Genomic DNA, 144,179 nt, shown 5'->3' on the forward strand with positions numbered 1-144,179 from the left:
TCTTTAACATGTTTAATATTACTCCTTAATTATGGGTGTTTAAATTGTTTCCTCAATTTCCAATTGTTGTTTTTTACTTAATACCTGCTTTAATGATGCTGTTTACTGAATCGCCATAGACCTCTTCTTCACAAATTACTTCAGTATCTCTACGTTTAATCCGGACAAACCTCCCTCTTGTATTATTGGGACACGTGATAGTGATATGCTGGCTTGCCGTAGCTTGGAAGTGACATTGTAATTCATCTTCTTCATCTAAACTGTTCCATTTATTACAGGAAAATGATGGAATAGAAACTTCTACATCAAAGTCTGACAGTTGTTCAGGAATATCTATAACATGTATAAAGCAAGATAAGTATTTTGTTTGTTGAGACAAGTATGTGGGAGTAATGCTTGTATTAGGTCGTTTGAGACAAAACAAACTAAGTAAGGTACGCATTTGGTTCGTTGAGACAAGTATTCACTTATGAAAATATCTGTGTGGTTCATTTAAACAAGCAAATTGTTAATTTTTGTGTCATTTTGTCTCCTGTGGAGAGTTGTCCCATTGGCAATCATACTACATTTTCTTTTTTAAATTCACAAAATACGATATGTATTTGGCTCTTTGAAGTTAGATGATTATCTAATTCGTTGAGTCGTTATTCAATTAGTTATGTATGTGTTGGTGTCAGCCAAAACGCAAGAGGCATTTAAGTATTTGTTCTTTATTACAAGGATGTTGCTTATTGTCTTTTATCCCTGTTAGCTAAAATATAATTTATTCCCAAAAGAATAATTGATAAACCAAATGTTTAGACTACAAGTATACAAACTGTTTGCATCCATTACAAACGTTAGGGGGAAATATACATGATAAACTCTAAATTTTATTTTCAATTGATAAATATATATCTCTAGTGTTTTATTTCAAGTATTCGATTTTTACAATTTATCGATACGAACGACGGTAACGAAATAGTCTTCACTGAATTTATATCTGCTTTATTATAACTTTAAAGGTTTGCACACTATATACTAGTATTCATATTCCAAAAACTAGAATATCAGAATTGAATTAAAACAAAATCATCAGGTTTAAAATTTGTTACGCAAGATACGTATTTCGTATATATTACACTCGGCATTGCCACCAACAGTCAAGTTACAAACATTTAAAGCTTCGCCTACCATGCATCATTGTTGCCATATGGGAAAAAATATAAGCTATGATTCGACCTTCATTAAGATTTCTCATTATTAGTGCTGTAAGAGCACACCAAATTAAAGCATGTACACTGTCACAACAATTTGCATACACAAATACTTTGCATGATGGTGAGGTAATTAAAAAATTCGACAAGTGAAGTTTGGAAAAAATTTAATAAAAACTATACACTGTGACACTTATTTTAATACGCTTAGAACAATTACACAGATGCTTTGAAAGATAATGATGAAATAATATTTAAGAGTTTGGAAAAATAAATAAAAACTACTAAATAATAAATTTCAAACTCTGCCATGTTCATCTGCAATCTAAATAGACTGTGTTTGTATTTATAAGGTCTATATTTTATTACGCCTTGTCGATCGATCATAGACCCACCAAACAACTGGGGTTGATCGCAAAAACCTGAATACATTGTATAACGTTGTTATGCTAAATAGCTGCTTTTCAGGCGCAATTTTTTTTTTCAATCGCATATTTAAGAACAAGAAAAAAATATTTTGTATCTTTCTGAGGTTTCATACATATGTGTCATTTGTAGTCACGCTAGACCTTTACAGATACAACATTTTGATTTATATCAGTCATTCTCACTTCTAGTTTATAATACCTTTTACAAAGAAATTATTTGTTGGATTCCATTTCAATTTTTTTTTTTATTACGTTTGTTTAAATTTATATAACATTTTTTATTTGAATTGTAGTCCTTCATTTTAGTTGACACTAATACAATTTCTCTAAGTAGAATGACGTTCATCTATGATGCTGATGATATTTCGATTGAATTGAGTCAATATGCAAGTACAATTTATACCTTTTTTTAAATTAATTTTGCAACATCTTTTTTTAATTTAAGAAATACTGATCTCAACCCATAACAAAAGATCGAGTTTTTTAACCAAATTTGTTATCTAAGACAACAATTATACAGAGCATGGATCTAAAAAAACAGCATGTAACAACAATGACTGCTAATTTGTAAATGCAAGTACTGACTAAAATATGGGTTAATAAATAACAGAACATCATTAATATATCTGAAAGTAAAATTAAAGAATTTCGCCAGGTACCTTTTTGCCTTTTGTCTTTGAGAAGGTTCTGTATCAATTCTGCTTCGAAGGGGACATTTAGTTCAATCACCTTTACTGTGTTTGTCCAGACTTTATACATGTATCCATCGACATGTTGCCTAGTTTGTAAACGCCCCTTTAAAACAGTTTTTTGTCAATAATGTGGTCACTTTTATAACTTTTTGGAATTTTGGGTCCTCAATGCTCTTCAACTTTGTACTTGTTTGGCTTTATAAATATTTGCATATGAGTGTCACTGATGAGTCTTATGTAGACGAAACGCGCGTCTACTAAATTATAACCCTGGTACCTTTGATAACTATTTACCAAATATTTTGTAAATAAGCTGTACAATTAAGTGTTTTGTTCAAGTTTTAAACAAATAAAATTTCATCTCGTTTAAATTCTTTTACTTGATTTTTATAATTAAAAAAAAGTAAAAAAGTAATACATACCATCTGTGTGGCCATAAATATTTATAACATTGACATCATAAACATTCTGTAGGTCAACTAACTACCATGGCTGCTGGTCGTCTTTCTTTGAATGTGCACAAACTGAATTGCTACCTGTCCATACTGACATATCTCCATCAACGGCATTGAAGAGTTACAACACAGAAATTTTGTATTCTGGTTAATTGTAGGATCATAAACGGACGACATCTTTGTAGATTTTTTTAAAGCTATATTTACATCAGCACATTCTAAAACGATAAATGATTAAGGTTATACACGTATATACACATTGGTAATACTAGTACACATATATGTCATAGTTCACATTGCAATTTAGTTGGATCCAGAATCCTCTTTGTACAAATTGGAATTATGAAATCTACTAGGAATAAAGTTGATTGTGTAGAGAACAGAAGCAGATAAGGTGAGGATAATCGTTATATGTTAGAACGTGGAGTAAGCAACAAATAAACACCAGTTTTAGGTATTGTAAATACGTTTACAGATAGTATTATCAATACGCTAATTAATTGTCCTATCATCATATGAAAATTAATCCCCCTCCCCCCTGTTAAGGGTTAGAATCACAATGAAAAATTATGAAGAACAAAACCTGTTTCATGCCAACAACTGGTTTTTGAATACATGTGTTTATTCTGAGTGCAGAGATCCCTTGTCAGCATCGATAGTAATTCTGCCGTATGCATTTCTAATTACTTGAAAACATCCCTTGTGAAAAAGTCTGCTAAAATGTAAGGTTAACTATCAGAACTTCAGAGTGTGAAAAGATGTCAATTACATTGCAGTATCAAAAGGTAAGCTAGGAGATCGTATTGTTAGGGTACTTCGCGTTACATGATGTAGTGTTTTTTATTTAACTTTTCTTGATAACAAGACAGGTTTTATGTATTTATTAGGCAACGTGTGCATCAATCCAAGCATGTCCAAATCACCTAAAATGTGTTCTTATGCAAAACTGTCTTTTTTTTTAGCTAACAAGATAAGGGAAGTAAGTACAGATTGTTTATCAGATCACCAGGAGTCAGCCCTTGTGATACCCTCATATATCATTTCGATCGTTTGGTATCACAACAAAGTAATTCACTATGACAAAACAATATTTTAAATGCATATGACTAATAAATTGCGATTTTTATTTTCACTATGCATTTTGCATGAGATACTTGCGACTGGTAAAGAATGAATGTTTGTGTCGCAAATTGCTAGCAACTTAAAATCATGCTAAATATTAACAACCGGCGTTGAAATTATGCTAAATAGTAACAATCAGCGTTGAACAATCTAATGTTAGTAAATTACCTACTAACTCAATAGTTTTTGTGAAGTGCCTTAATTGAAAAGTTGAAACATTATCGAATCCACCACAAGAAAAATATAGTGTGATATTCTTTTTTCTATTTGTCTTTATGCATATCTAATCCTTTTGTCCATGTGTCATAATGACTTTAAAACTTTTAGAATGTTAGAAAACTTGTTGTCTTACATCGTTTTGAATTGTTGAAAACGTTATTGGCGACACTGATGACATCTTAGAGCTTAAATTTATAAGACGTTTCGAAGTTTTCAAGTTGACGTGTTTCTAAGAGTAACTACTGTCGGACCTCTTTGTTATCCTACAATATAAAGTGTCAATAAGATAATACGTTACCACAGCAGATGAATGAAAACAACAATCCAACAAGATATTTGCACATTATAACAAATGTGTTTTTCACTATTTTGTTGGACAACATTTCCCACTTTATCATCAAAACCAAAATGAAACTTCTTGAATTTGATTGGCTGCGAATGAAGTAAAGGCATGAAGGGAAGAAGAACATTTGGAAATGCACTTGAAAATATTCCCTTTCATTTGACTATTATGATAAGTGGCTGATAAATAAATACTCTTTGGTAAAAATATATTGTAGAAAAGGAACCATCCGTAACCATTCGTATCAAATACTTGAATACTTTTAATCTTATTGTTTTCATAACGGTATTCTGACGCTGCTTTGAAAATACTTTGAATTTCAATAGATTTAGTTTCTAAATTATTTCAAAACGGGATATGCTATTTGATGAATAGTCGTTACGTTCGATTATGTAAAACTTGTATTTCTGCAAAATCTCTATTTCTATTTCTAATTTCTATTTGCCAATTTATATATTCTCATAACATAAAAACAGGAGTATCATTTTTGATGTAAAAACAAAGAGTGCTAAACATATCCCTATTTTACCGTCTGAAACCTACAAGAATACTCTCTGTATTATGAAAAAATATTCTATACATCATTTTATTTACAAAGATACGAAAAAATAAAATATCCTTTTTATTTACGCAAAGCATATTAAAAAATCTATCATATCACATTTTATTTTCAAAATTCTATATAATTATAGTTCTTTTTCATTCCGCAAAATCTGTTCTGTTCATGAACAATCTATGCAAATTTTGGCAACAAAGTTTCAGTTGCATTTAATTGTCGGGAATCACTGCTGGACATGACAGCATTTACATAGCATTTACATTGGTGGTAAAGATGGTACTGTCAAAACATTAGATATATGCACCAATTGGACGATTCTAAAAACAATTAAACATCTATCTGGCAATATTTACTATATGTTATATGATGATATCCATAAGCAGTTTATACGACAAATCCTACGTTGTAAAGAATCACTCTGATTTGAACAAAAAATTCTTTGAAACTGTCATAATAAAGATGTTTTATTTCTTGACTGACAAAATATAAGTTAAGTTTGGAGGACGTGTTTCATAACTAATTGTTGGCATTCAAGGGAAACAAATTGTGCCCCTCTTCTTGCCGACTTGTTTCTTTTTTATAGTGAGGCTGACTTCATACGGGAACTTCTTTGGAAGAAAGATACAAGTTAGCAATATCCTTAATTTTACTTTCCGCTATATAGATGATGTTCTTTCACTAAATATTTCAAAATTTGCTGACTATATTGAACGCATCTAGAGATAAAGGATACAATAGATACAGTTAAGTATGCCCCATATCTTTACTTACATCTAGAAATTGACAATGAGGTTCGGTTGTAAACAAGACTTTACGACAAAATAGATGATTTCAGCTTCCCAATTGTGAACTTTCCATTTCTATGTAGCAACATTACGGCAGCCCCTGCATACGGAGTATATTTCTCCCAATTGATACGATATTCCCGGGCTTTAATTTCCAATCAAGATTTCTTCGAAAAAGGGTTGCTGCTTACATTGAAGCTACTAAACCAAGAGTCTTAAATGGTGAAGTTGAAATCATCCCTTCGTAAATTTTACGGACGCCATCACGAGTTGGTTGGCCGTTATGAAATAACCGTTTTACAGATGATATAAGATATGTTCTTTATATATATGTCGTAACTACAATCCACTTCCCTTTTATCCACGAATGTGACCTACTCGATTTATATAGGAAGATGTGGTATGGATGTCTCTTTCCAAGTCACAATTTATAAAAAAAGAAGCAAATCATTATAGATAAAGGTACGGCCTTCAACACGGAGCCTTGGCTCACACCAAACACCAAGCTACATAATGTATAAAGGGCCCCAAGAAACCAACAGTTTATTCTATATAAAAACGAGAAACGATAAACAAGGATGGACTCACTAATTAGACAACAATTACTGTAAATCAGATTTCTGACTTAGGATAGGTGAAAACATTTGCAGCGGGATTAAACAATTTAATGGTACCAAACTTTCTTCCTATCAAACTATTTACCGGGTTTTGGATAACACGAGCAACATGACGAGTGCTACTTGTGGAGCAGGAACTGCTTTCCCTTCCGGATCACATGAGATCATCCCTAGTTGTTGATGTGGTTCTTGTTGATTAGTCTTTAGTTTTCCGTGTTGTGTCTTTGTACTATTATTTAGATATAGGAAGGTGTGGTATGAGTGCCAATGAGTTAATTCTCCACCCAAGTAACAATTTATAAAAGTAAACAATTAAAGGTATTTGTCTGTTTGTCTTTTTATTTTTTAGCAATGGCGTTGTCAGTTAACTTATGAGTTTGACTGTCCTTTGGTATCTTCTCCCCTTTTTATAGCTAGATATCGTCGCAAACAACTTTGTATCCTTTTAAATGGATCACCAGTATACAGTTAGGACGTTGATGGAACAGCAAGATAATACTTGATCAGCATAGTAACGTTTACAATGATAATGTTGATTACAACAACTTACAAAGACTGTGACTTGATGACTTGACAGTGAGGAAATGCTGAACCTTAACGATGACATTAATCCTCCGTCTTGAATGTGTGTTAACAATGACATCAGACAACTGTATTTTAATAAAAACAAACCTGGTACATTTTGTACACGTATACGTATACGAAAACCAAATAAATTTAAAAAAAAACATTAGAGCAGCAGTTTTACCAAATATAGAATAATTTTTATAGCACCGTGAATAACCATAATAATTATGCTAGTAATACAACTGAATCATTTACCAATAACTTGTTTGTCATCAGTATTCGATAACAGTTATTGCATGCTAACTCAGTCTGTCAGAGGCCTTTAGTATTCGAAATTTGAATCAACACAAAAAGTTTAGTTCTCTGATAGTTATTCGTACTATTTGTATTTGAAAAAAAGGCGTTTAGAACCTTTGGCGACACCACCACAATTAAAATGTCTATAAAACGTACAAATCACAAGTTACAGATTAACGTTCATAATATGATCCAGTCAATTGATAACCTGAGCGCGACAATAAATGGTCTTGTCCATACTGTTACGAAATTGATTCCCTATTGATTGTATTTATTTACAATATCAATATTCATTTTAATTTTTATCAGATTTAAGTTGTGTAACATGGAAAACTACTGAATTGCGTGTCATAAGGATACTTAAACATGTTTAGTCATTGACTTAAATTGACTGATTTACTTTGGTAGCATCAGTCTCAGACTTGTCAGATTCAGTTTCACTTTATTATCATTGTTTTCATTTGCTGCAGAATCCTTGCATTGTTTGAAATGTGACACTAGAGTTTTGTTTTAATTCCAGATTTCACATACTTCTTTTGTACATCCGATTAAAAAGCAAAAATTTTATAAAAAAAAACTTCATCACGATTGAATCATTGTCGTTCAGTGAACATAACCATCCGGGTGTCCTTCATCATCAGCTTCATTGATTTAGGGGTTCACAAATAAATAATTTCGAAAATACGGTGAAAAATTTCTTACTGCCCGTTTTAAAAAGAATATTGCAAGTTACAACAGAAGTTCTATCAGAGATATATTCGGCGTGTCTGTTAGTTTTATTTACACTTTTATAGTTTTTTTTTTAATGCAACAGCTCACTATATATACCTACTGGACCATGTGTAATTTCTTGTGTAACACCCGGCAATTTAAGTATCATGAAAAGCAAGTCTGTATAAACAAATATGTTTTTATTGCATATCAGTCAATACTGTTATCATTTTAAATTAATTAGACAAACCGGTTTTTACAGGTAATGATTGACGTAATTAAGGATATTGGGACTGCATCATTAGACCGGAAAACGGAATACACACGTTCCGGTTTACCTAGGGTATTTCAACCAAGACTTTGAAACGGAAATATGGGACTTTAATTTTCTGCAGGAATGGACAGGAAACCGTTTTACTCAGGGTCCAGTTTTCTCAGGTTTGACTGTGTATTGGTATACTGGTTTAATGTCAATACTTATATGGTTCGAAAAAATACCAAAAATATTGATTGCCGAAGTAATTTCAAAAAGGGGTTTTCCAAAAAAAAATGGACTTATTCGAACGTTAGACGTTATTAATCAATGGGACGATTTGAATACAATTGTCATATTCATGACTTTGCAACTACAGTTGGACATTTCGTCCCAGAAAGTATCACTAGCCCAGTAGTCAGCACTTCGGTTATGACATGAATATCAATTATATGGTCATTTTCATGGAATGTATGAATTATTCGAAATACTAAGCATTTTCTAAGCCCAGATGAAAATTACCTTTGCCGTATTTGACACAACTTTTAGGAATTCTTGATCCTCAATGCTCTTCATCTTAATACTTATTTAGCTTTCTAACTGCTTTGACCTGAGCGACATTGATGAGTCTTATATAGACGAAACGCGCGTCTGGCGTATGTGGTATGATTGGCAATGAGACAACTATCCCAAAAGACCAAATGACACAGAAATTAACAACTATAGGTCACCGTACGGTTTTCAACAGTGAGCAAGGCCCATACCGCATAATCAGCAATAACACGTCTGGAAAAAACAAATGTAATACAATTCAAATGAGAAAACTAACGGCCTAATATATGAGTCTTATTTAGACGAAACGCACGTCAGCCGTATGAAAATACAAGACCGGTACACTTGATAACTGTTAGAGATAGCTCAACAGAATCTAATATAACCAGGTAGGCTACAAAATAACAACTTAAAGAATTTAAACGACATTTAAAACGAAACAAAACAGGGGTAGTGCGAAATTCCAAAGGAATAGTTGATCAATTCAGATGGCTGCACTAGAGGTGAAAAGTAAATTCACGAAAATACTGAACTCCGAGGAAAATTCAAAACGAAAAGTCCCTAATCAAATGGCAAAATCAAAAGCTCAAACAAATCAAACGAGTGAAAGACAACTGTCCTATTCCTGAATTTGTACAGGCAGTTTCTTATGTAGAAAAAAGTGAATTAATCCTGATTTTAAAAACTACCTAAACCTCTTACTTGTATGAAAGTCTCATCAAATTCCCTAATATTGACAACGATGTGTGAACAAAACAACCACAAAAGGTAAACATGTCACAAATAGGGGGATTGCAGCAACACGAACCCCACCAAAAACTTGGAGTGTTTCGGAAGAATAAGCAGATCTTGCTCCATATGTGGCACCCGTCATGTTGCTCATATTATTACAAACCCGGTAAATAGTATAATTCTGTAGGTCACGGACTTGTAGTAACAATATAAGTTACATATTCAATATCATCGTTGAAACGACTATACCACAATGGTCAACAAACTCCGTATCCGTAAAATTTACGAAGTGATAATTTCAACTTCACCATTTGGAACTAAAAATGGAAAGGTACCAATTGTGAAGATCAGATCATCTCTTTTATCGTAAAGTTTTGTTTTCAAACGTTTCAAACGACCCTCATTGTTAATTTCAAGACAAAAGTCAAAATATGAGGCAGACTTGACTGTAAAACTGAAAGTCCTAAATCAAATGGCAAAATCAAAAGCTCGAACACATAAAAAGAATGGATAACAACTGTCATATTCCTTACTTGGTACAGGCATTTTCTTATGTAGAAAATGTTGGATTGAACCTGGTTTTATACTTCACTTACATCTACCAGTAACCCTATAAACAAAGGTTGCTATCAATATCGTCTAATTTTTTTCATTTCTTTTAAATTGGTTTTAAACAAGGCAAACCAATCCCTGTTTCTAGAAACTATCACAAATTCTTACTTCTACATGTTCTAACTTTCTAACAAAAAGAAGGCAAAACTCTCATCCTTAATTTAATACTTCACTTAACCCTACATAGTCTTTATGCTTACTCTTTAGTTTTCTATGTTATGTCATGTGAACTATTGATATGGCGTTGTCAGTTTATTTTCGATTTATAAGTTTGACAGTCCCTCAAGTATCTTTCGTCCCTCTTTTATTCTTTGGTCAATTGCTATATAGCAGGGTCGTCATGATGTTCGACAAAATATATGTCTACATTTCTTGTACCATTTGTTCTATAGTGAAATATGACGCTCAGAAAATTGAACTGATCTATGTACTATAGTTGTTAACATCTGTGTCATTTTGGTCTTTTGTGGATAGTTGTCTCATTGACAATCATACCACATCTTCTTTTTTATACAACCGGTTTATGATGTAATTCTTAAAAATATTCTAAAGATATTAATCACAAATTATACACTTTTGTAACAATGTCAAGATTGTTTTACGCATTAAGTTTGTAATACCAATATTCATCCGAATTATATGACGCAGAATTCAAAAAGAATTTCTTCTGCAGACAAAACGGAAAACAAAACACATAGCAATGTCTTTTTTTATTTTACTGTCGGATTTTTGATATTTTCCTGAAACTCAAAAACTGCCGTGTATCAGTCATATGAATTAAGCATTTATCAACTGATTTTCTTATTTGTTCTGTACACCAAGTTAGTGGGTGGATTGAGGGCTCACACACATGTTAACCCCGCCACATTCTTTATGTGGTTGTCCCCAGCCAGGGTGTGTAATTAAGTGGCTATCGTTGGTACATGTTTGTCATATTTGTTTTTCATCAATTGTTTTGTAATGATATTGCTTGTTAGTTCTTTCGCTTAAACTGTTTAATGCTGTTTTACATGTCGGGGCCTTGTATTGTCTCCTACACTATATTGGTTTTTCTCATTGTTTGACATTTTAAAGGCCGTTCGGTTGTCCTTAATTACTTACATCCGTTTCATAGAGGGTTTATAGCTGTTTCATTGGCAATCATCCCACATCTCCTTTTTTTTCTATATTGAGATTATGTAAATAACCGAAATAAAAAAGTCTGCTTTAAAAGTTGATATTTTCCTCGATATTGACTCAGTTGGACGACTACAGAATAGAATGTATTTCAAACGTGTCGATTTCAACTCCCCAATTCTCAATTTTTCATTTCTCAGCGGGATATACCCTCTTTGCCATTGCAATTCAATAAGAACGTCACGTTAGTGTATGTTCTCTCAAATAACTTCATTAACAGTGTTATTATCTTTACATACAAACTGCTGCAAACAGGGTAATTAGTTTAGTCCGTCAAAATCAACACAACATCAGTGTAACGGTCACAATCACAAATTGGTTGACCGATACGATGTGTCTATGTCACAACTTCAATGATTTGAAATGCATGCACAGCAGGAGATGCATACTCCATGTACTCATTTAACATGGACTACACACTCTGTATCGCTCCTTTGGATGCGATTTCGTCCTGTTTACTAGGATTTAATTGCTGTGTCTTTTTATGGGATACTTTACAATCTCTGTTAGAAACTCCTTTCGTATGTAAGAAATGATAAAATAAGTAAACAACTTTAACCAGCCCTTTATAAATATATTCATAAGTCAACTCGTATTGAAGTTTTAGTGAATTGATAAATACATTTCAATTAGTAAAATTCTTGTGTTCCTTTCGTAATATTTAAAAAAAAAACTAAAGTAAATATAGTTGCCTTTTTGTTACTTTCGAAGTGACTTTGATTTTTCGGAAAACTTCAAAATGAAATTATAGATGTCAAGCTGATAATCAGGATAAATATTACAGAAAAACTTTTGATCATGTTTTGATTTATATCATATAGTCATTATCTTTTCGTTACATTTCGTGCATTCATTTTCAATACGATACCTTTCTATACGAGCTAAAGATAAAATACAACAAATCATATTTGTAATCGTCCTTACTATAATCAATATATAATTTTATTTTCTAACAACACCAGTAATACACAATCAATATCTACAATTATATACAAACAAAGACGTGTTGACATTATTAATAACAAACAGTTTTGTGAAGTCATTGTTAAAACACATTCCATATGGGCGGTCAATGCCATCGTCTTCATTAAGCATTTCTTCACAGTTTTCGCCATCTGATGACATTCTCTGTATGTTACTGGAATGGTAACCGCCGTAATAAATGTTTCCTTGTCTATCGCGTGTTACTCCTGCTGTACCCGAAACCTTCTTACTGTATACTAGAGTTCCATCTAATTTAAAACTCCTCACAAAAAACTGCTCATGACAATCATCGTATACAAGAAAGTAAATATCCCCAGATCCTTGTTTAATTAGTTTTAGAATTGTCCCATTAGTGTCTAATACTTTGATAGTACCATCCTTACCACCAACGTAAATTCTGTCACGTCCAGCAGTGATACCATAACATGTAAAACTAACTTTAACTTTGTCGTCCTTTGTCATATTTGCCGTGTTTATAAATTGTATCGATTCCTCGTCAGGAAGGGTAACAACAGCTCTGTCTGTACCATGTATCACAACAACACCATGAGGTTTAGAAGAAAGTATTATCTCTGTCTCATAATCTTTACAGTCTCTGTAGACATAAAGTTTGGGATCTGATGATGACCAATTAGTCAGGAGCAGCTTATTGTCGACTGTGATAGACAGATCGTGGAGTTTTTTCATCCCAGCTTTGAGTTTTACTTCCGTATCCTTTTCAAACTTGACAATGTGTTTTATTTTTTCTGTCATGATCTGGGCCTGCTGAAATTTCTTTGATTTGTATTGAACTTGACAAGGCTTAACGATCTCCGAAAGTTGTCCAAACAAATCAATCCTGATATCTTTCTTTGCATCAAAGGCTATATCAATTTCATGTGAACTGGATACCATCTTCTGGACGTTTACTTCCGCGCTTTTGATGATTGATACATGTTGGTGTAAAGCGTAAAAAAGCTGATTATTTGAGCCATGATCTTTCAGAAAATCAATTTCGTTCTGATTTGTTTTTAATCTGTACAGAACCTTTGCTATTTCTTCTTTTTGTATGCTAATTTCGGTCTCGTTTTTTCGTTGGAGAGACGATAGTTCAGTTTGAAGATCGCGTTCTACATCATCTATTTGTTTCAATAATCGGGATTTGACTTCACTGATTTGATTGGTTATAACTGATTTGGTTTTAGAAAGTCGTAGTAAGTTTGATTCTCTGTTATCGTGTAACTTATTTAATGTTGTAATGAGCTGGTTTATGTCCTGCATAACGTCGGTGAATAGTGCCGATTTTTTTACATCTTTGGAGGCATGTTCCAAAGGCAGAACGTTTTCACATTTCCTGTGGTCTTTAGGGATGCAAGCTCTGCAGCAAACGATCTCATGATCTGTGCAGTAATAATCCAAGAGCATATCCGTATGGACATTGCAGATTTTTTTCGCAGATATTGGGATATCAGAAGCGACGGTAGACAAATCTATCACTTGATGAGATTTGAATGCTTTGAATCGTGTATGTGATTCAGTGCAGGTTGGACATAGTCGCTCTTCACAGTCAGGGCAATATTTTGTTGCTGGTACTGATAAATTTTCCCCAGTGCACGGATCACATAAACTCCCTGAAGCCATTTAAGTAGTCTGAAACAATAAAGTGTTATTAACGTTTGTTAACAACATAAAATATTTTACTTTTTTTTTTACATATCTTTAATATATAAAATCAATAAATGTCCCTTATGTAGCGTTTTGATGATTTGGATCTGTTTTATTATTAAGTATTATAGAAAAGGGATCATTTGAAAACATCATTTGAAAACTCTTAATTTTCTTTTAGTTATAAACAAGAAAACGAAATTTAAATTTACTTCAGCATATTGGTCAGTTGGATAACATTCCAGCAAAAGAACACAACATAGTTTAAGTATCAGAGTGATTAACCTTGACTTTCAAACAATGCAAATGAATGAATAAAATTGAGAATGGAAATGGAGAATGTGTCAAAGAGACAACAACCAGACCATAGAAAAAACAACAGCAGAAGGTCACCAACAGGTCTTCAAAAGTCATCTGGGGTCAAAACGAATTGATTTTTTGAATGATTTTTGTACCATATGATAAAGTAACAACTCATAAAGTAACAAATCGAATTTGTAATGAAAAATAAAATATTTATTTTTTTTTCTGAATTTTTCATACCCTCGAGCCTCCTTAAGTTTCTGGATTTACCTTCATCGAGAACGCTCTAAGCCAAATATTTGAAAGCCGAGGATGTATAAGTACCTGCTTTTGTAAGGTGTGGTTTTTTTTTTTAAACTATAGACAAAAACTAAATATAACAACACTGACTGAAAATTGTGGTAATAAATTAAAGGCACTAATTCATAATCCCGTGATTTTTTATGTTAAATTCTGATATCATTTTGAAACAATAAATCAATGGCTTCTTAGTTTAAAGTTCAAATAAAGTGGCAATCATTTCATGTCAAAGTCTGACTTGTGTTGAAAAATAAGATATACCTTTTGGACATTTTAGATCGCACCTGTTACCGGAAGTTTGTTACAACAAAAACTGGTACTTATCATCTGAACAACAAAGGAAATGTACCCTTCAGTTAAAGTTTCAGGATTCCGCTGCCTTACTTTTAGATTTATACCTTGAATTTGACATGAGCGGTCAGCTCATTACCAGAATCTATGACAAACAAGACGATTCTAATCTTATAAATATCAATTTCCCCACCTAAGTAGCAGTATACTAACTAGTCCGAGATTTCTCTGACGTCCAACGGCTGTTTTGCCAGACAAGCTGGGGCCGTGGGACGTCAGAGCTCGTCCCATATCAAAAAGTGGATATTTGCCCACCCAAAATAGATGCGCTGCTTCGTTGCTTCTGGTGCCGACTGACGGCCTTGGAATTATATAAATCGGGCATCAATCTGTTCATTTTTCATTTATCTCTTCATTAATGTAAGTTTCACCTACCTGCCAACCTTTATTTTCTCATAATTAGACAGTTTTCACAGTGACCCATCGATTTCGGGATTTTGTCATTCATTTTCAAAGATTATCACGTGACCACGAGAAAATAGTGATGATTTATGCAAATGACCATAATGTAACACCTCGTTCATTTACGATGCAAGTTATCTAAATGTCCGAGAGCTTCCGATTGTAACGTGGTCGGAACTAAATGCTTCATACCGATCTCCTGTAAAGGAGGTAAAAAATCGTGGTTGGCAACTAAATGTTAAACATCGATCTCCTATAAAGGAGGTGAAAAAATATAAATATTTGCATATTTTGAGTCTCGAGACCACGAAACTCTCTCGTAACATGACGTCCATTTGAAAGTGAAAGTCAAAATGCCGAAATCGATGGTACTCTATGAAAACTGTTAAAATATGGAAAAATAAAGGTTGGCAGGTAGGTGAAACTTACATTAATGAAGAGATAAATGAAAAATGAACATATTGATGCCCGATTTATATAATTCCAAGGCCGTCAGTCGGTATCAGAAGCGACGAAGCAGCGCATTTATTTTGGGTGGGCAAATATCCACTTTTTGATATGGGACGTGCTCTGACGTCCTACGGCCCCAGCTTGTCTGGCAAAACAGCCGTTGGACGTCAGAGTAATCTCGGACTATATATCAACTTAACCTGCATATGGGATGTTCCTTTCAAAACTCAAGAGTTTTCAGCTGCTACTCATTCTTGATTTAACATCACCAGTGTCAGAGCAGAAAGTTGACGAATCAGTAGTACATCAAAGAACGTCTCGTCTTTTTTTTCAAAATAGGTACACCGGAAGATAGGAATACCTTGTTGATAAATATTCCGTCACAACTTTACAGATAATGCACGATGATTCTTACTTATAGATTCTAGTAACCGACATTGTTTATTATCTCAATAATAGGCGAGTGATATGAGAGCCAAATTTACATTTTTAATGCACCTACCTAACACACGGCTAAATTATATATCACTGGAAAGCTAAGAATGTGTACTTTCTAAATATCCCGGTCGTCAAAAGAAATTATGGTGCATTTTTTTTTTAAATCGAGGTCAAAGGTCATGGGTGCAATTTCAATTCACGGATACTTCCAGTTGTAAAATCGAGTCAAAACAAATGTAAAAACAAAACAATTTTATAGGAATGCTGTATTACTGTTGGGAAAATATATTTCTATCATAATATTAATTAATTTTGGTTGATTTTAACGGTAACACATGTTACAGAACGTTTTCTCTCGGAGTCTTTGAAAATCAACCATTTAAGTCACACAAATGTATCTGTAGTCGCCATTGCATTATCTAAATCTTATAATACCTCCATATCATTTGATTTACAAACATATATCTGCAAATTTGATATAAATAATCCGAAACAAATTTGAAGCAAGAGGAAAATATAACATATGACGTATTTTTAATTGTTTAGAAAAGTCCCATGATGAGCTGTTCATTAAACCTGAGGAAGCGTATGGTCTCCTGTTAGTTTGAAAGCCTGCCAACCGCTTCAAGATCAGACAACCATAGAGCAGATTTTCTTTTATTATTGTAGTGCAATATGTTGATATATAAAAAAGAAAATGTGGTATGATTGCCAATGAGACAACTATCCACAAAAGACCAAAATGACACAGACATTAACAACTCATACATCACTAAATCAGATATGATAAGAGTACTAACAAACATAACTAAAATGAGTAAAGTGCTACTAGTATATTTATATCAACAAATTGATAGTTTTAATATAAAACATCACAAGGAAAATATGATCACTCATTGTACGTCAAACTGTGTTTGATTTTACTTCAGTCGGCCACCGTGTATCTTGAGATATATAATTTATCAAACAACACTTGACAAAGTAGTTTGTACTCTTTTTAAATTACGCTAGTGATGACGTTCGGCTACTTTGGCACTAAGTATTACTTTCTTTTTATCTTGTTTCACCGCTTCAAACGGAGGACAAGGCTATCCTAATATTGAACCTTTTATTTGGCTTTCTGATGTTAAAATCCCGTTAGCGTATAACCTAAATGATCGAAATGTCGGACCAATGGGATGTTGGACCATTTAGGTGTCGGAATATTGCGATATCGGAATATTATAGCTTCATTTAAACTTGTAATCTCATCATTCTTATCGGACAACATATCCATACAAAGACAACTTCCTTGGCATGGGCATATATCAGTACAGTAGAGGTTTTGCTCAAAGCGGACACAAGATCTACTATATACAGATTGAATTAAAAATTTGGAATGGACATGAGGGATTTGTCAAAGAGACACCAACGCGCTTTAAAGCAGGCAACGGCCAAAAACCACCAATGGGTCGTCAATGCAGCAAGAAACTCCCAAATCTGGAGGCGTTCTTCAGTTGGCCCCTACACAAAAATGTACTAGTTTGAAATGATAATGGACGGAGGCCAGAGGCTCCTGACTTGGGACAGGCGCAAAATTGCGGCGGGGTAAAATATGTTTTTGGAAATCTCAACCCTCCCCCTATACCTATGCCAATGCGTGAACATATCAAATATTGTAGAAAGTTGAATGACATCATACCGGACCGATGTTGCCTTTTAGCCAACCAAAGTCATACGGAGATCTGTTATTGTTTCTGTAGTTAGGTCGACATCAATTTTAACCCCCAGAAGAAAAATAATGCCATGTAGAATGGATGCCCCATTTTGATTGTTTCTAATCTCCTGATTAGTCAAACTTGTTGATAGTTATCAAAGGTGTGTCCATAAATACGGTGCATTTGTAGTGATAAACCTAAATGAAAAAGAGTAAAAAAACTATTTATAGATAATATACATTCTACTAAAGCCATACGTCTAAGAACTTTGTCAATAGGAATATCGTACGCTTTATTAACTGCCGCAGATGTGTCATCATCTAAAAGCTTAAGACAATACAGAAATGTTTTTAAAGCAGATGGCATAATTTCAATTGATTCCAGTGAAATGTTTTTAGATAATGGTGATTGGATTACAACTCTACCCTATATCTGCTTCCGTAAAATACTAGTAGATGCATAAAGTGCTTGCAACCAGTTTCGCAGTCACTGCTCAGACTGTGATTTTAAAACAAATGTTGATATCTTTTTATAATATATACAAAAAAACGGTGCGGGAAATGGACACGATTACATTTCCGGATGCAGGAAGCGGGAATATAAAAAAATTAAAAAAAATCTGTTTTGAAAAAAAAAGTGCGGGAGGGTTTTAAAAAAAAAAAAGGCAGGACCGAACAGAGTGAAAAATAAAAAGGCAGGACAGAGATTACAGCTAAAAAAATGCAGGACAAAATTTTTCATCCTAGCCCCCCCCCCCCCCCCATAAAAATCAAATGGTAGCTCCCTTAGCGATGCAAGCTCGATGCTAAAAAGATTTAATAGTAAAATTATCATGAGTTATTTTGTAAATCAGATCATTGTAGGAGATATATGTAGTTACACTCAAAACAGCTTGAGTTTGCTCCTCAGAGGATACCTTATGAAGTTGTGTAACTTGCTTATAGGCTTTATACATTTGCGAAATATACAGACAGACAAATCAGAATGAGTTGTAGATCTACTGCCCTCGTTGATATATGAGAAGAGACTGGTCGGTAGAATTGGTACATGTAGTACAAAGTCTTTGTACAGACAAAACAGAAGATGATAGGTTGTGCTTACTTTTGAAATATTTATAGCAACTCTTATGATATTTTGTATTTTCAAATGGGATGTTTTCATTTTTTTCATATTCATCGACCAGTCTTCTGTAAACTTTATCTTTTCGTTTTCCAACTGCGGCAATACAACTGTATCTTCATTTAAGTTTTTAACTACATAGTTGCTATGTAGTAAATACATGACAGACTATGCATCTGTTTCAATAAATCGATATTGTTTTTGGCTTTTTAGCAAAGGAAGGGTTTCATTGTGAACTGGACAGTGAAAATTTGACACGACTCAGAAGATTTTTCTAAAATTTTCCGATACGATTCCTTATTTAGAAAGAGGTGAATTCTACAGAACTCAAAAACTATGTTTTACTTTGATTTGATCTTTATTTCGGACGATTTTATATCTATTTAAGCTACACTGAAGTTAAAGATAGAAATAGCGCCGTTTAAATATGATTTATCGTACTCTAAAAGCACTATTAAGTACACGGAAATCGACTAATATATTCAGTAAAAAACGATAACGAAATAGATAAGGGATTCCGGAAATTAAAGTGATTTTACCCAACATCATAAAATTACAGAAATTCGTGATTTTAAGAAATGTTGAGATAAAGTCTTGATCTTGAATGAAAAAACGATAACTGACGAGTAATTTGGTGTGTTCTAAAACGGATAGAGAGCAAAAACATTTAATAAAAATTTAATTGTAGATCCGAAAAGGTCGGGATTATGAAAATTTTGGTACAAAATGTCAAATATTTAGAAGGAATGTAAAAGCATGCGGAGTTACAGTTATAAATTTTGTTTTTCATTATTTTAAGAATCTAATTCACTTAATAATTCTGTCTAAAAGAAGAGATACGACTTATTTCCTTTGCTTGAAAAACATGTCGTAATTTTATAATTTTCATATAATTTCTGAAATAAACGTCAATTTTACAAAAACTGCACAGTACAATTTTGTGACGACCGGGCAAACATCAAAGTTTAATCATTATTCTTTCATTTAAAAAAAAAATTAGCCGTGTGTTAGGTGGGTGCATTAAAGTCCTTAACTAGACATCTTTTTCAAATATTACACTCGCCTATAACGTATTAAAAGTTAAAAAATAAATAAAAATGGAGGCAATTCTAAAACTGAAGGTCCGTAATCAAATTGCAATAAACACACGAAAAGAATGGACAACAACTGTCATATTCCTTATATATTACTTTAGTAATAGTGGTTTTAAGTTGTCTTAAAAAATTACATTTACTTGTAAGTCTATGTTTGGTCATATCCATTTGACGAGGCTCGGTACTTATGTATCCCGTCATTGTGTTATTGTGCTATGAAAAATATTTGTCTTCCTGTCTTTCGTTTATGCTAAATTAGATGTGCTTTGTCTGTATACAATAAAGAAGATGTGGTATGATTGCCAATGAGACAACTATCCACAAAAGACCAAAATTACACAGACATCAACAACTCATACATCACTAAATCAGATATGATAAGAGTACTAACAAACATAACTAAAATCAGTAAAGTGCTACTAGTATATTTATATCAACAAATTGATAGTTTTAATATAAAACATCACAAGGAAAATATGATCACTCATTGTACGTCAAACTGTGTAAAAAAATGAACGAAAAACAAATATGTAACACATAAACAAACGACAACCACTGAATTACAGGCTCCTGACTTGGGACAGGCACATACATAAATAATGTGGCGGGATTAAACATGTTAGCGGGATTCCAACCCTCCCCCTAACCTGGGACAATGGTATAACAGTACAACATTAGAACAAACTATAAAAATCACTTGAAAAAGGCTTAACTCATCAGATGGACAAAAATACAAGTAGATGCCTTTATGTTTTCTTTAATGATATATGTGTTTGTTTTATAGCGATTAAGATTATTACACAATGTTGACTGCTGTACTATTATTTTTTACATTTTTACTTATTAATGTCTGTTTGTTTTGTTCACATATCGTTGTGAATGTAAATGAATTTTACGCGACTTTCATATACCAGTAAGTAGGAGGTTTAGCTTGCAATAAAACCAGGTTGAATCCACCATTTTCTACATAATAACATCCCTGTTATAAGTCAGAAATATTACAATTGCTATCATTTCATTTTATGTGTTGGAGCTTTTGATTTTGTCATATGATTAGCAAAAAAGTCAAATCACAAAAATACTGAACTCAGAGGAAAATCCAATCGGAAAGTCCATAATCACATGGCAAATTCAAATGAAAAAACACATATAAAACGAATGGACAAGAACTGTCATATTCCTGACTTGGTATAAGTCATATTGGCATATACAAATGTAGAAACTGGTGGATTAAACTTGGTTCTATAGCGCTAAACCTCTCACAATGTTGACAGTCTCATCAAATTCCGTTACATTTACAAACAGACATTATAAATAATAGAGTCAAAATATGGGTACAGCAGTCATCATCGTGTAACAATTTTAAAAGGAACAATTTAGCAGAACACAAGAACATATATCTACAAACACATTCATTGATTCGCGTATCTGACGTCGGAAAATTATATACGTCAAATTTTTGTCGCTCAATGATTATACAAACAATTCTCAAATTTCACATGGGCAATGTCAGCATAAAGGGTTTAATAATCAAAAGTGTGAAAGAATTAATTTCAGAAATAGACCGAGATTTAAAATGGTCCAAAAGTTATATAGAATTTATAAGAATCCACAAATAGTTCATTCCAATACGCGATTGAATAATTTTGACGTTTGTGGTTCAACGTATTTTCTAATTAATTATAGAAATATATCATAACGACTTATAATAGAACAATATCATACTGACGGGATCTTTTAAAGTACAGAGTCACGTTATAAGAACCAAGGAAACACAAAAATTCAAATATACAAAACACATCAGCAAAAAAATGAAAGATACTAACTTCACATTGACGGGATGTTTAAGTAACGAGCCACGTTTAATGGATATTACATAATACAATCCAACAGTAAAATTAATATTAGTAATAGAACAAAGACAAATGAAAGAACAGTATAACACGTTGTTAAGATGATCATCAACATCAATACGCAAAATATATACATCAAGATCATGTATTATTTGTGAAGTTGATACGGAATATTTATCAACCAGGTCTTGGTACCTTCCGGTGAACATTTTTAGAAAAAGGATGAGACGTTCTTTGACATACCCCTGGTTCATCAATTTTCTGCTCAGACACTGGTGAAGTTTTACAAAGTCTGAGTAAGAGCTGCAAGCTCTTGAATATTGGATAAGTTGGGAAATATATAGCCCCTATGCAGGTGAAGTTGGTATATTGCTATAGAAATTTGTTTGTCTGCAATTTCTATTTCGTGAATATCAAAGCCGAAAACGAGTTTTCGGTGCAATTGTACTTAATGTAATTGGAGCATTGTTTGCCACTTTAATCTGTCCGGCTTTTAGTAAATTTTTATTAATATTTATATAAAGAACGAACTATGTGTATGAGATTCAAGAAATACTTTGCAAAATAATACTTGTGGTGAAATGATTATATTAGTATAAGAACGTCAAGAAAAACAATTTTGACGTAACGCACAAATTGTTAAAATAGGATTTCACCATGGTCTTTTCTGACGTTCAGGAAAATTATACAGACAGAGTTACAAGTCTGATGGTTATCAATTTATAAACTACCCTAGTAAGGGATCATTCTGGAGTAATTTAGTCAATTTCTAAGACAGGGCCATTTTTGACCCTTCGTGGCCCTACTCCTTTATAGTTTCAAAATTAAAATCGTCTCGTTTGTCATAAATTCTGGTACTGAGATGACTGTATAAGTCAAATTCGAGATATAAGTCTAAAGGGACTTTTCGTTTTGAATTTTGCTCGGATTTTTTTATTTTTTTTATTTTACCTTTTTACTCAAAAATTTTATATTTTGAAATAAATACAGCTAAACATAATTTAAATTAAAATTGAGAATGGAAATGGGGAATGTGCCAAAGAGACAACAACCCGACCATAGAAAAAAAACAGCAGAAGGTCTACAAAAGGTCTTCAATGTAGCTAGAAATTCCCGCACCCGGAGGCGTCCTTCAGCTGGCCCCTTGACAAATATATTTTAGTTCAGTGATAATGAACGCCATACTAATTTCCAAATTGTACACAAGAAACTAAAATTAAAATAATACAAGACTAACAAAGGCCAGAGGCTTCTGATTTGGGATAGGCGCAAAAATGCAAAAATGCAAATAAAAACAATTCTTTTTAAAATGTTGTCTTAGACTACATGACTGTATGCTCCTAATAACCAGGCCCAAGTCCGCGGTTCTTTACCTAATTTGTTCGCAATGTATTATTCCTAGAGTTTTTAAAGTTTTGAATTTTTGTCATATTTGTATTGGGCTTCAAACTCTCATTGCAAAACTGCATTTCCTGGCCAATTACATAATTTCTTAGATCTTTTCATCAATACAAGGTTAGAATTAAACTATTTACAAATAAATAACTGCACTATTTTTTCCTGTTAATGCAAAAGAATAAAAAAAAACGTATGTCAGTAATGTACACAAAAATGCCAAAAATACACCAACAAAGATTATTATCTCAAATTTGCATTTGAAGTTTTCGTGTGATTCATAAATGACTGACTGATGAAATATATAGGGACTGGTAATTAAATCTGAAGCAAAGTACTTACAATATCCGATTATCCTAGAATATATAGGGACTGGTAATTAAATCTGAGGCAAAGTACTTACAATATCCGATTATCCTAGAATATATAGGGACTGGTAATTAAATCTGAAGCAAAGTACTTACAATATCCGATTATCCTAGAATATATAGGGACTGGTAATTAAATCTGAAGCAAAGTACTTACAATATCCGATTATCCTAGAATATATAGGGACTGGTAATTAAATCTAAGCAAAGTACTTACAATATCCGATTATCCTAGAATATATAGGGACTGGTAATTAAATCTGAAGCAAAGTACTTACAATATCCGATTATCCTAGAATATATAGGGACTGGTAATTAATTCTGAAGCAAAGTACCTAAAATATCTGATTATCCTAGAATATATAGGGACTGGTAATTAAATCTGAAGCAAAGTACTTACAATGTCCGATTATCCTAGAATATATAGGGACTGGTAATTAAATCTGAAGCAAAGTACTTACAATATCCGATTATCCTAGAATATATAGGGACTGGTAATTAAATCTGAAGCAAAGTACTTACAATATCCGATTATCCTAGAATATATAGGGACTGGTAATTAAATCTGAAGCAAAGTACTTACAATATCCGATTATCCTAGAATATATAGGAACTGGTAATTAAATCTGATGCAAAGTACTTACAATATCCGATTATCCTAGAATATATAGGAACTGGTAATTAAATCTGAAGCAAAGTACTTACAATATCCGATTATCCTAGAATATATAGGGACTGGTAATTAAATCTGAAGCAAAGTACTTACAATATCCGATTATCCTAGAATATATAGGGACTGGTAATTAAATCTGAAGCAAAGTACTTACAATATCCGATTATCCTAGAATAAATAGGGACTGGTAATTAAATCTGAAGCAAAGTACTTACAATATCCGATTATCCTAGAATATATAGGGACTGGTAATTAAAACTGAAGCAAAGTACTTACAATATCCGATTATCCTAGAATATATAGGGACTGGTAATTAAATCTGAAGCAAAGTACTTACAATATCCGATTATCCTAGAATATATAGGAACTGGTAATTAAATCTGATGCAAAGTACTTACAATATCCGATTATCCTAGAATATATAGGAACTGGTAATTAAATCTGAAGCAAAGTACTTACAATATCCGATTATCCTAGAATATATAGGGACTGGTAATTAAATCTGAAACAAAGTACTTACAATATCCGATTATCCTAGAATATATAGGGACTGGTAATTAAATCTGAAGCAAAGTACTTACAATATCCGATTATCCTAGAATATATAGGGACTGGTAATTAAATCTAAAGCAAAGTACTTACAATATCCGATTATCCTAGAATATATAGGGACTGGTAATTAAATCTGAAGCAAAGTACTTACAATATCCGATTATCCTAGAATATATAGGGACTGGTAATTAAATCTGAAGCAAAGTACTTACAATATCCGATTATCCTAGAATCACTGCTGCAACCCTTTGCTGTAAGTAAAACATAAAGTTGTAATGCAACATCCCCTTTTCTGAACATGCTTAATGGAACAAACCTTTTCAGATGCCGGATAATAGTTTTCAATTGGTAATTTTCATCGACTCGCAATTTTCACACAGTGCATTTTATTAATATATATTGATATGGCAAGGTAAACAACATTAACATTAAAAGTATGTATACCAACTTTAGGGAGCTACCATTTGATTTTTATGGGGGGCTAGGATGAAAACTTTTGTCCGGCATTTTTTTTTAGCTGTAATCTCTGTCCTGCCTTTTTATTTTTCACTCTGTTCGGTCCTGCCTTTTTTTTTTTAGTTTATCCTGACTTTTTTTACCTAAATTGTCGTCCTGACTTTTTTTTTGCAAGTGTCTCATGCTGCCTTTTTTTTACTCAAAACTCCTGTCCTGCCTATTTTTTACAAATTTCATCCTAGCCCCCCCCCCCATAAAAATCAAATGGTAGCTCCCTTAACAGACGGATTTAATGTATGAAAATTGTTTACTTCAAATATATTATTGTGATACAATTACAAGAATGTAAAGAAGAAAGGGAAATTGTTAAATTTAATAAATTTACTTTCGGTTCCAACTGTCAACCTATATATATATCCACATTGAGTCATTACAATGATGATAACATTAAAAATAACGCTAAAGACTTAAAACCATATACCGTTTTTAGAAAACAATATAATGACAGTGGCAGATGTACACTTTTTATAAGTTATAATAGCTTCTTGAAGACAACAGTCCGTACACACTTACCCGATTTAAGATGTCTGAACAGGTTTATTGTATGGAAAGTCGTATGTAACAAACTATATGTCTTCCCGAATAGAAATAAGTGAATGTACAATTAAGACAGCTGTAATTACTAAGTCCTTTTACCGTACGAATTTAAATGTTTGAAAATTGTTTACTTCAAAAATTATAATTATATTGTGATACAATTACAAGAATTTAAAGAGAGAAAGGATGTGGCTAAATTTGAAATCTACTTTCGGTTTCAACACTTTCAACCTATATATCTGCACATTGTGTCGTAACATTGATTATAATATAACAACAAAATAATAACAGTAGCAGCTGTATATTTATTACAAGTTATAATAGTTTCTCGAAGACTGCATTACAAACTTTCCTGATTTCAGATTTCTGAACAAAGTTCAAGTTCGTTGTATGGAAAGCTGTATGAAACAAAGTATATTTCTTGTGATAATTGATTAAAATAAAATATTTAAAAATATAATGTTTTGTCTAGGTATTACTGTTAATTCAATCTATAAAAGTTACTTTGACCCTATATCAAATTATACATAACTATGAAAAACAAGCTATGATAATTTCTTAACTATGATAAGCTATGAACCGCCTAGTCTGTCACTTTCCATAATTGTATCAATATAGTCGAGATATATTGATTATTTCAGTGAAGTCTAGAACAAAATGCTACTACTTTAAGATGATTTCTACTCTTAATCATGTTAATAGACATTTGCGGATTACAATTACAATAACAGGTAGCATATAAATCTTGGGCATTCTCAAAGTGTAAAAATAAACCGTCAATCCAAAACAATGTATTAAACGATAGCGATGTTTTTCTGTAGATTTTTTTTCTAATATATTTGCAGCAATATGTTAATTAACATTAATTATTGTATACGGTGTGATCCAGGTTAAAAATGATGTAATTGTACGTAGTATGATAGAATGAACTAACATTATTTTGAAAATAAATTTTACATTAGACACACTAAATCATTTTGTAAATATCGCAATTGTCGTATTGGGGAAATTCTAAAAAAAAACAGTCAGAAATACTTTGTGTTAGAAAAGGTGCAATCAACCATGGGGTATTCTAAAACATACTTTCTCTCTTTTATTTTGTTTAAATAGCGGACGGGTGTTTTTGAGCTATTTAATCTTCATGAAATTTCACTTGCCGTTCGAAATGATTTTGAAATATTTTATTTTCCTGAATAGGACAAACATGTTTTTGGTTTCAATAGAAAAAATAATCTATTCGAGGAAAAAAGAAAAAAAACACTTATCAACGATTTTTTTCTTATGTGGAAAATTGTGAAGTAAACCTGGTTTTATAGCTAGCTAAACTTGATTTGTACATGCATATTTTCACGTAGATAATGGTGGACTGTACCTGGTTGTATAGCCAGCTAAACATCTCATCAAACGAATAAATAACAAGTGTCATATACCTGAATTGTTTGTGTAATATATATTTGTTATAGAAAGAATATGGTTAAATACTCCTAAAATGAATTGTGTACCATCAAATGAACTATGGTTTGAATATCTGTACTTGTGATTTCATTGTAGATGCTTGTATAAATGAGCATATTGAGAGTTTGTTGTTTAAGTCTTTAATTGATGAGTTCAGTTTTAACTTAATCTCCGCCAAAATAGTATGACTGTAGATACATGCAGTAATGAGTCTTGTGACGTAGCCAGAGCAAATAAATTGATACTTCCGTCATTCGATGACTTGATCTACATTCCAAGGCAATAACTTGACCTGCTTATAGGAGTCAGCGAGCTCCTGTAATTAAACAGTACATTTTGAATATAGCAATATGTACATCTACTCATGCCTTTTATCTGTTATGGTCACTATTTTAAAAAAAACTCATCAACAATCTATGATTTACGTTACTACCTATAGTAAACATAGAAAAAGAGGAGGATGAGTCAGTACCTTATATACCATTTGTGGTACGTCTTAAGCTTATTCGTGGATTTTGTTAAGAGCTGTTCATGCATGGTAAGCGATTTTGTTTTTCTACTTTCTGGTTGAATTGATGATTCCTTTTATCTTTCGTGTATTTTGTTCACATTCGTCAAAAAAAGGGTAAAATGGTTCATGCAAAATGTTCTATACAAAGCATAATCTCTTCTATACAAATAAAGTAATTCATGTACTGCACCCGTCTTGTAGTTGAAGTACCTTCTTTGATAAAGGTGGGTGTTCACTTGTTACATTGATGCTTAAACACATAACCGTTGGAATGCAGATAACAAATGACTCTTGTAAAAAAATATGTAACACTCACTGTAAATCTAACAAAAAACTCTTGCAGCAACCGATGATCAATCAATCAGGAATGAATTCCACGTAGCGTTGATGAAATATGTTCGTTGTTGTTCTGCAGTTTGCATGTTGTCTGTTTGTACGTATTGATATTGTAGGTGTTCTTGTGTGTTTGTTTGTTTCTGTCGCGTAGTAGTGTTTTAACATTCTTTCTTGAAATGTTCTGTACCAAATCAATAATACGGCAGTTGTTATCAAATAGTCCGTTTCTGTGTGGTTTTATTTTGTTTTATTTTGGTGTTCCTTTTGTTCCTATGTATCCCTCTTATTGTTGGTGTGTTTCCATCGGTTTTGATTTAAAAGCCAGATTTGTTTTATTTTAGTCGATTTATGATTTTTGAACAGCGGTGTGGTATTGTTGCCTTTAAACAGAACTGTCAACAAAACGAAAAATATATTCTGGGTTGTTAAAACCAGTACATACCTCCCGTACTTTTTCTAATATGAAGAAATAACATAAAAAAAAATGTGGTGCACACTGAATAACCCGCGTAGTGTGTTATTTTAAAGTGTGAACCAAATTTTTTATGTTATTGCGAAATTAAATTATTGAAAAATGAACAAAATTACAGAATTTAAAACAACGTCTTTTGTTAGTTATTCGTTGTTATGGAAATTACATTTCATTCATGTTGATTTCAAATGTAAATGTTTACACTTGTATACACATATGTATACGGAAGTGTTTAAGTTATTGATAACATACATGTTGAGTGCTGTAAAGTCATTGTCAAAACAAATTCCATATAAGAACAGTTGAAAATACACTCATCATAGATACCAGGATTGAAAATTTGTATAAGAGCCAGACGTCCGTTTCGGCTACAAAAGTGACACTCGAAAACAAAATCATCTCTTCTCAGCATTTCTTCCGGTTTTATTTTCGATCTGATGACAGTCTGTATGTTGTTGTTTTGCCACCATCCTAGGTGTAAATCTGTCTGTCATTTGTTAAGCCTTGAACAATTGATGCGATACCCTTACTGTATACTAATGTTCCACTTGAACTGACACATATGAGCTTGTTCCAACATGAAGCTGGTAATAGTATTACTGTATCATATAAAGTATATGAGTAAAATCTGATTCAATTGTTTTTCGAATTTTCCTATTGATGTATTATGGATTGATAATGCGACTCTTCAAAGTAAATTATGTCATTTTCAGTGGCTATAATACCATAACATTTAAATTCGATTTCAATTTTGTTCAACTTTGTCATCTTTGTGGTGTTTATAAATTCTTAAGTGATCTAGGTAAGTAGTGTAACAACAGTTGTGTCTGCACTACGATCATGATGTATAAGGGATAAAAGGTGTAACCTATCACATGAGTCTATCGCAATCATAAACCTCATAAGCAGTTGTCATATGCCATACCTAAATGATTGTCAATATTTCAAGAATATGGCGTTTACGATAGATTTTTGATAGTTTTTGGTTTAATTCATTTTTAAATATTTGCTGATATTTTATGCAGATGTCTGATTATTGTTGAATAGTTTCTTCGTCTTTTTCAGTATTTTGTTAAATTGCTTGCCAATTTGTATAGAAGAAAAACAAGGAGAATTCAAAACGACAAGATTTTTTTATCATATAACAAAATCAAAAGCTCAAACACATCAAATGAATTGAAAACAACTGTCATATTCCTGACTAGGTATAGGCAGGTCCTTATGTAAAAAATGGTGGATTAAACCCGGTTTAATAGCTATCTGAATCTCAAACTTATATGACAGCCATATAGATGTATGAGCAAAACAAAAATATTTTATTCTCAATTTTATAATAAGTAAAAATGTCTTTCTTAATAATCTTCTATCTAGGAGCAAAATCTCTGTAAAAGAGAGGCGAAAAATACAAAGAAACATTCAAACTCATAAGTCACAATAAACTTACAACGCAATGGCTAAAAATAGAAAACAGACAAACAGTAGTACACAAACCAGACTTAGCAACATGAACCCCACATACAATGTAGATATTTACGGGAAACAATTCTGATAACATTAAAATATATATAATCAAGTGGCAAAAATCATCACGTGTCCTTTTATGTGAGTTTTAATCAATACTATGCATATTCTTGCATTTTAAATCACTACAAGCAATATTCAATATGGTTATACTTCTTCGTTTACATTTTATAAATTATTTGCATTTGTACACGTCTACAGACCGGCAATTGTTATTAACAACAAATAGTTTTGTAAAGTCATTGTTAAAACACATTCCATATGGACAGTGTATGCCATTGTCCTGGTTCAGCATTTGTTCACAGTTTTTCCCGTCTGGTGATATTCTCTGTATGTTGTTGGTGTGATAATTTCCGAAGTAAATGTCGCCCTGACGATCAAATGTTACTCCTGCTCTACCTGAAACATCGATACTGAATACTAGTGTTCCATCTAATTTTACACAAGATAGTTTGTTATCACATCTGACAATAAACTGCTCGTGAATATCATCGTATAACAGAAAATAAATATCTGTTTCTCCATGGTTGATTGACTGCAGAATTGTCCCATTTGTATCTAATGTTTTGATAGTACCATTATTACCACTGACGTAAATGTTGTCACGTCCAGCACTTACAGCAAGACATTCAAATTTAACGTTAACTTTGACCTCCTTTTTCATCTGTTTTGTGTTTATAAATTGTATCGATTTATTATTAGGAAGGGTTACCACCGCTCTGTCTGAACCAGCGATCACAGCAACACCTCTGGGATCATATGTGAATGTTATTTCTCCCTCGTATTCTTTGCACTCTCTGTAGACATATAGTTTCCGATTTGATCGGACATAATTAGTCACGAGCAGTTTATTATCCTCTGTGATTGCCACATCTAGAAAGTTACATATATCATTGCATCTTAAATCAGTGTCCTTTTCAAACCCAAGGATACGATGGGTTGGTTCTGCCATGATCTGGGCCTGCTGAAATTTCAACGTTTTGTATAGAATTTGACATGGTTTAATATTTTCTAACAATGATCCAAAAAATTCCATCTTAAAATTTTTGTATTCATCTAAAGATATATCGACTTCTTGTGAACTGGAAATCATCTGCTGAACTTGGTCTGCTGCGGTTTGTACATCAGATACCTGTTTACGCAATGCTATAAATAATTGTTTATTCGAACCACACTCTTTCAAGACTTCTATTTCATTTTCCTTTGATTTTAAGATCTCCATCATCTGTGATATTTCTTCCTTTTGTTTGTTGATTCCAGTTTCATGTTTTAGTTGGAAGGACGAAAGTGTGGAGTGAAGATCAAGTTCAAGTGTATCTATTTGTTTCAATAATTGGACTTTTAATTCACTTATCCGATTGGTTATTGCTAATTTAGACTTTGCAAGTAATTCTAAATTGGACTGCCTGTTATCGTTGAATTTATTCAATATTGCAAGAAGGTGTTTAATTTCCTGTATAACATCGGTATAAAGTGCAGACGTTTTCACATTTTTAGAAGCAAACTCTAATGGTAAAATATTTTGACATGTCCTGTGGTCATTGGGAATGCATGCTCTACAGCAAATGATATCATGATCTGTGCAAAAATAATCCAGGAGTAATTCCGTATGGATTTGGCAGCATTTTGTCACAGAGATTGGAATCTTATTATCGACAGACGACAAATCTATCACGTGATGTGATTTGAATGCTTTGAACCGGTCATGTGATTCAGTGCAGCTGGAACATAGTCTTTCTTCACAATCTGAACAAAACTTGGTTGCCTTTAACGTTTTATTTTCAGCAAAACATGGACCACATACACTAGCTGTAGCCATTTCAATATTCTGAAAAAAAGGATACCACCATGAAAATTGTAAAAAAAAAAGTATATGACAGGTAAACAACTCGTGTGCACTATGTTTTATTAAAGGAAAACGATGTCAGCTATAACTAAGTGGTCGACACAGGATGCAACCAGATGCTCCACAGGGCGCAGCTTTATACGACCGCAGAGGTTGAACCCTGAACAGTTGGGGCAAGTATGGACACAACATGCAAGATTGATACAGCTCTGCATTTTGATTGTGATTAAATAGTTGACACAGCAAAAGTTTCTGAAACAGAATGAATGTGGTCTAATGAACTTTGAAAAAATTGCATTTGAGCAATACACTATGCTGTTGAATATTAATCCCCTAAAAAAAATATTTGAAGAAAATTTTTTTTTAGTTTCTTATAGAGTTAGCAACAATAACGACTCATTTAAATACATCATAGAATACTAAAATATAAAATGAAATGCAGTCATGGTTAAAATAATATATATATTTATTAATAGTATTGGAAGCACATGTATGTGTTTGTTTATGTTCAACACGTGTTGATGAGCACATGGTTTCATACCTGGTTTGTTAATTGTATGATTTTATTGGATATTGTATGTCGAAATGCAGGTATCCTACCCGTTTGTACGAGGGTATGATCGTGATTCTCGTGCAGAATTTTGTTGTAAATAATATATATTTTTATAACCAGTTATTCGACGTTTTGCCTTTTCCGGGTAGTATACCTTCCGTTTCGTTATACATATCCCCCATCCCACCCAACCCCACCCATTTGATAGATTTGAGTTAGACAGTTTAATGATGAGACTAGATAAATTGTAATAATAATGTATTAATTGTGTTTTGTAGATTGTCGTAGATTTTGATTTTTAGTTGGATGGAGTCCCGATACGGACTTTGGTGTATTGAGGAAACTTGTGTGATTTTCTTGGATGAGTTATTAGATGCAGATTAACATTTGAATGAATATTGAAATATGAATATATGAAATGGTTTATTGATGCTTGGAGGAAATATAATAAAGTATTAAAGTGTGCTTCTCACAAGGAGAGCTCATTCCTATAGTATACATGTGTTGAGTTTTATTGACTAAATAATTTATGTTCGGTTAAGCTTGGCGAATTAGAACATAAAAATTAATAGTAACTTCTAAAAATAAATTTACAGCTACATATCTCAAGACAATCATCATTTCTTAATACATAATTTTCAAGCAGTGTAAGGGATGTAATCAAGTAAGCAAACATATATATAACAGTATTCGTTTAATGTTAATTCGATTACCTCTCTTACACTGCTTTTAAATTGTCTAAATTGTCCATTGACCAGAAAAAACAAACTTGTTTCCCCTTTTTTGCCCCTTAGTGCTAAATGATTTGAGCAATAACCCCCCATAACCATCCATTTGTAGTATGGAAACTTGTGGTATAATTCCAGAGAGATTTTTATACTTAAACACAAGTTATTGACTGAAAACTATAAAAATTCTTATTTGGGCCCTTTTTTTGGCCCCTCATTTCTAAACCTTTAGGATCATAACCACCAAAAAATCAATCCCAACCTTCCTTTTGTGGTTATAAACATTGTGTTAAAAGTTTATTGATTTCTATATACTTATACTAACGTTATTATACGGAAACCATCTGTCTCCATTTAGTTTAAATATTTAATGTTATATTTGTAATTCTCATCGGATTTTGTCAAATGTGTTGACGTCTTTTCTATTATATTTATGTGTTATGGTAAAGAAAATTAATCACCGTCTTCATTTATTAGATTCGATTTTTTTCAACGTAATCAGTAAGATATTTTACGTTTGAAGTTAGATTCAAAACAAACCGGACATAGCTTTATAATATAGTTAATTGCTATCTTAGTTTGCTATTAATAAGTATTGAAATGTGCATTGTTATTAAATGCAATATCAGTATTTAGTTCAAATATAATCTTAAATCGATCCTAATTTTATCTTATTCATTCTAATGTGACGTCATTTTTCATTTTTTGATGATCTGTTTTACAAAGTCAAATGACGTCATTTTTTTGTCATTTTTTGTAGTTTCTAATATGACGTCACTTGGCGTTGAGGTTTAAACTTATTAGGATGTGTCTACTTTTTGTGTTGCAAATGGTTATTTAATGTATTTCAGTTGTTTCCTGTAATTAGTTAACACTTCAGTTTTATCATGTACATCTTTTGTATAGTCATTTTATAAAATTTACTGTTTGCAAAAGTATAAATTATTCTAAATAATAGGGATGTTCTGGTAACTAACAGAAAACCCTTGCCGTTTTTGGCACAACTTTTTTGATCTTTTGGTCCTCGATGCTGTTCAACTTTGTACTTGTTTCGGCTTTCAAATTTTTGTATCTTGGCGTCACTAGTAGGTCTTGTGTGGACAAAATGCACTTCTGGCGTATTAAAATTTTGAACTTGTTGCCTTTTGTTGGCTGTTGTTCGTGTGATTCTTTGTCAATTGTGTTCTCCAATTTATTTATATTGTAGTCCTGTGGTGTTGTGTTGTCATTTTGATGTTATATTTCACATGGCCATAAAAGTGCGAGGTTTGGCATGCCACAAAACCAGGTTCAACCCACCATTTTTTCCTTTAAAAAAGGCCTGTACCAAGTCAGGAATATGGCAATTGTTATATTATAGTTCGTTTCTGTGTGTGTTACATTTTAACGTTGTGTCGTTTGTTTTCTCTTATTTTTTAGTGTAAATTCACATTGCGATAAGACGTGTCACGGTACTTGTCTATCCCAAATTCATGTATTTGGTTTTGATGTTATATTTGTTATTCTCGTTGGATTTTGTCTGATGCTCGGTCCGTTTCTGTGTGCGTTACATTTTAGTGTTATGTCGTTGTTCTCTTATATTTAATGCGTTTCCCTCGGTTTTAGTTTGTTACCCAGATTTTGTTTTTTGTCCATGGATTTGAGTTTTGAACAGCGGTATACTACTGTTGCCTTTAATCGGATGACGCTGGCGACGACGCCGACGACGCCGACGACAACGTGATATCAATATACGACCAACAAAAAAAAAAGTTTTGCGGTGGAATAAAAACGGAAATGAGATACGGTTGTCATTAACTTCATTAGGCCAAAAAAAATATGTCTGTTTCCTGCCGCCAAGTCAAATTTAACAGGGTCGGTAGGTCGAGATTTTTTTTTTTTTTTTTTTTTAAATATTTTTTGCTTTCCCTGTCAGATTTGCAGTCGGTTCAATGTCATGTTTAATTAGGGTTCTGTACCCCAAAATGAGTTAATCTCTTTAAGAAGCTATAATTGACTTCTCCTGCCAGTGCCGACATTTTTTAAACCTTAATTGTAGCACATTTGTGCTGGGAGCAGCCATTTTTTTATTGTTTGGACATAGTAAGATACGAATCTGGATCGGACCGGAAACGAATTTTCCGGACTGGAAATGATTTTTTTCCCCCCAAATTTAAAGAACAAATTCTAGGGTCGGGGTTTTTGAGTCACGGTCGGTCGGGAACAGAAAGCAGGCATATATTTTGCTTTGGCCTTAGCACAGTATGTCAAATTTGGGAATAATGCATAGCAACAATTTGAAAATTCCCCGACAAAATAACATGAAAAATGAATTAAGTCATCTCTCCTAAAAGATAAATAGTTGCAATTGTTTAAAGAGAAACTATTTGTTATTCCCTCTTATAGGAACATATTATAGTTCTAGGTCGATGTCACTGCCTGTCGATGTGTCGTTGACTTATGAATGGTATCATCACCCCATTATCCGGGACTATGACATGAAATATAATTGATTTATCTATTAATCTGTAAAAATTACTGGTCAATTCGAAACATTGTCTGATTTTTACTAATTCGATGTACGGATTGCCGAAGTCTCAATTGGTACAATTTTCTTTTTTATTTTTGTTTTATGACTATGACATGAAATATAATTGATTTATCTATTAATCTGTAAAAATTACTGGTCAATTCGAAACATTGTCTGATTTTTACTAATTCGATGTACGGATTGCCGAAGTCTCAATTGGTACAATTTTCTTTTATACTTTTGTTTTGTGCGTCTAGCACTTAGATGCTTGTCATTATTTAATGGCACTGGCTACGGTTACATGGAAATGTTTTTCCCTTTTTTTAAATCTATATACCAATATACAAATATTGTTTGGAGAGGTTTTGTAAAAAAAAATGTGTCGGACTTTAAAATGCTCCAAAAACCACTTACTGGATATGTAGAAACTGTCATTGTAAATAAAAATAAATAAAGAAATTGTATGTAATAACTGTATGTATTGTAAATATAAAATAAAATGTAACAATAATATTTTTGTTATTGTTACATTTCCATGTAACCGTAGCCAGTGCCTTATTTAATTCAATACAAAACAAATAAGTATGAAATATAAGTCAGCGTGATATAATTCATATATGTTATAAATATGACCAAATCAATGATATGCCATATCAACGTACTCGGTATCAAGGCTTCCTATGATGAGGTTCTTTCCTACTGGGCTCGTGATACCCACGAGGGGATAATCCACCATAAATGGTGTAGACCACTGGTTATAAAAACTTATCGGTGATTTGTACGCCAGATGCGTATTTCATATACAAAGACTTATTAGCCATGTTCGAATCAAATAAATAATAAAAACACTAAATAAACATGATAAAGTGGGAAGTTGAAGAGCATTGAGATCCAAAACTGTCAAAGGTTTTGACAAATACAGGATGGTAATTTATTTCTTGTGAATAAAAGCGGTGCTTAAAAGTGGCGTTCACACTTAAAATGACAAAAAACATAACAAAAATCAAAAAAAAGTTCAAGTAATAAAACTTAAATCGACTCGCAGTTTACATACAGTGAAATGATACGTAAGCTTATATAAAGCGTGGTATAAAGTGTGGGAGATCATGCTTTAACAGTTTAGATTAGTTTACATAATACCTATTTTCATCTAGACGTATTAATTTATATTAAATTCTCGATTTAAAAAGTTGCATGTAATATAATCATGACAATTACAAGAATGCTATTTGGTAAATGGGAATGGTTAAATTCAATTACTTTCGGTTTCAACTGTGTCAACCCCCATGACCCGGCCATGCCTCAAAAAGTTTTAAATGATAATAGCAAACAAACACCCCAAAAACAAATCGAAAACCTACACCATTTTTGAAGAAAAAAATACCGACAGTGTTATGCTGTACAGGTTTATATGATAGTTTATAGACAAAAATATATAGTGCACACTTACCCAATCAAAAATGTCTGAACTAGGTTATGTTCCACACATGTATGGAGAGCCGTTTGAAACAAAGTATATATATTTCTCAATTCAAATACAGATTAACATATCGACTCTGTACTATAAATAAACAATGAAGCTACCGTTAGAAATATTGTTTAAAAGTTTTACTAAAAAGTATTGTGTAAACGAAATTTAAGAATTACATACGTAGCTTAACAATGGTTAAGTTATAGGCACTGGCTACGGTTACATGGAAATGTAACAATAATAAAAATATTGTTGTTACATCGGAGACTAATTGCCGGAATGCAAAGTTGGGCAAGGAATCGATTAATTACGAATGTAACAATAATTATTGAGGCTACGGTTACATTGTTACATGAAAAACAGCAATGTACGCTAAATTTATTAAATTTAAATCTTCTTTGGCGGTGTTGCTTAATTCTTTCATGTGTACTAATTAATACTTGTAATAATGATAATTAATAAGTATTATTATTATACAAGTGGTGTTTAAGTAGTTTTACATATTAATCTTAAAGGTAATAAAAAGAGACGATTTACCTGTGGTCAAACAAAGGTGTTCTATAGAAAGTAGCTGAGAAAAAAGTGGTTATTTTGTGAGATATATACCAATTTTAGACATTTTATACAGCACAAGTGTTTATTTTGTTTACAAGCAGTGTAAATATTAAACAGTAAGACTTTTATTGCGTGAACATAGGATCATGAATCAGGAAATGGATCAGTTTGTGAACTTTCCTTTGTGTACAAATGGCGGACAATATGTAAACAATCATGTTACGATGAATCAAGGATTCGCACCTGTAAGTACTTTACATTACAACACAGCAACATCTTCATCCGAAAGAAAACGTCAATTATCAGATCAAGTTTCTGGTTACCAAGAAGACATACATTTCATGCACAAAAAAAATAAAAGCGAGTTAAGTACACCAAGTGCATCGAGTACACCCGAAATGATTGACAACACTAGTAGGCTAGAAACTTTAATTTTGCAACTTTCATCGAACTTTACAACTATGAGTAAAAATCTAGAAAAGAGAATGGATGATTTTGAAATAAGATTCGAAGAAAAAATATCCGAGAAAGTCTCCGAGAAAATTTCTTCGATTATAGATAAAAAATTAACGGACAAAATGAATGAGGTGAAAACTGAAGTTAAACAAGAACTTAATACTATGCAAAATAAAATAGAACATCTTGAAAAACAGGTACATGAAAAACACACAAACAGTCAAAAAATCGATAAAACCAAGTATAGGCTAGTGATCAAGAATCTTGAATATGATGAACGCGAAGAAACTGAAACAAAGTTAACAGAACACAAAGTACAGTCAATGTTGAAAGATTGCTTAGGCTTAGCTAACATAGGCCTAACATATGTGTCAAGAAAAGTAGCCAGAGGGAAATACCCAGGTGTAGTTATTGTAGAAACTGATTGTATTGAAAGTAAAAAAGAAATCATGAAGAACAAATCAAAGCTTAAACAAAACAGACAATTTGATCAAGTTTACATAGAAAATGATTTACCGGTCGAAACAAGAAATTTTCAAAATGCAGTCAGAACTGTTCTTAAGGAAATGGGTAAAGACAAGAAGTATATGTTTGCTGGTAGTCGTCTTTTAACCAAACGTAACTAGGACAAACTGCGGCTTGGGGTGTGGAATTGTAGGGGGTGGCCAGCAAAAACGAACGATAACTCTATTTTTCGAGAAAAGGTTTTAAACTTCTCAAAGTGTGACATTTTAGGAATATGCGAAACGTTTTTGAGAGGAGATGAAACACTAAGTGTAAATGGTTTTAGATTTTATGGAAACAATAGAAAATATTTACATAGTCGAGCTACGAGAGGCTCTGCAGGAGTTGGCGCTTTTGTTAAAAATGAACTACAGTCCATATATAATATTGATATTCTAGATGATAACGAAGAGGGCATTTTATGGTTAGAATTTTCAGCTAAATCAGAAAATATAAGTTTTTGTGTCGTAATATGTTATTTACCACCAGCTGAGTCGTGCAGGCCTGTTGATGCGGACACTTTTTTCCAAACACTAATGCAACAAGTCTATTTATATCAACATAAAGGGAAAATTTTTATTTGTGGAGATTTTAACGCCCGTGTGGGTTGTAATTCAGATTATATAGAGGGGGTTGATTTAGTGAGACCTAGGAATGTTCTAGATCAAAAAGAAAACCACCATGGAGATACATTTATAAATTTTCTGAGTGATACAAATTTTGGGATGTTAAATGGTCGTTTTCAAGACAGCGAATACACTTGTATTTCTACATCAGGTAGATCCGTAGTTGACTATATTTGCGTCCCATATGAAGATCTGGATACCATTAGCAACTTTAAAATAATATCTATGTCGGATGTAGTTAATAACATTGCTTATGTTCCAGAAAGTATCCCTGATCATTCGTTTTTGTATAGTGATATTAAAATTGAATTGAATTATAAAACAATCTCCGAAGAGCCACAATTAATACGAAAACCTAAATATAACGTGTCGACTGTTCCGAATGACTTTCTGATGAATGAGCAAATACATTCAAAGGTGATGGAAACTATTCAAAATATTGAAAATTATATAAATGTATCTAGTGATATACAAAACGCATATGACCAATTTCAAGGTTTGCTTAAGTGTGAAATGAACAACAAGCTACAAATAAACACAAGTGGTTTTGGTCGTAATAAAAGCACAAAATCTAGGTATAAACCTTACTGGAACAATGATTTGTCTTCACAATGGTCTAAAGTGTGCGCATGTGAAAAGAAATGGTTGCGCTGTAATGGTCCGAGCGGCACAAAACAAAGATTAAAAACAGATTATTGCGTGGAAAGGAAGACATTCGATCGTCTTAACAGAAAATATAAGCGGCAACACCAAATAACAGAGCGAAAGAAATTAGAAGAAAAACTATGTACATCAAATCAGCGCGAATTTTGGAAGTCTGTTGGTAAAATTGGAATCGCAAGTGAACGTAAACCATGTATTCCGATGGCGGTATTAGGTCCAAATGGAAATGTAAATACGAATAAAAACGACGTTCTTAATAAATGGAAAAGTGACTTTCAAAATTTATTTCAACGCAATGGTGGAGATAATAGCCAACTTAATGCATCTACTTTCAACACAGAAATAGACGTTACGCCGCTAAATCAACCAATTTCACGAGACGAGGTCGTTAATGCCGTAATAAACGCTAAATTACGAAAGGCCACGGGAATAGATGAAATTCCGACGGAAGTTTTAAAGAATGACGCGGCAATAGACTTACTTTATCAAATTATCAGTGGTTGCTTTAATCTTGGAAAAGTTCCGTATCAGTGGAATAGTGGTATCATCAATCCAATTTTAAAACCGGGATCTGACGACGATAGAAATCCCATGAACTACAGGGGAATCACTTTGGTTTCCGTGCCGTGTAAGATATATTGTTACATTTTAAACACGAGACTTAGCTCTTGGCTGGAAAATAACGAAATTCTGTGTGATGAGCAAAATGGGTTCCGCCGTAACCGTAGTTGCGAAGAACATATTCACACGCTTCATTCTATTCTGAACGACAGAAAAATATCAAAAAAGTCAACTTATGTATGCTTTGTAGACATGAAGAAAGCTTTTGACACCGTCGAACATCATCTTCTTTGGTTTAAATTACAACGTGTTGGTGTCCGTGGACAGTTCTTATCTGCGATTCAATCCTTGTATAATGACCTAAAATGTACCGTTCGTATCAATAGTGACCAGACCCCTTGGTTCAGTGTAGATGCCGGTGTGAAGCAGGGATGTATCCTATCGCCCACTTTGTTTTCAGTATATATCAATACTTTGGCAGATCGTATAAACTCTCTAGAATGTGGAGTGCATATTGATGATTTCCATCTCAGTTTATTGCTCTACGCGGACGATATAGAGCTAATAGCTCCAGATAAAGAAAGTCTACAACGTATGTTAAATGTAGTAACCGAATGGTGCGCTGAATGGAAGTTATCCGTAAACATTGGCAAAACTAAAATTGTCCATTTCCGTCCACAGTCATCCATACGTTCAGATTTTACGTTCCGATGTTCTGGAAAAATTATTGACTACATTGATTCATACAAATACCTTGGAGTGTGGATGGACGAACATTTAACTTTCGTAAAAAATGCAAAAGAACTGGCCAAAGCAGCGAGCCGTGCTTTGGGTGCTTTAATTACAAAAACTCAATCCATGGGAGGGATGACTTTTAAAGTGTACAATAAACTATATACGTCCGTTGTTGAACCAATTTTACTTTATGGTAGTGGTATCTGGGGCACAAAATCGTTCAGTGCCATATCAGCAGTACAAAACCGAGCATGTAAATTTTTCTTATCAGTGGGAAAGCGCACATCGAACGTAGCTTCACGCGGTGATATGGGATGGACTTCACCAATAACAAAACAACGAATAAATTATTGTAGACTTTTGTGCAAATTGATCCGTACTGACCAACAAAGAATTTCCTACAAAACTTTTAAATGGACGTCTAGAAGAAGAAAGGGTTGGTCATTTGAAGTGCATAAGATTGTTGATCGGATCAGACTAAAGGATCCGACGTATGACTTAACATTATCGACTAAATCAGTTATGCATATGATAAGTGAAAAACTATGTGAGCTGGACAACACAGAATGGTATGAAGAACTTTTTGATGACCGTCGTAATATAAAAAACGGAAACAAATTGCGCACTTACAGATGTTATAAACAATGTGTGAAAACAGAACCTTATGTGCTTTTAAACATTTCTAAACAGGAAAGGCGTGTTATGGCTCTGTTTCGCTCCGGGGCTCTACCGCTAGCGCACGAAACTGACAGATACTCCAGGCCGCCTACACCCGTAGAAGATAGACTTTGTTTGTTTTGTGAAAGTTGCAGTGTAGAGACTGAAAAACATTTTCTGATGGAATGCGCACTTTATGACGATATTCGGTATAACTTTTTTCATGAATGTTCAAAATTAATTCAAAATTTTCACAGCCTTGATATAGATAATAAATTTATTAAAATTATGAACTGTTATGATATACAATATTTCCTATGCAAATTTTTACATAAATTTTTCTGGCGAAGAAAATTGTTTAACAGCTCTTTATGAAATTTTTACTAGCTTCAGAGTTTTATCATTTTAATTGTACCAGGAAAGTCAGATTTCGACAATTTTTATATATATATATTTATTGAATTTAGTGATTTTTTTTTTATTTTTGTATTTTAATGGTGATTGTTTTGTGACTTGTATGTTTTTTACGGAATATATTTGAATTTTTATAGAATTTTAAGCTTTTTAGTGTCTCACAAGTCGTTTTTATGGCTGGATATTGATTGTTTTATGTGTATATATTTATATAATGTTGCTTATATTTATGTCAATCAATATGTGACACTTTAATAAACTATTTACTTACTTACTTTACTTACTTACATATTAATCTTAAAGGTAATAAAAATACCTCAGATTAGTAGTGTCAAAATTAATGCGAAAAATATAGTTTGTTGTTGAGAACTCGGGCTGATAAAGTGTTCACTTTTTTGAAGTATTTAACTGCACACCTTCTCTTATTACTGTCATTATATACGTTGAACAATGGATGAAGAGATTTATTTTACCAATTTAGTTTTGGATGAAAAACTTGGGATGCGTTTGAAACGAAAATGAAACAATATCAAGACACAAATTTCATACAGCTATAGATACAAAAGCAACTCTAAAAAATTGATACATCAACTGAAGCAAAGTTTGTTAACTGCTAAGTTGGATACTGAAATCTGAGGTAAACCTAACATCCGTAATGGACAGCAATGCAATCATATTGAAAGACAACATGAAACTACACCACATGCTTTCAACCAAAAGATCGGATGAGAATATCAACATTGCGAGAGTATTTCACACCGAAAGCATGGCAAACATTAAAGACCGACCGTGCAAGGGCTGTATAGCCAGTCAAGGTCGTTAAAAACTTCCATTTGTAACATTAAAGATTTCCTTATCTTCTAAAAGGAATATCGCAGAATTGAATTGCACGGTATGCGATACAGACGTTCACAGCGGAGGGTAGGAGGGGTCCTGATCCCGAAATCCCGGGCTTAAAAACATGAAGTCCCGAGGTCCCGAATTAAAAAAAAAAAAATCCCGACATCCCGAAAGATCAATCTCGAAATCCCGAGCTTAAAAAAACACCCGATCCCGCATCCCGAAAAATGTCCCGCCCCCTTATTACTGGTGTGTGATGGCTGCTTGGAGTAGATTCATCAAAATGATGTGGACTTAAACATGCTCCAAAAACCACTTACTGGATATTTATAAACTGTCATTGTAAATAAAAAAAAATAAAGACATTGTATGTATTGTAAATATAAAATAAATGTCTTAAACTTTTATTATTTAGTACATATTACAAGTCCCATCGTACATTGCTGTTTTTCATGTAACAATAACGCTATGTAACCGTAGCCTCAATAGTTATTGTTACATTCGTAATTAATCAGGTCCTCACCCAACCATGCATTCCGGCATTTAGTCTCCAGTGTAACAATAATATTTTTATTATTGTTACATTTCCATATAACCATAGCCAGTGCCTTAGTTATAAAGCCCCGGCCTTAACCTCACGAGACCGAAGGTCGAGTGAGGTTGCCGGGGGGTTTCAACAAAAACTATTGTATAATTTACTAAACACTACAAAACTATCAAAAAATTTGATATGAAATATCGGTTTTAAAAGAGGGACGAAAGATACCAGAGGGAGTCAAACTCATAAATCGAAAATAAACTGACAACGCCATGGCCATGATGGCTAAAAATGAAAAAAAGACAAACAATAGTACACATGATACAACATAGAAAACTAAAGAATAAGCAACACGAACCAAAAAATCCAAAAATTCAAAAATTTAATATGAAATATCTGTTTTAACAATGTTTAACTTTTATAGCACAAAATTATTCTCTATTGTTTATGTCTTAGAACACAATTATTCTCTAATGTTACATTATAGCACACTATTATTCTCTGTTGTTGATACCTTAGCACACCATAAAACTCTATTGTTGATATTTTAGCACACCATTATACCCTTTGCTCTATTTTCATCCTATTTTCCTCTGCGTTTGTCCATTATTCTCTATTTTGTAAATCTCAAACCTCATATATATAAATAGATGCCTTTTAGATTTTTTTCTTTTCCTAATTTTCAACCTAGTTACTCAGTAGCAAAGCTATACATTATAGATTGCAATGGCTGTTTGAATGTTAAAATGTAGACTTTACAAGTTCATAGTTTTGCCCTTTCATTATGGCATATTTCTAATCCTCAATCAATCATTGATGGTCTTCTTCTTAAATCACACTACAGTAATGTCCGACAAATCTTTTTTATTAAATACCCTAAATTATAATTGTGAAAAAGTTTGGTTATATAGTAGTTACAGGAGAAGATTTGTGTAAAAGTGGCAATGTCAAGGGCAGATCCAAGTAATGAGAAAAGTTCTATGTCCTATGGGCCGCCCAGGTTAGCTAAAAAAATATATCATAAAACACGACAAATTAACATTTTATAACTTTACATTATGTACCCTTTTGGCCCGGTGCTCACATGTGGAGTACTTAAACTAGAACCCTTTAATCTGCATTTTACGAATTATGGCTTTTTTCTAAGTCATTAAGTATATCAAACAGGGTGACTACTTATCTCTGGCTTTCAATTGTTCTGAGTGTTTCTGATGTAGATAGATACAGAAAAGTGATTTGAAACATTTAATTATCATATTATGATTGGTTGATCTTTTTTATTTTAAACATTTATCAAATTTGGTAATTAATTAGGCAGTTGGTTTTCTCAATTGGTTTGTTTCATACATACTTATATTAGAGCCTTTTATAGCCGATTAAATTGGTAAAGGTTTTTCTCATTGTTGAAGGCTGTACAGTTGTCTATAATTATTTACATCCACTTTATTTGAACTTTGGTGGATAGTTCTCACATGTACGCATTGACAACCTTACCATATTTGTGCAATACTAAGTGAAACTGTTTTCAGACTATAACAAAGAATTAGCCAAAAAATTGTGACCCCCCAATTTTTTTTCTCTTAAAAAACTGACAATTTCTAAAATTTGAGGGAAAAATAATAACCTTCCCCCTCCCCCCCCCCCCAAAAAAAAATATTTGTTTTGCCCCAAGCCTTTATTTCCACCAAAAAAAAATCCTGAAGAAATTTTCTTTTTAATTTCTTAATATTTTGAGGGATAAAAAAATCCCCCCCACACAATTTTTTTTTTTAAGGCAATTACCCCAAAAATGAATCCAAATCTTCTACTTGTGGGACAATTGAGAGCATATAAAGTAATAGTCCTAAAACTAGAAAAAGTACTGGTTTTAGGCCCCTTCTTCCTAAACGGTTGAGACCATCGCCTCCAAAAATAATACCAACCTTCCTTTTGTGGTATATAACCTTATGTTTATATTTATTAGAGATCCATACACTAAAATAGTTATTGTCCCAAAACCAACAGGGTCTTTGGACAACGACATAATAGCATTATACAAAAAAAAAAAATTGAAGTTCAAACAACAAACTATAAAAGACCCCGTAAAATAATTCAAACAGGAAAACCAATGTTCTAATTTATATAAGAACTAAAAAATACCTTTGAATCACACCAACAAAATTACACAAATACTTTTCTGAATGCTGGAAGAGGGAATATCAAAATAGATAAATTAATATTTATTTTAGAAAAAATATGTGCAGACAGGTCTAACAAGGAATTAAATTTGTGTGGCCTTAGGACAATTATATATAAACATTTCACCAAGGTTTCATAAAAGATAATCAAAGCATTTTTGAGTTATAGTCAGAAAACTGGAAAATCCCAGTTTTTTTATAAATAAAATTCCAAAACTCGAAAACCTAATTTCTAAAACATTTGTAAGGAACCCAGTGTCTCGCCTACTTTTGTTGTTAATTGAAGGCTCAACAAAAATAAGGAAAAACAATCAATAGAAGTATTCCTCTTGATACTAACTTTTGATTGTAAGAAGCTTCTGTCCAAGTTTGGTAAAAATCCAGGATAGTTTATGAATCTAATAAATGTTTAGAAACTTTAACTATAACTGCATGTAATGTTAATTGAAGTCCATTTAGTCCATTTATAAGTAAAATACAGATACACAGGTACCAAATTTTAACAAAATTTCCTTCAAGATACTAGCTTTTGATAAATAAACTTCTATCCAAGTTTGGAACAAATCCAAAATAGTATAAGAAAGTTATTAAAATTTTAAAACTTTTAACCTCAGAGTGAATGTGTTGTTTCCCGGCAGAAAATCTAAGTCCATATAAAAGTAAAATACAGAAAAAATGGAGGATAATACCAACCAAAATAACAAACCGGTGAGCACTGTTTGTCAACAGGGTTAGGGCATTCTGCTGTGCATGCATGCTAGTGGTCCTGTTAATTTATGTTACATTGTCATTTTGCTTAGTTTATTTAATTTGTTACCTACTCGACATCAGACTCAGACTTCTTTTTAACTGAGTTTTACTGTGCTTATTGCTATGTGTTTCTTTATTCTACATTGGCTAAAGGTACAGGGGAGGGTTAAGATCTCACAAAACATGTTTAACTCAGTCGCATTTTTGCGCCTGTCTCAGGTTAGGAGCCTCTGGCCTTTGTAAACATTGTATGTTTCTTAATTTTAGTTAATTTATATGTTTGCAAGTCAAGTGTGGCGTCCTTTTCACTGAACTAGTACACAATTTTATTTAGGGACCAGATGAGGTCCACCCCCTGGGTGTGGAAATTTCTCTCTGCATTGAAGACCCATTGTGGACTTGGGCTGTTGTCTGTTCTTTGGTCGGGTTAATGTTTCTTTGACATATTCCCCATTTCCATTTCCGCCAATGTGAATAAGGAAAAGGACGCAATTGGTAAATTTAACAGCAGAAGACTATTCTAAGATCTACAGATCAAACATGGTCAGCACAAAAGCATGTGTCTGTGAGTTGAAACACACACACTGTATCAACAACCAAACTATGATAGCAGCCGTTAAGTATTTGAAGTGTCAATTTCAGTTGTTGTTCATCATAGTCCGGCTTGAGCACTTTTTGTGCTATAAACACACACATTTAAAAAACATACTGATTTCAGTTTAAGGGCATATCCAACAGTTTATTTTTGACGGTGAGAATTTTTTCCCTTGAAGATATTTCATTCTTCAATTGACATAGAATCAAATTTTGCCAAAAAAAATATTAGTCGTCGATTTCGTTTTTTCAAAAAATACTGCTGAAAATTGAACATTTTTGCAATTTTGGAGTAAAACACGTTTTTTTATTTAAAAAAATTAAATATGATTTTTTAATCAACATATACTTATATAATGGGGCTCAAATTAAAGCAAAATAATTCAAGATGGTTAGAAAAATCTAACTTTACCATTTAAAGCATTAAGTCTTACTCAAATAAAGCCAAAAACGTTATGATGGACCCAAACAACGGCAAGAAATGAACATTTGAAATGCACATTTTTAATTTATTTAAATATTTCTAACGGTGTCGAATTAGTCAAAGTAAGATATGTTATTATTTGAAAAAAATGGAACGTCATAACGTTTTGAAAAATATTTGTCACCGTACTCGTTTTTGAGAAAAATCGAGAAATATGATATTGTTTACTAAATCCCTTCCGTAAGCCTCACAAATTGCGCCAAAAATTAAGACGTTTCGGGAAATAACGTTATATTTCCCTGCTAATTTTTCAAAGGCAGTGCGACTGCAGACAAATGTATTTATACACTGTGACTTTGTTGGATAGTTGTCTCGATAGCACTCATATCTTATATCGCATCTTCTTATTTATAATGAACTAGTATGTGGACAAGATGACAATTCAGTTAGTTTTACAATGCAGTGTTTTTCTTACACTGATTTATATTACACCGTCTATAATTTCACATATCGAAATTAATAAAGAGCTAGTGAAATTTGCAACCAAACACTTGTCTAAAAACTCACTGACTGTATTATTTAATCATGTTGCTGTTTTGGGCTTTTTATTCTTTATAGGCTTCTAGCTTTAACAAAAATATGTATGTTGACTCTTAGTGTTTTGAATTATATGTGTCGTTCAGTTGCTGTCGAATTAATGTATATACATTTAAAATCTTTTTTCAAAACAAAAGGATTGATTGGACAGGATATAGAAATATTCACATCTCTGGACTTCTCACGTCCGACAGTATATCTTTGCTTTAATTGGGTACAGCCGTTTAGCTGCTCGGATGTATAAATTTACAACCTTGTTTAGTCGAAATAAAAATGTCGTATATCCTATGCATAGTGTGGTGAGAGTTTCGCGTATCTGTACGTTTAAAAACCATCTAAATAAATGGTTCAAGGAATATTCGAACCTTGAGTAAGATCTCTTAACCACAACAAATGTCACATGAATCTTCAAATAAGTCACATGGCTGATTTCAACACATCTGTTGCGCCATTTGCAGTTGTAGATGTCATGAAAAAACCCTTTAATTTACAAAACAGATCAGAAAGACAATAACTTGAGAATAAACTCCACCTAGTTTGGCGGCATACAATGTAACCACTGATGTAGACTACTATATAACTATATTATTATTGATTATTCAAACAAATAAATTCAAACAGAAAGATGCGGAAAGAAATTCTAAAATTTTCGTTTAGAAATAAAATATAGATAATTTTTTTTTTAACAAAACTGGAAAACTGTTTTAGACAGTGCTCCAGTGGCAAATATATCACGCATATTTACGACGAGGTGAGAGTGGATCTGAATAAATGATTGATACATTATTAAGAAAAAGGGTTTGCTAGCGGTAAAACGTATGCCGTACTAGAATAAAGTTGAATAAAGATCAAAATCTTGAGTTAAGCTATTAGCTTCCCCCCCCCCCCCCCCCCCCCCAAATCCCCACAATTTTGGATTATGATATTTCGATGGCTGTTTTTTCCTATCCTATTATAGAACCGCCGGTTTTAAGAGGGGATTGGTAATTAATCAGGACTTGCATCAAGACTTACACCGTTTTTGTTTGTTTGTTATATTATATTTATTTTCTCATACATAAGTAAACACTAAAATCGTCAGATATTTTTTACTTGTATGTCAGTATTTATATTACAATGTTTTCCTATTTCATTTTTTTTTTATTACGGTGTCGTTTTTCATTTAAAGAGCTTCTGTATATTAGCACTTCAACGCAAGCTAGATGCTAGATGCAATGATACATGTTATTATGTCGTATTTTATTTTTCTCAAGAGACCAATTTTTTTAATCTTTCTCAAGTCATATCAAACTTTCAGTTTTCTATACTGAATGACAAAATCTCGGATAAGTTTGATAATGAATTAATTACAATTTGTGTTGCATTCTAATGAAAATAAATAAATTATTACGCATTTGTTCTCGTTGTTCTCTACTGTACTGTATATTGAAGATAATTTTAATAAAACGGAAACTTAAGTGAGTATGGTCTATAATTATAAAGATAATTGCAGTTCTTTTATAATGGACCTAGAGGACAACATCTTTTAAGATTTGACTTCTATTTCTATTTCTGTTAATATTTTGTATGAGTTTTCTGCCGATTCCCGCCGTACCCTTTCCTTTAAGGACAGAAACCACCCTTGCCAGATGGCCATAGCCAATGGTGATTCCGTTATGACGTCGTTGAAACAACGTTAAATTACGGGAAACAATAGACGACGGTTACGTTTGTTATTACCTCCCCTGAAACTGTTGGATATGCCCTTAAACAACACATTTTACCTATTAATATCATTTCAAACACTTTATATAAATTCAAACACTAAATTAAATGGTTTTTATTTTGAAAGTATAGCACTTCTGAATGTTTTAGTTTTGTCATTCTATAATGACACAAAATAGCACTATAACAACACTGAATCACCCATCCTCCAATTTCGTGAAACTATGATTACCATGACAATGGTTTCTGATCAACAGCTGTCTGATTGGCATGTCATTTTTCCGTATTTGTTTTGATCTTGTCAAATAAGGTTAAATTTGATCCATGATTCCCAAATCACTACCAGTTTATTGTCATTTTTCAATTGTTTCCAATTGTTCCTGGTATTCTGTGAATAGTCTTTGAAGTTGTAGATTTGAGCCAATGTTTGGTAAAATTCCATGAAGTAGTTCTCTCTTTTTCATACCCTTTAAAATGATAAAAATAAAATAAACATGTCATTAATAAAGCTTTACCAACACAAGATTGGGAAAGCATGTAAAATGTAATATTTCCACAAAATCATCCATATCTTTCAAATTTGGATTTAAAGTTCTGCATATTTTAGCAGAGCCAGGGGTTAAAAAAATTTGTTACAGCTAACTAGCCCAGGACTTATTGGCAGCAGGACTTACTAGCCCTGTTGGAAGAACTGCTAGTCCATTAAAACTGACCTGCTAGCCCTAGTATGCCTTCAAAATCAAGAGTTTGCTGCATAATACAAAGTGGGTGTCCTTTGTTTTGAAGGAGACATTATACACTGTATTTGATAATTTTTGTTGATCTGTTATTTATTCTTTTGGTGCTTAACCTAACTTAGTTGTTCCCACATTCAAAGCAGACTTTTTATTGGCGTGCTTGGGGCAACTAACGGCAGTATTCACAGAGCATTGTCTGTTTTTTTCCATCAGCAACAGCCAACCTTGCCAGGGGAATCATTGTGTCTCAGTTCTGCCAACTTTTCAGGAAGTGAATGCTTGATTTTTTTGCTAAATTGTAAAGATCAAAGAGAAAAAACATTAGATCAAAGGGAAATGCCGCCAAATAAGCATGAACATGTGCGAGTCTCACGCTAAAGACTTGACAGCCTGGTCACTATTATTTTTTCCGCGGCTTTTCCTGTCGTATTTAGCATTTTTGGGGGATGAATTTTCAGCCTCGTTACTCCTTCATCTACCGTTTTTCGTTGAAACTGACGAAGTTCCTGGGGTTCCCGTACTAAAATAGGACTAAAACTAAGAAATATTTTGTTGTATGGTTTCGTGCTCAAGAGCTGTGCAACAAGACAGGTCAATACCAATTAATACATCATACCCCCGAATACCGTTAATTGGAAATCTCGGCACGATAAGCAATGTACAATACCCCAAGCCATGGTATGAGAAATCGATATTTAAAAGTACGAGAATTGCAATCAACACATGATACCAGGCCACCCAGACATGCCAGAAATATTTGTTCTATTTTTAAAATATGTACAACAGGACCTGTACAAACCAGTTCAAATTCTTGGAATCCCGGATGACTTAATTGAATCGAAATGGCTAACATAGAATAGTGATAAAGGGATTTTTCACTTTCCATTTTGGAAACGTCAAGAATTTTTTGTTACTAATCCGTCGGGCATATCGGATTACACATTTTAATTGCCCGAGGCGTAAATGATCTAGTCCCGGGCGTCGGGCTAGTGGATTTTTTAACCCCTGAGAGCACCCAATCAGGTTTTTGTAAAAAAAATATTCAGACTTTTTATTGAGCCCATTGGTATTTCTGACAAACAACCTGTACTGTTCTGAAAGTAACTCTGTCCGTATTACATGTATAAGTTTATCTTTGTAAAAATAATATTACATAGAACAAATCCCTTTGACCAAATATCTGTTTTTCATTGGAATTTATCAAGTTTGTCAAATGACACTAAGACAGCGAGCTTTTCAATCTGAACATAATTATGTTTGACATTTTGTTTCAATATCTACATCAAGTGTTGGTCATTGTAGTTTTTCTTTGTGAATCTATTTTGTTTAGAGATTAAAAGTGTTTGTTGTAATGTTCATTTCTAGGGTTGCTGTTATCCTTTTTGCATTGTATTAAAATCTTGATGATAATGATAATAAAATGGCTGCTTAGCGCTTAATGTCTAGCAGTAAATTAATATGCATATCACGACAAGAACATGCTAATGTGATATAAATATGATATGAATATTAACCCTGCCAAGTACAAGACTGACCCGCTGAGCCTGTTTTTAATCCCCAGGCTGTTTTAGCCTTGCTACATTGGGATGCTATATATTATTTTATATAAATAAGTTAAATAATTTCAGTGACACTAGAATTATTTTTAGGGTCTTGAACTAGTAGAATGTAGTAATTCCAAGATGATGACATTTAACTTGTTTACAGACTACACATACATGTATAAGGAAGTATGGATAAAATGTCGATTTTGACTTTAATATAACTGTGACTTACCAGGATGTATGAATCCCAGGATGATGAACCTTTTGATTTGTACACAGGTCCTAATAAATCATCACAAACTTCCCGTATTTTTGTTTCCAAACCTGTAATTATTAATACTGTGTCATATTAAGAGCTCTATATTTACACAAATGTAAGAGACCATACTATTTTACACAAATGTAAGAGACCATACTATTTTACACAAATGTAAGAGACCATACTATTTTACACAAATGTAAGAGACCATACTATTCTACACAAATGTAAGAGACCATACTATTTTACACAAATGTAAGAGACCATACTATTTTACACAAATGTAAGAGACCATACTATTTTACACAAATGTAAGAGACCATACTATTTTACACAAATGTAAGAGACCACACTATTCTACAACACTATTTTACCATACTATTTTACACAAATGTAAGAGACCACACTATTTTACACAAATGTAAGAGACCATACTATTTTACACAAATGTAAGAGACCATACTATTCTACACAAATGTAAGAGACCATACTATTCTACACAAATGTAAGAGACCATACTATTTTACACAAATGTAAGAGACCACACTATTCTACACAAATGTAAGAGACCATACTATTCTACACAAATGTAAGAGACCACACTATTTTACACAAATGTAAGAGACCACACTATTTTACACAAATGTAAGAGACCACACTATTTTACACAAATGTAAGAGACCACACTATTTTACACAAATGTAAGAGACCACACTATTTTACACAAATGTAAGAGGCCATACTATTTTACACAAATGTAAGAGACCACACTATTTTACACAAATGTAAGAGACCACACTATTTTACACAAATGTAAGAGACCACACTATTTTACACAAATGTAAGAGACCACACTATTTTACACAAATGTAAGAGACCACACTATTTTACACAAATGTAAGAGACCATACTATTTTTACACAAATGTAAGAGACCATACTATTTTACATCACATTCCAGTAGAGAGTGTTAATATCAGATGTATGTCATTTAATTTTGTTTGTTTCATTGGTTGATTTGTTTGGTATGGATTTACTCATTTAAACATATGTTATATCTAAAATTATTTAAATCATTCCCTTTCATGAATATGACCTACCGAATTAGACTATTTACCGGATTTGTAATCACATAAGCAACACGACGGGTGCCACATGTGGAGCAGGATCTGCTTACCCTTCCGGAGCACCTGAGATCACCCCTAGTTTTTGGTGGGGTTCGTGTTGTTTATTCTTTAGTTTTCTATGTTGTGTCGTGTGTACTATTGTTTTTCTGTTTGTCTTTTTTATTTTTAGCCATGGCGTTGTCAGTTTGTTTTAGATTTATGAGTTTGACTGTCCCTTTGGTATCTTTCGTCCCTCTTTTATCATTTTCATTTGATGTACATATTATAAAAACACCAACATTTTTAAGAAACTGCATCAGTAACAATGATTAAGTCGCATAATTTGCATTCCCCTAATTTCTATGGAAATTGACCTACGGAAAAGGGTGTTTGAATAACAAAACCACTTTAATAACAAAGTGAACAATTTTTGTTAAAAAAAATTGCCAGACGAAATTTTTTTTCAAGTTGATTATACTATCTTGTCTGTATTCTTGCTTTGTCGAAATTTTTACACTTGATTTCCATTTTCTTTTTAATAAGTAATACCCCAAAGGTAAAACTACAATCAATTTTTCCATGGTGTACAATGATCTCCATAGTAACATATATACCTTCTTTTGCTAAATATCTGACATAAGTCTGTAACCAGAATTTGTACTCTGACCCTGACTGTAATGAAAGACTAGCTGCCATCTGACTTTCTAAATGGTTTATAGTGGTCACCTGCTGCAGGCTCTGGTCAACACTGAAAATTCTTCCTCCCTGCATACCCAGTCTAAAAGGAGAGGCAAAAAGTTTACATTGATATACTAAGGGCAAACACTGAAAATTCTACCTCCTTGCATACCCAGTCTGAAAGGAGAGACAAAATTTTACGTTACAAGGGGCAGATTGAAAATTCTACGTCCTTGCATACCCAATCTGAAAGGAGAAACAAAATCTTACTTGGATATACAAGGGTCAACACTAAAATTTCCTCCCTGCATACCAAGTCTCAAAGGAGACAAAAGTATATGTAGAATGAATGTCTTATAACTTCACCTTTAAACTGAATAACCTGTAAAAATGATTTAGAAAAACATTGCAATTCCTATTAAAAGTTATTCAAGTACAATGAGTGATCCCTTTCATGTAATGCTGAAACAGCTCTGCAAGTCATGTTTTTTCTTCTTCAAATACATAATAAATTGTAAAAAAGCAAAGCAGGATCAAGCCATACTTTTTAATTATGTATGCTTAAGATACCAACAGCCTTGGGTTGTCTGCCAGATCTTTTATTACTCTTACCTATTGCTGGATGAAGCTAAGGAGGCAAGTGGCCCTGGTTTGTCTACCAAAACTGGTGGTGTACAACTATGGTGATCAGAACTGTGGTGTATAACATCTTGTTTATCATACAGTAGAATCCTGAAGAAGTATAAACAAAAACAAAAAACAATTTAAAAACCTTTAAGAGCATGCTCACATACACCACGCTTCTTTGTCACTGAGCAAACAAAATCTCACCAGATTCCTAAGTTCAAAGACTCTACAAAAATTTAACTGATAAATACATCTTGTGGATATGTACATCTACATAGTGTCCTTATTAACTACAAAATTCTTCTTGTGTGTTTATAGAGGAGTTGCGATTACAAACTGTTTATATTTAGGCCAAGTTCTATGTTCAAAGAAGCATAACAAATTTAAATTATATTTTTCTGTCAATATGCACATCTATATAGCATGTCTACAAAGTTTCATTAAATTCTGTTGAGTTGTTTCAAAGGAGTTGCGATGAGTCAAACAGGAATGAGGGATGGTCTCTGTTGTGTGGGGTACAACAATGAATTAAATATCATAATTAAAAGTCCAAAATGAAAACAATGTTCAAACCTATTTAAAGATATATAGACAATAACTGTTTAGTATTTTTACATATCAGCTGTATTTCTACATACAAGGCTAAGAAACAGGAGTCGGTTTCACAAAAATACTTACGACTAAGATTGATCGTAAGTATACTGATTTGTTCATGACTTACAATCAATCTTTAATAGTCACAAATTTTTTTGTGAAACAAACTACTACTTTTACTCCTGTTTCGAGCCGAGGACAAATACAGCTGATATTTAAAGACACTAAACAGTTATTGTCGTTATCCTGCAATAAATTTTGTACATTTTTTTCCAATCCCAATCATTGAATTTGTTTTTGAAAGAAATGAACATAAATTAAACACTCATATTGCCAAAAGTAACCTTTTCTGCTTTTGAGAAGCTATATCTTCTAAGTATTTTCCAAGTGGGTACACACACTTGAAGCTACATTATAATACTACCATATCTAAATTTCATTCGATTTAAGCGACATCTAACATCATTAGATACATGCTTTAAGTTTAGACACTATCAAGAGATGATTAGGTATTATACTTGTTTGACTCAATAGTAGGAGCCAAGCAGAGTTCAATTAAGTGTAGAATTTAACGTACAACTTAACAGCAGATGACATCTAACGAATAGTTATAGGACTGAAATTTAACTCTTCAGCGGATGATCTCAGAATGTGAGTAGAATTGAAAATTTACTCACTGGAAATGATTAGATGAAGTATGTATAAAAATTATTAGATTAATTAACCTACCAGCAGCCTAGATCAGGTGAGTATGTGAAGGATTTATGAGTAGATATAGAAACTGTAGGTGCTCCATCAGCAGTAACAAATGCCCTAACTATATGGTCATCTCCTGTCAAAATACAAAGTTAATTTCATTAAAGATATATCTAAATTATTTAAATCATATGCTTCTTAAAAAAAAAGTATGAAATTCTTGTTTCGAGAGTAATCTTCTTTAATAGAAGTGTTGTAATTTTGTAATGCAAGAGAGCAATAAATTAATTAGAACCTCTTTAGCTTATAATCATCATGAAATAAATGTAAATAATGGATTCAGATGGATCAGAATAAAAACATGTCTTCAACCTTTACAATTCAAGTTATAATATTATAGCCAAATGCATGATCTATCAAATGTATGTGACCTTTATTGAATTTAAACCTTAGATAAGTGACATGGTTATGTCTGGTCCCTCTTATTGAACTTTGATCACAAAATCATTTTGTGTAGTGTGCTACAGGTTAAACTTAAAAAAATGGTGGTTAACTGACACACTTGACAGTGTTTGTTCACCTAATTTCATAAAGCTTTGCCTAATGATTTTTTTAAAATTCAGATCTTTATTGCTCTGAAAGGCTTCTTTAAATAGTAGGAGCCAGACAGAGATCAATTAAGAGCATAATTTAATTTGCAAATTGTATTAAATATTGAGTGCTAAAACTTATAAAGGGGCAGCAAAACCTCTATTTCAAATATGAGCTGGTGTAGATATTATGTACATTAATCTATGGAGCAGTTTTATTTTAAGACTTCAAACCTACCTGACATGACAGTCATAAGAGATTCGTTTCTTATCACAGCTTTACTTTTCTGTACATTCCTGAAATAAACAGGTGTTAAAAAATAAAAGAACAGTTTCAACCTCATTTTTGAAGTTTTTTTTGTTATGAAATATCAATGAAATGCTTTAGCATATTGCTTATAAATTTATTAAATGATAACAATTCTTATATCTAATCGCCATTTGTTTTTGTCTTACTCGCAAACCTATTATCTATGTTTAATGTTTTACCTGAAGTTGGATAGTTATGGATACTCTGGACAACAATTTTCATGGATTAAATGGGTGAAGGTGAATCAAAAATCTAAGGTTCAATTTTCCTTAGTCTTGTAAATGTAACATTGTATGCTGCCTTAAGCTTTGGCAAAACTACAAAATCCTAAATTTACAAAATTACAATTATTGCCTCAATCCAAAATATCGAAAGAAATCCATGGTGCACAATCAAAATTTCAAATAACAAGTTTATATGGTTACCACAACATATTTTTTTTTGTTTTTTTGCCTTACCATACAAAAAGATTTCCTTTTTGTGTGATTGCCATTAAATACTGCCTACAGCTGGTTAAGCGAGACACTGGAGAATTTAACATTAAGCTTGGAAGCAATTTTCTTCCCGTATTAGAAAATATATGTATTGACGAATCTTCACAAGCTGTACATGTCAGAAACCTGTCAAAGAAAAACAGAAATTAATATTAGGTACTACACATTAAATGTCAGAACCCATTCCATTATTGGTTGTAACTTTAGTTATTCTTGTTCACATAAATCTGCCAAAAAACTCTGTTCAGTGCATAGAACTGAATATAAGACAGTAAATGTTTGATTTCTATGATAGATCTATTTTATTGATATTTCCTCAAAGAATTTTGCTTAAACCAAGTGGCTATATTAAACTTGTAGGGAGGTAAAAGTTTAATTTGTCTTTGTTTAGAAGGCCTCATTATGACTTTGAAAAGAACAGGAATAAAACCACTATTCCTTTGTGTGTTATTATTTTTGCTGTACATGTACTGATTTTGTGTCATGGGTCGATACCCCATTTTCTTTCATTCTATTATCAGACTTTATAAAACATATTTGATTCTTTGACTACAAGACTTTACTAGATTTTCATTCTGTATTTTTCTTATAATTCTTCTTTTTTAATTAACATTCATGAAAAACGCTCAATCACCAAAAATGTAAAGACAAAGATGTATAAATGCCTGAATACATGAGGATCTATAATTCTATAATCAAATCTATTGAGTTATCATACAATATTGAATTACTTACTTGGTCCCAGTGACAGCTAAAATTCTTGATGTAAAAACCTGTTCCCATAGCAATGTACCATCACAGACAGATTTGATCTTATGAAGGGAGTTAACTCCAGTTTTAACATCATTCTCCACTTCCAATGTGATGACATCATCTGCACCAGGTTTGCCAGTGATCTGAAATTATATTATGTTCTTAAATGTTTGGTTTCAACAATTTTTCATACATTTAAGGGGTGATCCACAACTAGTATATGTGTAAGGCAAATAATTTCATGTACAATTGTACAATTAGACAAAATAAACAGATTATAAAAAAGATGTGGTATGATTGCAAATGAGACAACTCTTCAAATTAGACCAAATGACACAGAAATCAACAACTATAGGTCTCAAAAGTTGAAAGATCAGGAAAACTGACAGCAATCAAATTTTATCTCTTACAACAGGTAACCTATAACTTGCATTTCCATGGATATTTGATTGCATGGTTTATCAATTGGCCGTTTCAGAATCTAAAGCATCATGGGTAATTTCATTGTTCGTACCCCGAAGTGAAAATAACGTTACGTCATTGGTTGAATTTCCATTGTTTATAACGTTTTAAACCAATCAAAACGCTTTGGTGTACGCTTTTGAAAATATTACCCAGGATGCATTAGATTCTGAAACGGCGAATTGCTGCTTGCAAATTCTATAGAATATTTGCTATTCGTAGAACATTTTTATTTGTGGGTCTGCTGTATCCACAAAAAACACGATAATCAACATAATACATTTTCAAGTAATTTCAGAGGTTGTAGTGAACAAAATGGTGAAGGTATATTACTTTATACAAGATATTTGCTGTGAGGAAATGCCACTGACAAGAGTTTTGGTGAAATGAACATAATATTGTCTAAAATGTAAGATATTGTTTCCTAATTCATATGAAACTATGTATAGAATAAAGGAAATGCCATTAAGCTTACATTTATAAATAGAAATAATAAATAAACATAGCTCATCTATCACCAGTTTTATTCATTTACTTTGTACATCTTCTTTTGTCCAAGGAAATAATTACAGCAGTAAACTCAAACTTGCATGAAAATTAAGGTTCAAGCAATATTCCTTTTCTGAATAATAATTTTAAATAAATACTTACCACTTTGTTAAAATTCTTCTGAGACGTTGGTATGGAAAGTTTGAGATCAGAAGATGCAGCAACGAGCCGTATAGTCTCCTTCTCAACTGGAGGCTAAAATATACAAAATACCATTAATAATTATACCAACATACTTGAAAAGTCAACGTTTTGCATAAATTGTCTCATAATTGATAATATCACCCAAATTCTATTAAACAGGACATATACATGTATGATTGTCATTTATTGGTGTGGTTCTTCAGTGTTCAAAAGAATTTCTCATTTCTTGGTTTTTTAAATTGATAAGAATGCTGGTTTTCCTGTTTAAATTGTTTTACACTAGTCATTATGATGCCCTTTATAGCTTGATGTTTGGTGTAGGTCAATGATCTGTGTTGAAGGCCATACTTTGACCAATAATAAAAAAACTTTTTATACATTGTGACATGGATGGAGAGTTGCCTAATAAAAGTATTTCCACTTTTTTGGTAATTAACTGCATCTTAGATCTATTCCGAATCACTTTTGAAGTCAAACAAGGATCACTTTTTAACTATGACGTCAAATATTTTGCATTATGATGTAAAAGTTTACAGGAACCTGTGTGATTTTACGTAATGGTGGACAAATTTGCACACAAGTGTAAATACGTCTATTGGAACTCAAACCACTTTTTTTCTTATCTATATATATAGATGGTATTAATATTTGTCTCATGTTGAAAAAAAATTTCAGGCATCAGTAATTTTTTCTGGTGGTATTGTGCTATTGCGTTGCCGTCTTGTATGACCCATATCTCTTCTTTATTGATATTAGCTTCTTTAAACTTTCTTTTTGGCTAGTTATTATATGTTTAATTGATCCAACTTATTGTGTACTATACATATATGGATATCTATATTTGTTTTTCTTTTTGGACTGTTTCTTTGTCAACTATATCAATGACACTTGCATTAAAATGCATTAGATATTTGAACAAATATTGTAGATTCTTTATCTTCATATTCTTTAAGAACTTAAATAGTTCTCATTAATGTTTTTTATCTCATTGTTTGTATTGTATTATGATAATTATGGATGTAGTAATGTTTATGCCCTTTGGGGCCCATAATTGGAAATAAAGTATCTTCTTCTTCTATACTCACAGGAGGCATTTGAACAAGTGGCGCTGGTTTTTCTTTCTTTGCTCTCGCTTTACCGTGACCTCCTTCATGTTTTCTTTTGATCCCACCTAACTTTAACTTGTCCTTGACCTTTTCTTTATCAGGCCTGAAAGAGAATTAATGAAAAGAAATTATGTGAAAATCAATCATCTTGATTTTCAGTGCTTTAAAGTGACAGAATGGGCTTCTTGCCAGTGTTCAGAGTGAAAAGTATAATTTTTTGTGGAATTCAAACTCATTGGTACTTATACCACATCTTCTTACATCTATCATAAGTCAAATTTGATTATATAGCTAAACAATCCTGTCATCATTACCAAATATATAGATTTTCTACCCACCAGCATTCATTGTGAAAAATCATCAAAAAGAATTATAGTGTGGTGTACTTACCTAGCAAAACACATTACTGAACTGGTGTTAGAAACTTATTTTGCTTGCTCAGATTTAAGAATCAAATGGGCATATTTGTGGGCATTATTCATGTGGATATACCTTGTTGATTTTTTCAAACTCAGGAAGTACCCACATCAATTCTTCGGACAAGTAAAAGACAACTGCATTTTTAAAAAAAGAATCTGCAAGGGAGGAAAATGTCTGAAGGCCAAAAGGAAAAAAAAATATCTGACATTGCCTAAGAATTACCTATCAGGGGTATTAAGACTGGATTTGGGTTTTTCTATTTTTTCTTTGTCTTTCTGTTTTTCTTTCACTGTACTTTCAGATTTTGATACCAGTGCAGACATGGGCTGAAAAAAGAAGAGCTCATAATACAAAAATATCAATATACATGTACTCTTAAGTGCATTAATAATTTGCTGACTGTTTCTATAGCAGAAAGGCACTCTCAGGGTGTAAGAATAAAGATAACTTAAGTTTATTATCAACTTCTTTTATTGATTGTTTGATTTTAGGTGTCTAATGCCATTTTCAGCACTATTGGCCAGATTGTGGTGGTCAGTTTTGAATGAAAGAGGAAACTAGAGTCCCCTGAGAGTACCAAAACATTTGGCAGGAAAACAATCCAAGCTGTTTAAGATTGGTTGATATAGTTTGACATTTGGTTAGGTCAGGTGTTTATGGAGTTTCTCCTTTTCGAATATACCTTCAAGCTTAGACTTATAAAAACTTTAGATTTTTCTTAATACTTCTTTTTATATCCTTACTTGTATGCTTGGACTTATGAACACTTTAGAAGTATAGGAAGTATCAGATTCTGATGTACTGGATTTCTTTTCAGGTTGTCCCACTTTTGGTGTGGAGACTGTAGGAGTGCCAGACTGGATACCGGTCTGTGGTGGCGATGACATGCTCAGTGAGAGGGATGATTTAGACTGTGGAGAAATGAAACCAGGTCCTGTTATAATATCTTGTTTCTCAACAACAATCTTACTGGCCTCTTTCGTTGTTTCGAACATAATGTCACCTGACTGGTTTGATTTAGCTGAGAACGGCAAGGGAACATCACTGAAAATAAATAAAATATATAAGATATGTAAACCTCAGATCTGTGTACGACCTCAAATCTGTGTCCGTTTCTCAAATCTATGCCCCATCGTGACGTCAATCGCTAATCTATGTCCATAAAAAAATTATTTGGCCTCAAATCTGTGGCCGATTTTTTATCATGACATCATTCACAAATCTATGTCCTTAAAAAATAATTTGGCCTCAAATCTGTGGCCGATTTTTAATCGTGACGTTTTTTCTCAAATCTATGTCCGTTATAAAAGATAAGGCTTTAAAACTGTGTAATGTTTTAATTCTTTTTCAGCCATGCGCAAATTTATGCCCACCTAATAATTTCGGCCTTATAGGTTTTTTTTTATTAAGTCATTTCCCATAGTTCAATATTAATTTATTGGTATGTGTTCTCCCTGTGTGTACAAGAGCTCCAGTATAAGTAAATCTAGCTAGATTATTCCGCTTGTATTTAAACAGGGACTAAGAAACTCCCGGATTTAAAATATTGTTTTTTAAGTACGGTCTTGTATGATTTTTGTTTTATAAGTACGGTCTTGTATGATTTTTGTTTTATAAAGTAATTTCTCCATGTTTGTAGTTAAAATCTTTACATGTGTGTGTTATTATTGTATGCCGTCGTCAATATTTAAACTACACATACTTTTTTTAGTAAAAAGACAGTAAAGAATGACTATTTGTATGCAACTTCAGCGTACTTCAGTTGTCTCTAAATTTTTTTCATATTGCTGTTAAATTGACATTCATACCACTTTATCTATCATATGTTACTTTAAATATCTATAAAATCATTCTGAATTGCTAAAAATAAAAGTTACGTGCTCTATATTTTTAATTAAAATATTTGTAAATCACAATAAAGCATATATCAATTGTTTGGTATTAGCTGATATCTATTTAGTTCAAATGTAAAACTTGTAATTATGTCTTTAATAACAAAAATCTTTGCCCGAAAGGAATCATTCTTTATGTTTCGGCAAATTCCTTCTCTCCAGAAACCAGATGTATAAACACTGCAGTCCCTTTGTTCATGGCTGGATTTGTTTTGAATTATAAATATTCCCAAAAAGTAGGAGTAAGTAAAGATATCCCGATAATTGTCAGAAAACATTTCAAGAGGATAAATCTCTAGTTGACGTATTTGAAAATATTCCATCAGTCCACTATTTATAACAGATTTTCCTCCAGTTTTAAAAAACAAAATATAAAGCAATTTTAAACCATGTGTATTAATAGATAAAATGTTAACCTTGCTTTTGTCATGTAAACCACTTGATCAAAGTTGTTCGATGTGATTTAATGCTCCGTGTTAAAGGCCGTACTTACACCTGTAATTTTTAACTTTTCATTGTTTGCTTGATGACGTTTTGTTATGTTTTACGTCAATGAAAGGACATAGATTTGAGCCAAAAATGGCCATAGATTTGAGTAAATACAGGACATAGATTTGGAACGTCTATGACGAAATATTAAAAAGGACATAGATTTGGTGGAAGGACATAGATTTGAGGCCGGACATAGATTTGAGGCTTACAGATATATGTTTATAAAGTATCTACTTAAAAGATATACATCAAAGACCAGTTCAACTACTTCCCTCTGAATTTGTACTTGATGGTTCAGTTTATTTACCAATAAGAAATTTGTAACATGATGTTAATTTACAATAAAACCAGGCTCAATCCACCATTTTCTACATTTGAAAATGCCTGTGCCAAGTGAGGAATATGACAGTTGTTGTCCATTCGTTTGGTGTGTTTTATCTTTTGATTTTGTCATTTGATTAGGGACTTTCCGTTTTGAATTTTCCTCGGTATTCAGTATTTTTGTGATTTTACTTTTTAATGATGAAAGTTCAGTAATCCTATAAAAGAATACATGCATAAATAGTTATCTAATCAGTTTTTATTGATATGAATATTTTCACCTGGATTTTTCCCATTTGGGTGTAAAACAATGCAGAAAAAGGGCATCTGTTTATTTGTGCAGAATGTATAAATATGCAACCTAATCAGGTTAGAAATGGCCTCTTATAGTTAGAGTAAAACCCTTTCTACAGGTTTAAAAAAATATATCGTACAACAACTCTTAGAAAGGTTTGCAAGTGGCCTATCAATTTTTTTTCTGATCCTACAAATTCAAATTCAAATATATATTTTATGCCCACAAGGAGCAGAATAGATATTTTAAATCTATACTACTTAAGGAATACCGTAGACTGATTTCATCAAGCTGCAACTTCTCTGAAACTATACAAAGTGTTTTTTACTTCCTTAATTTGTTTTTGTAACAATCTTTTTCCACAAAAAAACACCAATTTTAGAGAAAATATCCAAATTTGAAGACTGTTATTTTGTGCATGCTCAGTCAACATACTGCCAGCAAAATTTAAAAACTCTTTGTTTCAACACTTGCTCAAATGTACCGAGATTTCGCAGCCATCTTCAAATAATCTTTCTATTGATACCTACCCTATATTAACATCTAGTTGAGGTGCTAGAAAGATTGGGGTAATTCTTCTTCTTCCATCTTTTGTCTTTGTTTCTATCTGCTTCTCTGTTGGCTGTAATAAATAACACTTAACTTTCAAATGATTTTTTTTTTTTGAAAATTCAAATATGTTTTCAAAGAATAAGATGATTCAATCAAATTTGATACGGAATTTTAATAAAATTCCAAACATATAAGTTATCTACAAATACAAACATTGTCTCACCAGCATAAATTGGCCTAATAAACCTTATAAAATGTTAAGCACTTATCTAAGTGATAATACCAATCTAAGATTTTAACACAAATACAAGAACTAATACAATATGTAAAGGGCTCCATTTGTTACTGCCTCTTGCTTTCAATTTCTGTAAACAGTGTAAAGGTCAAACAGTGACTGACAAAATTTAACTTTGTTTACCAGTCGAACAGAAAAATAGAATAAAATAATTTATAATTTTGCTCCAAGTTAAATAGTTCACCTCAGATTCACAAAAGTCCATAGTTGGTTTTTTTGCATCAACACAAATGGATTTTCAAAATCCAAGTACAAAAAACACATACATGAACACTTCTTAAACAGTTTCAGAGGTAACTGCAAATGATGATATATAACAAACAGATCTAGCTTACATTCCTGTTAGAAAATGCAAGATAAACATTAAACATGAGTCTTTTTCTTGTGCTCACCTAATTTGTAAATAGAATGTTTTTAAATGTGTATTTGATATCTGTTGGAATTTATTTCTTGATGTGGTATAACCTTTTTTGAACAGCAAGGACTGATCTAGATCTGCCGTTTAGCAATCATATAATCAGTATTTATAGTAATTCAGGAAAAAATAATAAAACAAGTGAAAGTGTGAGCAACTGCTCACTGATGATACCCCCGCCGAATATTTCATTAAACAGGAAGTTGTTGAGTGATGAATCTAAAAATGCATCACATGGTATAGATGACTTATATAGACCCTGAAACCAAATTTCAGAAACATTTGTATTGAAGTTCCTGAGAAAGATGAGACGAAAATTTTCGACTTGGCTATCATGTGTAAATGATACAAGTGTTCGGTTAACAGGGAGTTGTTCAGTGATGAATCTAAAAATGCATCACAAGGTATAGCTGACTGATATAAACCCTGAAACCAAATTCAGAAATCCTTGTATTGTAGTTGTTGAGAAAAATGTGACGAAAATTTTCAACTTGCCTATCATGTGTAAAATGATACAAGTGTTCGGTAAAAGAAATTTGTTGAGTGATGAATCTAAAAATACATCAAAAGGTATAGCTGAATTATATAAACCCTGAAACAAAATTTCAGAAATCCTTGTATAGCAGTTCTTGAGAAAAATGTGACGTAAAATATTCATGGGACCGACAAACTGATGGATGGATGGACTGATGGACAGTCTGAAGGATGGATGGATAGACTGACAGACAGACAGAGGTAAAACAGTATACCACCTCTTTTTTAAAAAGTAGTTTCTATGCACATACAGAGCAATAATTATAAGAAAGAAAATATACCTAGAGGCTGTGTCGATCACCTTGGTCTATGTAAATATTAAACAAAGGACGCAGATGGATTCATGACAAAATATTGTGTTTTGGTGATGCTGATGTGTTTGTAGATCTAACTTTACTGAACATTCTTGCTGCTTACAATTATCTCTATCTATAATGAACTTGGCCCAGTAGTTTTAGTGGAAAATGTTAGTAAAAATTTACAAATTTTATGAAAATTATTAAAAATTGACTATAAAGGACAATAACTCCTTAGGGGGTCAATTGACCATTCTGGTCATGTTGACTTATTTTTAGGTCTTACTTTGCTGTACATTAATGCTGTTTAGTGTTTATCTCTATCTATAATAATATTCAAGATAATAACAAAAAAACGGCAAAATTTCCTTAAATTTACCAATTCAGGGGCAGCAAGTCATATCCATCTGAAAATTTTAGGTCAGATAGATCTTCACCCACGTCAGATTTGCTCTAAATGCTTGGGTTTTTGAGTTATAAGCCAACAAGAGTGCACACACAGAAATGTCTCGCCTTCTTTACTAATCATTGATATTATGTTGATACTCCTAAATCTAAAGCTTTATTACGACTGTCAAATAAACTTAACATGAATCATGAAAATGAGGTCAAGGTCAGTTGAACCATATGCCAGGCAGACATGTACAGCTAACAATGCTTCCATACAACAAATATAGTTGACCTATTGCTTATAGTTTAAGAAAATAGACCAAAACACAAAAACTTAACACTGAGCAATGAACCTTGAAAACCAGGTCAAGGTCAAATAAAACCTGCACGACTGACATATAGATCATAAAATATTTCCATACACAAAATATAGTTGACCTATGACATATAGTATTAGATAAAAAGACCAAAACTCAAAACTTAACTTTGACCACTGAACCATGAAAATGAGGTCAAGGTCAGATGACATCTGCCCGCTAGACATGTACACCTTACAATCATTCCATACAACAACAATAGTAAACCTATTGCATAAAGTATGAGAAAAACAGACCAAAACACAAAAACTTAACTATAACAACTGAACCATGAAAATGAGGTCAAGGTCAGATGACATCTGCCCGCTAGACATGTACATCTTACAATCATTCCATACAACAAATATAGTAGACCTATTGCATAAAGTATGAGAGAAACAGACCAAAACACAAAAACTTAACTATAACCACTGAACCATGAAAATGAGGTCAAGGTCAGATGACACTTGCCAGTTGGACATGTACACCTTACAGTCCTTCCATACACCGAATATACTAGACCTATTGCTTATAGTATCTGAGATATGGACTTGACCACCAAAACTTAACCTTGTTCACTGATCCATGAAATGAGGTTGAGGTCAAGTGAAAACTGTCTGACGGGCATGAGGACCTTGCAAGGTACGCACATCTATAATACTAAAATTACGAGGTCCAATTTGTCAGCCGTCATCACGTAAAAACGACGAATCACAGAATTCAACTTTATATATAACTAATATAGTACAAAGGTGTAGATTAAAAATTACACCACTCCAGGCCCTTTTGTTTTCCACGTAATTAATATTGCCAATAATTAAGAAGTTCCGGGTCGAGTCCGCTACCGATACCAATAGTATATTCACCTGTTACCTATTACCTTATCTGTACGTTCCGCATCTGACAGGCGCACCACCAAACGTTGTATTCAGGACTAATATGCTATATACACGGGTCATAACCACAGGGTTGACACTACTAAATTGTCAAATTGTTACCTATTGTAGTATTTTAATCAGTAAGACTTTCTAAGATAACAATACGAATACTAAAAATCTGGACTTAAAATAATGCGTATAGGTACAGTTTTCAATTTGTTAGTGGGCATGACGTAAAACAGCAAAGCAAATAATTCAACTTTATTTATAACTTATATAGGACAATGCTGTTGATTAAAAAATACTCCATTCCAGGACCTTTTGTTTTCAAAATAATTAATATTACCAATAACTGATAAGTTCCAGTTCAACGGGTTCAAACAGAAAGACTTGAAAGCAGAGAAAAACTGTGTATCTTATAATCGACATGACTTTATCAGATGACAATACTAATACTAAAATAAGGCTTGCGCATAGTTGTATACTTTAATTCAGTCACGGACCCGTGATATCACGGGTGTGTTCTAGTACTAAATATAGTTATCCTATTACTTACAGTAAGAGAGAATTTAACATTGCAAAAAATCTGAACTTTTTTTTCAAGTGGTCACTGAACCATGAAAATGAGGTCAAGGACAATGGACATGTGACTGACAGAAACTTCGTAACATGAGGCATCTATATACAAAATATGAAGCATCCAGGTCTTCCACCATCTAAAATATATAGCTTTTAAGAAGTGAGCTAACACCGCCGCCACCGCCGTAGCCGCCGCCTCCGGATCACTATCCCTATGTCGAGCTTTCTGCAACAAAAGTTGCAAGCTCGACAAAAACTGCATTTTACCCCTATGTTCTATTTTTAGCCATAGCGGCCATCTTGGTTTGTTGGTCACCAGACACATTTCTAAACTAGATACCCCAATGATAATTGTGGCCAAGTTTGGTTTAATTTGGCCCAGTTGTTTCAGAGGAGAAGATTTTTGTAAAAGTTAACGATGGACAACGACGCTGGACGCAAAGTCATGAGAAAAGCTCACTTGGCCTGAAGAGCTAAAAATGTTTAATCAAAAAATAAAAACAGTTATTTCCCCTGAAAAATCATCTACATGTATTTCTTTTGTCTTCAAAAATAATCTATATATACCTTTACAAAGAATAGCGTATAATAAAACCCTTATGATAACTAATCATTTAATATATTTTACTTTGCAAAGAAAAAACATTTATCTTTAAAAATTGGAAAAGAAAACACAAAATTTAACCACAGAATCATAGTGTGATAAAACTTTTGTTTATATTTACAAATCAAATTACTAAAATAGTACAGATACCACCACTCCTAGTGTGTATAACTGAGCCATGGACAGTCCCAAGCCTGTCTGAGAAATGAGGAGGAGGGAAAGAAATAACAATAAGCGATAATTAGGAAATTTAGTTGGTTCTATCGCCAAGAGTGGGTTTAAACTGTGTTTTTGAATAAAATAATATTAATAGTGAAATTCAAACTTTTACCCTGCTTTTTTCCAGTAAACTAACAGAACAGTCTCATGTCAGTTGATCCAAATCCAATACTGTAATTCAGAAATTATTACATACATTTATTGTTGCGATTTTAATTTTTACAATTTTGAAAAAAATCCTGTTTAATTCATTTAAAATAAATCAAAATGTGAGTTTAAATTATTGCGTTCACAACTCTGTTATATTTTTTGCAATAATAAAAACCTCACAATAATTTCTGAATTCACAGTATCTGGTTCGTATATATTTCACAGACCAGAAAACATAATGCCCCTTTACTATTGTAGGTGGGGCATTAAAAATAATTCCAAATTTTAAAACACCTTATTGCTGTTAGTCTGTCATTATAATTAGTGGACACTGCAAACGTTCCTGTAAAATTTGAACACCACAAGATTAATTGTCTCACACCATTAACAGTCTGAGCCAAAAACTTTTTCATCTACTAGTCCGGAAACTAAATATCAAAACTTATCCCTTTTCCTTATATAAAATTTTGAAATTTTTCTCTAGTCCAAATCAATATCTACTAATCTGGGGCATCGGACTAGTGGCTAACGGTGCAGACTGCATTAAAGAAAAGTGACTGTGGAATGACTAAAGATCATTTGTCCTAAATTCTTAGGTCAAGTGTACCAGACATATAACAATTATAATTGCATGAATGAGTGTTTACAATACCATTTTCCCTATCTAATCCATCCCCAGCCAGCTTAAGTCTTGCATAAACATTCAACTCGCCAATTTTTCAAAACCCCTTCAAGATATTGCTGATTTATTGAAAACTGATGTAATACAATGATGATGGGAGGGACAACAGCATTGCCATATCCAAGACACAACTTTTGTAAGTAAATATATAGAACCACAACTACAGGACAAAAATATGAATTTTTATTGTAGTTACATTTCGAAATTCAGAATACATAAGTGGAGTAGAGTAATCTTAATGTAATATTTTCAATTTCTAAATTTTGTCAATTCTGTAATTTAACCAATAACACAATAGACAGATAACTGAGAAAGCTATGAGTTCCTTCCCCTGAAAAATCATCTCTGTTTCTTCATCTGCACATACATTTCCTATATACTCTTCCAAGGAACAGTGTATTTAAGAAATAACAGTACTGTAGTTGAAGAGTTGCCACCGTTAATTGTAAATTTGACGGTCACAAATGCAGTTTTACTGGCGACGCGTAGCGGAGACAGTAAAACGGAGATTTGCGACCGTCAAATCAAAATTGACGGTGGCAACTCTTCAACTACAGTACTGTTATTCCGATTCTAATGCATTTCAAAATGAAATAATATGATAAAACTTGGAAAAATGTCTAAATTTGACAAATAAAAAAAAAATCCGTGAAACTTCATGAATGATTTTGGGGCAAAGACGTCATGGGTAAACGTGACGTCAGTCAAATGAAAACTTACAAACTGGAGGTTATTGCGTTCCCTGTACGCTTCAAATTCGGACAAAATAACTTTAAAACGGCGAATTCGAGGTAGGTGTTGTTTTATTTTGGATAATATAGTAGTAATCGAAAATTTGTTGATTGAATCATTTCAAAATGATTGTCTCTCCTTAGTTACGCCTGGTCAACTGTGGATTTGACGGCAACTTTTAGCCAATGAAAAAAATTGTTACATACAAATTGCATTAGAATATAATAATCATCTTAAAACGTATCATTAAAAATTCTGAAATTTTACCAATAACACAACAGATTATTGAAAAAAAGCTACTAGAGTTACTTCCCCTGAAATGCCATCTCCATGTATTTTCTATATCTTCACATACACTATTTTATACCCCTCCAAAGAACATTGTATTATACTACTCATCTTAAAACTAATCATTCTATTTTTTTTTATTTTACTAATAAAATCATTTAACTAGAAAATATGAAAATTAAATACCATATCTAACCATACAAGTCATATCTTAGATAAAACCAAGTGTTTAAATACTGTTCAACTACCTCCTAAAGTACACAGCTCTCAATGCTGGTGGCTAAAACAGAGAGATCAACTCAGCCCTGGACAGTCCCAAGCCTGTCTGAGAAATGAGGAGGGAAAGTGGGGATGTAAAGAGCCACCAGCAGGAACAATCTGTGTGTTTTATTATTATGTAACATGGGAATGGAAATCCCTTTCATCTTCTAGTGTGTTAACTTCAGTTATTTTTAGAGTGTGTTAACTGAAAGATTTTTAAGTTATTGCATTCTCCAATACCGCCGTTCATGACTTCTCATATAATTAGCAAAGAATGAGAGGACCTTAAACCAGTGCATTAACTTTCATCTCAAAAGTTGTTAATGCACAGTCTAGCTAGGCCTCCTTAGGGTGGTAATTAATGCAGAAAGAAAAGAAAAATTGAATTTTTTTCCATTCATTTTTAGAAGAAATTTGCAGCAAATGTATAGAAGGAATTGAGGTTTCCTGATTTAACTAGGTAAATCATAAAGTATAAATATATTAAAGAAAGATTAAACTGCCGACATACAGACTAACAGTTATGTCTTGCCTGTCCGCATACAATTCAAAATGAAAATCTGATGAACAGCATCATTGCTTATCAATTTAAAGTTTGGCTATGATCTTGTGGGCAGAGAATATAAATGGTTGACAAACTGAGATGTAAAAATCTGATGAGAACTGTGTTTGAGCGAGTCCTTACAATGTTGACTTTATAAATATTTAACATTTCCATTGGGCATAAGTCCCCCAGACAAAAATTCTTCCCTTCCATAAGTATTCAACTGGCCTTGTTTTTCAAAATCTATCAAACAGATTTTATTGAAATTTAATGAGAACTATAGGTGTGAGAACCCTTATGATTTAAGTATCCAAGTCACAATTTTCTGTCAGTATGGAACCCCTATTAAAAGACAGAAGTATTTTTTTTTGTAGTTTCATATCATATGTGGCAATGAACGCTCTTAGTGTGATATTTTAGCTTTCAAATTATGTGTTAAATATAAAAAATACTGAATCCACAGTACTTTTGGTTGTAGGGAATTTTGAAAGTTTCTTTCAACCCCCTTGCTTCCATTGAAACTGAAAAATTTTCATACAATATTTAAAACAACAAATATGCAACTTTTTGAATTTATTTGGCAAAACAAACGCATGTAATAAAGACAGTTTCTTCATTTTTATTCTGTAATTTTAGCAATAACCCAATATAAACACAGAAAAAGCTGGAGTTACTTCCCCTGAAATACCATCTCCATGTATTTTCTATATCTGCACATATACTCCCTTTATACCCCTTCAAGGAACAGTGTATGATACTACTCATCTTAAAACTTATCATTCAAAGTATTATCATTTTCCTAATAAAATCATTTAACTAAAAATTATAAAAAGTATATACCAAATCTAACCCTACAAGTCATATCTGAGATAAAATCATGCATATAAATACTGCTGAACAACAACAACACAATACACAGTTCATACTGCTGGTGGTTTTGATCAAAGATAACTCAGCCATGGACAGTCCCAAGCCTGTTTGAAAAATGAGGAGGGTGCACAGAAGGGCATAGGAATATCCTAAATCCGATCGAAATCCAAACACCACCTACAGGATGTAAATTTAACCCCCAGCAGGAGAAACCTGTGTGTTTTGTTATAATAGATCTGTTTCAACTTTTTGTAATTGTTAAAAGAAATAAACCACAAAAACAAATACAAATAACTAGAAAAGACCTGTAAAAGTGTTTGAGATTTCCTCATTTATTATAATAAGCAAAACACTTAGTTATGAAAGATAGTATTAATAGTAATCAAAGCTACCGGGCTTATAATTTAATAAGCCAGATGCGCGTTTCTTATACATAAGACTCATCAGTGACGCTCAGATCAAAATAATTAGGAAGCCAAACGAGTACAAAGTTGAAGAGCATTGAGTACCCAAACTTCCAAAAAGTTGTGCCAAATATGGCTAAGGAGATATATGCCTGGAATAAGAAAATTATTAAGAATTACTTGTCAAATGATACATCAAAATGCTAAGCGAAGTTCTCATTAATAACATTTTATTCCATCACTATTTTGTTGAGAACAGTATAAGCATGACTATCAGCGCATCATGCCTATAGCTTGCCTGATGAGATTTTGAATCAACCTTTTTGAATGTTCTTACTTTTCTCGCTGTATTGAAGACCCATTGGTGGCCTTCTGTTGTGTTTGGCTCTTTGGTCGGATTGTTGTCTCTTTGACACATTCCCCATTTCCATTCTCAATTTTATTTGATGTATTTACTTTTTATCATACAGTAGATTTAATAAAATGATGACTTAGTGATATGCCTCCTTTCTGGTATGAGGTTTTGATAGCATAGTTGATTCTTAAAAGAAAATTCCATTACTAAGCATGAAAACTAAGCAAATTTTTAGTCAAACATCAGGGACCCCCCTGTCAAGCCCCTTCATTTTTTTTACAAAAAGCCCTTATCCAACACATTTTTTGGAGGCTTACCTTAAAAGGAGTACCAGGTGTACCCCCATTGGTTAATCTACTATCATTAGAAAAACTATCAGAGAGACTTTTAGTTGGGTCCATTTTTTCAGGTGTCTTCTGCAACTGTTGTTGTATCTTCTGCTGCTGGTGCAATTTCAACATGGCTGCCGATTCTATAATTTGGTTTGCTGGATTGGAAGCTTTATTCATTGGAAGACATTTTCCATAAATTTTTTCCAGAAACATTTGCTAAAAGGAAATGTAACACAAACAAATCTTAACAGTATACATTAAAAAATATAGCAAGCTATTAGAAAATTATGTTGAATTTATACAAAATTGACTTGTTTAATTTTTGTACTTTTATTTTGCAATTTAATATGTCAAGAATAAATCAGAATGAAAATTTAAATGAATACAAATCTTATTTGCTAAGATTAATTAATTCCAAATCGATTTATACTATCATTTATATGGCCTTCTTTCTGTAATGATAAGATATATAAATGAAAATTTGTTTTAGTTTGTGGTTGGTAGTTTTTCTCACTGACAATTATCACACCATCTTATCTATAATAGTACATTGAAGCAATTTAAACCCGCTGCATTTTTTTGCACCTGTCCTAAGTCAGGAACCTGATGTTCAGGAGTTGTCGTTTGTTGATGTGATGCATGAGTGTTTCTTGTTTTCTTTTTTTTAATAAAGATTAGACCGTTGGTTTTCCTGTTTGAATGGTTTTACACTAGTCATTTTGGGGCCCTTTGTAGCTTGCTGTTTGGTGTGAGTCAAGACTTCATATTGAAGGCTGTACTTTGACCTTTTATGGTCTACCTTTACAAATTATGACTTTGATGGGAGAGTTGTCTCATTGGTACTCATATCACATCATCTTTTATCTATGTTAAAAATGCCTTTGATCAAATCCCTCGACTTACCACATCATTTTTAGTAAGAGGTGTTCCTATTTCTGCCAGAGTAAAATCTATAAAAGCTACAGTGCCGTCATGGGAACAAGCCATTAACTCCATGCCATTTTTACTCCTTATAACAAAAAATAAACATTATAATTCATCTTCAGGCAATCTTTAGTTTTTAACATTTATTATTGACCTGTGTTTGTTTTATTTGAATCATTTTCTGCTTCTTGTGTAATTCTACTTAATTTTTCAAATAGAAGAAGAATGTGTACATGGGACACAGATGCCCAACCTTTGTAAACATAGAGTAAATTCAGCAATTTCACCATTCATAAAGGGACATAACTCAAGATCCCTGAAAGTGACACCACTCAACATTCAATCTTGATCTGTGTTAGGTAGTGATAAGCATTATGTGTGAGTATTGATTATAACATTTACTTCAGTTAAAAGTTTTCTCTGTTTCTTGCTGTCAATATAATGGAATTTGAAGCAACTGTCATTAAAGTGAGATGTTTAGCTAGCTATAAAATCAGGTTTAATTCACCACTTTCTACATAAGAAAATGTATGTACTGATTAAGGAATATGAAAGTTGTTATACATTCGATTGATGTGTTTGTGCTTCTGAATTTGACATTTGGAAAGGGTCTTTCTGTTTTTAGTTTTCTTCTGTTTTTTTTTTTGTTTTTTTTGCTTTTTAGAGTGTAAATACAGCAAATTCTGAATGTCTTTAAATTTATAAAGGGACATAACTCAACAATACTACAAAATTTAATCGAGAACTGTGTTCCATGGTAATTAGCATTGTGTATATTATTAAACATTTGGTTGAGGGGCAAAGTAAAGTAAGAGTGCATGAACCACAAATTCAGTATTTTTTACAATTTGTAAAGGGAAATTTCTAAAGAACAGTGAAAACGACGGCACATAAATGAACAATATCTGTGTTTAATGGTAATAAGCAGTGAGGTTAGGTTTAATAATAAAGTTTGCCTATACAGCTCATTAAAGTTAAAGAAGGTAACCAATTTTGGGACTGTACTTCCATAATCTATTCTTATTTACTTTTGTTGACACAACTTGAAGATTATTTTCTATCACAGTTTTTGTAAATGAATTTCATTTTTAATATAACTGATACAAATAAAGTGGAAATTAAAAAAAAAAATGTTTTTAAAATTAAGGCCAAATAAAAAAGAATGTGTGGTTCCAGTTACATCTGAAAAAAAGTTAGGGTAGGTAGGTAGGGATTTTTTTTATTTTATGGTTTTTTTTTACATTGAGTCTATGGGAGCAACATTCTGACTTTAACAGTGCTTAATGAAAAATGACAATAAAATCTTTAGGGTAGGCTATTTTTAAGCCGAAAAAGTAGGGACGGTAGGGTTACTGGGACCACACATATATTTTTATTTGGCCTAACCTACTAGGTTGACAAAGTAATCTTACAACTAGAAAAGTAAAATGAAACTCACATCAAGCTTGAGACAAGTGAAAAAGTAAGACTCAATCAATAAGATTTGACTATGTTCCCGACTTCTTATAAATGAATTTAATACAAACCAAGTTATGTCAAGAATAGCACTGTCAAACAGGTCTTTAGTCACCACCAATGGCCGCTTCAGAGCTGTCAGCTAAAAAAAAAATTGAAAAAAGATGATTTTATATAAAACTTGAATCAAGGACATCTAAAATGAAAATGAATCCAAAAGCAATGTAAACAAGAATGTGTCCATAGTACATGGATGTAACTGAAAATTAACAAAAGTGCACATGCTGAAATGTCTCGCCTTCTTTACATTTCATTGATATAATGTTGATAGTCCTAAATTATATAAAGCTTTACTACAGCTATCACATTAACTTAACATGATCCAAGAAAATGAGGTCAAGGTCATATAAACCAAACAAGAAATACCTGTACACCTTACAATCATTCAAAACAATAAGTATAGTTGACCTATTGCTTTTAGTTTCTAAGAAACAGACTTAACCAAGAAAACTAAATATTGACTAATGAACCATGAAATTTAGGTCAAGGTCAGATGAACCATGCCAGGCAGACATGTATAGCTTACAATTCTTCTATACAACAAATATAGTTAAACCTATTCCTGCTATTGCTTATAGTTTAAGAAAAACAGAACAAAACACAAAAACTTAACACTGAACCGTGAAAACGATGTCAATGTCAAATAAAACCTGCCAGACTGACATGCACATCATAAAATATTTTCAAACACCAAATATAGTTGACCTATTGCATATAGTGTTAGAAAAAAAAAACCAAATCTCAAAAACTAACTATAACCACTGAACCATGAATATGAAGGTCAGATGACACCTGCCAGTTTTTTTTTGAAGTAGTCACTGAACCATGTAAATGAGGTCAAGAACCATGGACAAGTCACAGGCGGATACTTCGCAACATGAGGCACCTATATACAAAATATGAGGCATCCAGGTATTCCACCTTCTTAATCTAAAATATTAAGCTTTTAAAGAATTTAGCTAACGCTGTAGACGCCAGATCACTTTCCCCATGTCAAGCTTGTCTCAGGCTTGACAAAAATGAGGTCAAGGACAATGGGCCATGGGAACTTCATAAAATAAGGCATCTGCATACAAGGTATGAAGCCCCCATATCTTCTACCATGTCAAATAAGATTTATACAAATAATATGCGCTGTAATGAGATAATGATTATGGTCTCATATTGTGTAACTTTTGAGAGAACAACTAACTAATAATTTCAAAATTAGATATTTTTTGCACATACATGACATATGGAGCAATAACTACTAGTAAGAAATTTTTAGTTTTGTAGTTTCATAACTTTATTCTGGACATTGATTTGATAATTTATACAGTTATAATTAATGTAATAGACAGATTTAGGTAAACACAGAGTTACTTCCCCTGTAAAACTATGCCCATGTTTTTCCTTTATATTCACAAATACTGTCAACATACTTCTATAAGGAACAGTGTACAACATATCTCTAATCTAAACTCATAATTCAATTTATTTATCTTATACAATTAAACCATTTAACTTAAAATATTTGAACAGTAAAATACAAGATTAAACCCCAAAATCTTAATATGGATAAAAATGCTAGATATTAATACAATTCAAATAATTTTATCAGTACAGTTCTCCTTTCTAGTGGTTTATGTAACTCAGCCAAGGACAGTCTCAAGCCTGTCTGTAAAATGAGGAGAGAGGGATTGGGTGGGGTGGTTCCATCATAAACCACTAGGGGGAAAAGCTGTGTTTTTGCAATAAATTAATCTTTGGGAACAATTGTTTACTCTTTACAAACTCTTACACAAGAAGTAGGCTGTATATAATAAAATTGAGAATGGAAATGGGGAATGTGTCAAAGAGATAATAACCCAACCATAGAAAAAAACAACAGCAGAAGGTCACCAACAGGTCTTCAATGCAGCGAGAAATTCCCCCATCCGAATGTTTTTATTTTATTGAATACAGCATTGAATAGTTCAGTTGACCTTGAAATTTATGTCAAAACTCAAATTTGGCATTAAAATTAGACAGATTATATCATATTTAATTAAGTATGTTGATTGGACTTCCAAATGCTTCATAAAATACCTTGACCAAAAACTGCAACCTAAAGCTGTGCAGGCGGACAGACAAACTAACACATGCACAGTCCGAAAAACAGACCTGATTTTGCTGCAAGAAAAATAAAGCTGAAATATAATTACCTTGATATTGGCCTAGCCGGGTGGTCCTCACAGCAGGAGGCATGGGGGCCTATTAAGGGATAAATGGTGCAAAATTATGCATTCTGGGCAACTCCTGGCACTTAATTTTAGTTTTAAATTACAGTTTTTATAAGATTTTACCCCATTTTTCAAACAAATTGTTTAATACGATATATTTCTATAACTTTTTGATTTTAAAAAGAGAAAAAAACACATACTTTCTCAAACTTCACTTAGACAATTTGAAAATAAGAAAAACAAAACACAGCCTTTCTGGTACCTTGAAAATTCGTTTTTTTATTTGTCTAAATGTTGTGTATCTATCTTATTATCAATGAGGTATGTTCTTTTAGGATAAAGAGAACTGTCCTACTATCTTTGCTTTTCTTTCTTTGTCCAAACTTTAAGGCCTGGGAAATTGGTAGTAACTTTAAATTTTCATATTCATGGTCCACCATGGCCAAATTTTTTGTAGGTCTGGACTTTTTTTCTGCAAATATTTCTGCTAATGTGATATAGGTGATGAACACCATCAAACAGGTTGGGAACAACCCCCACAGGTGAAGTTTTTTTCAGTTTGGTTAGATGTTGCTCCAAACTTTTTTAGCCTCTTCAGGCCTAATCACAACCCAGGGAATATCAAGGTAATTATATTTCAGCTTTATATTTCTTGCTGCAAAATCAGGTCTGTTTTTAGGACTGTGCGTCTTTTAGTTTGTTTGTCCGTCCGTCTATACAGTTTTATGTAAAATTTTTGGTCAAGGTATTTTATGATGAAATTGGAAGTCCAATCAACCTAATATGATATGATTTTTCTTATTTTAATGCCAAATTTGGTCTGGACTTGATTTTTTTTCTGCAAATATTTCTGCAAATGTGATATAGGTAATGAACACCATCAAACAGGTTGGGAACAACCCCCACAGGTGAAGTTTTTTTCATTTTGGTTAGATGTTGCTCCAAATTTTTCTAGCCTCTTCAAGCGTAATTGATGTCTTTTTGACATAACTCGCATCTGGCATTCCTCTTGAATCAATTTTCCATATAAACTGGCCTACTGGGTTGCCATAAACTGTACACTCAACCCAATCCCATTTCCAACAGTTTTTGACACCTTTGTCAACTTCCAAATTGTGACTGTCATTCAAGTGAGATGTTTGGCTAGCTATGTAACCAGTTTTTATCCACCATTTTCTACATAAGAACATGCCTGTACCAAGTCTGGAATAGGACAGTTGTTATCCATTTATTTTATGTCTTTGAGCTTTTGATTTTGCCATTTGATTAGGAACTTTCCTTTTTGAATTTTCCTCTGAGTTCAGTAATATTTTTGTGATTTTACTTTCAACACCTTTATGCATGCTACTTACCCATACTGAGAGAGATCTATCTTTACTTCCGATGGCACAACATGTGTATTGGGGATGCTGAAAATAGAAATGATACATTAATAATAGCTCTAATAGCACTTTTTAATTTATAGATTGAATTAATTTTTAATGCTTATCATCTAAAGCAGCTATCTATTAATATGTATTAATAAGGCCACGTTTTTTTTATTTGTTGGTTTACGGATCCGCCGACCCGATTTTGCCGATTTTCAGAATAAAAATAAAATTTACTTTTCATGCTTTTTTTATTCCCGCCGACCCTTATCAATGCAGTATCCCTGAAAAATAATTAAAATTTTCTTTTTTTTATAAAATGAAATGCATTAATCATTAACAAAGTTGATAACACTTTCTGTTGTGAAAAATAAAACTTCCAATTTACGTTTCTAAAATAGACAAATCAATTTTAACTGACCTTGAAATGTCTTTTGAACAAATAATTTTGCGGAACGAAACCTGTGTTGAAAACCTATTACAAAATAAGTTGGTTTCCCTTATTTGTCATCAGTCCGTAAGATGCATCATCTCAGAGAAATAGACTTGTCCAAATGTTGACAGGTGGAATACATCAATTAAAGTACTGAATATTAACAAATCATTTGAAATTTTCTTGTTTCATATTATCAATTATTGGGATAAAAACCGGATTGCATGACAACTGATTAACCCGATATTGTCGTTTTTCCAGTGGACGAGTCTATTACGTTTTTCGAAACGTGTGTTGAAACTTATTTTTGTACAACGTTTTTACATTTTTTTCTTTATCAGTTTTTTTTTACTGAAGATCATTATTTACCAAGTTTTCTGGAATTGATTGAGAGCTACGGGAATCTGTTTTTCTTGATTGTGAAATGACGATTTAATTTCGTCTTTGTCCGTGCAACCCCCCCTTTTTTACAGGAAGTTATTAAACGATGTCATGCAATGTTCATGATCACTGGTCAATAATATTTCATCAAACTAAATGTTAAGAAAGGTGACAAAACAGCAAATAAGACAAACATTTTGTTAAATAAGGTGAAATATATATTTATTTTGAATATTTTTCTGTTTTGAAAGATTTTTTTTCTTCTTTTATCTTCCGACCGACCGACCGGACTTTTTTATGAGAAAAAAATCTGTAAACCAACAAATTAAAAAACCGTGGCCTAAGATAATGTCACAAATCTGAAGAAAATAACAAATGATTCCAAAATTAATACAAATTTGCTCAAATGTTGTGGGGAAAAGCTTTCAAGTTTTTAGGACAAAATACCATTTGATGAAAAAAACTACAACATTGATATACATTGTTGTGCGTGTATATAGGACCACGTAAAATAAAAATTTCTCTTTGAGTTTATTAAATTCATGCTAACATTCTTTTGTAAAATCAAAACTATTTTTTCTAGTTTCATGAAACTTTAGTGAAAATCCAGCAAGCAAACATATTAACCTCAGTTACCTGCACCTTTTACATGTTAGACTGAAAGTTAAAACTTTATAATACCTGTTCTGTGCCTTTTATTCTACTGGCAAAAATATTAGGATTAAATCTCTGAAAAGTAGTAAACAAATTTTTTAAGTATCAGTCTGAACTGATAAATTTTATAATAAAGTGATACACAACAAATTCTTTTTCACTGCATTGCATAATTTAAACTGGAATCTGCTCGATTTTCAAGGAATGAAAAAAGAATTTAAGTGGTCCAGAGAGCAGCTTTATGTGCATATTGAAGTATAAACTTCAAAACTTCATTAGTTATTCGTTCCAATTCCGCATTTCATACAATACATGTGTAAGGACAATAGACCAGTGTGAACTATACATAGCCCATTACAGCATATGCTGTATAAATTTAAAAAGGGACTGTATTGTTATAAGCCGTAGTTTCCTTTATAGAAGTTGATTCACAATTTCACAAATTGACCTGGCCAAATCGACTACTGAGTATGAGTTTTTCTCATTGTTGAAGGCATTACAGTAACCTATAATCGTTTATATTAATGCCATTTGACCATTGGTGAATAATTGTCTCATTTGCATGCAACCATACCACATCCTATAGGAAAATATATATTATACTGTGGATTCATTAGTATTCATTGGATACTAATTTTAGTGGATTTCGTGGGTACAGGGGAACCATGAATTTGAATGTTCAAAAATTACAAATTTTCTAAAGGAGTGTATGCAGACTTTTTCAAAACCTCAAAATTAAATATTCACGAATATGCAAGTTTTCCTTAATCCACGAAAAAATGGATACCCATGAAAATGAATGAGTCCACAGTTAATGAAAATCCACACAAATAATCACTTACAACTGCAGTGATAGCTTTCCTGTGGCCAACAAAGTCCAATGTTGCCTTCCAGCCATCACGCTCAATGATCTGTGCTGTGGGTCCTGAATTATTCATTGCATGGGCAGATACAATATAAGCTCCATCTGGTGACCAATTCAGGCGTAAAACATGAGTGGTCCCACCACACTGAAATGATATAGAATTTTTGTCATTTTCACCTGACAAATATTCAACATTTTGATAGATATTTTCATTAGTCAAAATTCATTATGATGTCCTATTTGTAGCAAATCTCTCATTAACCTATCCCAACCAGCAGCCAAAACTTTGGTCCAGGCTGACCAGGCATTTAAATACAAATAGTGTTCTACTGACATTTTCCTTTGCAAAATTTGGGGTTTAATTTTAAATTGAGGAAATCAAGGTACCCCTTAGGTCATTTTGTAGATGAGCCTTTGATTTCTTTTCCATGTTGTTTTTAGATTTCAAATATTTTGACCTTTAGTGTCACTGAAGAGACAAAAGTTTGTTTTCATGACCACATGGTGTAGTTAAATTGGTACTATTAGTATAAACAGTTTATTTTGTCTGCTAGTAAGACAATACAATTTCTTATAAGAAATTTTGCTAACTTTGCTACATATTACAAGTCAGAAAATTCACTTCAACCCTGAAGGTCATGAAAATTGTAACCATTTTCATTGATGAGATAAATGATGTAACATGAAAATATTTTTAAAAATTTGGATATTGTAGTAGATACCTCTTGGAATGGTTTAGTTATGGATTTCTCTTCCTGCCAGTCTCTTGTTCTCCATATTCTTACACTTTTATCATCAGCCTACATAAACAAAATTAATTCATTATAAGTAAATTGTTTTAATAAATTGATTAGAGAAAACTATATAGTCATAATTAGTGGCATTTATGTTTTTATATGTATTTTTTTTGTGTGTAAAAATAAGATGTGGTATGATTGCCAATGAGACAAATCTCCACCAGAGTGTCTGTCCCAAAGTCAGGATTTCCATCAATGTTTGTGAATATATCTTCATAATTCTTATTGTTTATGATTTTAGTGCAGTTAATTGATTGAACGGCACCTAAAATGGTAATTAAGATATATATATGTAGAAAAAGGCTAGGAGCTGTTTATCTCATCTGTAATATTCATTGTCAAATTATCTTAGCATTCTTAACATAAGGCAATTAAGCAACAGATATCAAAAGAAAAATAAGACATGTTGTCTTATAACTGCAAAAGAGATTACTATTCAGCATAGAATTAAGAATCAGAATTCTTATTTTTAATTTTAAGAATTGTTGGTTGTTTAACGACAAATGCAAATATTGCATGCATATTCAGGACGAGAACAAATTAACAATAAATACAATAGTTCTAGAATGTGATGCTATCTCAGTAAATGAATGTGATTCTATATTCTATAGAAACAAGAAGTATTTCACAATTCATTGTTAACCGGGATACATGAAATTTCTGTGAAGAACACAAACAGAGAGAAAACGTAAATTCCCTTTTTCCTTTGATAGGATACTAATAACCTCAGTTACCTGTGATGCTAAATATTTCCCTACAGGGTCCCAAGTCACACCTTTAACTAAGCCACTGTGTCCTCTCAACACTGCTAACTGTTCTGAAGAAGAAAAAAAAATATGTTTCTTATTGGAATTTCTATACAATGTTGTTCTGAAAAAGTTATTTGCAATTTTAAATACATATAAACAGCATTTCTTTTAATTAAGGAATGACTGTAATATTTTTTCTGTCTATTTGAAATAACATAAAATATTTGGTGCAAACTGAATAACGCACGTAGCGGGTTATTTAACAGTGTGCACCCCATTTTTTATGTTATTTCGAATAGACAGAAAAGATATTACAGTCATTTCTTATAATTTAATTCTAAATTCCATTTTAAACCATAGAAAACCATGAAAAAACGTTGATGACGTCACAGTCACATGACTAAATTATGTCTATGGGCTCTTAACAAAATAACGTCAGCCAATCAGAAGACGCGTTACATCCAAAAATAAATTATACAGGGCAACAAATTATCTAGATTGAATAATTAACTTAACAACAGAATGCATTGAGTGTGTATGTAACAGTAGTATCTTTGTTTAGCTTGCTTGCTAGCTGAACTGTCAAGTCATTGATAGGTAACTTACCTCCTTTAAGAGTAGACTAGTCTGACCAATCTACCTGTCTGTAGGACTAGACTATTCCAAAAGGAGTGTGGTATACCTAACCTTGTAATGACTTCATGGTTCAGCTAAAAAGCAAGCTAACCAAAGGTTCTACCTTTTTAAACTACTCATTGCATTCTGCTGTAAAGAAATATGTACAATTATATTAATCAATTGCACACAATTTGACTTTAAGTGTTTACGTAATTCTAGCCATGTAAAAGCATACAAATCAGAACAAAATATGCTATCCATATACAGATTCACCATGTTTCTTTCCAAAACATGTAGTAATCCTGCAGATTTATTTGTTTTATGCAACTATCTATTAATTTTTAATGTTTCACAGTGGTAATAATTTCTGGTGAACCAATCATATATACCACACCTATTTTCGTATCTTTATAAGTTTATCGGTACTGCTATGGGTTAACTCACACATTTTTTTTATATCAAATAAATATATTTTTTATCAAATACTACAGTCCTGTCTTAAATCTCACCTGGAAATTTGTCAGCATTCCATACTACAACTGAGTTATCTACACTACATGAAGCTAGCCAGCTGTCATTTCCTGACCATGCTAAATCTAGAATATCTGTAGAAAAAAAAATGAATATAAAGTGTCGTTGGGTTATGGGGGTTTTATTGTGTTGTTGGGTTATTGCATCATTCATATGTACTGTACCTGGACTGAAAATTCGTAGATTTTTTAAATGTTTTTTTTATTTTTGAAAAATTTCAACTGGATTGGTTTTTCTCTAAAAAAAAATTGCATTTAAAATTTGGAAAGCATTATTTATTGCAATCAATTGTTTAGCAATTAATATAACAAATGCATTAACAATTTCATTTGGAAATGCTAAAATAATATTTAATAGCAATAATTAACAAAGCTGGCTGTGTGAAAGTTATCTGAGACAGGACTCTTAGAATGTATGGTCTGTATTATACACATTTATCAGTTTCTAGGATTATTTACTCTAAATACAACTGAAGTTACTTTTTTCTATGTAACAATATTTCAAGAAAATACAAGAATGTATATCCCGTAAGTTAGTACATACAGCTCAAAAACTGTAGCAATGCCTTATAAATGTTATCTAGTTGCCTTTTTAAATCTACTGTAAGGTCTCAATTTTTTTTTTTAAACTGTTAAAAATGTGCTGAAATCATTAAATTGTTTTTATAAACAATGTTTTCCATTTCAGAAGTTACTTCCATAAGTATCATGTATGTTGATAAAATAGAACAGCCCTTACTCTTTCCAAACATGCCAAATTGGCATTTCTATCAGCATCAAATTTTACTTCAGTTTGTGCGTAGAAAATAAATTTGAATAAATTACAGACTTTCTGATCATACATTAAAAATCTCTTAAATCTTTTGATGCACTATAAAGCTGAAGTAATACAAATTGCTGTGTTTATGTCAGTACACATTTTCTATATTGCCTAATTAAAATAATGTTTTACCTCCTGAATGTCCCCTGAGTGTTATAGATGGTCTCCATTGTTCTTGGTTTTTAGTGTCAGATCCAAACATGGTGGACGTTGATCCACTGTACCTGTAATAATAATTACAATATTATGTTAAGTTAGTGAATCAACATGATCAAGATTGATTGCTGTCTGCTTAATACCCAGTAGCAAATATTTCATGCATGCATATTAATAAATCTTAATTAGTAGATTCTGCCAAACTACAAATGGCAGAAAATTTGAACGATCATTTGTATAGGGATAAATTAAACATGGAACTGACGACTGAACTAATCAAAACATAAAGCTGGGAAAGTATAAATGCTAATCAAGTGACAAATTGAAAATTGAAAATGTACGAACATGTTTGATTAAAATATTAATCATACTAATGACATCATTGAAAATACTTAACTGTTCTCCCAAATTTGAAAGAGAAAGATTCAGGGACTAACATGACTAACTATACAAAGGACTTATGGTCATAGGTAGCACAACTGTGGACAAAGAAGATAATGTTTAATTTCTATTTTCTGAAGATCATGCTTGGTCATGAAAATGGCATTTTAATATATCTTAGGAATCATTCAGACAAAGTTTGGTGCAAACTTGTCTTATGGTTTCAAAGGATATTATGCCCCATTTATGACCATTATGTTTTCTGGCCTATGCGTCAATCCATTCGTTTGCTTGTCCGTTCATCCATATCTCTGTACCGCTTCAGGTTAAAAGTTTTTGATTGAGGTAGTTTTTAATGGAGTTTTAAGTCCAATCAACTTAAAACTTAGTACACATGTTCTTTATGATATAATCTTTCTAATTTTAATGCCAAATTAGAGATTTTCCCCCACTTATATGGTCCACTGAAGATAGAAAATGATAGTGTGGATTGGGCATCCGTGTACTGGGGAAACATTCTTGTTTATTCATAATTTACTATAAAATGCTAAGTAATACAAGAAGTTTTGCAATGACACTTTCAGGCAAATGAGCTTATAACTAATATGTATAAAGGCTTTAAAGCATGAAACATTTCCTTAGAACTTATTTCACCATATCTTGTAGTGCATTGTACTGACTACATTACCTGATTTGCCAAATCATTATTAGTTTATCGTCTCCTCCAGAGGCTAGGTATTTTCCATTGTTAGACCATCGAACACAGTTCACACACGCTGAAAATCAGAATATCCAAATTTACAGTAGAAATCAATTAGATAGTTAAATGATAGTATATAAACAATCTGATTAATATTAGAATTCAGATCATGTGACCCTGGTTCAAAGGTCAAGGATCTGACAACACTGTTGTTTCTGTTCAGGTTATTATTACATTAGCCAATGAAATATCTGCATTCAAAAGTTTGGAAGGTGTGTATCACTATGACACATCCCTATGTTCCAAAAACAGAAGGTAGAATAATTTTAGTCAGTTAAGCATGGACATTTGATCTGTATTTCAATAAGATTGATAAATACACTTATCAAAATACAATTATACACATATTTGTGAAATAAATTCAATTCATGTGTCATATTGTACATAGCATAATAGTCTGTCCAATTTTTTTAAACAATGTTTATATTTATAAAAAAAATGTATTTTCACTTCATTCATTTTATCTTTTTTATTGTCTTATTTTGAAAGAATATATATGGCCCTTATACCAATGATGTAAATATGTAAATATCTAATATAGAGACAGTTTTCTTCAAAATATGTATAGCTGTACATTGTCAGGATTGTGTGCATCAAATTTCTCATGAAATACAGTAACATGTACTGAAAATATTTCAAGTGTAAAGTTATGATACTTTAGGTTCAATTTAGTATTTTAGAGCTCTCTCCACATCTGAAATCGATGTAACTAAAGAAATCTTTAAATATGAAAATAAGAAGATGTGGTATTCATGGTATTATTGCCAACAAAACAACTCTCCACAAGTGACCAAATGACATAGAATTGAAAACTAAAGGTATCACCACGGCCTTCAACAATGATCAAGGCCAAAATAGCCTAGTCAGCTATTTAAAGACTTGTTAATATTTACCAATGTGATTGTCCATCTGACAGATAATTTTTGGCACATTTTTATCTTTCTCATCTGCCTCATTTCTGACAGGGGCTGTATTCCAAATAACAACTTTTCCCGTATCATCACCTACAAATACAAAAAAAATGTCTTGACTGTGACCAGCCCTAGCTGTCATTAGACTTTTGAGCATTCAGAAATCAACCAATTAAATAATTAAATTTGGTGTTTCCAGTACAATTTGTGTGCTCCGAGTAGAGAAAAGTTTTAAGACATTACTCTTGCAGGGCGGTTTAAATATTTTAAATTTAACTGTCTAGTAAAGAGAAATAAATATCCTATTTGGTTGTGGAATCTGTTTCTCTAATAAATTTTTGATGATATGCAGACACTTTCAATTCTTCTTTTGAAACCACTTGCAATAAGATGTGTCTATTTCTTTGACATTAATGCCTTTTTTCATGACTTTACACAATAGGAATTTCAGAGGTACATTGTAAGCAAGAAAATTTGACTAACTGAGATCAAAAGAACCAAACGTTGATTTTAAAAAATTAAAATATTCAACAGGTCAGCAAAAATATAAATAGAATTAGAATTAGAACTTTGACATAGATTTTTTCACTGTGTTGAAGACCCATTGAAAAATTTCCCATTTCCATTCTCAATTTTATCATTGTTTATCATTGTTAATGCATGATATATGTATATTTATCCTGTAGAACTTACTTTAAATAAAGCTAATGATAACAATGACCACTGCCCTTTCCTCGATCTTGATATCTATATCATAAACGGGAAGCTTAATACAAAAATTTATGATAAAAGAGATGATTTTTCATTTCCTATTGTTAATTATCCATTTTTAGATGGTGACGTTCCCTTGTCACCATCTTATGGTGTTTATATATCTCAACTTGTACGATTCGCTCGTGTATGTAACAATGTATTAGATTTTAGCGAGAGAAATTTATGTATTACTGAAAAATTATTACACCAGGGTTTTCGATATCACAAACTGGTCAAAACATTTACTAAATTTTATCACCGGTATAAGGAAATAATTCGTAAATATAACTCAACATGCAGACATCTTATACGTTCAGGTATTTCACATCCAAAATTTTATGGAAATATTCTTTATAAAGCACAAAAATGTCAGTATTCTCCTCAGAAACTAACAAAACCTTTAAATAGACTTATTAAAAGGGGATATAGTTACGATACTGTTGTCAGGTCATTAAAGATTGCATATTTTGGATTTAACATTGATTCACTGATAGGGTCTTTGCATCGGAACTAAACACATTTATTTCTAAAAAAACAGTTGTTGGCATGACACGGTTATGTTCTTCTCATATATTTTATGATAGTATGATACTAAACCCCTAACGGGAGGGATTGTACCTGATATTCATATGATGAAGACATAATCTTTCAATCAGTTTAATTGAGGTCTGGAGCTGGCATGTCAGTTAACTGCTAGTAGTCTGTTGTTATTTATGTATTATTGTCATTTTATTTATTTTCTTTTGTTACATCTTTTGACATCAGACTCGGACTTCTCTTGAACTGAATTTTAATGTGCGTATTGTTATTCTTTTACTTTTCTACATTGGCTAGAGGTATAGGGGGAGGGTTGAGATCTCATAAACATGTTTAACCCCGCCGCAATTTTGCGCCTGTCCCAAGTCAGGAGCCTCTGGCCTTTGTTAGTCTTGTATGATTTTAAAATTTTAGTTTCTTGTGTATAATTCGGAGTTTAGTATGACGTCCATTATCACTGTACTATTATGCATATTTTAGGGGCCAGCTGAAGGACACCTACGGGTGCGGGAATTCTCGCTACATTGAAGACCCATTGGTTGCCTTCGGCTGTTGTTTGCTCTATGGTCGGGTGGTTGTCGCTTTGACATATTCACCATTTCCTTTCTCAATTTTATTTTTTACAGAGTTTGTCTTTAGTGCCGTGTGGAGACAGTAGAGTGCCTCCCCGTGCTTAAGGTTTATGCTCTTATATTATACTAGATTATGGAGTGTGTGTCCGAGCGAGAACTTCTCTATGTTCATTACTTTAGGAATATCTATCAAAAAGTAGTATTTTAATATTCAGCCCCATTCATCTATTTAGTCAGACGTCAGTCGCTACCTTGATATACCCTTTCTTTTTTTAAATTTGTCGGGTAACTTATGACAATAAGCATTTGACGTCTTGAGCCGAACAGTTTTATCATTTTTACACAATTTAATCTACTGTGTGATGGTTCATATTCTGGACGCCAGTCTTTGCTCCTTTGTAATAAATCTACATACCAAAAAACAAATATGAAGCTTAGAAATGGAAAAATATTAAATACTAAACTCGTTCAAAGGGTATCTACACGTCTCAATCTTCAGAATCGCTTATCTAAAAATACTACCATAGCTAACGTTTTTAACAATAAAAATCGTGGTTACCCTTCTATCGATAAGTGTCATGCCAAAAAATGACTTACGTGTCCCCGTCTTTCCACCAACAATACAGTAAGGTCCACATTTAATGGTCGCACATTTTCTCTAAATTTTGAAACTGATATTACTTGAAAAACAAACAGTATTATTTATTTACTCACATGAAACAAACCGGGATGCGGTATTCAGTACGTAGGTGAAACTGGGCGATATTTATCTAAACGCACGCAAGAACACCTGTATCGTTTTAAAAGACCCAATAAATTCAAAAGTATCATTTATCAACATCTTAAGAAGCACAGTCATCCTATTAAATATTTAACAGTTCAACCTTTAGAAGTAGTAAATAAGCAGCCTGGTGAATCTCATTCCAAGTTTGTACGATCACGAAAAATAAATGAATTAAATTGGATTAAAAAATTACAGACAGTCTACCCTCTCGGTCTTAATGATAATATCATGGGAATTGGCAATATATCAAGAACCGATTCTGTTAACATTTTGGATATAGTTTCTAAAACTGTTCGTAAAAATCGTTCTCATGGACGCAGAAAAAATCGCAATCAAAGAAAATTTCGGACCAACCATACAAATATTTCGGACCTAATTTCCATTTCAAAAAACGGCAGACATTATCTGTTAACCAAGCTTTGTTCTTTACCTATAAATAAATTAAATAAAATTTTAGAGGATTGCAACACAATTTCATGTTACAGTCCTAAGTATGAAATTGTCCAAATTATAATGGCATATTGTTATTCTAAACTGTTTCCAAAAATTGATCGCCCTGAAGATCATAAAAAACATTTTATTAAAATAAAGTATGTCAATAAAGGTTTTGATTTTGTAAATATTGCCGGTATTTTTAACGACCATTCTGTTAAAGACCAAATTCCTGGATATTTTGATAATACTGAACTCCCTCTCATTTGTTATATTTACAAGAAATCTACCCGAAAATATGTGTTTAATTATAGCCAATTGTGTAAAGATGTAAATATCACTGAAAATACACCTATGTCGTGTAATTGCAGTAATTCAGAATACACCTATGGACCAATTTCCCATGTTATAACAGGAGACCTTAACATCGTTCGCGACCGAGAGTTAAAATCATTCCTCAGTAAAGGACCTAAATATCGTCCCCCGTCAACTATTAACTGGAATGAGTGTCGTAATATCATCAACGACTCACTCCGCGCCTACTGTTTGAAATGGGTAAAACGGGAAAAAGCTGACAAAAAATCTTTGGACTCTTTTATTAATTCAGTAATGAAGATAGTTGATATTCGAATACAACATTTTAAAGAACATTTTACCCTCAACAAAAACTATAAAAACCCTATTTCGCGTATCAAAAATAAACTAACAGAACTAGCCAAGGAATTTGTCTTTGTCCCGGCTGATAAAGCTGCTAATAATATCATTATTGTTTGACGTAAATTTTATATAGAGGTTCTGCAAAAGGAAATCACGAATTCACCAACATTCCAACTGACTTCATTTTCAGAAAACGACATCTGTAACAAACATAAACTTTTAGCTACTTCTTTACAAGCAGAACCAAACACAATGAAAGTCCCAACTATGTACTGGCTTCCGAAGCTGCACAAAAAACCTTACAAATATAGATTTATTTCATCTTCCAGCCATTGTTCAACTACTAAATTGTCTGTTTTACTTACTAGTACACTTGGTACAATAAAAAACCTGATAATAAATTGTTCAAATAAGGCCTTTGAAAATAGTGGAATTAATTACTTTTGGAGTGTCAAAAACTCGTTGGAAGTACTTGATAAATTGCATGCATATATTGGTGATTTTGAATCTGTTCAAAGTTTTGATTTTTCTACCCTATATACCACTTTGCCTCATATTCTTATTAAGAAAAAATTCACATCCCTAATTAACTGGGCATTTAAAAAGTCGGAATGCGAGTACATATGTTCAAACTCTTTTAGATCATTTTTTAGTAGCAATAAACAAAAGAACTATGTCAATTGGACATGCTTTGATACTATTTATGCACTTGAATTTTTACTTGATAACATTTTTGTTCGCTTTGGAGATTCCGTATATCGTCAAGTTATTGGAATTCCAATGGGGACTAACTGTGCACCACTTATTGCGGACCTGTTTTTGTATTGTTATGAGTTACAATTTATGACTAAAATTAGCAAAGACCCATCAAAACAACATTTGATACAAAAATTTAACAATACTTTTAGATATTTGGATGATATATTGGCTCTAAATAATGACGACTTCAGTATGTATACTAAAGAAATTTATCCTGTAGAACTTACTTTAAATAAAGCTAATGATAACAATGACCACTGCCCTTTCCTCGATCTTGATATCTATATCATAAACGGGAAGCTTAATACAAAAATTTATGATAAAAGAGATGATTTTTCATTTCCTATTGTTAATTATCCATTTTTAGATGGTGACGTTCCCTTGTCACCATCTTATGGTGTTTATATATCTCAACTTGTACGATTCGCTCGTGTATGTAACAATGTATTAGATTTTAGCGAGAGAAATTTATGTATTACTGAAAAATTATTACACCAGGGTTTTCGATATCACAAACTGGTCAAAACATTTACTAAATTTTATCACCGGTATAAGGAAATAATTCGTAAATATAACTCAACATGCAGACATCTTATACGTTCAGGTATTTCACATCCAAAATTTTATGGAAATATTCTTTATAAAGCACAAAAATGTCAGTATTCTCCTCAGAAACTAACAAAACCTTTAAATAGACTTATTAAAAGGGGATATAGTTACGATACTGTTGTCAGGTCATTAAAGATTGCATATTTTGGATTTAACATTGATTCACTGATAGGGTCTTTGCATCGGAACTAAACACATTTATTTCTAAAAAAACAGTTGTTGGCATGACACGGGTTATGTTCTTCTCATATATTTTATGATAGTATGATACTAAACCCCTAACGGGAGGGATTGTACCTGATATTCATATGATGAAGACATAATCTTTCAATCAGTTTAATTGAGGTCTGGAGCTGGCATGTCAGTTAACTGCTAGTAGTCTGTTGTTATTTATGTATTATTGTCATTTTATTTATTTTCTTTTGTTACATCTTTTGACATCAGACTCGGACTTCTCTTGAACTGAATTTTAATGTGCGTATTGTTATTCTTTTACTTTTCTACATTGGCTAGAGGTATAGGGGGAGGGTTGAGATCTCATAAACATGTTTAACCCCGCCGCAATTTTGCGCCTGTCCCAAGTCAGGAGCCTCTGGCCTTTGTTAGTCTTGTATGATTTTAAAATTTTAGTTTCTTGTGTATAATTCGGAGTTTAGTATGACGTCCATTATCACTGTACTATTATAGGGGCCAGCTGAAGGACACCTACGGGTGCAGGAATTCTCGCTACATTGAAGACCCATTGGTTGCCTTCGGCTGTTGTTTGCTCTATGGTCGGGTGGTTGTCGCTTTGACATATTCACCATTTCCTTTCTCAATTTTATAATACTCAACCAGGGATTTACTCTTATTTTTTACAATTTCTTTACCTTGTCCCCCAGTTGCAAATCTTGATCCATCTGGATGAATGTCTATGGAGAATATTGGTTTACCTACAAAATAAAAACAAGTTATAAAACATACAAATTTTTAGATGTATTTATAAAAATATTTTAAATTTTATATGTAAAAATTCGGGAATTTTTTTAAATGTTGTTAAACAATGTTAAATGAAATATTCTATTGGTGATTTAACAATGTTTAATGATAATTGGCAATTAAATCATTTAAACTATGTTGTAAAGGCCTATAGCAATTTCTCTAAATATAAGAGCATACATAATGAACTAATCCTTGAGAAAGAGTTGAGAAGTGGCTTAACAAAATCAAAGAATAAAGAAATGACTCACTATCATTATTTTTTGTTAAAAATTATAAGACTTCTTGACGTTAAATTAAAATTTTTGTTGCTAACCTCTTCTTTTTGTCTTTTTTTTTAACATTTTATAATGTAAAAAGATGTGTTATGGAGAATGAAAACTTTAAGCATGATATGTGCATTTTACAGTGAAATACATGTATCCTGAATGATTGGAAGTTCGTTACCCTAACTCGAAACACAAGGAAAAAAGCAAAACCTTCCAGCAAATGTTATCCACGGTGAATGGAAATATTCTTTACTTTTTTGCAAACATGCTGATATACTTAATTGATGAATAGTTTCAGAAACGTGGCCAATCTGTCTAAATTTCGTATTGTGACCCGATTCCGTAAAATAAATAGACATGCTTGTAAGTTCGTGACCAGTTTTGGACAGTGATATTTGCACATGTGCAACAATATATAGGACAGGCCTATTGTATTATGTATTTTAACATTACAAAATAAATTTAAGATAAAATAACATATGATACTTCATTAAATAGAGAAATTGGGACATATTAACTTTTTAACCTTAATACAAAAAATATTAGAGTTTAAACACATGATTTTTGATGGTCAATTTGAAAATTCAGTATTTAACTTTAAACATGGTTAAGATAACTATAGCGATGTCACAATGTCATAAATGCCTCAAAGTATTTGTTCATTCCATTTGCATTCAATGGCATAGAATTATATTACTTTTACAATCAACAACTTGGCAGACTTTGTTTAATCACATGAAGTATATGAAAACAAAACAGTCATAGTTGAAAAAGACTTTTAAACAATTAATATGCAAGAACATTCTAAACTCTTTTTGAAGCCGATACTAGTGAAAATGACATGAAAAATATGAGGCTTAGTTTTTTTTAAGTAGCAAGTTGCCGATGATAAATATTTTTGCATGACGTCATGTTTAAATTGGAAATCCTGAGATGTCATGAACTTGCAAGCATCGACGATATTCTTAAATGGATTTCATCACCAATTTCTTCCTGTGTAACATAAGCCTCATTGATGATTAACATTATTATGTCTGTGTATATACGCAACAAACTGTCCTTATTTGATGTGCTCCTCATTATTTAGTAAGAGGAAGTTACAGAAAAGAAGAAGAAGTCACTAACATATTTACAACCAACAGTAGGGAGTGTAGGACACTGGTCAGAATCTGATATCATGTACAGTGCAGTCCGGTGTATCCCCACACCTAAGACTAATGACTTCACTTCATTCAACTGATAAAACCAATAATTGGATAATATTGTGTAAAGACATTCATAACATACTTTTATTTCATAAAATTATCAGTTTGTAGGGTTGCACTCTCAAGTTTTTATGTAATGTGTGTCCAAAATTGGGGAAACCCCTGTTCTGAGAGTTCCTCCAATGTCCGGTGATTTCGCGCATGCCTTCCAAAAATAGCTTATTTTGAATAGAGGAAAGATTTGCTGCTACAAAAAGTAGCTAAATTCAAACCAAGCACACTGCCAAGGATGCAGAGCAAAAATTATTTCAATCTGATAAAAATTTGACTTAAGCATGTTAAGTAAAACAAATTTTATCTGATGGTGTATATTTTTTTAATGGACATTGGCCAAATATTGTAAATCACGGGATTGCAGTTATTATTATTTCAATCTGGAACTTATCAATTTTATTCTTTTTTATCCCTTCGGAATGCTAAAACAATAACAAGAACAATTTTATTTGCGTTAAGGGGTTGATATAACGAAATCAGCTAATGCACGGTATCACTGGCCGCGTGGACACCGGGGACTCCACTATAATTTATGGTGGAGGAAGCGGACCTACTCAAAGAGAAACACCAGGTTGCTTGGTGGGAAGAGAGAGACCAAAGAGATATTAGCAGATTCATGTCAAGTTCAAAGTCTGGAGCAACTTTGACCAACAAAGCCCCCCCCCCCCCCCTCCTTGGTATACACCTTATTGCTATTTGTCTGCTATTACTGGATATAAATAGATTTGTTTATTTTTAAATTTGCAGCATTTATGGAGTAGCAACTCTTAAATTCTTTTTTATTTAATAAATAATACATGTACCTGTATTACTTTATTTCAATAGATTATTTTATAATGTTATGTAAAATACTGTATGTTGTATCAGTTATATATGTTATGTGTATATGCCCCCCTGGAGACCTAATTTGGAAAAATAACATAAATCTTATCTTATCTTATCTTATATACGTTGTTGATGCTATAGCATTATATTATATGCTGATTTGCAATAAACTTATTACAATTCTAGGTATTTACTCATTATTGCTTGCACACGCTGTTATGTTTGTGGCTTTTATCAATATTAAAACAAAAAAATATTGTTTTCAAGTATTGTGTTGTCTTAACAGATGTAAGGATCAAACAAGAACACAAGCTTTACACTTTTGATCTCTATTGAGAAATTATAAGTTTTAAACATAAAATACTGATTAATGCATACGATTTAATTATGATTCATTCAAATAATGTTTATTCAAACAACAACATATCTCACAATCAATTATGATTTAATCAAACGATGTTTATTCATACATACATAATCATTAATAGTTTAATTAAATGATGATTATTCTTTTTGTAAGCCAAATAAAAAAGTATGTGTGGTTCCAGTTAAACATGAAAAAAAGTTGGGGTAGGTAGGTAGGGATATTTTTTTATTTTATGTTTTTTTTTACATTGAGTCTATGGGAGCAACATTCTGATTTTAACAGTGCTTAATGAAAAATGACAATAAAATCTTTAGGGTAGGCTATTTTTAAGCCGAAAAAGTAGGGATGGTAGGGTTACTGGAACCACACATATATTTTTATTTGGCCTAATGCATATTTTATATACAACTTATAATATCTATGCAACAATTCTTTTATTTTTCATAATAAATTTATTTTTTAAAACAAGGTGCCGGATTGACTTGGTCCCGAATTTTCAGGATACCGGAATGTCCAAAATGGGTGCCGAAATGTCTTCGTACTTGAGTGCCGATTTGTCTATGTGCAGATATGTCTTGTTACCTAACACAGGTTCATGATAAATTATGACGTCATAGTACAAAATTTTTGACACCACAATGTTAAAGTGATTGTTGTATGATGTCATTAGTTCGATTGGGACCCATTCTGGGGTCAGACGGGATTAGCAATAAGGCTATTTGTCCGCCATTACTGGATATCACATAGGTTCCCGTAAAATTTGACGTCATAAAGCAAAATATCTGACACCACAATGGAAAAGTGATTGTTGTTGACGTCAAAAGTTCAAACAGCCGGGATTAGCGATGAGGTGTATTGAATATAAATTCAAGTCCTGACATTTACTATATTATGCATATCTTTTTCTGTGTTCCCTAACTCCCATGGGAGTTGAAAGGTACAAGAGCTTTAAATGAATTTATGGAATGTAAATTTTAAGGCATATTAAAATGTTTGCAAAAGAATGAGCAAACTATAAAATTTATGATTGAGGGAGATATTTTTTTTTTAAATATCACTTGCCATCGTGATGAACCCAACCAGGTTTTGTCAATCGCATAATATTGGTTATCTTGATGAATTTATTGATAGAAATGCATGTCGTCGTGTATTATTGGTGTTTAAACAATATAAATAGTTTTTTTCTTTTCCACTGTTTTGCTTTTCAACTCCCCGCCATTTTGACGCAATTGATCCCGTTTACGACGAGGTTTGGACGGGAATATAGTTTCGGCAGTGGCTATTGTAACGCATTTTTATCGGTCTCCGTAATTAGGGACAAGATGATATTAAGCGGCAAGAAGCGACAAAAAGAAAAAATAAACGACAAGAAATATATTCACTATTAAACACAACAGATTTATAGAAAACAAATCATCTGATTATACTAACGGTCCATAAAAAATAGATTAAAATGGCAGTTAAAAAAAAAATGATCCCTTATTTTTCAAAAAAATCGTATACCGTTGTTTTTTTTTATTAATAAGATATATCTATATATATATATATATATTTGAACCTTTTATCCTGTTAAGACAAATACTTTTGTGTAATGTATTTATATAGTATAGGATAAAAAGAACGTGCCGAGTTTATACATCAATACATTTTTAAGGGCATACCATACAGTTTTGATCCCGTATTTAAATTTTGATGAAAATTTGCTTGTAGGCTATTTTTTACCAGTTTAAATCAAATATGTAATAAAAAATATAACTTGATGTCCTATTTTTTGAGTAAATTGAGGTTCAAATTTCAGATATTTCCTCAAAATACGGATTTGTGGACGTATTTTTCCTTTCGATAGAAATACATAACTTTTTTGTTTCAAAAGATAAACACGAGCTGTTTTTTTGTTAAATTATTTGTGATTTATGTGTTATATAAATATTGCATAAATTTGTACATCTATTTTTACAAATAACTAAAATTTATCAAATGTTTATGAATGTAGGAAAAACCCGTCATTTTTGCTGTACATAAATCAATTAAAAAAAAAATGCACTGTTTGTTCATGAAAATTGGGACACATAATCTTCTTACGTAATCAAACCAAATGTCATTTTAAAAAAGAGGGGTCCATGAACTCTTTTTCAAGTTAGATCAGTTTGAATGATAAAAATCAGCCGAAAACTGCATCTTTTTCCGATAAGTCACCGTTTGACGTCGTGAAAATAACCATTTAACAACGTCATTACCTCCCCTGTAACTGTATCGCATGCCCTTAAAAAGCCGTTTAATTATTTTTTATCATATGTTTAGTAGTAAATACAGTAGTATTGCATATTTGATAAATAGCCTGCTGTTTAATCAATATCGCGCAACTTTGATGAGCACCCTTTATTGCATACCCTTTATCACACCCCTACCCTTTATCGCATACCCTTTATCACACCCCTACTTCTTTTTTTTTTCTTTACATAAAGTCAGTTTTTATTTATGTAAGCTTAAGAACAATTATCCTCAAAATAGGTCCAATAGAACGGTCATTCGGGCGTGACGCATTTATTGAATTATTGTACTCTAAAAGAACAACCTGGTTTTCTGGAAATCTAAAATTAGTATACTATGGAGCGCATTAATCCTCAATTTTTAATGCAAACTCATAGACAAGTAAATTTTGGCTCAAAATGATCTAGATATATTTCTCTTTCACCAAAAGTTTCATTTCTGCAAATTTGTTGGTTAGTTTAAGTAAACAAGGACATCAAAAGCACTATTTGTGTCAGAGTAGGGCTACTTTTACATACGTTCTAAATTGGAGGGAGTAATTGGTTGTCTGACACCTATAACACATGACAAAATCCGTATAAAATGCCGTATCACCCTCGACCAATATCGTCCCTTGGGCCTAAAGGCCGTTGGGCTGATATTGGTGTCTCGGGATGATACGACATATGATACAGATTTTGCCATGTATTATTCTCCGTATAATCCTACAACATGTCATGTGATACCCATACCAACAACATCGCAGGTAAAGCAAACAAGACCAGCTTATAGACTATCAAGTTAGGAAGAAAACACATGTATGTTGCTATGCTCATGCAATACGGAAAGAAAAGAAAAAAAAATGTTAAGAATAAAAATATAAAAGATGGTGGCAATGAAAAAGACTATTAGTTACATAGTGTGTAAGTGACCTAAATATGATATATACGGGGTCAGTAAATTTCATATGGGGTGAGAGCAAATTTATCTTACCGACTTTCTTTATTTGTTGAATTTAGACTAGAGTTGTCTCATTTGCAATCTTACCAAATTTTTTGGCATGCCACAAAACCAGGTTAAAAAGAGGACATTTAACAATTATAAATCTTGCAGATCTAACATTTGTGATGATAAACCTTGGTTCAACGCCCAGTGTAAAGACCTTCATCGCCGCTATATAAACTGTTTAAAATATATTTAATAGACTGAAATCGCAACTAAACCATAGTAATTTAATCCGAGCGAAAAAGGACTATAAAACACTAGAACGTCGCTTGAAACGAGAGTATATGCGCACTGAAGGAAACATGCTAGACATAATGAGACTTACAAACCCTAAATTATTCTACAAGAAATTTAAAAGGAAAGCGTCCTCTAAACATGCTGTACCATTAAAGTTGTTCCATGAACATTTTAAGTCATTGTGCTCATCAGACACAGATGCTGTACTGGACGACAGCCAATTTCATAATACTGATGGTGAATGCGTCTATATATGAGGAACTTGATAGAGAAATTACAGAAAATGACATTTTGAAAGCTATTCGTAACCTTAAACGTGATAAAAGTCATGGAGTTGATGGAATTCTTAACGAATATTTTATTGAATACAAAGATGTGTTTATGCCTGTATTACTGTACATTTTTAATGGAATTTTACATTCCGGAATTTTCCCTACAGATTGGGCTAAAGCCATACTTATACCTATATTCAAGAAGGGTAGTGTGCTTGATCCGAACAACTACAGAGGGATTAGCTTAGTCAGTAATTTTGGAAAGTTATTTACGTCCGTTCTTAATCAACGTTTGATAGACTGGTCGGAAACGTTTGATATTGTGACCGATGCCCAGTTCGGCTTTCGTCCCGGTCTGGGTACAGTAGATGCTATTTTTGCTCTTACATCATTAATTTTCAAATCCTTATCAGCCAAAAATCGTTTTTATTGTTGTTTTGTAGACTACACGAAAGCTTTTGACACTGTTCAAAGATATATGTTATGGTAAATTAACTATCAAAAATTGGTATACAAGGTAAATTTTTAATGGTTATCAAAGCAATGTATTCTAATGTCTCTTCTTGTGTAAGTGTTGATGGGTTCAACTCTGATTATTTTACTAATGAAGTAGGTTTGATGCAAGGTGAAGTATTATCACCGATATTTTTTTCTATGTATGTCAATGATTGTGAAATGGCTTTTATAAATAGTGACTCTATTCCTTATGAGATGAAGGAATTAAATTTATTTTTACTAATGTACGCTGACGATATGGTTATTTTTTCAGAAACTGTATCTGGATTACAAACATTACTTGATACTTTGTATGATTATACCTCCAAATGGTCACTTAGTGTGAATATAGCAAAAACGAAAATTTTTGTTTTTAGAAAGGGTGGAAAAATACATGTCAATGAGAAATGGTATTATAATAACCAGGAAATAGAAGTTGTAGATAAGTTTAGTTATCTTGGTATTTTGTTAAATTTTAATGGTAAATATAATGTGTTACAGCAGAAACTCTCAGAACAGGGTAGAAAAGCTGTGTTTGCCTTAAGGAGAAATGTAAAAGATATATATTTGAATTTTGTAACTTTACTTTCGCTTTTTGATACTTATATAAACAGTGTACTGTGTTATGGTTGTGAAATTTGGGGCGCTCACAAGGCCCCAGCTATAGAAAGGATACATCTGGGCTATTGTAAAAATATTATGAAAGTAAAAAGCTCTACTAGTAATGTCATGGTGTACTACGAGCTAGGTAGATTGCCATTATTGCATACCAGAAAATGTCGAATTTTTAAATACTGGTTTAAGCTGTTATGTACTACAAACTGTATTTTAAAAACTGTTACTGTTTTTTATGACGATTTACAAAAATGTCCAAATAATAAGACAAATTGGTTGTATTTTATTAAAAATGAGTTGCTCAGTATAGGTTTAGGTGATATTTGGTATAATCAAGGTTTATTTTTAGATAGTAAGCTCTCCAGTAGTTTTTACTTGATAATTAAACAACGCCTGTTTGATTGTCTGAAGCAAGATTTTGACAGCCAAATGAATAATTTAGTGAAATGTACAAGTTATAGATATATGGTTCAAAATTTTTGTTCACAAAATTATTTATGTAAACCAATACCAGTTATTTATAAGACATGTATTACCAAAATAAGACTTAGTAGTCATGATTTAGCTATAGAATGTGGTCGCTATTCTGCAATTCCAAGAAGTAATAGACTATGTAGTTTTTGTAAATATGACATTGAAGATGAGATGCATTTTATTTTAAAATGTCCTACTTATCAAGGTCTTAGATCTTATTTTATAAAACCATAACCTTCTATGTATAAATATATACAATTAATGAGTTCTAATAATCTTAGAGAATTATGTAATTTGGGTAAATTTATATTTCGTGCACAAAAATTAAGATCTAACATGATGTAATATGTGTAACACATTACCTTCTGCTATCTATGTATACTTTGTGTAGTTTATATGTTGTATGTCTATAGTTGTTATGACTTTGGTAAATAAAGATAATAATTAACCCGCCATTTTTTTTCTTTAAAAATGTCCTATACCAAGTCAGGAATATGGCCATTGTTATATTATAGTTCGTTTCTGTATGTGTTACATTTTAACGTTGCGTCGTTTGTTTTCTCTTATTTTTGAGTGTAAATTCACATTGCGATAAGACGTGTCACGGTACTTGTCTATCCCAAATTCATGTATTTGGTTTTGATGTTATATTTGTTATTCTCGTGGGATTTTGTCTGTTGCTTGGTCCGTTTCTGTGTGTGTTACCGTTGTTCTCCTCTTATATTTAATGCGTTTCCCTCAGTTTTAGTTTGTTACCCCGATTTTTTTTTGTCCATGGATTTATGAGTTTGAACATCGGTATACTACTGTTGCCTTTATTTACCACATCTTCTTATTTTTATATTAAAGTGTTCAAGTGTTCAATTTTAAGAACCTTCTTTCATTGGTCTGCACAAAAAAACTACTGTTAACAACAGCAATTCAATATCAACAACCTTGATATAACAATATTAAACAGAACTTTCAATACATTTAAATAATCAAACTTTAGATAGAGCAACATGGACTTCAACAAAAATTGGTGGTCATCTAAGTGGGTTGGAAGGGTAAGCATATCCTGCTCTGCATGTGGCACCCGTAACAGTTGCTTACATCTACGCTATTTGGTATCTGGTCTCTGGTTATAGTGTAATGGAAATGTACAAAGAAGAAAATAGATAAAATGATATATAGAAAAAATTAATTAAAGATTAAAGATATCAATTTATTTCAATGTTATCACAGTGCTCAACCAACTACACTGGTACCTCCTGGAAAATATAAAGTAATAATGAATAATTATTTGGACCAGGAAATACTATGATATGAGCTGCATCAGATAGAAAATCGACCTTATGCAAATGAATATCAATACATCTTTTAACCTTTTGTCGGGTTGAAAAAATCGCTATGAACAATCAGTAAATATAACTGTTGATATGAGATAACTTTGTTGATATGACAACCCTATATATCAGACCAAAATTTATCTTTGAATCGTTTTTTAAATGTTCCAAAATTAAACAAAGTCTTACACATATATAAACATACGTACACTTGCATAAGGTCGATTTCTATCCGACGCAGCTCATATGTTACCTTTACTGATGATGATATTTGCTTGTGCCTTCTCAGTCCAAAATTCATTTGTAGCGACGCAGAACAATATTCCAGACTTGCATATTTGTAATTGTTATCTTTGATCCATGTCGTACACCCAAAGTATTACCTGCTTGGCCAAACTGTTATCAAAACAAAGAGAAAGTTCCATCAAACCGGAGGTAGTAAATTTAATTGCCATCACATGAAAACATTTTCATTTTTTTTTTAGTAAAATATGAATGGTTTTTGTACATACATTTTAAAAAACAAATTTTCTTATTTTTTTTTGCGAAACAACTTAGAAGTTTGTATATATTCATAGGTTGACAGATATTAAGAACAGTGTCACTCTTGTTCGGTTATTTAAAGTGACATTCAGTACTAGTAGGTCATTTGATTTTTCTAGATGTCATTTACATTATGGAAAACGAAAAACGTGATCGATAATTGGAAGCTGTAATGAAATAGCAAAACTAATGATAAAAGTAAAATCGTCAACATGCTATTGGACCTCCGGTGATTACAGACCATGTTTGTGTAAATTATAGAATTCTAAAACTACTTAATTTGTTCACAGATAATTTACCTTTGTTTCACTTTCAATGTTGACATTCTTTTCCTTTAAATAACTTTACACATACAATTCACGTGTTACACGTCTAAAGCTAAGGGGTTAAATTGAAGTTCACATGAGTACCAATTCATTGACTGAGGTCAAATTATTCACTTGCAAGTGAATAATTCATAATCACAGTTTTTTCGCTTATTTTAACAAAATTGAACCATATTGGCCGCTAAAAGGGAAATATTATTTCACTTATTGCATTTAATTGATGATTGAGAAAAAATAAATAATATCTTAGATTTTTCATATATCTCGTAGCTAGTGCCCCTTTGAGGTATATGTTGAATTATTAATTTAATGAAAAATGCTTTCGTACTGGTTGGAAGGTCCAAGTGATGGTTGGTCCTGGAACCCCATCGGCTTGACACGTGAACTTCCCATCGATTCCTGCACGTTTAAGTGATGATTAAATTAGTGGACTGGTAATTCTGGGAACACCTGAATATAAAAGAATAAGTAAATTTTAAAAAGGTTCATCAAATTTGATTAAATTGATTTTCATCAACATTTGTTTTACTAAAAGGTACTTCAAAATAGTAATGCTGATCGCTGAATGTGACACTTACAGCAATAACTTCAACTTAAAGATCACAACCAACGTGTCCCAGTATAAACAGTCCTACAGGAACAAGTATAGGACCCTCTTTGATCTGTACAGTTCGCACCATTATAACAAGGATTTGAAAGACAGTCATTTATATCTGAAAACCAAACATAAATACAGGATCTAACATTGTAAGAAAGAAAGATCAAGGCATTATTTATTTATTTTTTTAATTCTTGATCATTGATTTGCCCTTTTTGTCTAAAAAGCATTTCTACATGTGGTGGTGAAATTAATATTTCTACGGATTTTTTGTGAAATGAATATGTTGCTGCTGCTGTTAAAAGGGATATTTTAACTGCGGGTTATGTAAATGTTATTTATATTGCTGATGGTAAAAAGATTTGGTACTATTGATGAAACATATTTTTCTACTGCTGTTGTTGAAAGACACATTTTAACAGTGAAATTGATACTTCTACTGCTGAAGGTAAAAAAGACGATTTGTTGCTGGTGGTGAATGAGTATATATAATGTGGATTTTATAAAGAATACATCTTTTCTTGGTGGTGAAAAGTATATTGCTATATTTGGTGATTACATACACATTTGAACATGTTGTGGTGAATTGAAATTTTCGGTTGCTACTGGGGTGATGTATATTTTTGCTACCGGTGATGAAAAAAGTGTTTTCACTTCTGAAATGAATATTAATCTCTGCACGGATTTGTAAAATGGATATGTCAGCATATACTTCAACCAATATAATTATATACTGCCTGTTTTTACTACTGATGGTGAAATGGAGATTTTCAATAGTTGGTTAAAAGACTTATTTTTCAAATTCTTGTGGTTATATGAAAATTTCTGCTTCTGGTAAGGAAAAGAATATTTTAACTTCTGGTGGTGAAAGGGATATTTTAACTTTTGCGGCGATATGAATATTTTAATTTCTGACGACAAAAGGGATATATAAACTGCCTGTGGTGGAAAGAATATTCTATTTTCTAGTGGTTGATGGGATATTTAAACTTCTGGTGGTGTATGAAATATTCAAACTTCTAGAGTTAAATGATATAGTTCTGTAGCTAGCGGCAAAATGGACAGCTGGTGCCCACCTCCGGTAGCGGGGTTTTCTCGTGTTGCTGAAGACCCATTGGATTCATTCAGCTGTTATCTGCACTTTAGTGTTGTCTCTTTGATATATTTTCAATTTCTATTCTTAATTTCATTTATATTGCTGCCAGTTGAATTGCTATTTTTGCTGATAATGGTACATGGGAGTTTGCTGTAATGGATACATGGATATTTCTTCTGCTGGAGATTGTTTATTAGATATTTCAATTAGTAGTGTTGAAATGAATATTGAAGGTGGTGAAATGGGTATTTGTACAGCTGCAGATGGGTGGCATGTGTCCTTTTAATAGGTATTGAAAGACCATATTGCTAATAATAAACGCTAAGATAATGACTGAAAAAAACTGCAATATTACTATTAAAAAACTCTATCACTGTCGTGTTCAGTAGTGGACAATTGATTACACTCTTTAATAAATGTCACTGTCAAGTATATACATATGTATATGTTTTTTTTACCTATGTCACAGTTCTGTCCTGTTAAGCCATTACAACAACTAGTACATTGTTCTTGGTCGTCGCATGTATTTATAAATAATTCTGTAGCACAAGCAATTCTTCCATAAGACTTGCATAACCCAAAACGTATATGAAAACGTTGCCAGCAATCTGGAAGTATAAACAGATAACAATACTAAATTATAATAAGGCGGTGACAAATAAGACACTGTTTAAAAAAGGAACACCAATACAAGAGACTATGATTACGCAGTTTGTAATTTTAAAAATATTTGTTGAAAACTCAAAATTAAATCAAAACAATAAGGTAAAATTGTTGCAAATGTCCGCATTTGTAAAAAATAAGAAATGCAAACACATACACCATCTACTTCAAATGCAATTCAGTCGTCAGAAAACATTGTTGCTTCAATGTTGCAAACACTATTAATGTTCCAGATTTAATAACTCAAGATGGAAAAAGCTTACAGGAAGTAGTCATGCTGTTTTTAATAAATGGTTTTGATGGAGTTGAAGTTTGCAAGATTGGTACCTTTCCCTCCCTATTGATAATAATGTGGTAATCCAATTCGTTATTCTCTTAGAGAACCCGCCCACCTAAATTTAAACAGATAAAAAAAAAACGTGGGCTGCACTAACGCATTATATGTTATAGATTCCAAGAAAGGTTCATGTCATATGGCTATCCGATTGTTTCGGTCAATATGCATCCTCGGCTTTTCAAAATTTGTCTTTAAGTGTTCACGGTGAATGTTATGAAAGAAAAGCGCCTATAGCAATATTGTCAGTTTTTTTAACAATCCAACTCAAGTGATCGAAGATGATTTGATATCATTTAAACATGCCCCTGATCATACAACATTTTCAGTATTATCGTTGTTTGTCATTTATAACAACAAAATCGATAGAAATTAGAAATGATATTAAAAACCGGCGTTTCAAAAAAATATTATCTGAAATCTCAGATAATGTTAGGACATCGTCTGCACTTTCACGAAAAGTTGTGACAGACAACCTAACAAAGTTATCGAATACATATGTTAGAATGATAAAAGACTCTTACAGCATAATACACGATAAATGGTTTGACACTGTAGTATCTTTTTATGGAAAACACATGTTTGATATGATATTTAAAAGACTTTGTCATCCCGATATCATACGCGATCGCTATCAATTTGAAATTAATCAAAGGTATCAAAGCAAAGAATCACTAGTTATTTATGTTCCGATGGAAAAAGAAAAAGACTATATGATAAGATTATGCAAGGACATAAATGACGGATATGTTCAAAATGTATTTACAAATAAACAACTGCAGTATTTAACATTCAGGCTGAAGTTTATAGAACAATTACGCTTGAAATCTAATTTGAAAAGAAATATACGTGTGTTTCAAGATATCTCGCCTTTGCTGGTAGTGTCCCAACAAAACTATCTTGATATAATGGAGGCATTACTTGAAATTAAAGTTGATGTTAATGTCATGAATAAATTTGGAACAACTCCTTTGTTCATTGCATCTGAGAATGTTTTTTATATGCTAAATATACATCTGTGGTCGTATCAGGCTGTGCATGGTGAAGCATTTTATTGCCTTTAGGTTTGTACTTTTTTTGTTTTGGTCATGAAAATAAATTTGTATTTTTGTTGTGAAGTTGCTAACATGAGAATACCCAAATTGCACCTATATTGTCAGTTATTTTTCACCAACTTTTTTTTTATGTACCAGGCAAAAGTGTATTCTGTGCTTTTTTTGTAAACTATCCTTGTTTACAATATAGTTACACCAATTTAATTTTGAGTCCATGTAGAGTCATAGAAAAATGGGTTTGAAATGACCTCCAAACAATCCATGATACTGTAATGAGGTCAGTACCCAAATTCCATACATCATTACATGTATGGTTAATTTCAAATCCTTAAAACTGGAATATAAACAGATGTTTTGTTTTATTTCTTAAAATATTTCAAACAATTTGACATTATTCCATGCTTCAACTATTATTTTTTGAAGAAAAGGATGCTGGTAACAAATTTAATTTGCTCATTTTAAAAAGATGATAATTATATAACTTTACATGGTGAAAGAAAACTTGTAAGATTTCTACAGGTTTATTTTTGCTGAATAGGTGCAATTTGGTAACGCAAAACAAAAGGCGAAAAGCATACAAAATAGGTTCATGAATATATTTTGTCAATGTCAGATGTACAAGATAAATATATGGACTTTTATTTAGTAGGTAAATTTTATCTGATAATTTATTTACATTTTTAGTGAAGAAACAAGAAATTATAAAAACTTTGTTTGGACTGTTCTATAGTTTCTATCTTTTTTATTTGAACAGGACTACTGTTCTAAAGAACTGTACCGGAATATTGAAATGTTTTTTCATAAAATTTGTTCTCGGACGAAGTATGAAAAGACAATTATTGTCCGATGAACGCAAAGAATATCTTGCATTAACATTTTGGTTATTATTAAATAATTGACAAAGATAATCAGATGCAAGACTATTTACACATTTATACATTAATTCTCCTTTGTGATATGTGATTCTTGATTGAAAAGTTAACCATCTTAATTGCTTAAATAAAGTTTTTGATGGCGTGTCGGATGAATTTTTCTGGCTGCCCTTTTTTGCAATTTTAACATTTTTTCCATATTTAGATTACATGTTTCAGTCCATATTGTACAACAATAATCAAAAAAAGGAAGTACATATCCATTATAAAATAAACATAAACCTTTTTGTGGAATATAATGCTTCAATCGATTTAGTAAACCTGGTCTAGTACTAATCACAGTACATACTTTGTTTATTTGTTGATTCCATGAATGACAATCATCGATTATGATGCCAAGTAATTTTTCACTTTTTACATTTTGTAAAAGATTTCCACAATATTCCACCTTTAAAGTATCTTTTATACTCTGAAGCTTTCTATGTGAAACAACTAACATTGGTTTGGATTTTTTAATATTTAAAATTATATCATTATTTTCACACCATATTTTAAAATTCGCTATTTCATCATTAAGTTTATCACATATATCATCAACGGAATTTGAAGATTATTTAAGAGTTGTGTAAACAGCATACAAATCAGGCTTTGTGTGATTTAGCTAAAGTGGGGGATCATTAATATATAAAAGAAATAATAAAGGGCCTAAAATACTGCCCTTCGGTACACCAAATGTTACTTTTTTTTCTGAAGATATGTTGGTATTTATTTTTACTTTTTGAGACCTGTTTGATGAATATGATTTGAACCATTCAAAAGAAAGAGAATCAAACTTATACATTTTTAATTTTGATAATAAAATTGAGTGATTTACAATATCAAACGCTTTTTTAAAATCCAAGAATACAACTCCAGTGTAGTTTTTTCCTTGATCCATATCAATTAACAATTCTTCTACAATTTTCGTTATCAAGGTACTAAGGGACAATGTAGAAAACCTTTAATCTCACGCTAAACTCATGGAGGATAGTATAAAAGATGTCCATAACACACTCCTCCCTGATATTGAGGAAAAAATATCAGAAGAATAACAGAAGAAAAGGAACGTCTAAAGCTGGAGTATTGGGGCCGAAAATGGAACCTTGTTATAAGTGGCGTGAGGGGATCCCCTTTGACCGAGATGCCTAAAGCGACTGATGTTTATGTCCGGTCCTTCTTTGAAAAAAATCTAGAGATACCAAAGGAGCGCATAGAAAAAATGCTATTCCAGGCCGTGCATAGGCTACCAGGAAAAGAGAGCGACAAGGAGAAGAGAAAGATCATTGTACGGTTTAATAGCCTAATAGATCGAGACGACGTTCTGGCTGCTGGAATGAAATTAAAACGTGGAACAGTCATTCCCAAAAAATGGGTACAATTCGAAAGTAGACACTGTTAAAAAATAAATTTCAACTGAGCAGAGAGAGAGTGTTGTTTTCTTCTGTGTCTATATCTAGTCTGTCATTTTTTAAATTTTTACTTACACCATTTTAGTTGTTTTCTAGTTTTAGCATTTTTTGTAAGACAAGGTAAGTATGAACGTATCGGAGGTTAGTGTTGTATAAAGTCATCTTAAAAATTGCATTAGAGAAAAACACAAGATTTAAATCCAGGCTCATGTGAAATGGGTTACATTTACCACCATAGCAAACTGATTTATACGTATTATTCTGTATATATTGAAAGCAAATACCAATTTTAAGGTCTGAATTAATATAGTGTTTAAAAAATAATTCAAATAAGTAGTTTTCACAACTTATTTAGTAATGAATTTAAACTAATGAAATGTTATGCTGTATAATATTTTAGTTTCATAATACAGCTTTCCAGGAAAAACCCTATTATTTATGTTTTGAATCACTTGTATGTATTTTTTATGCTTGTATTAATCCACACCCCCATCTTTGTTACGGAGGTTGATATCAAACCAGTATCTGAATGCTGATACATAGTAACACTTAACTCTTTAATGCTAGCTTTTCTTAACAATTTATTGACATTACAAACTAAAAAACTGTTTTCTATCAAGTTATATGTTTCTTTTAGTCAAATGGACTTGTTCTTGTCAAAATCTCCGTAACGATTCATGAACTTTCACTCAAAAATATGTTTTACCTAAACCGAATACTGTTCAACTTAATTTTATTAGCTCTATACAGATAATGTCATCTTCCTTCACACCATAATGTATGTATTATACTCAACTATGAAGTTTTGGAGTCAAAATAGTTTCATTTCGAAAATTTCTATCCTCCGTAACGACATTTAAAACCTCCATAACGGACAATTCCAGTTCTTACTAACAGCAAACATATAAATGAATGTAAATATTGGAATTAAATGACAAACAAGACAACAGAATTAAACATTTTTCTTAGTAAATCGTTATTTAAAAAGAGTAAAGTCCTGTTAGGGAAAAAAAACTTTTTTTCCTTAAATTTCTATCCTCCGTAACGTAAATCAATGATGTCGTCTATGATTGACATCACCTTTTAATTTTTATTAGTGATAATTGATGAACTGATTTGGTATTTATACCAATGTACAAGAATTTCAATTGGTATGATCGTTTTTACATGCATCTTTAGATTTTTTTTATTTGCATAACATCCGTTACATTGATGAGTCCTAAATAATCTTGAAAATGTTTGCCATAAACCGCTGTTAAAGTTATGATTGTCGTCGTAATTACACAAGTTGTGTTGTAGACTATTTTAAATCTAAGAAAATGGCTGATATAACGTTTATTAAACGTTATAATGTTGCTCACATAATAGGGAAAAAACAAGTTAACATACATGTACCTTTCTCAAAACAACATTTTTTTTTCTCAAAATCTGTATTTTGTTTGTCTGTTTTCTTTATAATAAATGATGTCTGCTACAAAAATGACTTTCGGCAGTGTCGGCAGCCGCTGATACTGATAAAAAAGTCTGACAACTAAAACTGTAAATAACTGCGTCACGGAGGTTATTTAAACGGAGGTTAGTTTTATTTACATTATACATGGAAATATGTAACAATATTGTTGAGTTGCTTTCTCAAAACTGATTATTGAGAAGCTTTATGGGTGCTTTCAATGAAATAATCATCATTTTGATTTGTTCTTGGTTAGTGCGTTCCAAAATACGCGTTACGTAGGTTGGATTCTTATATGCGACAATCGAAAAAAAGAGAAAGAGAAGATTTTTCTTTATTTTTCGTTTCATTGCAATAAAAGTTAAAAGCAGGGTTTTAAAATTTGATATATCAACTTTGCTTAAAGTCACTTTGGGCATGATTTCCAATCATATAAATATGTTTTGACTGTACCTAAAGATACGTTACGGTAGGTTATACGGTTATCGGCGACATTGGTTTAATGGGTAAATCAAAGTGTATATTATAACTTTTGATTCTAAAATATTTTTGTGGATAAAAATCAATATAGTGTCAAATAAAAAAAGCAAATCTAATCACGATTTAAATGAAATAAAGTATTTTAATTCACACCGATATTTGGAGTTTTTCTTGGCGACATTCGGAATTCGTGTGATTTCCGTATTTTGAATAGAAAATCACACAAATATATTTACGATATACATCACAAAAGAATATAATTTTATTTTAGTATACATATTAATCACTTAGAACACGAAAAAGATTATCTGTGACATATGTTAAGCTTGCATTTTGTGGTTATTTGCCGGCGACACTGAAATTTTGTAATTGTACCCATTTTTTGGGAATGACTGGGAAGTGGTTACAGTGTCGTGCCCGATGTGCCGCCGTCTGTTGCAAAACTAAGATTTAACCTTCTGAATGAAAGACGTGCACTGCCTTCATCTGAACAGAGGAATGTCCATCTAGTGTACATTAAAGATTATCCGTTTGTTATGCTGAAAAAAAAGAGATCATCATAGACTTTTTAGCAGACCTTCTCGTAAAAAAAAAACCAATGACAACTTTTAACTGAATTAAACAAAGAATTATAAAAAAAAAATCATTTGAAAACTCATAGTATATCTTTTTAGTATTATTGTATTGTATAACTTTGTTTTTTTTGTGTTTTTTTGCCATTGTGTATTTTGAAATTCTCTCTAAATTCGGTTTTTTTTTCTATGTTGTTAATTGAGTGTCCCGGTTAATCTGCACATGGCTAATTTGCATATTAGGCATCCCAGGTAGACATGCGCAAACAAAACCGGATGTTTTGACTCGTGCAAGCTAATCAGACATAAACACTGATAGATTCATTACAGTAATACTGCCTACTCTAAACTAAATAAATACACAATATGTGCCTTTCGAGAGTATGTAGGCAATATGTAATCCAGTTACGTAACCTGTTTGAACTTGTCCAATTGGTGACAATAGTTTTATAAGTTTTAAACGTGGACACCGGCGGTAGATCATAAAACCCACATGTCAAGATACATATCACCACATGTTGCACTTTTTCCCTTTCTAAAAGAGCCCTACATATAAGTAACATGTCACTAAAGAGTATTTATAAACTCTAGTATCTTTAAAAAAAACATATCAACCTGAGAGACAAGTCACAAGCAAATAGTTATCTGCTTTCCACAAAAAGGGGCACCCCTGTCAAAAATAACAAATACTTAATTCAAACTTCCGAACCTTAATCAAACACTATTAAAATTAACTGGGAAATAGATTTTACACCATATGTAATGTTAAAAAAAACCTGTTCTTTAGAGGCATGAAGAAAACAGAAAAAAAAAAAAAAAAAAAAAAGATTTAGACAAAACTATATTTTGTTTACATAAATGGCTGGGGCAGAAGGAAACCCACTGTATCTTAGTTACTTAATTTATTTTATTTAAATTGTATTTTCTGCAATACCATGAAACGGGAGAATTTTGGTAGTTATTGTTTAAATGGTTGGAAAAAAGCATTTTTATGTCACTTTCATTTCTCTCTATTTATTTGTACTTTATTTTTTTGTATTGCTCTGAATATGTTTATTGACTGTATAATTTTAGATCATTCATCCTTTACAATTGTAAGAGATATAAAATATGGGTAGTTTGAAAATTGGTTGCATAAATTGTGGAGGCCTGTCTTCTGATAAAATTAAAAGAAGAGATATATTTAGTAAATGTAGAGAAAATTATGATATGGTGTTCTTGGTAGATACTCACTGTAAAAAAGAACTTGAAAAGTATTGGCAAGCAGAATGGGGGTATAAAATAATATTTGGGTCGCATACCACGAGCAGTAGGGGCGTGGCTATCTTATTTAGAAGCACTTTTTCTTTTGAAATTTTTGGACAGAAAGTGGATCAAGACGGGAACTATGCAATTCTAGATATAAAAATTTTCAATCATAGACAGTGATCGGGAAAGTCGTGCGCCCTGCGCCTATAGCGCATATCGACCAGAAATGGCGCATAGAGTGACTTATATACGCGCCCACGTGGCGCACGATATTTTTCACTTCGTTTCGATACGTTTAGATATCGTCAAATGGATTTCCGATCGTGTTCCGTGCCGCCATGTGTGTGTACACAACTGTGTAATGTTCCTCCAATTATAGGAGCACCTATATATTTTTGGGACGTCTCGGGTGTTTTCCTATGGAAATAATAGAACCATGGGTGTAACTGATTAACCAAAAAACGTAATTAACCATCATTCATGATATGATTTTTTACAACCTTAAAATTGTAAAATTTGGCTAGTACAGACGAGATTTGTCTCTAATTATTATCTTTTAACTTAGTTCAGCTTGCTACTTTTTCGTTGAAAGACCCAAAGCCTTTTTATGAATATAGTTTTTGTCTCCATAAAAGGCGACTAACTGTCCTTGTCACTTTTTGGTCTTTGGCTTGTTTTGACATTTTGTAAACATGCCTTCAGCGAATTGTTGTTTTGTTTTATCAATTAATAATACTCTCTACTGTTATTGTTGTCATCGTGATGAAGTAATAATAATACAAGAAGTGCAGAGGAAATGCCAAATACGTCCTCTAAGGCTATTGGTACTTTACGGAACGGAACGGAACGGAACGGAATTTCATTTAAGGTATCCAAAGGGGGCATTTATCAAAATTTCGAAAAATCTTTAAAACAAAACAAACTTTAGAATTTCTGTGTTTTACGGTTTTCCATATACAAATAACACAAATGTATACTTAATCTCATCTTCACAGGTGAAATGTGTAATAATGTATAACATCGGGAAATATTCTGTAGATGAATATGTCGGATTGTCCTGATAAATTATCATGAAATTAACGCATTTGCAAGTCATGCATTATGATATCTAGACTGACCTCACGTCGTCCTTGATTAGAGACAGTGATCAAAATGAATCTGATTTAAACTTTTTAATTTATTTTTCCGTTCCGTTCCGTTCCGCAAAGTACCAATTGCTCTGAGGAATTGGTATTGAACGGAAAAAACGGAAACAGACATCTTTAATGTAATTAAAGCAGTATGATAAAAAAAAATTGTCTGACACCTCTTTTTGCATGAGTGGTATGTGTTTTAGATAGCATTTTCGACTTGATCAATAATAAAAAAATTTAACACAAAGGCAGGTTACACAAAAAGTCTTTCTCCTTCCATCGGTAATTATATTTTAAAAAAGGGGCATTCAACAGCCCGTTCCGACGATGATTAGAGACAGTGATCAAGTTGAATCTGATGTAAACTTTTTAATTTATTTTTCCGTTCCGTTCCGTTCCGCAAAGTACCAATTGCTCTGAGGAATTGGTATTTAACGGAAAAAACGGAAACAGACATCTTTAATGTAATTAAAGCAGTATGATAAAAAAAATTGTCTGACACCTCTTTTTGCATGAGTGGTATGTGTTTTAGATAGCATTTTCGACTTGATCAATAATAAAAAATTTAACACAAAGGCAGGTTACACAAAAAGTCTTTCTCCTTCCATCGGTAATTATATTTTAAAAAGGGGCCTTCAACAGCCCGTTGAGACAGTGATCCAGTTGAATCTGATGTAAACTTTTTAATTTATTTTTCCGTTCCGTTCCGTTCCGCAAAGTACCAATTGCTCTGAGGAATTGGTATTTAACGGAAAAAACGGAAACAGACATCTTTAATGTAATTAAAGCAGTATGATAAAAAAAATTGTCTGACACCTCTTTTTGCATGAGTGGTATGTGTTTTAGATAGCATTTTCGACTTGATCAATAATAAAAAATTTAACACAAAGGCAGGTTACACAAAAAGTCTTTCTCCTTCCATCGGTAATTATATTTTAAAAAGGGGCCTTCAACAGCCCGTTGAGACAGTGATCCAGTTGAATCTGATGTAAACTTTTTAATTTATTTTTCCGTTCCGTTCCGTTCCGCAAAGTACCAATTGCTCTGAGGAATTGGTATTTAACGGAAAAAACGGAAACAGACATCTTTAATGTAATTAAAGCAGTATGATAAAAAAAAATTGTCTGACACCTCTTTTTGCATGAGTGGTATGTGTTTTAGATAGCATTTTCGACTTGATCAATAATAAAAAAATTAACACAAAGGCAGGTTACACAAAAAGTCTTTCTCCTTCCATCGGTAATTATATTTTAAAAAAGAGGCCTTCAACAGCCCGTTCCGACGATGATTAGAGACAGTGATCAAGTTGAATCTGATTTAAACTTTTTAATTTATTTTTCCGTTCCGTTCCGTTCCGCGAAGTACCAATTGCTCTGAGGAATTGGTATTTAACGGAAAAAACGGAAACAGACATCTTTAATGTAATTAAAGCAGTATGATAAAAAAAAATTGTCTGACACCTCTTTTTGCATGAGTAGTATGTGTTTTAGATAGCATTTTCGACTTGATCAATAATAAAAAATTTAACACAAAGGCAGGTTACACAAAAAGTCTTTCTCCTTCCATCGGTAATTATATTTTAAAAAGGAGGCCTTCAACAGCCCGTTCCGACGATGATTAGAGACAGTGATCAAGTTGAATCTGATTTAAACTTTTTAATTTATTTTTCCGTTCCGTTCCGTTCCGCAAAGTACCAATTGCTCTGAGGAATTGGTATTTAACGGAAAAAACGGAAACAGACATCTTTAATGTAATTAAAGCAGTATGATAAAAAAAATTGTCTGACACCTCTTTTTGCATGAGTGGTATGTGTTTTAGATAGCATTTTCGACTTGATCAATAATAAAAAATTTAACACAAAGGCAGGTTACACAAAAAGTCTTTCTCCTTCCATCGGTAATTAAATTTTAAAAAGGGGCCTTCAACAGCCCGTTGAGACAGTGATCCAGTTGAATCTGATGTAAACTTTTTAATTTATTTTTCCGTTCCGTTCCGTTCCGCAAAGTACCAATTGCTCTGAGGAATTGGTATTTAACGGAAAAAACGGAAACAGACATCTTTAATGTAATTAAAGCAGTATGATAAAAAAAAATTGTCTGACACCTCTTTTTGCATGAGTGGTATGTGTTTTAGATAGCATTTTCGACTTGATCAATAATAAAAAAATTAACACAAAGGCAGGTTACACAAAAAGTCTTTCTCCTTCCATCGGTAATTATATTTTAAAAAAGAGGCCTTCAACAGCCCGTTCCGACGATGATTAGAGACAGTGATCAAGTTGAATCTGATTTAAACTTTTTAATTTATTTTTCCGTTCCGTTCCGTTCCGCGAAGTACCAATTGCTCTGAGGAATTGGTATTTAACGGAAAAAACGGAAACAGACATCTTTAATGTTATTAAAGCAGTATGATAAAAAAAAATTGTCTGACACCTCTTTTTGCATTAGTAGTATGTGTTTTAGATAGCATTTTCGACTTGATCAATAATAAAAAATTTAACACAAAGGCAGGTTACACAAAAAGTCTTTCTCCTTCCATCGGTAATTATATTTTAAAAAGGAGGCCTTCAACAGCCCGTTCCGACGATGATTAGAGACAGTGATCAAGTTGAATCTGATTTAAACTTTTTAATTTATTTTTCCGTTCCGTTCCGTTCCGCAAAGTACCAATTGCTCTGAGGAATTGGTATTTAACGGAAAAAACGGAAACAGACATCTTTAATGTAATTAAAGCAGTATGATAAAAAAAAATTGTCTGACACCTCTTTTTGCATGAGTGGTATGTGTTTTAGATAGCATTTTCGACTTGATCAATAATAAAAAAAATTAACACAAAGGCAGGTTACACAAAAAGTCTTACTTCTTCCATTGGTAATTATTTTTTTGGTAAACATATCTCATGTCAAGGACCTTTTTCGCTCCATAACCCTTTTACTTATATATATATATGCATATAGGATAACAAGTATTTGTTGAGTGACTGAAATTTCCCAAAATTATACAAATGTATATTTGAAATACAAATGTGGGGATCATTTAAGTTTAAGAAAATATTTATTCCATTAAAATCCATCAACAAGTTTTAAAGGTTTAAGGTGTACAGTGTGGTTTCTCCAATGATTCTCTACATATTTTTTTAATACATCAAGGATTGTTAAGATGTTATCCTCCCTCTATATATGTCCTTGGACCAACTTAAAACATTTAAAGAAAAAAAAACGTAGAACCCATGTTTTTATTGCTTTTCTTTAAATTAATTTAAAAGTCACAATAAACTATAATGCTTTAAAACAACCTAAAATATACCTTTAATACATGTAGCTACATGTACATGTTTAAGACTGCCCCTAGCACAACTTATAGCAAATTTCAAAAGACAAAAAGAAATAATACATGTATTTCCGCTGGTATGCTGAAAAATAGGGTAAGTTGTGGGTAATATTATTTTATTTATATACAAACATTTTTAGCTAATAACTACTAGCTATAGGGAACCAGTCTGACTTTAATAGAGCTGAAGGGAATCTAAGACAAATGTATTGATTATTTAGGGAATCACGGAAGCATGACTAGATCTGGCTACCTCTTACGCAGCCAATGCCCCCCCCCCCCCCCCCCCACCCCCAATTAGAAATTCTGGAATCACTGGGTATGCACTACAAATTAGGGTTAGCTGAAACATGCTGGTATGTATTTTTTTTGTATAATTGATTGGGTATTTAATGAAGGTACAATAACAATTAAGGGCATGCCTAGGCCTCATGAGGCATAATAAAGGTAGTTAGCCATTGAAATTTCAAATACAACTGCAAGAATTAACATCTACATGTTTGTTGCCTATTTGGTGCTAAAATATGGAGCTGGAATATTCATTTTCATATTTGCCTAAGCTAGCACATTTTTAATTAGCCATTGTTGTTCTCTTACATCACTACCCTCTAACAGTGGACACACATTTTGATTTTTTATTGTACTGAATCTGGTATTTCTGTCACTTTTGACTGAAGTTTAACCATTCCTTTTGAGAAAAAATAAGAAATAACAGATAGGGGTTAACACTGTCAAATGCCATTTCACTGATTATTCTAATATACTATCCATACAGATCTGTGTCCACACTTGTAACAATGACAATAAATTCTTTTCATATTGAGTCTCGTGTATATATATATATATATGTTACTCTCTCAAACGTGTCCATCCCCCCAAACGTGTCCGATTCGCCAAAACGTGTCCATTTCGCCGTATCGTGTCCAATGTTGTCCATCGCACAAAAGTGTCCAATTTTTATCTCGCCGAAACGTGTCCGATGAAGAACGTCCGCCGAAACGTGTCCATTTTATAACGCCAAAACGTTCCAAAACTTTTAGTGCTAAAACATCCCCATGGACGCCAACAAGACAACAATCCATCGAAACCCAAATATTGTACACCCAATACACTATATAAGGACACCTCATCAAAAATATACAGTTTTCTTTGCAAGACATTTTGTTAATTTCTTAGGCAGCAACCATTTGATATTTGATTTTCTGGGGGAGGGGGGCTATGGTTTTTTTTTCTGTGCAAACTTTTTTTTCGCCTTCGGCGAAGAACAATCTATTTTTTTAGCGACAAACCGAAAACAATTTTTTTCTTTCAATTTTAGCATTACATATAGTGGCAGCTGAGGGTGAAACAAACAATTTTTTTTTCTCAGGGACCAAAACAAATTATTTTTTTCACCAAAACCTGGAAACAAACTTTTTTTTCCAAAAAAAACCATAGCCCCCCCCCCCCCCCCCCCCCCCCCCCCCTTCCTTCCAGAAAATCAAATGGTTGCTGCCTTATCTTCCAGTGGCAAATATCTTATGCATATTCTAAACTAATATAGTTTTTAGAAATATAAAAATGTGGTTGATTAGGAATAATATTAAAAATTATATTATAATAGTAGAAATGAAAACCACACCATGCAGATACAAGTATGACAAAAATACTAGTCATAGCACATATTAAGGGATAACTTTTTAAATATCATTCGTATCTGGTTGTAAATTCGAATAGGTAAAAGTGTTATTAAAAATATAGCGTATAACGACTTACTTTGAATCAGGAAAAATATATTTTTCACAGTATTTACTTACTTTTTTAGCAATTGAAACTACAAAATGTACTACTATGGTTGACAATTTAAAAGGAAGAAAAATAGCATTATACCCGAACCCTAACACTGTCCCTAACTCTTCAAATCACCCTAACCCTTAACCTTACCCATACCCTAACCATACGGCACACGAGGTCACCCATTGACTCGGCCTACAGTGCTAGATCAATCTTTGACACAGCCTACGGCTAGATGGCACGTTGGCGCAAACTTCGACACTGTTTAAACAGTTTTTGTATATCATAATGTTGAATTGTTCATATGGCGACTTTTGGAGGTGAAATTAACGTCAACTTAATATCAATCAGCTGGCAGTTGGGAAAAAAAAAAACATTCTGTAAAATTAAACCAATGGAGCTTTCAAATTGTCGACCTGTCAACCTGTAATCCTTTCGACTTGTCAATCTGTCAAATTTGCAATCTGTCGACCTGTCAACATAACCGACTTATGTACACATTAACTGATTTACTACTCTATTCTTCCAATTGAACTACAATCCATATATTCTACTTGACCCAACATGTGTGCTAGATGGCACATTGACACAGCCTACGGCTCTAAATGGCACATTGACACAGCCTATCTTGTAATTGATATTAGGCAGGCGTTACCTGATGAGCTCCCGGATTTTTTTTAAGAAATCTTCCATTCAACAATTATCAATATGGTTAACAAAGGTTGCGAACAAATCCAGGGACGAAACTATGTATCTTGGGACGATTGAACCCTTTTGTCATAGCGCGAATATGAGTGAGTACATCCGGAAATTGAAAACGTGTAAGTGGACCATTTTACAGAAAATGATAGCAATTGGTATTTTGCGGAACGGAACGGAAATCAGATTCAACTTGATCACTGTTTCTAATCATCTTCGGAAGGCCCCTTTTTTAATTTATAATTACCAATGGAAGTAGAAAGACCTTTTGTCTAACCTGTCTTTGTGTTATTTTTTATACGTCCGTCAAATTTGACGGGACGTATTATGGTATACAAATGTCCAGTGTCCGTCCGTCCGTCTGTCCGTCTGTCCGTCTGTCCGGTGTAAACATGTCGCACCGTAACTTGAGAACGACTTATCCAAATTTCATGAAACTTAACATAGTTGTTTCTTATGATGGTAAAATGATCTGTATACTTTTTTGTGAAAATAAGATTACAACTTTTTAAGTTACGGCACTTTGTAACTAAAACAGGGGTGTGTTTTATTCATGTCGCACCGTATCTCAAAAACGATTCTTGATTATGGCTTAAAACTTTAAATACTTCTTAGTTATATTAATCTAAAGATCTGTATACTTTTTGGTGATGATTCATTTTTATATTTTCGAGTTACTGAGTTTATTGTAAAAAAAAGAGGTTTTTTTTCACATGTTGCGCTGTATCTCTATTGCTTAAAACTTAACAGGCTAATGTTGCGTCGGGTTTCCAACTACATCTTGTACAATCTTCCTATTGAGCGGGAATAAGGAATGAGTCAGGATATACTAAGCATGACATCCTGTACAACCCTGTGTTATTCAAAAAAGATTTATGTTTTTTCACAAGACGACGGGCGTATCATGCGCTCATGGCGCAGCTGTTTATTTAAATATTGATCAAGTCGAAATTCTATCTAAAACACTTACCACTCATTCAAAAAAAAAGGGTCTGACTTGTTTTTATCATACTGCTTTAATTACATTAAAGATGTCTGTTTTCGTTTTTTCCGTTAAATACCAATTCCTCAGAGCAATTGGTACTTTGCGGAACGGAACGGAACGGAAAAATAAATTAAAAAGTTTAAATCAGATTCAACTTGATCACTGTCTCTAATCATCGTCGGAACGGGCTGTTGAAGGCCTCTTTTTTAAAATATAATTACCGATGGAAGGAGAAAGACTTTTTGTGTAACCTGCCTTTGTGTTAAATTTTTTATTATTCATCAAGTCGAAAATGCTATCTAAAACACATACCACTCATGCAAAAAGAGGTGTCAGACAATTTTTTTATCATACTGCTTTAATTACATTAAAGATGTCTGTTTCCGTTTTTTCCGTTAAATACCAATTCCTCAGAGCAATTGGTACTTTGCGGAACGGAACGGAACGGAAAAATAAATTAAAAAGTTTACATCAGATTCAACTTGATCACTGTCTCTAATCATCGTCGGAACGGGCTGTTGAAGGCCTCTTTTTTAAAATATAATTACCGATGGAAGGAGAAAGACTTTTTGTGTAACCTGCCTTTGTGTTAAATTTTTTGTTATTGATCAATTCGAAAATGCTATCTAAAACACATACCACTCATGCAAAAAGAGGTGTCAGACAATTTGTTTTTATCATACTACTTTAATTACATTAAAGATGTCTGTTTCCGTTTTTTCCGTTAAATACCAATTCCTCAGAGCAATTGGTACTTTGCGGAACGGAAAAAATAAATTAAAAAGTTTAAATCAGATTCAACTTGATCACTGTCTCTAATCATCGTCGGAACGGGCTGTTGAATGCCCCTTTTTTAAAATATAATTACCGATGGAAGGAGAAAGACTTTTTGTGTAACCTGCCTTTGTGTTAAATTTTTTGTTATTGATCAATTCGAAAATGCTATCTAAAACACATACCACTCATGCAAAAAGAGGTGTCAGACAATTTGTTTTTATCATACTACTTTAATTACATTAAAGATGTCTGTTTCCGTTTTTTCCGTTAAATACCAATTCCTCAGAGCAATTGGTACTTTGCGGAACGGAAAAAATAAATTAAAAAGTTTAAATCAGATTCAACTTGATCACTGTCTCTAATCATCGTCGGAACGGGCTGTTGAAGGCCCCTTTTTTAAAATATAATTACCGATGGAAGGAGAAAGACTTTTTGTGTAACCTGCCTTTGTGTTAAATTTTTTATTATTCATCAAGTCGAAAATGCTATCTAAAACACATACCACTCATGCAAAAAGAGGTGTCAGACAATTTTTTTTATCATACTGCTTTAATTACATTAAAGATGTCTGTTTCCGTTTTTTCCGTTAAATACCAATTCCTCAGAGCAATTGGTACTTTGCGGAACGGAACGGAACGGAAAAATAAATTAAAAAGTTTACATCAGATTCAACTTGATCACTGTCTCTAATCATCGTCGGAACGGGCTGTTGAAGGCCTCTTTTTTAAAATATAATTACCGATGGAAGGAGAAAGACTTTTTGTGTAACCTGACTTTGTGTTAAATTTTTTATTATTGATCAAGTCGAAAATGCTATCTAAAACACATACCACTCATGCAAAAAGAGGTGTCAGACAATTTTTTTTATCATACTGCTTTAATTACATTAAAGATGTCTGTTTCCGTTTTTTCCGTTAAATACCAATTCCTCAGAGCAATTGGTACTTTGCGGAACGGAACGGAACGGAAAAATAAATTAAAAAGTTTACATCAGATTCAACTTGATCACTGTCTCTAATCATCGTCGGAACGGGCTGTTGAAGGCCTCTTTTTTAAAATATAATTACCGATGGAAAGAAAGACTTTTTGTGTAACCTGCCTTTGTGTTAAATTTTTTATTATTGATCAAGTCGAAAATGCTATCTAAAACACATACCACTCATGCAAAAAGAGGTGTCAGACAATTTTTTTTATCATACTGCTTTAATTACATTAAAGATGTCTGTTTCCGTTTTTTCCGTTAAATACCAATTCTTCAGAGCAATTGGTACTTTGCGGAACGGAACGGAACGGAACGGAAAAATAAATTAAAAAGTTTACATCAGATTCAACTGGATCACTGTCTCTAATCATCGTCGGAACGGGCTGTTGAAGGCCCCTTTTTTAAAATATAACTACCGATGGAAGGAGAAAGACTTTTTGTGTAACCTGCCTTAAATTTTTTATTATTGATCAAGTCGAAAATGCTATCTAAAACACATACCACTCATGCAAAAAGAGGTGTCAGACAATTTTTTTTATCATACTGCTTTAATTACATTAAAGATGTCTGTTTCCGTTTTTTCCGTTAAATACCAATTCCTCAGAGCAATTGGTACTTTGCGGAACGGAACGGAACGGAACGGAAAAATAAATTAAAAAGTTTACATCAGGTTCAACTGGATCACTATCTCTAATCATCGTCGGAACGGGCTGTTGAAGGCCCCTTTTTTAAAATATAATTACCGATGGAAGGAGAAAGACTTTTTGTGTAACCTGCCTTAAATTTTTTATTATTGATCAAGTCGAAAATGCTATCTAAAACACATACCACTCATGCAAAAAGAGGTGTCAGACAATTTTTTTTATCATACTGCTTTAATTACATTAAAGATGTCTGTTTCCGTTTTTCCGTTAAATACCAATTCCTCAGAGCAATTGGTACTTTGCGGAACGGAACGGAACGGAAAAATAAATTAAAAAGTTTACATCAGATTCAACTGGATCACTATCTCTAATCATCGTCGGAACGGGCTGTTGAAGGCCCCTTTTTTAAAATATAATTACCGATGGAAGGAGAAAGACTTTTTGTGTAACCTGCCTTAAATTTTTTATTATTGATCAAGTCGAAAATGCTATCTAAAACACATACCACTCACGCAAAAAGAGGTGTCAGACAATTTTTTGTTATCATACTGCTTTAATTACATTAAAAATGTCTGTTTCCGTTTTTTCCGTTAAATACCAATTCCTCAGAGCAATTGGTACTTTGCGGAACGGAAAAAATAAATTAAAAAGTTTAAATCAGATTCAACTTGATCACTGTCTCTAATCATCGTCGGAACGGGCTGTTGAAGGCCCCTTTTTTAAAATATAATTACCGATGGAAGGAGAAAGACTTTTTGTGTAACCTGCCTTTGTGTTAAATTTTTTATTATTGATCAAGTCGAAAATGCTATCTAAAACACATACCACTCATGCAAAAAGAGGTGTCAGACAATTTTTTTATCATACTGCTTTAATTACATTAAAGATGTCTGTTTCCGTTTTTTCCGTTAAATACCAATTCCTCAGAGCAATTGGTACTTTGCGGAACGGAACGGAACGGAAAAATAAATTAAAAAGTTTACATCAGATTCAACTTGATCACTGTCTCTAATCATCGTCGGAACGGGCTGTTGAAGGCCTCTTTTTAAAATATAATTACCGATGGAAGGAGAAAGACTTTTTGTGTAACCTGCCTTTGTGTTAAATTTTTTATTATTGATCAAGTCGAAAATGCTATCTAAAACACATACCACTCATGCAAAAAGAGGTGTCAGACAATTTTTTTTATCATACTGCTTTAATTACATTAAAGATGTCTGTTTCCGTTTTTTCCGTTAAATACCAATTCCTCAGAGCAATTGGTACTTTGCGGAACGGAACGGAACGGAAAAATAAATTAAAAAGTTTACATCAGATTCAACTTGATCACTGTCTCTAATCATCGTCGGAACGGGCTGTTGAAGGCCTCTTTTTTAAAATATAATTACCGATGGAAGGAGAAAGACTTTTTGTGTAACCTGCCTTTGTGTTAAATTTTTTATTATTGATCAAGTCGAAAATGCTATCTAAAACACATACCACTCATGCAAAAAGAGGTGTCAGACAATTTTTTTTATCATACTGCTTTAATTACATTAAAGATGTCTGTTTCCGTTTTTTCCGTTAAATACCAATTCTTCAGAGCAATTGGTACTTTGCGGAACGGAACGGAACGGAAAAATAAATTAAAAAGTTTACATCAGATTCAACTGGATCACTGTCTCTAATCATCGTCGGAACGGGCTGTTGAAGGCCCCTTTTTTAAAATATAACTACCGATGGAAGGAGAAAGACTTTTTGTGTAACCTGCCTTAAATTTTTTATTATTGATCAAGTCGAAAATGCTATCTAAAACACATACCACTCATGCAAAAAGAGGTGTCAGACAATTTTTTTTATCATACTGCTTTAATTACATTAAAGATGTCTGTTTCCGTTTTTCCGTTAAATACCAATTCCTCAGAGCAATTGGTACTTTGCGGAACGGAACGGAACGGAAAAATAAATTAAAAAGTTTACATCAGATTCAACTGGATCACTATCTCTAATCATCGTCGGAACGGGCTGTTGAAGGCCCCTTTTTTAAAATATAATTACCGATGGAAGGAGAAAGACTTTTTGTGTAACCTGCCTTAAATTTTTTATTATTGATCAAGTCGAAAATGCTATCTAAAACACATACCACTCACGCAAAAAGAGGTGTCAGACAATTTTTTGTTATCATACTGCTTTAATTACATTAAAGATGTCTGTTTCCGTTTTTTCCGTTAAATACCAATTCCTCAGAGCAATTGGTACTTTGCGGAACGGAACGGAACGGAAAAATAAATTAAAAAGTTTACATCAGATTCAACTTGATCACTGTCTCTAATCATCGTCGGAACGGGCTGTTGAAGGCCCCTTTTTTAAAATATAATTACCGATGGAAGGAGAAAGACTTTTTGTGTAACCTGCCTTAAATTTTTTATTATTGATCAAGTCGAAAATGCTATCTAAAACACATACCACTCATGCAAAAAGAGGTGTCAGACAAATTTTTTTATCATACTGCTTTAATTACATTAAAGATGTCTGTTTCCGTTTTTTCCGTTAAATACCAATTCCTCAGAGCAATTGGTACTTTGCGGAACGGAACGGAACGGAAAAATAAATTAAAAAGTTTACATCAGATTCAACTGGATCACTATCTCTAATCATCGTCGGAACGGGCTGTTGAAGGCCCCTTTTTTAAAATATAATTACCGATGGAAGGAGAAAGACTTTTTGTGTAACCTGCCTTAAATTTTTTATTATTGATCAAGTCGAAAATGCTATCTAAAACACATACCACTCACGCAAAAAGAGGTGTCAGACAATTTTTTGTTATCATACTGCTTTAATTACATTAAAGATGTCTGTTTCCGTTTTTTCCGTTAAATACCAATTTCTCAGAGCAATTGGTACTTTGCGGAACGGAACGGAACGGAAAAATAAATTAAAAAGTTTACATCAGATTCAACTTGATCACTGTCTCTAATCATCGTCGGAACGGGCTGTTGAAGGCCTCTTTTTTAAAATATAATTACCGATGGAAGGAGAAAGACTTTTTGTGTAACCTGCCTTTGTGTTAAATTTTTTATTATTGATCAAGTCGAAAATGCTATCTAAAACACATACTACTCATGCAAAAAGAGGTGTCAGACAATTTTTTTTTATCATACTGCTTTAATTACATTAAAGATGTCTGTTTCCGTTTTTTCCGTTAAATACCAATTCCTCAGAGCAATTGGTACTTCGCGGAACGGAACGGAACGGAAAAATAAATTAAAAAGTTTAAATCAGATTCAACTTGATCACTGTCTCTAATCATCGTCGGAACGGACTGTTGAAGGCCTCTTTTTTAAAATATAATTACCGATGGAAGGAGAAAGACTTTTTGTGTAACCTGCCTTTGTGTTAATTTTTTTATTATTGATCAAGTCGAAAATGCTATCTAAAACACATACCACTCATGCAAAAAGAGGTGTCAGACAATTTTTTTTTATCATACTGCTTTAATTACATTAAAGATGTCTGTTTCCGTTTTTTCCGTTAAATACCAATTCCTCAGAGCAATTGGTACTTTGCGGAACGGAACGGAACGGAAAAATAAATTAAAAAGTTTACATCAGATTCAACTGGATCACTGTCTCAACGGGCTGTTGAAGGCCCCTTTTTAAAATATAATTACCGATGGAAGGAGAAAGACTTTTTGTGTAACCTGCCTTTGTGTTAATTTTTTTATTATTGATCAAGTCGAAAATGCTATCTAAAACACATACCACTCATGCAAAAAGAGGTGTCAGACAAATTTTTTTTATCATACTGCTTTAATTACATTAAAGATGTCTGTTTCCGTTTTTTCCGTTAAATACCAATTCCTCAGAGCAATTGGTACTTTGCGGAACGGAACGGAACGGAAAAATAAATTAAAAAGTTTACATCAGATTCAACTGGATCACTGTCTCAACGGGCTGTTGAAGGCCCCTTTTTAAAATATAATTACCGATGGAAGGAGAAAGACTTTTTGTGTAACCTGCCTTTGTGTTAAATTTTTTATTATTGATCAAGTCGAAAATGCTATCTAAAACACATACCACTCATGCAAAAAGAGGTGTCAGACAATTTTTTTTATCATACTGCTTTAATTACATTAAAGATGTCTGTTTCCGTTTTTTCCGTTAAATACCAATTCCTCAGAGCAATTGGTACTTTGCGGAACGGAACGGAACGGAAAAATAAATTAAAAAGTTTACATCAGATTCAACTTGATCACTGTCTCTAATCATCGTCGGAACGGGCTGTTGAATGCCCCTTTTTTAAAATATAATTACCGATGGAAGGAGAAAGACTTTTTGTGTAAATCAGATTCATTTTGATCACTGTCTCTAATCAAGGACGACGTGAGGTCAGTCTAGATATCATAATGCATGACTTGCAAATGCGTTAATTTCATGATAATTTATCAGGACAATCCGACATATTCATCTACAGAATATTTCCCGATGTTATACATTATTACACATTTCACCTGTGAAGATGAGATTAAGTATACATTTGTGTTATTTGTATATGGAAAACCGTAAAACACAGAAATTTTAAAGTTTGTTTTGTTTTAAAGATTTTTCGAAATTTTGATAAATGCCCCCTTTGGATACCTTAAATGAAATTCCGTTCCGTTCCGTTCCGTTCCGTAAAGTACCAATAGCCTCCTCTAATACGGAACGTCGGGAATAAGTATGGTATCGATGAAGACCCAAATTTAATGTAAAAAAAACCCATGCACATGAACAAGACAACAGTAGCAGTAGAAACATTGTAAATAAAGAATATCTTAAATATTATCTGGTTTGGAAGAAATTATTTTACATTCTTTGTTGAATTGAAATAACAAAATCACAGGCACAATATCTATAATATTATTTAAAATCATAAAGGTAAGTGCCACCATCTCTTTGCCGAGATATACACTTTTTACTTTTTTCACTGTAGTCAATTAAAATGGCCCATTAATTTGACAACATGGCCCATTATTTTTTTTTAATGGCCCCTTGAATTTAATTTTGAGGGGCCCTGGGCCCATAGAGAAAAAATCCTTCCAGATCACTGCATAGAATGACAATAGCAGTGGTATATGGACCCAATGAGGACAAACCAGTTTTTTATGAAATACTCCAAAGAGATATTGAAAATTTTGGGAATACTTCAGTAATAGTGGGGGGTGATTGGAATTTACCACAAAATTATGATATGGATACTTTAAACTATTTGCATAAAAATAATCCTAAAGCCCAAAAAAAGGTTAATGAAATGATGTCAGAAATAGATCTGGTTGATGTTTATAGGGAATTATACCCAGAGAAAAAGAGGTTTTCCTGGAGAGGACCTAACAAGAAGCAGGCAAGACTGGACTACTTCCTTGTCTCATCTGATTTTCAACCACTGATAACCTCGTGTGATATTGGTGTTGCATATAGGTCTGATCACTCACCTGTATCTCTGACCATTCAATTTAATACAAATGAAAAAGGCAAAGGGACGTGGAAATTTAACAATGCTTTATTATACGACAAAGAATTTATTGCTAATACTAAAACTTGTATTGCTGATTGTATTGATCAATATAAAATAGTTGATTCTGAAAATAGGGAAGAAATAGAATTTTCCATTTCAGACCAACTGTTTTGGGAAACATTAAAACTGATGATACGAGGAAAAACAATATCTTATTCATCTTTTAAAAAGAAAGAACGCAGTAGGGAAGAAGAAGAACTAGAAAGTCAATTGAACAATTTGAACAATAATGAAAATATCAATGATAAAAGGGAAGAAATTACACGTATTGAACTTCAGTTAAGGTCTTTAAGAGAATCTAGAATAAAAGGGGCAATAATGAGAGCAAAAGCAAAATGGCAAATTGAAGGAGAGAGAAGTACAAAATATTTCTGTAATCTAGAGAAAAGAAATTATATTGAAAAAGTAATTCAAAAATTAACTTTAGATAATGGTGAAACTATCACTGATCAAGCAAAAATTCGTGCGGAACAAAAGTTATATTATGAGAATCTATATTCATCCAAGAAAACACTTATAAATAATACACACAGAGCTAATTTCTTTTCTCTGGAAAACCCATTTATCAAAATTCTTTCTGATGAACAAAATATTAATTTAGAGGGGGAACTAAAAAGCTCAGAAATTCATAATGCATTAAAAAATATGAAAAATGGAAAATCTCCCGGTCTGGATGGTTTTACAACTGAGTTTTATAAATTATTTTGGCACGACATTAATCCTTTCCTTCTGCGTTCTTTCAAAGAAGCATTTCAAGAAGGTAAATTATCAATTTCACAAACACAAGGTGTTATCACCTGTCTACCCAAAGATGGTAAACCAAAACATTTTCTAAAAAAATTGGCGACCTATTTCACTACTTAATGTAGACTATAAAATAGTATCAACATGTATTGCAAATAGAATTAAAAAAGTCCTTGATCACCTGATTAGTGAAACTCAAACTGGCTTTATGAAAGGCAGATATATTGGTGAGTGTACAAGACTTATATATGACCTCTTGAAAAAAGTAGATGAGGAAGATATTCCTGGCTTGCTTGTTTTGTTGGACTTTGAAAAAGCTTTCGACTCTCTTGAGTGGAATTTTATATGCGAAACCTTGAAATTTCTAGGTTTTGGTGACACAATAGTGAAATGGTTCACAACTCTTTACTACAATTCAAAAAGTTGCATTCAAAATAATGGCTATCTATCTGATTTTTTTGTAATAGAGAGGGGGGTACAACAAGGGGATCCACTGTCTCCCTATCTTTTTATTTTATGTTTGGAACTGCTTAGTGCATCAATAAAATATGACAACAACATTAATGGTATAAAGATTAAAAATTCTGAATTTTAACTCAGTCAGTATGCTGATGATTCGACTTTGATCCTGGATGATAGTGAAGAATCTCTCAACAGTGCTCTAAATAAGATAGACTTGTTTTACTCATGCTCTGGTTTGAAGGCTAATTTTGAAAAAACCCAAGTTATATGGATTGGGGCAAAAAGGGGCTGTGGTGAGGAGCTAAACACAAATAAAACAATAATATGGAACCATTCAGGAAATTTCAAACTCCTAGGCATTCAATATTGTTTGTCAAAAGTTGATATATGTGTTGATAATTATTTAGAAAAAATTCAAAAAGTAAAAAATCTTTTAAGTGATTGGTCATTCAGAAATATTACTATATATGGGAAAATTGTAGTTGTGAAAACTCTCGCCCTACCAATTCTAATTCAATGTTTTACTGTTTTACCAGATCCATCCCCAGATATATTAAAGCAGTTACAAGCTATGCTATACAGATTTGTGTGGGATGGTAAAGGGGACAAAATTAAAAGAAATATACTTATCTCAAATTATGAGGATGGTGGTGTAAAAATGCCACATATTGAATCATTTATAAAATCACTTAAGTTATCCTGGGTTAAAAAAGTTTTAGACCCCACAAATTATTCCTCATGGAAAGTTCTATTGGCAGATCACCTTGAAATGAATGGTGGAGAAAATATGTGGCATTTATCAAAATCAGCACTCAATGAAATTAAAAAAGAATTTAACCCTTTTTGGCAAAATGTAATTTCATCATGGGCCTCACTGTGTGAACCTCTGACCACAGCCCCAAGTGATATCTTGTCTCAACCATTGTTTTTAAATGAAAATATTATGATTGATGGAAAAACAGCTTTTTATAAAAGTTGGATACAGAATAATGTATTTTTCATAAATGATCTCATAAATTGTAATATTTATACAATATCAACATAAGCAGAAACTAGATTAAATTATCGCAATCCTAAACCATTAGTCAAAGACAGATAGACATTAGCCTGGCAAAAGAAACCGAACATACAACATAAAAAACTACTAAAACCTTTTGGCTTTCATTCTATTGTGCATTCTTGTGTCTTTTAACAATTGTAAACTTGCTACGTAGCATATACATGTAGCTTCACGACAAGAACTTTAATGACAACAACCTAATTTTATAACTTTTCGTTATATTTTTTATACATTAACATAAAAAATATAACGAAAAGTTTTATTCATCTCTACTTTAAGCCATACATTTTAGATTACCTATAGAATAAAATATTCTTATAAATTTAACATATTAGGGCATGTATTTCAGATAGGTTTCAATTGATTCAAAAATAAAGGCAAGAGTAGTATTAAATGAATCAACGTTTCAATAAATGATAATCTATTACTAAGTATATTTCAATCTATGAAAACCCTATAATTGCCGAAAGTGGCCATGTTTGTTGACAAATAGGTATGTTCTCATAATTAAAATAAACAAAGCTAGCCGACAGACGACAAATATAGACGGGCTCCGAATGAAGAAAATTGCTACCATGTATCAAGTTACTGTATTAGGAAAACAACGACTGGTTAAGTCATGTACACAATCTGTATTTTACTTATCATGTTGGAACGCCTTCGTTGATAATGTCATATATTAATTATGTTAACTTGTATGCGATAAGAGATTTAGTATTCTAATCAAGTTTTAAAAAGATAGTAATATGATAAAAAATATTATTTTTGCGCACGAATTAAAAGATTTCAGTTCGGTTCCCTGTTGCTGGCAATGTTGTTTTCAAAAATAATTTTACCTGCATGAACGATATATCTGTATATATATGACCAAGAAAGCTTCCTAGACCTTAGCAATGATTATTTGTCTCCCTTGTTTGTTAAATAAATTGTTTTTCGACCAAGTCTTTTATTGTTTGTTTCACATTACTTTCAAACCATATATTTTTTTCTGTTCTTAATTTAAATTTTGCAATTAATCTATTTGTGTTATTAAGTTGCAAAATTATTTCTAATGTTTCGTGATACTTTTAACATTTTTTTTTTATGAGAATGAAGAGATACATGCTCTTATTACTTATTTCAAGCGCAGCTACTGTCTTGAACTCGTGATTTTAAAAATCATTAAGTGTACTGTTTAAGGGCATACGATATAGGTTCGATGCCATTGCATTTTTTAAACGTAATTTTGCATAAAAACTTTTTTTCATCTAGTCAATTAAATATGTTATAATAATCCTCCTAAAAAAACATCATTTATCAATATGTCACAGTGTGTCGTAGCGAAAAATAGCATTTTGCGTTAACAATATCACTGTCACCTCTGTTACGGTATCGTATGCCCCTTATAACAATCTATTATTAGTTTCTCAGTGTACAGCTACTACCAGAAAACTAATTTCCCGGAAAATAATACTTCATTCACAATTCATCAGTTGATTACGGCGTTTGACAAAATTACATATCTGGTAAGTATTTGTATTTTGTGTAATTTATATCATACTAATTTCTTTCTATATGTTGCACTTTTGTAAAACCAACAATGCAATTTACCATAGAAACTTCCTAAATTGCATATGCAGTCATTCTTCATTCAGGAAGTTTTGAATAGAATGTTAAATTTGACTCAACGACCAAATGTCTTCGAGTCCTCCTGTTAAAAGTTAAAAGTTATCAAATGTACCAGGATTATAATTTAGTACGCCAGACGCGAGTTTCGTCTACATGAGACTCATCAGTGACGCTCATATCAAAATATTTGTAAAGCCAAAACAAGTAAATAGTTGAAGAGCATTGAGGATCCAAAATTCCTAAAAGTTGTGCCAAATACGGCTAAGGTTATCTATACCTGGGATAAGACAGCCCTTAGTTTTCGAAAAATTCAAAATTTGTAAACAGGTAATTTATAAAAATGACCATATTATTGATATTCATGTCAACACCAAAGTGTTGACTACTGGGCTGGTGATACCCTCGGGGACGAAACGTCTACCAGCAGTGGCATCGACCCAGTGGTGTAAAAGTTATCAAAGGTACCAGGATTATAATTTAGTACGCCAGACGCGCGTTTCGTCTACATAAGACTCAACAGTGACGCTCATATCAAAATATTTGTAAAGCCAAACAAGTAAATAGTTGAAGAGCATTGAGGATCCAATATTCCTAAAAGTTGTGCCAAATACGGCTAAGGTTATCTATGCCTGGGATAAGACAGTCCTTAGTTTTCGAAAAATTCAAAGTTTGTAAACAGGTTATTTATAAAAATGACCACATTATTGATATTCATGTCAAACCGAAGTGTTGACTACTGGACTGGTGATACCCTCGGGGACGAAACGTCCACCAGCAATGGCATCGACCCAGTGGTGTAAAAGTTATCAAAGGTACCAGGATTATAATTTAGTATGCCAGACGCGCGTTTCGTCTACATAAGAATCATTAGTGACGCTCATATCAAAATATTTGTAAAGCCAAACAAGTAAATAGTTGAAGAGCATTGAGGATCCAAAATTCCAAAAAATTGTGCCAAATACGGCTAAGGTAATCTTTGCCTGGGATAAGAAAATCCTTAGTTTTCGAAAAATTCAAAGTTTTGTAAACAGGTGATTTATAAAAATGACCACATTATTGATATTCATGTCAACACCGAAGTGTTGACAACTTGGCTGTTGGTACTCTCGGGGACGAAACGTCCACCAGCAGTGGCATCGACCCAGTGGTGTAAAAGTTACCAAAGGTACCAGGATTATAATTAAGTACGCCAGACGCGCGTTTCGTCTACATAAGACTCATCAGTGATGCTCATATCAAAATATTTGTAAAGCCAAACAAGTAAATAGTTGAAGAGCATGCATATTGAGGATCCAAAATTCCAAAAAGTTGTGCCAAATACGGCTAAGGTAATCTATGCCTGGGATAAGAAAATATTAGTTTTCGAAAAATTCAAAGTTTTGTAAACAGGTAATTTATAAAAAAATGACCACATTATTGATATTCATGTCAACACCGAAGTGTTGACTACTGGGCTGGTGATACCCTCGGGGACGAAACGTCCACCAGCAGTGGCCTCGACCCAGTGGTGTAAAAGTTATCAAAGGTACCAGGATTATGATTAAGTATGCCAGACGCGCGTTTCGTCTACATAAGACTCATCAGTGACGCTCATATCAAAATATTTGTAAAGCCAAACAAGTAAATAGTTGAAGAGCATTGAGGATTCAAAGTTCCAAAAAAATTGTGCCAAATACGGCTAAGGTAATCTATGCCTGGGATAAGAAAATCCTTAGTTTTCGAAAAATTCAAAGTTTTGTAAACAGGTAATTTTTAGAAATGACCACATTATTGATATTCATGTCAACACCGAAGTGTTGACTACTGGACTGGTGATACCCTCGGGGACGAAACGTCCACCAGCAGTGGCATTGACCCAGTGGTGTAAAAGTTATCACAGGTACCAGGATTATAATTTAGTACGCCAGACGGGCGTTTCGTCTACATGAAATACATCAGTGACGCTCAGGTAATATATGCCTGGGAAAAATCTACAAACTAATTATATAACTTCCGTGTCATCACTAAATATACATTTACTTTAACTTTCCATTGTAGCTGCGTATTTGAGGATGTGTACAAGGAAGGATGCAACAATTTCCATTAAAATATTATCAGTTTTTTTTTTAGTTCATTAATGTGAAACAGACTAAGTAAGACACAGAAACTAAACTTAGCAAAAAATAACCATACGATTTTCTTAGTTATCAAACAACCTATAAATATCGGAAAAACATATTGCCGATTAAACAATGATACAGAACATTGGTTATAGCGATTCATGACAGCAAAAATCCCCAGATGTAATTTCATGCTGTCCAACATTTTATTAAAGTATCCCACCATTGTATTTCTTGTGCACATTAAAGACACAGGAACAATTTGCATTCGATTCATGCACACTATTTGAAACACATATGATAAATTCCAACAGAATGTTACGGTATTACAGCTTCTTAAGGGCATACGATACAATTTCAGTGAAGGTTATGACGTTGCTAACGTAAATTGTTATTTTTGCGACTTCCAACTGTGTCTTATCGGGAAAAGATGTAGTTTTCAATTGATTTTTATCATTAAAACTGATATAACTTGAAAACGAGTTCATGAACCTGTATTTTTTAAAGCGACTTTTGGCTGATTATGTAAAAAGATTATGTGTACCAATTTTCATGAAAAAATCAATAGTGCAAGTGTTTTTAATTTGATAAATATACAGCAAAATATTACGTATTTTCTACATTAATGAATATTAGATAAGTATGAGTTATCTGTAAAAATACAATAGACAAATTTATAGAATATTTGTATAAAACAGAAATTACAAATAGTTGAACAAAAACCAGCTTGTGTTTATCATTTAAAACAAAAAAGTTAAGTTATGAAAGAAAAATACGTACACCAATCCAAATTTTGAGGAAATATCTGAAATTTCAACCTCAATTTACTCAAAAAGTAGCACATGATGGTATATTTTGTATAACATATTTGATTTAATCAGGTTAAAAAATTAGCCTATCTGCAAATGTTCATCAAAAATTCGTTATTGGACCAAAACTGTACCGTATGCCCTTTAGAGTACCTCAAGGTTTTCAAAAAATAATTTGAATGTGTAATCAATTCATCAATACTTAGGCCGTGTTCCCATTGACCTAAACCAGTGTATGTAAAGTGCGGATCCTAAAATATCATTTTTACTGTATATGCCATAAATGTCTAATGTAGAATGATAAATAAACAGACGAACTTTTTTTTAATTTTTGAAGAAAATGAAGAAAATTGGTTAAAATGAATATATTCAGAAATACATAATACTAATAAAACAAAGTAAGATATGCGAACGGGGTTTTTACGCGCTTAAAGCCAAATAGCTGCGAAATATATACCAAAATAGGTGAATATTTAGGACATTTCACGAACAGATCGTGCAGGTGTTTTATAACTAACAGGTAAGATGTTGTTGCAGAAAAAAATATTCATTTCAACACAATTATTAAAGTTGTATAACGTAGAATATGTTTTGTCATTCAGTTTCTTCATATTGAACTGAATTCCACTATGATGCTTTCTTTATGCGAGTCATGTTTACTGTCGAGTAATGATACTATTCTTTCATTTTCACTGTAGAGCGATTCATCATTATTGTATATGCGGAGCATTTTCACTGTATGATTTTTTTTTATCTATTACAGCGTATTTCTTTACGCATGTAAGGCAAGACTTTAGTTAGCGTGCTTGCTTTGTTTTTTTTATTGTACAATCATTATCATAACACCCAATTTAATTAAAATATAATAATTATATAAATACAGGTTAAACTATGCCGATACATATTGTTTAAAGATGTCAATCTTATTTACAAAGTTTGTATAAACAATTATACAAACAAAGCAAGCAAGTCAACCAAAGTTTTGCTTTACATGCATTAGGAAATTAGCTGTAAAGCCGACTTGCTTTTTTTTATCAATTTCCATGTCCTTGTTTTTTTAATCCATTTCCATGACACTTCACCACTAATTACGTACATCTTGATATAGATTGAATCGTTGGTTTTCCCGGTAAAAGGTTTTACACTGGGGCCCTTTATAACTTGCTGTTCGGTGTGAGCCAAGACTCCATGTTGAAGACCGTATTTTGACGTATAAAGGTATACTTTTATGAATTGTGACTCGGATGGAGAGTTGTCTCATTGTCACATATGACATCTTATCTATCAATGGCTCAAACCGAAACGAGACGGGATATAAAGGGATAAAAACACAATTTTTTAATATATTTATAATGGGCTTAATATGAGTCAGAAAAGAGTAGAATAGTGGGTCGCGTTGGGGTATAAGCGTGACGCGGAAATGCCGATTTTTTTGTAAGCGTGACACGTGAAAGTCAAATGATTGTGTCGTGAAAACTAGAAATAAAGTATAGCGGGACGGTAGCGGGACACGGAAAATTTCAAAAAATGAGAACTGCATAGTATAAGCGGGATACGGGAATTTAACAAAGCAGTAAGCGGGATCAAGGATCAGACACCCCCCCCCCCCCCCTCCCCGACCCAATGAGACCCCAGAATAAGATATATATTTATCTTCATCCTATTGTTACAGTCATACCTTCAATAACAAATGTATCCCATGCATGCATTTTCATATTTTTGCTCCCTTTTTCAAGTTTGTGGTCTCCAAATTTATAGTAAAACTCCTTATGGATATTTGGGGTTCTTTGACATGCTGAATCTAACCGTGTATCCAAGTTGGGGATTTTTTGCCAAGTTACCGAAATAGCCCACATAGACTGAGTTCCAAAGGATCTAAGATCATCAAACATGAATTGTAGCATGCATGTCGTGTACAATTACCCAAATATGCATTGTTTGACCTCTGTGGTAGTATTCACTCGCGGATCTAGAAATTTTCATAAGTAGGGGCACAATGACTGCCTAAGAGGGGGCCCGCTCAAGTGATTCCATATAAAAGTAATCAAATGTTTTCCCAAAAAGGGGACAACCCCCTGTCTCCCCTAAATTTTCCTCTGGTATCGAGGTGTGCATTACGGATCATTTTTTTTTTGTATCAAGGGTGCTCTACGTCACGTACCAATGCAAACAAAAAAGTTCGCTTACACACCTTACATTTCATGTTTTAATGACTGTGGATAATTTATGTCACATACCGTTTCACCTTATACAGTAAAAATCATGCAAGCAACAATCGAGTCAAGAACATTTATTCTACCAAAAACTTTCTTTTTCAGAATATGGAAATCGAAGCAGTTGAGGGTACAACTGGAAAAAATAATCTTTATTAAGCTTTTCTGTCACCATTGCGTTTCAAGATGCATATTTCTCTGTTCGCAAGTATATGTATTGCGTGGAAGATAACGTCCTCAAATGTACTCGTCTCTATTTTACACAGACTGCACTTAAACTCCGCCATATCAATATTTGACTTAAGAAAAATACAGAAATATCTTTTAAATTTTTTTTTAAATCAAGGAAAAACGTAATTTGAAGAATACAATATGACATTTTGAGAAGCGTTTTTGTTGCAAGTTTGAAAAGCTATATATTTGATAAAGAATGAATGAGGAGTTTGTATTTCAATTTGAAAATACATTTATCATAAATTCTAAAGTCATCAACTAAGTTTTTTCATTTGTTTCAAGTGCATTTATCACATAATTCTACAATAAAAATTCCCCGCATCTTCGAAAATTCCACTTCAGAAATGACTGCACTAACAGTGATAATTCATCGCATCTATAGTTAAAATGGATCGCTTTCAATAATCGATATGCTATATTATGTTGCTTTAATAACACTTATTTGAACTTTAATGCTATGTTTGTACATAATATAGACATATCACAATGAAAATATGTAAAAACTTTCCTTCAAATCAATTAATCTGGTATTTTCAAAACGTAAACAAATACAGTTTTCCCATGATCCTTTATTCTACAATAGACATGCCCGCATATAACAGTAAAAATGAACTAGCTGGATTCGCACTTTATATACACTGTAAACTCGGTGTTGTGTTAGTGTAACTCACACATAAACTAAACATGATTACGTTCACATTGATAAAACTCAATGTTTACATGTAGTTGAAATCATGTTTTGTCTACATGCAGTCGATAGTCGATGTAGGCCTTGTGTAGGTTAAGTGTACACAAAACTGGGCATTCAGAACTTTAATTTTCCCATGTATAATTGAAATAAAAACGATTTTTATATAAATTGATACTTATAACACTTATTAATAAAGTTCTTTACAGAAATACTTGTCTAAACTTGATACACTTATAATTTTTTATAAAACACTTTACGTAGCCTTATTTACTCCTTATCAAGACTCATCTATCATCATTGCCAAACACATAATTCATTTGAAAAGGTCCCCACGAATCGACTGGACGTACACATTGACAGAAATATTTGCCACTGGTCTTTACTGAAATAACGATTCACTCATAAATGTATTACAGAAAAAAGGGCGTGGTTAATTGTTTGTTTGTTTAGTATCTCAGATCCGTTAAAATACAATTAGAAATAATAAAAAAAAACATTACGCCCTCCCTTTGCCAAATACTCCTCGGAGAAAACACCATTTGAAACAAACAGAAAAGATGGAAATGTAGTGATTCTTAACATGCTTAACATCGCAATTCTTTTTCATCGTCTGTAAGCATTCTGATGCAGCCTACGTTTTTAATGAGTAATAGAGACATCTTTAAAATACTGCAAATCATCCAAAATGTCTTTCTTAAAGGAGCAACCACTGAACTTTTAAAAAAGGGGGGGTTGTGGGTCAGAATTTTTTGAAAGTTTATATATAGTGTTTTTTTTCGATGGTACCAATTCAATATTTAACACTATAATGTATGGGGAAACTTTGGATTCAGAATATTTGTTCATTCTAATCATCTACATGTATGACCCGATTTGTTTTTTTAATCAGATTGTGTAAAAATCCATCCCCTTTTTTTTAAAGTCAAATGGTCGTTCCCTAACTGCTAGAAAAGTTGTTCGAAAATTTGAATTCAGTTCTACGTAATGAACATTTAAATGACATATAGATTATAAGTGTGAACAAATCTTATGTACAGGTAGCTTAACAAGGTGTATAGATGGGAACAAAGTTAATGTGAAACTAGTGTACATTACTATAGTATTAATGAATGGGTGTTTTTATAATGGCCCTTTTATATGTCCAAGGTCTGTAATAATGGTCGAGGAAGTCTGTAATGGCAGGAGGCAACGCCGAAGGCCATTACAGACATCCGAGGCAATTATTACTGACCAAGGACCTATAACAGGGCCATTATAAAAACATCCATTTCTTAATACATTAATTAACCAACTGAACAAAAGTATATGTGTTGCTACCAACTTGATGTACTCTCTTACTCTTTTAATGACAGTTTAGTTTGAAAAAAATAATTTGTACTTCACCATGATAAAGCTTTAAATATACCAAATATCCAAGATATAAATTTGAAAGAAGTTTTGTGTTGAAAAACAGGATGAACAGTGATCCCTTTATATGGTTCTTTATAACTCTTTAATGTTTGTTGCTGGTTACTAAATTAAACAATATACAAAAAGGTATCATACTCTTTACAACTTAATTTTATTAAATTGATTAAAAACCCTAACTGCATGGCTTAATACAGACAAACTGGGCATTAAAACAGGGCTATTACAGAAAAACAGGGCCATTACAGAAAAAAAACAGGGCCATTACAGAAAAACAGGGCCATTACAGAAAAACAGGGTCATTACAGAAAAAAAACAGGGCCATTACAGAAAAACAGGGCCATTACAGAAAATATGTAATTTTTAATAAATAGTCATTTTTGGCAATAATGTACTTAGTTGGTTAATAAATTAAACTAAATGTAAACATGTTTACTGTACACGGCGTTTGGTGTGAACGCGGCCTAAGTTAAGCTTTAACATCCAATTATAAATATCTAGTAATTACAAATTGGAAACATGGACCCGGATGTTGCTACGGATAGCTGCTGTTTTTTTCGCTCTTACGAAAATGCGAATTTACTGTGATTACTGCCCAAGTTAGAAACTGAAATTTGTCCGAAAGCTTCGCAGTAAGTAATTCTGCATGTTACAAAATTTATTTTGCTGAAAAATACGTTCAAACTACAAATTTGAGAGATTTCGGAAAACGGATTTTGTTATTTTATTTTGTAACCAAGACTTTAACGTCACAATTAGAAATCTGTATTGTTGGGATATTGTTCTTTACTAACTACAAGATGGCGTCGTAACAACGTTACCAAAAACGATTGAAAATGGATCCAAATGATACAAAACGCTTATTAGAAGATACTAGTAAAAACACGTTGGAAGCAAACATAGAAACTTTGGAGGTTCTGAATAAGATTTTAAATACTTTGCTATCAATGAACAACAGAATAGCAAAAATTGAAACAGAGGTCGAAAAAATTGAAGATGTTAGACAAAGAGGGACGAAAGATACCAAAGGGACAGTCAAACTCATAAATCTAAAACAAACTGACAACGCCATGGCTAAAAATGAAAAAGACAAACAGAAAAACAATAGTACACATGACACAACATAGAAAACTAAAGAATAAACAACACGAACCCCACCAAAAACTAGGGGTGATCTCAGGTGCTCCGGAAGGGTAAGCAGATCCTGCTCCACATGCGGCACCCGTCGTGTTGCTTATGTGATTACAAATCCGGTAAATAGTCTAATTCGGTAGGTCAAATTCATGAAAGGGAAGGGGATTGTAGTTACGACGTGAGGAACATATCCGATATCATTTGTGAAATGGTTATTCCATAACGGTCAACCAACTCGTGATGGCGTCCGTAAAATTTACGAAGGGATGATTTCAACTTCACCATTTGGAACTCTTGATTTAATAGCTTCCTTGTGAGCAGTAACCCTCTATCAAGAAAATCATGATAGGAAATGCAAGCACGGGAATATCGTATCAATTGAGAGATATATACCCCGTATGCAGGTGCTGCTGGAATGTTGCTACTTAGAAATGGAAAGTTCACAATTGGAAAGCTGAAATCATCTCTTTTGTCGTAAAGTTTATCATCAGTTGTCCAACGTATGGATCAAGCAGAACATAGTCTGGCCGAATTACAGCAACATAACAAAGAAATGGAAAACAGCTTTGAAGGCATGGGTCAAGTTGTTGAAAAAGTTTTGGAAAAATGTGACTTAAATAGAAATTATATTGAAAAGATTGAGGAAAACACGATGCAGGAAAAACCAATCATCAAGGAACTGCAGGAAACCGTCCTAGACTTGAAATGCCGTAGCATGAAAAACAACTTGGTATTCAACGGTCTAACGTATCAACCATCTGAGGACTGTGAGGCAAAATTACAAAATTTTATTAATAGACAATTAGGAATAGAATACATGGTTACATTAGGAAATGTTCACAGATTCGGTAAATATGGTAGAAATGGAGCACGCCCGATTGTTGCAAGATTCGTTTATAGAAAGGAATTGGAACATGTTCTAAAACAAGCATATCGTCTTAAAAATACAAACTTCGGTATCAACGAGCAATTCCCTCCAGAGATAGAAATAAGGCGCCGCAAACTGTACCCGATCTTGAAAAATGAAAACAGTTTAGGGAAGCAAGCGAGACTGGTTCGCGACAAACTATATATCAATGGTCAGCTGTACAATCCCGAAAACATCAATATCAATCCAGCAGATAATGACAGAGAAATTAACAATCAACGAGCTCCTAGTACGCCACAACATAGAGAAGCAGCAAACAGTCCACCAATACCACCACGATCAAAAAGGACCCGTACTGAATCGGATACTGCCGAAAAATCAAGATAGGACATTGGCAACGCTTTAGATAACAATACTGAGCGAATTGATAAACTTAAATAACTCATCTTAATGTGTGTGGTATAAAATCAAAATTACTGAATCCTGATTTTCACCATCTAATTACACAGTATGATATCTTAGTGTTTTCAGAAACTAAATTGGATAACTTTGATGTGCTGGAATTACCCAGAGAGTATGACTACTTTGCAAAAAAACAGAAGGAAATTTAAAAACAAATCAGGAGGTATCCTTATTATTTTCAAAAAAAAGCTTAAACAATATTTACGGTTTTTAAAGTCCGATTCTGAATTTGTTCAATGGATTGAAATTTCAAAACAAATATCCCCTCTAAATCAACATACTCTATTTGGTTGTACTTATGTTCTACCTGAGTTCTCAAA

The 144,179-nt window shown here is 32.4% G+C and overlaps 1 protein-coding gene and 1 long non-coding RNA gene across 2 annotated transcripts; both read right to left on the reverse strand.

Annotated features, from left to right (window-relative positions):
• Window positions 1-12,103: 12,103 nt before the first annotated feature.
• Window positions 12,104-26,044, reverse strand: LOC143076696 (uncharacterized). Its single transcript, XR_012978756.1, has 3 exons — window positions 25,969-26,044; window positions 25,152-25,190; window positions 12,104-13,929 (listed from the first exon to the last, which is right to left on the reverse strand). It is a non-coding gene; the product is annotated as an uncharacterized LOC143076696 (long non-coding RNA).
• A 24,244-nt stretch (window positions 26,045-50,288) lies between these two features.
• Window positions 50,289-98,097, reverse strand: LOC143076697 (protein HIRA-like). The gene is made up of 27 exons (XM_076252538.1): window positions 97,919-98,097; window positions 94,028-94,090; window positions 88,038-88,148; window positions 87,073-87,160; window positions 85,980-86,071; window positions 85,007-85,102; window positions 83,865-83,947; window positions 83,056-83,133; window positions 82,311-82,478; window positions 81,496-81,543; window positions 79,986-80,042; window positions 76,444-76,514; window positions 74,897-75,002; window positions 73,979-74,209; window positions 64,788-64,879; window positions 62,001-62,301; window positions 61,480-61,583; window positions 60,817-60,940; window positions 59,690-59,782; window positions 58,559-58,719; window positions 57,788-57,949; window positions 57,258-57,316; window positions 56,463-56,565; window positions 55,125-55,244; window positions 54,449-54,612; window positions 52,703-52,794; window positions 50,289-50,656 (listed from the first exon to the last, which is right to left on the reverse strand). Exons 1-27 carry the CDS (start codon window positions 97,953-97,955, stop codon window positions 50,543-50,545), a joined length of 3,018 nt encoding a protein of 1,005 aa, XP_076108653.1. The 5' UTR covers window positions 97,956-98,097; the 3' UTR covers window positions 50,289-50,542.
• Window positions 98,098-144,179: the final 46,082 nt, after the last annotated feature.

This window comes from Mytilus galloprovincialis, chromosome 5 (genome assembly GCF_965363235.1).
Source record: "Mytilus galloprovincialis chromosome 5, xbMytGall1.hap1.1, whole genome shotgun sequence".
Taxonomy (NCBI): Eukaryota; Metazoa; Mollusca; class Bivalvia; order Mytilida; family Mytilidae; genus Mytilus; species Mytilus galloprovincialis.

Bases quoted from the DNA above. Each gene is read 5' to 3' on its own strand.
- LOC143076697 (XM_076252538.1), bottom strand. From the start codon at position 97,955: ATGCGATTGACAAAACCTGGTTGGGTTCATCACGATG. The intron at 87,161-88,037 runs GTAAATATTAAC...TCTGATTTTCAG, and splicing joins TCAGATGGACAATCACATTG to CGTGTGTGAACTGTGTTCGA. The intron at 56,566-57,257 runs GTAGGTTTGAAG...GTATTTTGACAG, and splicing joins TCTTATGACTGTCATGTCAG to GAGATGACCATATAGTTAGG.